Below are 144,179 nucleotides of genomic sequence, written 5' to 3' on the forward strand. Positions count from 1 at the left end.
TTTTTTCTTTTTCTTCTACAATCAAAAAACATGATTGTATATATTTGTATTCTTGTTTTGTTGTCAATAATCTTGTAATCTCATTATTGACAAAATGGAAATATGAAATAAATTTGAACTGACCTGAAACTAATTGATATCTGCTACATAGCAATAACACTTGTGCTGCTGAATCACATTTTAACATATAATACCACCTTTTTATTTCTTACAAAAAATACCACGTAGACTAAAGTGTTATAAAGCTCTGCAAGGCTCTCAGAAAAGCTCTAAAATTGATTAACCCAATCAAATAAATCAATATCCACTTCATTATACACACCACTCACTTGAGAATGCAGCATTTCACCGAAACATGCCATAAACTAAAATTTCATAATTAGATTACTTAAAAAAAAAAAACACACTACTATATTTCTAAACTACCCCTACCCCCATATCTGATTTTGTTATACAAAGCCAGAATAATCACATATTCATATTCTCAAACCAAACCGTATATCCCCACTTAAAGGTCTGCAGGTGTTTACTATTGGGAGCAGTGATTTAAAAAATGTTCGAGATATTACATTTGATGCATGCGTGTAAATCAGTTGTATCGCAAAACATCCTACCATATAAGATTTTTGCACTAAAGCCTAAAATATAAGGAAATATCACTATTTTTCCCACTAAACCATAACTGTAGACGGTTAAGTCTAGAAACATTTCAATTATAATTACAATTCACATTTTTGTATATCCAAAAATACTTAACATTGATTATACTGATTCAAAATTTTACATCGGTTGTTTCTGCCCCTAACTCATATCTTAGAACTATTTTGAAGCACTAAAGCTGTTTTTTTTTTGTTTCATCTGCAAATGGTAAATTATGCTTTAACCATCTTAAAGGGACTGTACAGTTCTGGTTGAGGTAGGGATTCATGTTTTGAACATTCCTATACAAAGTGAGATAATGAAAAGCCTCTTATGAAATATGAAAGAGCATGTAATTTTAAGAAGGATTCAACATTTATTTGATGAAAATTGGTTTTCAAATGGCTGAGATATCCAAAAAAAATGCTAATAACAAATCCAAAATATGAAATCCAAAAGTTGCAGAGAATACAAAACTCTGCTGCTAGGTTGGTTACACGTACTCGACTCAATGAACATATAAGTCCAATTTTAAGACAACTGCATTGGCTGCCAGTAAAGCAACGGATTGATTTCAAGATCTTAATTATGGTATTTATGTGTTTGCAAGAACTAGGTCCTACTTAATACCTCCAACAGCTCATAACAAAATATCGTCCAGCAAGAATCTTCGCTCTCAGTCCAAACTTCTGTTGTACACCCCACAATATCAACACAATTTTATGGCGCAAGATCTTTTCAACTGGCAGCAGCAGAGTTATGGAACAAATTACCCACCTATCTTAAGCAAACTAATACAGTACATGATTTTAAACGTTTGTTGAAAACATATCTCTTTAACATGTCTGTGGACCAGGTTTAAAACTAAGCAATGTTTATCACAGCTCTGTCACTTTTCATCTTGTTTTTGCCTCCTCTCTCTCTCACACATGTCTATTTTCCTTATTTCTATTTATCAGTTCATTTTCCTTCAATGCGCATAGAGACATTAATCTATTTTTGTGATATACGCCATATAAATATGGTTTATTATCATCATCATTAATAACAAAAGGTGACATGCCACAACTTTATTAGGATCTCTTTGTTTCACCTCGTTTTTGGATATCTCAGCCATTTCAAAACAGATTTTTATCGAATAAACTTTTGATACCCTTTGGAACTGCATGCTCTTTGACATCTCATAGCGGAGTGGTTTCTGAATATCTCGCAAAACGTTAAAAGCTAAATCTTCAGCTCGACCAGAACTGTACACACCCTTTAACAAACCATTACCCTAGTATTACTGACTACAACTACCCAACCCCACCCGATCACACACTTTTCTACACAAATCAATTTTAACCTTGTTTACCAACAATTACTTACCAAATTTGACCATGTATAAAGCATCTAGTGTTTAATGTAGGCCTATAGACAAATAGTATCCTGTGCGGTCAAAGTGTATAGATTAGATTAGATTACATAGCTTTGGACGGATGATAGCTGCAGCAAAACACTTTGATCAATAAAACGCCAATAACGCTAATACCACTACCGTTCTTTTCAAAGTGATGGAGAAAAGAAAAAGATAGAGCAGGGGTGATTAGGCACGTAAACCTCTATCTACTTTCGACTGGAAAGAGTGCTTTCTCTTAATATGATTAACCAGGCTGTTGTACTTCTGCGACAGATAGATATGCTGCTGTTCTTCTTCTTGTTCTTTTTCTTTCTTCTTCTTCTTCTTCTTCTCCTTCTTTTTCTGGTTTTGCGATTGCCTCTGACGCTGCATCACAAAACTGCCAAAAAAGTAATCTAGACATGGATTTTTAGTTAAGAAGGGTTTAATTGAGCAGACTCAGGAAAAACAGACTGTAACCTGTAAATACTGTATAACTCTATCAATACAAATGGATGTCCCTAACCTGTCCCCCCCCCCAAATAAAGAAAAAATGGAAAGAAAGAAAAACACTCCGTGACACACTTGTCACAACCTCGAAAAGTGGAGGTCACCTGGGCTGTTTTCCATTGTATTATTGTAACATGCTTTCGTCAAGAGATAACCAATGATATCAGAAATCAGAAAGAGGTTGTGCTGTGATACGTCTTCTGAAATGACTGACTTTCACTCCTACAACATTGAGTCTGATATCCTTGTCACAAGCTTCGTAATACCAGCCACTGCTACATTATTAGAACGTGTTTTGTACTTTTTTCCACCATTTTCATTCTGACCACCAGTACCAATATTGGTGAAAAAAAGTAAATGCTGTCGAAAACACTTATACCAGCTATTTGCCATAGGTGGACATCTTTTTAATATCTATATCGTGAAACTAATCAAAGGCCTGCATTTTTCTCTTTTGACATGAAATATTTCAGCGAGTTCCATACTTCTTTAGAACTATCTTCCGAAGAGTCAATCATCTCAAGGCCCTGTCACACCTTTCCGGGTAAGCTACGCGGCTAGTCGCGAGTAGGGATTTTCCAGCACGCAGGAGAATTCCCTGCCGGCGGACAAGGATGTTGGCGAGTTCCGTACTTGCGTCTTACTGCTAGACGCGTGCTATTTACCTGCTACTTGCGTGTATTCCGTGTGACCTGCGTGAGAGCTTTGAAACCGACCCATTTTCAGCTACGAGCGACATACGGGGACTGCGAAGTACCTGCGTTGCAGCTGCGAAGTACCTGCGTGGGAGTTGACAGCGAGGTGCTGCCGCTAAGGGCCTCCTACTGGTGTTCTGCGTGTTCCTCTGGGGGCAAACCCCCGCGACTCATCCGGAACGAGTTTTGACCATGCTCAAGGTCTTGTCACATCGCGTCTTGGAAAGCCTTGCGGGTTGACTTGCGGGGAAAACTTTTGCTACCCGGACCTCCAGTTGGTCCGCACCTGACATTACCTAGCGCGTATTTCGCCCATGCGTTGCCCGGAGGTGTGCACACAAGTCCGATTTACCCACAGCCAAGTTTTTAGCATGACCAAAACTTTTTCCGGGTGAGTCGCGGGGATTGCCAGCAGAGGTTCATGCACAACGCCAGTAGGAGGCCCCTAGCGGCAGTACCTCGCAGGCAACTGCAACGCAAATATTTCGCAGCTGTAACGCAGGTACTTCGCAGTCCCCGTATGCGACCAAGATAATGACATTCTGTGGGACTTTTGCCATTCCCCCAGAGGGATTCCTACGCCTGACACGCAGGTCACACGGAAGTAGAACGTAAGCAGCACGAGTCTAGCAGGTAAGACGCATGCGAAACTTGCCCAAATCCTTGTCCTCCTTCAACGGAAAGTTGTGAAAGGTGTGACAGGTGTGACAGGACAGCATCTCCGGGTAACTACGGGTGAGATACGTGCTAGGTACTGTCATGTGCGGTTCATCTGCGGAAACCTCCGGGTAGTACAAACTTCCGATCATGCGTAAAGTTCCTCTCTTGGCTTTAGCTTTAATCTGGTCCAGGGAGCCAATCGAAATCAGAATATCTGTCTTCATCCAAGGTGATTCTTTTGTTCTCACCCTCCCCTTATGCATCGGCTCATGTCAATGACCTCCATTAACAAGGATATAAGAAAGTCAAAGGCTTTATCGAAAAAAAAGGGGGGGGGGGTTCGGTGCAAATGCCACGAAAGTACGATACCCCTTGATCTTCTCTCAAGTATTATTGTACACTCTAGTAGTTCGGTAATGATATTCGGAATCCTTTTGGTGCAGCAAAACCGCTCGAGCAGGAAAAACGAAGTAGGCAACAACGACGACGCCCTCTTTTGGTAGTTTCCATGAAGGATGGATTAGATGTGTGTCACGTTGATTACCCTGTCTTGTTATGTAGTACATTGTTCTGTTATGAGCTTAGTTTAATTGTTTGTTTGTTTGTTTGTTTGTTATTGTGTTTGACTTGGTATATTTTGGTTTTGTCGTAATATCTTTTTTACATTGTGCAAATGATAAGATCCGATCTGTATTGTATATTTCGGTTTACAGGGCTCCTTTTTTTAAGTAGGCCTTTTGGTACTGAAAAGACTACCCTGTTTTGAAATAAGATTGAATAAATAAATAAATAATTCCGGTCTGGAGCAATTACCCCCTGGGCAATCACCCCAGACCCTTCCCCTGACTCTAACCTTAATTCTGATCCTGAATCTAATCCTAACCCTAACCCAAACTCTAACCCTGAACCTAACCCTAACCCTAATCTTTACTCTAACCTTATCACTAACCAGTATGTTGCCATGATTCAAATTCGTTGGATCATGGAGCTATTGTTCTGTAGCTCCATGCTTGGATAATTCCGTCGAAAATACTCCCCCAAATATAAATTGTCAGCTACCACATGTAACACCTTTACCAAGTTTTACCCAAAGTTTTTTGATAGGTTGAATATCATGAGCTCACTGACTTGCATGTAGCTCTGCATGAAGGAATGTGATACTTCCCTGTGAGCACTAACTTCTGAAAGTGCGTTGCATGTTTTCGATAGACATCTTTGAAAATAATTTGGTAACCCCCGTTGACGCAACAAGCAATGTCAGGGCAAATCAAAGGGATTATAATTTCAATTTCAATTTCAATTTCGATTTATTTTCATATTTCTCGATGAAAAAATACATCAAATATAACAAAATTAAATGAAGTACATGGTATCAAGCTGGAGACATACATAAAATATTGCAAATATATAAAACATATAGTGGTCGATCTAAGTTTTGAATCTGTGAATGAATGCTAAAGAAATATGAAGGAACCTACTTAAAAGCGAGCTTGTTGAGCGTAGGTCCCAGTTAAAATCGAGTTAAAGATTAAGATGGGGAGCACGGGTACAACAATGACCGAAACATAGAGAAAAAAAGTACAATTATACAGTTATATAGCAAATTCTTCTCTAATGCAGATTTGGGGTCGGATAAGCCACATGCTGTAGGCGGATGAACCATTGTCGTTCTGGGAATAATAACAATATGACTCAATATATAATAACAATGATACGGTTAAAAAGTATTAGAGATTTATACATTGCGTATATTAAAGAGGGAACACATGCACCTGCAAATCCCCCCCTCCCAAAAAAAAAAAGACATTCAACAACCAGTTACAGTGCAGAAGGAATTAACATACCAGCTGTTACCTCGCCCCAACTGTCTTAGGCTGCGTTCACACAGAAGCATACCATTCGGGTATTCGGGGCTCGTTTTCGAGGGCACGCGAATAGCTTGAATCGAACGATAGGATTTCCTCACACCGGTTCACATAAGAGGGCACTATTCGAAAGTACCGAATAGCTGCAAAAAGTATAGCAAAGTGGGAATCGAGCTTGTTCGATTTTCTTGCAGCGTATACCGTCCCTCGTTTATGAAATAATGACACTTTTGGTCTGGATTTGCCCTTTAGCAAAAATAAGCATGTAGACTGACATTCTGATGCAGTTTAGAAATTGTTAATAAGATTTGCTGGGATGTAGGAGGAAGAAATCCTCACTGCATGGGATGGTGAGTTGACGGTGCGGGTGATGGTGTATTCGGTGCCCGAATAGCGAATAGCGAATAGCGAATAGCGAATAGCGAATACCGAATACCGAATACTTCTATGTGAACGCAGCCTTAGAGAAGGAAGAATATGCAATAGGTCTTAAACACAGTGACAGAATTTGAGGGCAGAAATAGCTGGTTTAACATAGCAACAACCCTGGAGTACAGTACAGCGGGATAGTCCTGTACAGCACAAAACAGATTTCAGTGCTGGTTCTAATCATTATCCGTGCCCAACCTGGTAATAGCAGTGAGTAGCGCGTATTTATTCAAATTATTGAATTTTTGCGCCTATTAAAGGACTCAATAATCGTTGATTACGTATGCCTATAAGGACAACTTCTCAGTTGTGATAAAACAACTCGTCGCAAGAGAATTTACGAATTTGACTTATACATGTTTTTGTTCATGTGATCTCAGTTCATCTTTTGTGACAAAACACAAAGGACATGAAGAGTGTATAACGAGGTAGACCTACGTCCAAAGGGTAGGACAAAGAAGTCTACGAGGTAAAAGGAGCCCACCTCAAGGGTTTATTTCTCAGAAGCATAATAAGTACCATAATTGTTATAAGGTTATTCATTTTCCTTTTCCTGACATTCTCACTATTAAAGTTTGAGTAAGTTCATGCCGACCATAGCTTTGGCCTCCATTGCATATCTTTTCAGGAATAATGTTTGCGCTTCAGGCAGTACTTTTGGAGTTGTCACATTTGTCACTTTTAGAAATGTCCACAGTTGACTTGCTTTGTTGGTGCAACGCCTACGAGTGAAACATTCCATTGATGTTCTTGGTTCAGAGACAAATTTACGCCTAAAGTGGTCTCATGTATCGTATTTTATGCAAATATGAAATATCATGTATGACTGTTACGGTACACCGTTTTAGTATATTCATAGTACTTAGTTTTCACATAGGCCTACGGATAGGGAGGCATGAGTGGGTTGACTACTTTATCTTGCAATATATAACATGCAGTTTCGTGGAAAAAAACAAGCACAGTATTATTTTCTTTTACGAAGCTCATTCCACCCTGTGGCAAATGAAACATTTATCGCATTGTTTCAAATTAAGAGATTTTCACACCCTTTCTGACGAGCGATTAGCGTATAGCCTTATGTACATCGATCTGTGTGATTTTTTGTATAACAAATTAATTTTCGTAATGCTATGTATACTCAAGAAGTTGGATTCTGTACGGAGCATAACACAAACACACACGCGCGCGCACACACACACACGAACACACACACACACACACACACACACACACAGCTCCCCCTTCCGCTGCTACTGTGTAAGTATAAGTTTCATCAGGGAAGTGGAAACCCCCACCTCCCTGGTTTCACATGACGACAATGATCGTTCAAGTTATCTCCGCCACAGCATTACCTACGGGTGCATTTGCTTTCCACAAAGGCAGAAACTCACCTGAGCAGGGCAAACGCATACCACTTTTTAGTAGCAACCGTGAGCTTTGTTTTGGATGCAACTCTCATGGCAACTTTAATGCAAAAAAAAAAAACAACAAAAAACCTTTGAACATGATTTATACACTAGTGTGCACGGATTGTTCTTATTTGACGCACCGTCATCCATAATGATACGTACGGCATTTCTGACTCGAGGTGTAAACTGAATTATGGACTGCCCTATAGTTTACGTTAGAAGTATTTTGGCCTACTGTCGTAAGTGGGTATCTCATTGGCTTAGAGAGTAGATGGCGACCTGAATTACACGTTGGTAGAGACTCGAGTCTCGCTGGTCGGAGAGTGGTCGCGGAGACGTCTTTGCAACGTCTCCACGACGACTCCTTGAGACTACGCTTTTGTCGGGGGATTCTCAAGTTAATCGAATACGTTGCTTTTCAGGAGACATTTTCCAGTCTCCAGCTGGTCTAGGAGACGTCTCCGAGATGTCTCCTGTAGTCTGGTCGTGGGGAGGGCGTTCTGAAGTTAATCGAACATGTTTGATTTATCTTTAGGATATATTTTTTCAGTCTCCAGCTGGTCTACGAGACGTCTCCGCGACGTCTCCTTAGTCGCGACAAAATCGCTGAGCCCAATTTTGTCCACGACGTCTCTGCGACCTTGCCGTGACATATTAGTGACCTACTGGAGACATCGCGGAGCTGTCTCTGATGATTGATAATACGTCTCTGAGACGTCGTGACGATGTCTCCGCGACGCCGGGCGGCGAACATAGTTGTCACCTTGTTTGGAGACGTCTCGGACGTCGCCTTGTAATCGCCTTCTTCGTAATACCCCCATCTCACTAGACGGCGATTCCGCTACGATCATCAAAAATCGACAAAGCGTGGCGGATCGCGGGTTAATCGCTTTAAATCTTCTCCATCGAATCTTGAGCGGTTCAGAAGCGCGGAGGGTCGCCACCATAACCTTGGTCGGCGACCTCGCTACGGAAGTTTTGAACTTCCGTACTTGAACTTCCGTAGCGAGGTCGCCGTGGTTTTAGAGCGTATCACAATCGCCTCACGAGCGCATTAAAAGCGACATATTCGTAACTCTGACGGGGTAGCAACGCGTTAGGCGTAACTCAAACGCATCGAAAGCGGCCCCCATCGCCCATGAAAATTACCACTTTTACAGTATTACGTAACAGGAAACAACCATGAACGATAGAAAGTGATGCATAGACCAGGAAGGTGGACATGAAGAAAAACGTATAAAATTCATTTTTCCTTGTACACTCGGTACGAATCTACTCTGTTTATTCTGTTTGTTTGTCATATACCATTCCAAGTCAGTGAAAGCAAATCAAATTGTAATCTTTTCAAATATATCTTCCTTAAATTGTCTCATTGTAGGATACGATTTGTAGTTTGCTCGTAAGCCGGTTCTTTACACATTTTAACCTTGAATGGATGACTTAACTAATAGTGCAATTTCACATCAGATTCTAACTGGTGTGTTCTAGAATGCTTAGATATAAGGGTAAAACCATATTCTGCATATCCATGTTGGTTTGACATTGACATCTGCCTGAAGAAATTCAATCATGAAACCCATTTTATACCCCGATCGCTTGAGATCGTAGCATGAGCCCAGCGTAAACGTATCACTGTCGCTCCGATCGTATCACTGTTGTAGCGAGGTCTTGATAAGCGTACGAACACAGTCGGTTCGATCGCAGAAGCAGCGCGTCTTGTTGGCCTGGAAATGCGGCAACAACGTGGCAGAGTCGTATTATTATCGTGGCGCTACCGCCTACAGCGCAGGCTGAGCGTGGAGAAACCGTAGTGTAATCGCCTCGGAGGCCAAAAATGGAGACGGACGGCAATTGTGCAACGATTTGTTAAATCGTCACAGATCGCCATGGTCGCCATAGTCGACTTCCTAGTGAGATGGGGGCCTCATAGCGCAAATCATTTCTTGATGAGTCGAGGCGACTTATCCAGTCGCGGCAATCGCTTGCGAAGCCTCCTCCAGTGAGATAGGCCCTTTGCTGAACAACTATACCAACATGAGCGAATAAATTGTGATACAACTTGCAGTCACACATTTACTGATATAAAGTAGCCTTTAAGGGAATATGTTTGTTTGCTGTTGTACACGGCGAGGGTGAATCCTCTGGCATGCCCAGTGAGCTGTAGAAAGCAGCGCTGTTTTTGTCAAGTCATTGAAAAAAAAAAAGAATATTCATAACGACATCATTGTGCTTCAATAGAAAGGCAGGCCTACAAACCATTATTTATATAGCCATGACGTTCATGCGGTAATGTGAAAGTAAATACCATGTCAAAAAAGATGTTGCGAACCATGGCAGTGCAAACAATACAAGTCAACGGATGTTTGAAATTGGCAAAACAGTTTGACTTTGCAACTTGCGAGTCTAGGCAACCTATTGTGGTATAAACGTATTAAAGGCATAATTCATCATTTGGAGATGAAACGAGAACAAAGCTTCAGGGCTTCAAAATAGTTCTAAAATGTGAGTTAGGGATAGAAACAACCAATGTAATTTAAGTCAGTATAATTAATGTTAAGTATTGTTAAATATGCAAAATGTGAACAATAGCTATAATAAAAATGTTTCTAGACTAAACCGTTCACAGTTATGCTTTACTCCTTATGTTTTAGGCTTTATTTCAAAATTTTTACTTGGTAAGATGTTTTGTGATACAACTTACCTACAAGGTATTATGTATCAAATGTGATATTTTTAACATTCTTAAAATCCCTGCTCCCATTGGTAAACAGTACCGAGTAACTTTAGAGACTGACGATATTCAACAATAGTCATTTTAAGATTTCTGTGTAATTGGATACAATGAAATACTGTCCCACACTGAGGATAATCAACCATGAATCAAAACACAAAGTTACATACATACATTGTACCTGTATGTCAATTTTTATCAATTTACGTTGTTGCAAGGGCGGTAAGTTGGCTAAGTCGGTAGCGCGTCTGCCTCACGATCACGCGGCCCGGGTTCGAACCCGAGTCTGGACTGAGCAATGTTGTGTGTAAGCATACCGTCCCCTCTAACAAGAGGCAAAACACTCTGTCCCTCTGATAGGACATAAAATGGAGGTCCCGTGTATGAGAGAGTCACAACTCATGCACGTAAAAGATCCCGCTTCATTCATCCATCGCAAAGAGCAGGGTGTTTAACCCGGTGAAGTGGTCCCACCTCACATCCAACTGGACCCCATGGAAGACCAGCTTAAAGTAGCTGAATATGGGCTATCCAGCCATCTTCTTAGATGGAAATGAATAAACAAACATACAAGCAATTATTACGAATATGTTCTGCTTATACATTGTATATAATTTCTCTCTTTATTTGATGGAAAATGAAAAACTAATTTGAATCTTGAATATCCAGAATCTCATACGATGTTGATTCTACATCTTCAACGCATCGATGATTTTATTTTTGTTTGTTTTTTTACTGTCACTGCAACAGCTTAGTCAAGGTAGTAGCATGTCGGACAATGGACCATGTTATCATTGTAAAATGTCTTTCTTGATATCAGGTTTTGGAAATAGAGGTAGTTTCTCTCTCTCTCTTTTCTACGTAAATCAAATTGAAATTGTATTCAATTTAGCAATTCGTCCCTTTTCTTATGTTGTCTCAGTCGTACCTTAATCCACTGTTTCGAGAGAGGGACAAAAGAAATAAAAACAAAAGAAAACTAGAAAAGCACTCTGACAGCACAGACCTCCGCCAAGCAGCTACTTTCCACCGATGATCTTGCTCTTCCCAAAGGGATTTTTCTCCTCTCCACCACCGGGGAAAAGCTCTTTGAGCTCTTCCAAAGAGATCAGTGATTTCCACCCATAGGTATTCATGCTGAAAAATCGCCCGATTTCCCAATATAGAAGCCTTTGTTACGTCATAAGCCCTCAGCTGCGCGCCTCGCTTTAGCAGAAACTAGAGCACGCACTTAAGTGCGCGTTTGAAAACCTAAAAAATGTGCAGCTTGAACTCCCAAGTTCAATCCTTTTAGTAAATTCCCAAAAAAATTTGGGATCACTACCAATATTTACTCATTTGTTACTTGTGTCATTCTTAACCTTTCCTGTAAGTTTCATCCAAATCCGTGAACTGCTTTTTGAGTTTTTTTGCACACGGACAAACAAACCAACAAACCAACGGTAATGGAAACATAACCTCCTCCATTTGCGGAGGTAACAACACCAGAAAAGCACTAGTAGAGCGCAGGCCTGCACCAAACAGCTCATTTCCACCATTATCATACACATATGCCAAAAATCGTCCAATTTCCCAGTATAAATGCCTTTTGTTTAATACGTCGTCAGCTTCCAGCTGCGCGGCTCCTCGCCCGAGCAGAGAACGCACTTTAGAGTGCATATACAAACCTCAAATACGCCTAGCTTGAACTCCCAAGTTCATTGACTCCAGATGATCTGCGAAAAGATGAAAATAAAAATCCTTCAAAAATTCATAAAAATTCCCGGACCACTACCAAAATTAAATCTTCTGTTTCTTGTGTCATTATCGACTTTTCCTGCTAGTTTCATTTAAATCCGTTCGCAACATTTTGAATTATTTTGCAAACAGACAAGCCAACGCCGATGAGCACGTGTGACCTCCTCCTTCTGTAACGGGGTCACGGAACTATGGACGGGGTGCGGTCGAGCGCTCTAAAGCTAACAAAACCAAAACGAACAGTACTGAACTGTGCCAGATTTGGAGTGTTCGAGTGCTCCGTCGAGAAAGCGTATGTCATGAGTTATTTTTAGAGGAGGTCACGCATTTTGTTGCGCGAGGGTCATTCACCTTGAGAGCCTAAAGGTGCGATCACACATCGCCGGTTTAGATGGCGGTTCATGGCGGTTCTCAAACCGCCGTGAACCGTGTCCCAATGATGGCGGAAAGCACTTTGACTACGTTCTCAACACGTTTAGAACACGGTGCAAACGCGGATTGACGCGGTAGTAACACGGATCGCCCCGGAAGGTGGAGGAGTCCATACCAAGCCCATGTAGTTGGATGCAATCAGAGCCCTTTCACTTGTCCTCAATGGGTTTCAACAAGGAGCGTTTTGCTTTGTTAGGTAAACACAATTTTAAAGAAATTATGAAATGTTGTAGCCCCCTGTGTTTTACAGATTGATATAAGTGATGCAACAAGCAATTATCTTCAAGTTTCAACGTGCTTTTTCTCTTTCTCTTTTAATTTTCAAAATATCTGTATTAACTGTCTTTAAAAAGACATACATGTCAAAGCAGAATCCAACATAGTTTCCAAAGTTTCCTGTTCATTTGCAGGTTTATTTATCAAGTGATGTACAAGTACTTGCTTGTTTCAACATCTCTCTTTTTTAATCAAATTTTCACATAATTATTTCGCGTATTGAATTTAAGATCTTGTTGCTCGTTTATCCATGTTTTCACAAAATTGCTCCTTCTTACCTTTCAGAGCTCCTTGTGAAATATGAGCCTATGAGAGTTCCTAAATCGTAAGGGGAATCTGTATGTGATACCCTCGATCCATTACAACAAACTACTATGGCAAACGTGGTTTATGCCGCCCCAGAACTGTAGAACAGCACCCCAAGTGATAAAACATGCAAGTTCCATCAATAAGTCTAAAATGTTTTTAAAGCCTATATGTTAAAATAGTTACATAGTGATTGTAGATAATGATTAATGCAGCATGTTGATGTTTCCGAAATTACCTTTTCCTGTTTATCTTTTTGTTCCCCCTTTAAAGCGCATAGAGACCTTGCCGAAGGTATTATGCGCTATATAAGAACGGTAATGATGATAATGTAATGATAATATCTTTAACAACAGTCAATAAAAAGACATAAATATGTACATTATGCATTATCAAAGAAGCATATACAGTATGTGTGCATAGTTTCCTCTTTACTTACAGGTTCACGTAACATAATAATGGTTTTTTTTTTCAAGTTTCAACATTGCTTTTCCCTCTACTCTCTTAAGTTTCGACATATCTGTATCAACAAGTCTTGCAAAAAAGCATACATAATCACGAAAGCAGAACCCAACATATTTACATAAGTTTTCTGTGTATAACTTAGGCCTATCAGGTTCAGCTTTAAGGTTAAGCTTTAATAAAATTATGAACTTACCTTTTAATGTAAATGATAGTATTCAACATACCTAACAACTTTTTTTAACATTACACTTTATTTGTTACTGTATATGTGTTAAAGAAATAAGGAGACTATAGCATTCAATATATTTGCCCGATCTTGCATTATGGGTTCATCTTTGCTTTTTTTTCTCCATTTTTTATTGCTCCGCCACGAAGTGTCGCCGGAGCCATCATTCTCTTTTAAGTTCATTGTTTCTTTTCGCTTAAAAATTATGGCGGTGTTAACACGGTATTATCACGGACCTTGCGGTGCTAACACGGAGGATACCGTTCTGTACACGATGAACGGCGATGTGAACACGGTCCATTTTAAACCGCCAAGACCGCCACGAAAAATTAAACATGTTTAATTTTTCTGGCGGTTTCCCGCGGTTTCCCGCGGTTCTCGGGGTTCATGGCGGATGAGTGACGGATGACCAGGGTTTGTATACGGTGTAAACACGGTCTTTGGCGGAGCACGGCGATTTGCTGAACCGCCATGAACCGCCATCTAAACCGGCGATGTGTGATTGCACCTTAAGGTTCTCACAAATGTTCCGAACAAAGAGAATGAACTTTTTGCATTGTGATGTATGTGCATGTTACGCGCATTCTTCAGATGCCAATTTTTGGTGCGTTTTTGGTAATCTTGTAGGGCTCACACGGGTAAATAATTCCCCATAGAGACGTGTGTTAATATTAAAATTTCAAAAAATTCTGTCAAATAGCTGGGAGAAATGAGGTGTTTCATCTTCACTAACCTGGATAAGTGAGATATACCCTTTCATCCATCAAATTTCCAAGGTGGGTTCTTTGGCTCAAATTCTGTCCAAGGGTCCGTAAAGCCAGACTACGAGTTCTTGTCACTCAAAAAATTACCTATTTTCCGTACACGTACCCAATGAATTATAGTCCCCTCAAATTCCATCAGAAAAGCTTTCATCTTCCAACCAAAATGCAGTTTGTAGAGGAATTCATACTCAATATCTACAGCTATTCAGTTTTTTTTTGCCAAACTGCATCATTGATTTTTAACTAATTTTTTCTTCATTGATTTTGGTATCTTGGGTACGAATTTGTGAACTGGTCTGGGACAGTCTATTTTATTAACAGGTGTGAGCCCTATAGTGGAGGTCATATTTCTTATTTGACTTTTTAACATCATAAATGTGTTTTTGATGATATTTGCCCCTACATCATATGAGAAACTACACATTCGAGGGTTATGAAGCTTCTCAAAGGGATACTTTTGAAAATCATGTCCTTTGGGTTAAAAAAAAAAAAATCTTGCAGTGTTGATCAGTTCTTCATAAGATGAATACATAGATGCAGGCAATTATCCTTGATTATGGGAGTGTCATCATCACCTTATTACCTACAAAGTACTTGAAAAGACTTTGTTTTGTCAAACAGACTAACTTCATGTATTTTGAGCTGTTTCAGTGGTTGCCAAAACAAAGAAATACATAAAAATAACACAGTCATTCAAAGTTGTGTGATACTGATGACTGCTTATGTACTAAGATCTAGTACCACAAGAACATAATAAGAAAACAAATTGTAGCAAGGCAGACTTGGGGGGGGGGGGAGGGAGTAGAGGAGAGAAGTAAAGGGGGGGGGGGGGTAGGGAGGAGAAGGGGGAGGGAGGAAGAGATCTGACACAATACAAGATCAACACAAACCAGCAGAGCTTGTATGGGATGAATACTTCCCATAGACTTGTATGCATTGCATGCATTCTCTATTATAGGGCTCACACGGGTAAGTAATTCCCCATAGAGACGTGTGTCAAAATTAAAATTTCAAAAAAATCTGTAAAATAGCTAGGAGAAATGAGGTGTTTCATCTTCACTAACCTGGATAAGTGAGATATACTCTTTCATCCATCAAATTTCCAGAGTGGGTTCTTCTGCTCAAATTCTGTCCAAGGGTCCGCAAAGCCAGACTACGAGTTCTTGTCACTCAAAAAATCACCTATTTTCCGTACACGTACCCATTGAAATATAGTCCCCTCGAATTCCAGCAGAAAAGCTTTCATCTTCCAACCAAAATGAAGTTTGTTGAGGAATTCATACTCAATATCTACAGCTATTCAGTTTTTTGCCACACTACATCATTGATTTTTAATCAATTCTTTCTTCATTTATTTTGGCATCTTTGGTACGAATTTGTGAAGGCGTCTGGGACAGTCCATTTTATTTACAGGTGTGAGTCCACTTTTGGATTGGTTCAGTTCGATGCAATACACTTTGGGAGCGTTCGAGCGCTCCTTTGGTGCGGGTACGGGGATGAAGAGACGACCCTGGTACATGCCAATCAGGACGAAATTTATGATTCTCGAAAGAAGTTTTTATATATCCGTCTTATGCAAGGTTTCCCTTGTACAGGTTGCGTGAAATATGTGAATTGGGTCTGAAATTAAAAGTATTACACTTCCAGGGTGAAATACGCATGAATAACCCTCAGTCCTAAAATAGATGTATTAAGCTGACAATGACTGATGGTTATATTAGGGATAATTCTTTGAAATGTTCCTATATGGACACAGTTTTTTGGCGACTTCTACTCTATAGTTATCTTAAGGTATAATTGGTTGTAAGGATATACATTATCCAGGTGTGTTAACATCTACTTTGTCGTCGATGTATCAAATGGTGACATGGTAAAAATTATGTCATGTGCTGTAAATGCGTTATTTATTCAATTCAATTCAAAGTTTATTTCATTTTCCGACATAACATATGTTTCACTTCTTTTGATAACAGAGAACAAGGTAAATAGAACATAGTGAAATGAAAAGACTGTACAATAATTGAGGACCTTTAGTAATCATACATTGTATAGTAAAAAAGAAACAGAAGTGATCGAAATGAAGTACATGTATACCGTGCGAAAAATGGAGGGACCCACTAAAAAGACAGAGCTTGTAGTGTGTGGGCCCCTCTGGAGAAGAACATTGATGTAATCGAATCATCGTAGATACAAAAGATAACAAAGTGGAAGAAGTCTGGATACAAAAGATAATAAAGTGGAAGAAGTCTGGAAGCCCACTAAAAATTAGATTACCATATATACACTTTCATAGACGCGAACAAACATGAAACAGGACTAGACAACGAGACAACTACTGAAAAAAAAGGTTGTACAAGACAAACGGAATGGACAAGACTGACAAACTGAAGACAAAATAGCAGACAAAAATGCACAACAGAAACAGAAACAGAACAACAGAAACAGCGATCTTCGGCAGAAGCATGCCAAGAGAATAAGAGGATAGTTGTAGGGGAAAAGTAATATTTTGACGCCTGAAATAAGACAAGAAAATAGAAAATAGAGGGACGTATGAACAGGAGTCACATACGGAAAGTCAACTTCAAGACGCTATGGGCAAAATGGCATAGGTGACAACATTGCGAGCATCCAGGAAAAAGATACCATTAATTCTTTGAAGAGGGGACAAAGTGAGCAGGTAAGTGTAACTGAGAAAAAAGGCCAAATGGTTAATTCGGTATTGTAGAGTCGTACGATTGCAATAAAAAAGACTTCAGTCTCCTCTTGAAAGAACATATGGATGGAGCGTTTTTTATGTCTTGATTCAAAGAATTCCAATAATTTGGGCCTACATAAATAAGTGTGTTTTTAGCAAAAATCGTTCTTAAAAGAGGTAAGTGAAATTCATTTATAATACAGACTGTCGACAATAATTATGGTTATGATGAGGAGAGTTTAGACTAGTGAGAGACAAACTCAGTAACATATTCATATTTAATCTCTTTGTGTGATATAAAGAATAAGTTAGTGAAGAGACAAAACATAGAAATATTTCTATGAAAGTGGAATAATGAGATATACATCCTGTAAATGGTTTTACAGAACCATGATTTGTGTTATGATTTGAATAAAGTAGTTGTGCTCATCACCACCATTCAAGCATCACGTGGATTCTTTCTTCTTCTTTCAATAGATATGCCCCCTCTTCGGGAGGGGCTTTACATTAACAAAAGACATTGGAATGTATCTTACCCTATAGACTGGGTATGACTTGCATGCTTCCCTGCGATGTCTTTTGTTGATGATATTAATACAATGCATGGAAACATGTTTTAGTCTATAGGGGCGTATCATATTAGTACTTTGCCAGTGATTGACAGATGATATCAGCGACAGAATCTATGTGTTGTTTTTTCAATCTTTTTTTTCATTTGATAATTGCTTTCTTACCTTGACATGTCTGTTTGTTTTTCAACATGACGAGGGCGTGTCTTCTGACATGGCCAGTGAGCTGCAGAAAGCCGCACAATTTTTGTCAAGTCACTTGGAAAATATGTTCATAGCAACATCAGTGCAATTCAGTAGAAAGGTACAAACCATTATTTACACAGCCATATCGTTCATACTACTGAGATGGAAAACAATAACAGATGTCAAACAAAGGCCCTTTCGAACCAGTGCAAACAATACCACTGAAACAGATGTTTGAAATTGGCAGAACAGTTAGGCTTCGTAACTTATTAGTCTAGGAAACCTGTCACGGTATAAACTCTTTGGGACTGACTTAACTTGGAGGTTGACGGTAATCAGCAGTCATAAAAATGTTCATTTCTGTGTAGTGGATACGACGAAAAGCTATAAGCACAAAGGTTGATTAATTATGAATCAAAATGCAATCATACATACACATACATAGGCCTACATGCGATGTTGATGCTACATCTTAAACGCAATGAATTCTTCAGCATCCTCGATTCATGGTTGAATTCTTTTATTTTCTAATATCACGGCAACAGAAGAAATTTGGAGCTCTGTGTTAACATTATTAACCATGGGACATGTTATCATCATAAATGTCTTCCTTGATATCTGATGATTCAGCGTTTGGAAATAGAGGTAGTAATTTCTCTCTTTTCTCCCTTTGTAAATTAAATTCAAATTATATTTGATTCACCTATTCGTCCCCTTTCTGATAATGTATCGTTCGTACCTTCACAGTTTCGAGAGAGGGACAAAGCGAAAAAAAAATAAAGATAGTCATTATTTTCTCCCACATTGAATGAACAGCCACACTTACGACATGCCTAGCGTTAAAGGCCGTGTCACACCTTTCCGGGCAAGCCTTGCGTGCGACTTGCAAAGAACAATTTTGACTACCCGGAGGTCCACGTAGATGATCCGTACATGACAGTACCTAGCATGTATCTCAACCGTAGTTGCCCGGAGGTGCGCACGCATATTTCTTTACCCGCAACCGTGTTTAGGCCCTGTCACACCTTTCCGGGCAAGCTACTCGGGCTTGTTACCTGTAGGGATTTTCTAGCACACCGGACACTCCTGAGGGCGGAAAAGGATTTGAGCGAGTCAGCGCATGTGTCTTACTTGCTGGACGCATTCTAGTTAAATTATACTTGCGAGTATACTGTGTGACCTTTGTACCGGTCGCGTGGGGGCTGACAACTCAGTGAAGGAATTCCTCTGATGGAATGGCTGAAATCCCATAGAATTTCATTATCTTGGCTGCATACGGGACTGCGAAGTACCTGCGTGGGAGTTGCGTGGGAAGTGCTGCCGCTAAGGGCCTCCAACTGGCGTTCTGCGTGGACCTCTACGGGCATTCCCGCGACTCACCAGGAAAATTTTTTGGTCATGCTCAAAACTTTGCTGCGGTTAAATCGGACTTGCGTGAGCACCTCCGGGCAACTACGCGCTAGATACTGTCAGGTACGGACCAACTGCGGAGAGCTCCTGGGAGTAAATTTGTTTCCCCGCAAGTCAAACCGCACCCCCCCCCCGTACGGTATGACAAGGCATGAATGAAATTTGCAAACATTCTCATTCGCCTGCTGAAAATCTTCTATACGTGCTGGAAACTACCCCCTCGCCACAAGCCCGCGTAGCTTGCCCGGAATGGTGTGACACGGCCTTAACGTGTAGGCTTACATCATCGAGACGCACACACGAACACACACATACACATACATTACATGAATAATACCGAAACGACATCTTGAATTTAAAACGGAAAAGAAACGCGATATACACCGTATCTTTAACATTATTACACGGAAGTAGGAATCTGCTGCATACATCACACTACCCCCACCACGTGAAATTCCTTTCCTTTCCCTTCCCAACGAAAATTACACAAACCTCTCTAAAGGTCCTAACTCACTGAAGCGGACTTCGCAGCGACTGCCGCGATTCGTGTGTCTCTAAAGACCAAGAAATGGCTCGTGCTCTCAGCAAGCAAGCGATTCCAGGGCGACGTCCGAGACGGTCCCTTAAGTCTTGGGGACGTCGTCGAGACGTCTTAGAGACGTCTATTTAGTCATGGGGACGTCTCGGATACTAGTAAGTCGCGGACAAGATTAGTCTCCACATGTTGGCCGCTACTACAAGAAGACGTTACGGAGACGTCTTCGAGACCACCTGAATACCGGGAAAAATCTCCGAAATTTCCGAAATCTCGAGTCTCCATCAGGTCGCCACCTAGTCTCCAAGCCTATGAAATACCGACTTTAGGAGCAGAGGTGTTTTAAGCGCGATTTTATATCATTATTCAAGTTGTTCTTTCTTCTTTCATGAAATCAGATTAACAGAGAGTTAGAGGTTTTATCAAATCGGACCTGATATAAGGACGTCATTGAATTGTAATGTTTCATGTGTTCGCGATATATAAGCACATATTACATGAAATAGTCATATCATTGCCTCAAGAGCATCCCTCTGACCTACCAGTTCTCTGCCTTGCATGCAGCTCTACATGTAGAAATATGATAATCACCTGTCAGTTCTAAATTTTGAAAGTGCGGGTTTTTTTTTCTCAGTTAATCTTGGTTAAGATCTCTGAAAATACATTGGTAAATTCCGTTGACCCGTCAGGAAAGGTCAGAACAACTTGAAACAATTGTTACGACCAAAATCACACTGAGAATGATCGCACAAAAGAAACAATCAACTAATGTTCAGGCGGTTTATTAACAGTGAAATTGTGGGTACAGACTGGTAATCGGTTTCACGTCAGTACAATAATGATCAATAGAAACAATTCCAAAGCGGTAATGGAATCACTTACATGCATCCGAATCTTAAATCACAGAGTTCCTATAGTTCCCTGGTAGTGTCCAGTTACGATGTTCGATGCACAGATGAATGGTCCTTGATGCACTGATGAATGATACCTCCGATGTACATATAAATCCAGAGGCGCAGGTTACAATACTCCACGGTATAAATCCAGGGTATATGTCCACGTTATAGGTCCACGGTATAATGTTCACAGCAAAATGTGCAGAATCCAACGTTATGACGACCGCGTCCAGTCGATGCGTTGAATGATAATTCACTTGATAATATCCAGCTAGGAGTCCAGCCCGTCACAGCTTTGTCGTAGCAATGTCCATTGACACACAACTGGAGTCTATCTCCATTGAGGGCACATTAATTCTCTGCAGGCAAAATGTCTCCCAGGCCTTATCTCCACATACATAACAGGTCAGCAGGTAACACAGGACTGACTATAACAAGTCGCTTCAGAGCCAGAAGTGACGTAACTCTCAGAGCAGAGATGTTGGGTACTCTGCCTACTGCAGAATTTCTCTGGCTTATACACTGTCCATTCACCCCCTTCTAGCACATTCTGTAACTCTCTCCAACCTGGGGCCACATACCTGAACATACTAGCAAATCCTAGTTCCAGGAAACCTGGATGACTCACTGCATAACATCATTGCTAAAATTAACTACTGATCACATTGGGCTACAGGGACAGTGCCTCCCTCAGCCAAACATGTAAGCACTTCCTAGAACATTCTGGAATGGGTGAAATCATTCTAGATTGAGTGAGCTATAATGTATTTCCTGTTACATAAATGTACTGTATAGCTACATTGTATACCACCTAGAAAATTCTCCACTGATCTGGTCAGCCTGTATGTACTATATCTTTACCACATAGAATGTTCTCCATTAATCTGGTCAACCTGTGTACATACACATTAAAACAACCATGTACATCATACATGTACATAACTACTAGTGTGTACATTTGTGACACAATTAAGACAAGCAACAAATTAAAGAGACTATGTAATACAAATGCTTATTAACTTGTGTCGATTCATAATACATCAATCGAAGCTTGCACAGCCAAAAGAACATAAATGTGTCATGCATTTTATAATGATTTTCTACTTTTTTTTCTAGTATTGTATCCAATATTTCTACTTTTTTTATTACTTGGATACGCCCACAAAAATCTTCCAAACCAAAATTTTGTCAGTCATCACCCTAGAATGGGTATGACTTGCATGTTTCCTTGTAATGTATTTTGTTGCTAACATTCATTTGTATTAGTAAAAGGCGTGAAAACATGCAAGTTATCATTAGTCTTGGGGGAAGGTGCATTCCAATGTCTTTTGTTAATCATATTAGTACTTTACCAAAGATTGACAAATTATATCGCTGAGAGAACCTTGGTTTGAAAGTTGTTTCGTGTGGGGTTTTTTATCTGAGCATATCCAAGTAATCTGAAATAGAAACAGTAGAAAAATGATATAGAATGTAGAAACAAACAACAACCCACATAAATTTCATTATTAAATGACTGCGCTTCGATAGAAATTGAAAGCATTTTTTTTTTCGCGGCATGCTTCTGCGGTATAGATTGAACATTCCCACTGGTGGCAGATCACACACAGCAAAACTTTGAAAAGCCTGTTGAAAAGGAAGCTGACTTATTTGCAAGTGACAAATTGCCCTTCATCGACCAAATTAAGCACCGGTTATTCAGTGTTTTTAAAGTAGCCATAATGAATATTCATGGGTATACATACTCGGGTTGGACTGGAACCAATTATTTCCCGATTACTAGACAGGCGTCGTATGAACTAGACTACTACCGGACTTTCCCCCGAGAGCCAGTGCTGGTTCTTATCCCTAATAGTAGGAGTATTTCGTATTTATTCACAGTAATGGATTCTTGTGTCTAGTTGTTATTGTGGATGAAGTTCAATCTGTCAATTAGTGTTGTAATAAAAAAATCAACCTGACGTAACAATTTATAAATTTGACTCATACATTTTCATTTGTTCGAAATTCATCTTTTTTAACATAACACAGAAGACATAAAGGCCCGTATCCAATTGTCACATGGCTTATTTCTTTAGGAAATCAGTCATTTCGTCGACGGAATGATCATTTAATAATAATAATAATAATACATACAATTTCTATAGCGCCGTTCTCCACTTTGATTAAATGCTCAAGGCGCTTTACAATTGTACATCAAAGCAAACAGACTGAAGATACAAGTACATCACCGTAATAGAAGAAGATGAAGAAGCAGAAAAAAAAGACATGAAAGTCTGTCTTCAAAAGACACTGGTCTTCAAAATGCACTGCTAAACAAATAGGATTTTAAATTACTCCTGAAAGATGTTATAGAGCTTGAGTCTTTCAGCTCACGAGGAAGTGAATTCCACAGTGTTGGTCCAGCGTGAGCGAAAGCTCGTTCCCCCCAAGATTTCCTAGAAAACGGAATATGTAAGAGACCTGAAGTTGAGGATCGAAGAGTTCGTGAAGGTTGGTATTGACGAAACAAACAAACATTGTAATCAGGAGCTGTTCCCTCAATAACGTGATAAATCAAAAGAAGTATCGAAGAAGTTTCGTAACGAAATGACAACATTTCGTTAAAGAAATGAAGATTTCTTCAACGAAATGGTTATTTCGTCGACGAAATGACTGATTTCGTATAACGAAATAGGCCATGCGACACTTGGCGCTCCATACAAATTGTCCATGGTTTAAATCATGGTTTCAATTGTATCACCGTCGTGAATTTGGGCCATTGAGTGTATTACGAGGTACTTTTAAAAGCTAGGACCAGGAAGTCTATGGGAGTCAAGGGGAGCCCAACTCAAGGGTCTTTCAATAACGTGGTGGCAAGTACAGACTTTTCTCTCTAGTGCATTGGCTTGACAGAAAATACACGCCTGCCTTTATCAGATACGATTGCATACGTAAATATTGTCTATTTCTCACTAAACAGAATATCTACAAGAGAGGCTTTTGACCTTTTCTTTTTTTCAGTCATTCTCACAATTAAAGTTTGAAAAAGTTCATGCCGATTTATAGCGTTGACCTACATCACATCACCTTCTCAATTCAATAATACTGTTTGTGATTTCTGGCAGTACTTTTGGAGATGTCACGATAATGTTTGCTGTTCCGGTTGTCTGCAGTTGACTTGCTCTGGATGATGCGACGCCTTCGAATGAAACATGCCATTGATGTTCTTGGTTCACAGACAAATATACACCCAAAATGGTCTCGTGTCTCTTGTTTCATGCGAACATGCAACATTGCGCTGTTATGTACGGCTGTTGTGGTGTACAATGAGTTTCAGCATTCAAGTTGCTCAGTGTTGACGAATAATAAGGTATGGAGGCGGTGACTACTTAATCGTGTAAGCTCGCATGCAGTTTCCTGATAAAAACACACTAAAAAAACAACAATACCAATAACAACGAAGCCCTATCATTTTCTTTTCCGAAGCTCATTCCACCCTGTGAGTAATCAAACTTTTATCGTATCTTATTAAACGACAGGAAACGAACACACACACACACTGACGAGCTAGAAGTTGGATTCTGTACCCATAAAACTGAAAGGAACAATGCATCCAATTGGGCTATTTTGCTCCACTAGCCCCATTCACACGCATACACTCACACACACGTTGATATTCACTCTTTTAAAAATTTTGTTCAAATATCAGCATCATTTTCACAATGAAACAAGTATCCCCCCAAAAAATTAAGCCACTGTATTATTTTCACTTGTGTTGTTGAATCACCTATCTTTTTTTTAATTCTTACACACACACACACACACACACACACACATGCACCCCCCTCAAGTTCCGCCGCCCCTGAGTGATTATGACTTTCACGTAACGACTAATGATCGTTCAAGTTATCTTCACTATTGTATTGCCTGCGGTTGCACTTCTTTTAAGCAGCAACCTTCATCTTTGTTTGGATACCACTCTCATGGTAATTCTAATGCAAACATGAATCTTTGAACATGGTTTATGCACCATTGTTCACAAATTGTTCTTGAGTGACGCACTTTAAACCGTCATCCATAACAATATGGCACGTCTGACACATGTCAAGGTGTAAATAGGTTAGACTACCCTTTCCTTTAAATTGGAGAGATTTAGTAAGTGGGTATGTCATTAGCTTGGAGATTAGGTGGCGACCTAGTGACTGAGTTGAGTTTAGCTGAGTTGAGTTTATTTCACCATGCTTTGGCAAAAGCAAGCAAGTGACATCGAGTCCAAATGCTACAAATGAAGAAAATTTGTTTTTGGGTAGGCCCTTCAACATGGAATTTGTGATGAGAAATAATGTCGGTATTCGTGCAAGTCACATGGTGATGCATTTATGACAATTCGAAGAATTTTGATATTCCCATAGAAACTCATTATTATGTAACTTGCTTCCTTTTGCCAAAGTACTATAGCTTTGTAGCAAACATGAAAAATCTGGCAAAAGGAAGCATGTGACAATCAAATCATGAGTATGTTACTCGCTTCCTTTTGCCAAAGTATTATAGATTTGTAGCAAACATAGAAAATTGGCAAAAGGAAACAAGTGACAATCATATCATAAGGATGACATTTGCTTTCTTTTGCCGAAGTATTTTAGATTGTGTCCAAATATAAATAATTCGGCAAAAGGAAGCAAGTGACAACCATATCATGAGGTTGTAACCTGCTTCCTTTTGCCAAAGTATTTCAGATTTTTAGCAAACATGAACAATCTGGCAAAAGGAAGCAAGTGACAATCATAAATATGAAAATGTTACTCGCTTCCTTTTTCCTTTTGTTGAAGTCTCCAACTTTCTCGACATGTTTGAAGCTTTTTTTTTTCTCATTCGATGTCATGGCAACATGAATAGCTGAATTCGGAGCTCTATAATGGCAATTTAGCCATGGAACCTGTTACTGTTGTAACTGTCCTTCTCGGTTTCAGGGTTTGGAAATAAAGGTATAGTTTCTCACCCCCTCCCCTATCTCTCTGTCTCTCTCTTTCCCGGTGAAAAAGAAATCAATTACATTTTGATTAATCTATTCATCCCTTTTGTAATGATGTATCATTCGTACTTTGCAGTTTTGCGTGTCGAAGATCCTAAAGAGAGGGACAAAGATAAAGAGAGAAAAAAAGATTATTAAAGATAGCGGTTATTTTCTTTCACACTGAACAGCCACACTAAAAAACAACACAAAATGCTGTTAAACAGCTCGTAATCCTACGTCATTGAGTCACGCCCACAAACGCACACGGAGACTATTATACGAGAGCGAACATCTTGAATCTTAAACAAAGAAGAGACACGATACATCGTGTCTTTTACATTTTCATGGAAATGTGAATCTTCTGCATAAACTGTGTACAACACGATCCCCCACTAAGTGTTACGAAATTCTTTTCCTAGTGAGACTCACACCATGGCCCTACCATGCTCACACGAATCTCCATTTATAAAGGGCCTATCTCACTGGAGGAGACTTAAGCCTAATGCCCACTGTGCGACCTGAGCCTGCGAGCTGGCGCGAGCTGGAGCGATCTCCTGCGAACTGCGTTGACGTCGCGTCGCACAGTGGGCGACCGAAGGTCGCACCAGATCGCAGCAGCTCGCCGCCACAAAGGTAAGGTTGCGTGAGCTCGCAAGTTTTCGGACATGTTCGCAATCAGGTCGCATAGTGAGCGTCCCCAGCTCGACCTAGATCGCAAGCATTTAGGCATACGTGAATGTCCTTCCAAAAGGGTAGAAAACTCAGAGAATTCGTGGGAAAGTTGATTTTTAAAGACAAATTTAAGTCCAGTGATAAGTTGGTCTGAAAAGAAGGATTAAGATCTTACAAGTATAACAGTGAGGGTTTGACGGGGATCGAAAAAAAAGTTAGGGAAGTTGTGACATTTTAAAGTTTCACTAATTTCTGCAGAACAATTCTCTTACAGTTGTTATTCATATGTATATGAGTTAATGATTTCATAACCTCTCAATAATCATTGCTGGTGAACGAAAGTTATTTCAAAACACTCAATGTTTCTATTATCAAAGTGTAAAATATGATGTTATTTCTGGTTAAATAACTTTGATAATGTTCAGTTAGACATACTATCAGAACTTGGGACCCAGGCGACATTGAGCTTGAGTAATAAACGGGAATCTGGAAAATGAATATCTATGTACAATCTATGTGGCACGTTGTAAAAAGAAATGCAATCTTGCATGTTCAAAGACTGTTTCCAGAAAAATTAACGAAACTTCAAAATGTCATGATCTCTTTCTTTTCATCCAATTTTGATCAAATTTTCATTGTTTTGCAAGAAAATTATTCCTTCCTTTCAGACTAACACTCAGCTGCACAGTAATTCCACTTCAAAAAATGTGAAAAATGTGAAGAAGCCACATAATATAATTTTAATCTAAGGTGACACTGTCTGTTCCATTAAAAGCCCTATTCAGGCTAGATCCTGTGCGAGAAGAGCTAATCGTGCAGTGAGACAGGGACCAATGAAAGTGCACGCATGAGTAGAAATGGATCAAAAGGAATTTACTAGGGAGCTCGCAGTGAACTCGCAAAGAGGTCGCGCAGATGGGCATTGAAGAGGTCGCGTCCGCAATGAGATCGCGCTAGCTCACGGCGATCTGGTGAGCTGGCGAGCTGGTGCGAGCTCAAGGTCACTTTCAACGCACATCAACTCACACCAGCTCACAGACTCAGGTCGCACAGTTAAAGTAGGCTTTCGGCCTCGACTGCCGCCACTCGTCATGCTCGTGCGACTCTGAAGACCAAGAAATGGCTTGCCCTCTCACCAAGAAGGTAATTCCAAGACGACTTAAGAGATAGGTCTCTCCAAGGTCTATGGGTCTCTGCAAGATGTGAAGAAGAGATACATCGCCACGACCAGAGGAAGACTTGAAAAAGTCTCCGAAAATATTGATCATGTTCGATTCTCTCGCGACTCCCCAACGACCAGGCTAGTCTCCAGGAGACATCTCGGAGACGTCTCAGCGACCACTCCGCAACCAGCGAGATTCTGGTCGCCACCAGGTCGCCCTCTGGTCTCCAAGGCAGTTAGATACCCGCTAGTGAGATGGGATATACTTACGACATAGAATTGTGTTAGAAAAATAATGGAGCTGTTGACACATTTTGTCAAATACATTTCAAGACACCACTATGGCATCGAAGAATTGCTAATGAAATCAGTCGAACTTTGGCTCATTTTAGCAGACTCCTATGTCATGCTTTTTAGGCCTTATAAAATTAATGAGGTCGTGTCAAACCTGCCAGCGCACGCTGTTGAAGTCATTCGAGAAAAAAGGCAACATATCGGCAAACACAAGGCCCTTATGCAGATCCAGGGATGATACCTACAATTGAATCTCCTCATTGGTTATTACCCCATTGCATGACTGGTTTTTCACCCATCCCCCCCCCCCACAAACAAACAAAAAAAAAAGAAGAAAAAACTCTTTCCTGATTCTTCCATTTTGGATCACTCAGGTTCCTCTTGTTTTCTTCAAAAACTCAATGAAGGTTAACGGCTACAATAAACTTTGATCTTGTTTCATCTTTTTTTTTTTATTTATTCTTTTAGATGTGATTTCATCTGGAAACGCCCAAGACGCAATGTTACGTCCATAAGAAGTTATCGCGTTTATGTTTGGCACGGATGAATTCATGTCTGACAGGCAGTGGGCGAGAATAATGACAACAAAACCGAAGGACTGCACAAAAATCACGAAGGCAGACATTTTTTTTTTTTTTTTTTGGGGGGGGGGGGGTCAATAGTCATAGGACTGAATAGCATCTATCGATAGTGTGCGCAGTAGTTACTCTTGTAAGATCATTTTCAAGGTTACATACTTAATTAACGTATCCCACTCATACTGCAGTGGGATAAGGCAGTCAGATACAACTGAATGATTACTACTGATAACACCCCCAAAGAGCTAGTCGCTACCGACTTTGTTCCTGGAAGTGAGGAGAGTGCTGCAAGGCTGCCGAGTTTCACATGAATTCAAGTAATCCTTGGTTTCAAAAACTGAACACAAAGGGAGGACTTCGGGATTTTTAGGCAATCTGATTGAGAGCGTTTGGAAGTCTCTCCAAATGTGATGGCGCAACGACTACCTCTGTTAATCATCTTTCTGGCAGTCGTCCGGTTGTGCCACTCACTTTCAGATGTAAGTACAATCGTATCAGTATCTTCTCGGATTTTTTTTTCTTAAAATAAATGGAGCTACGATCTTCCCACCCAATCAGTATTAAGTATTAAGGAGATCAATCTTAAAGTATGATAAATAGGCACGGATAAAACTGACTATGTTATAGTGATGTGAGCTACTCTAGTTACACAATTGCCTCAAGTGACATTGATAGAATACAAAATTCTTCTAGAAAGAATAATTCCTTGAAGCGACATTCTAGTGGGCAACGATTATCTATTTATCATATTTTAATTTCTTGTTTTATTTTACTTCTTATGAATTTTGTTTTAAATCAACAATAACTAGATGTTCACGTCAGTCGTGGACTGTGTTAAATTTGTGTTCTTGGTGTGGCTTCTAACTGGGTGATAAGTTTTGCACGTGACGATAAACATTGACGTGCACAGAATATACATTTAAAGAAAGCCTTCTGCTAACATTGCATCTCATAACTGAATAAAAAAGCATCTGTAATCATCAATAGTTATTAGAAGACTTCCTTCTTTATCATCAATTCGCATGGTGTTTTCAAATTTGCGGTTCAGTGCTGTTTTTTTTTTAAAGAGATAAAGCAACTCATGAAAAAGCGTTTTATTTGACATAAGGAAGACAGAATGATTGAGAAATTTAAAAATGCTGCAGGCAAAGCTATTGGGACAACAGAAGAATGTGTTTGTACCCCGAAAGACTGTCTTTACGTCTTCTCTTATTCTCAATCAAAAGGCCATAATCAGTAAGCTAGACTCCAAGATGTTAACTTGAAGATAAACTAATTGCCTCCTGAGCCTTTTATCTAACTACAAACAAATTTGCATTACAGTTTTCATCCCTTTTTGGATAGGATCAATCGGCAATTGTTGTAGACAGTCTAGGCGCAAGTGACATTTAAGAGGGAGGTGGTATAAGATCTGAACAAAAGGGAGTGACAGCTCAGCTCGGGCGCAAAGAAATCTAAGTAAGGAACGGCGTTGCAGCAGAAACGGGGGAAATTTGAACGAATTTTATGATCCCTATAAGGATTTCGAAAATGAGAAAGATATTCCTGCATATATTAGTACTTTGTACACTTATCATACTCTTATGCGGAAATCGTTGAACATGTGAGTTTCACAGAATTAGCATACCGCCAAAATTAATCTTCTTTTATTCATGCTGTTTTGTTAAAACTTCCTGCTCCCGTTAGCTTAGTCTTTGTCCCTCCCCCAAAACTGACGTTTTCTACGCTCTACAGATGATATTCATGCTATTCATGATGCTCATGGGCATTGGGGTAGGTGCACTTAATGTTTTGTCGCAGCTTTTGGCCCTTACCACGCTCTTAGTATAAATCACACACGATGTTCCTCCTCTTGCTCAATGATCTACACTGAGTGCTCGCCATCATGCTGTAAACGTCTAATGACAGCAAAAATGTCGGTTGAACGGTTACGACCAGAAAATAAGCAACATTTGAGACATGTTAACGGCTCGTGTTCACTGGGTGTGGAATAATGTCAGGGGCTTTGAATTTGGCTACTGGGATATATCCATACCAGAAAGAGAAGGGTCAATTTCACGTGGTCACAAATACAAATTGTGTTGATGCACTTAGTGCTATTATTATAGGCATTTAAAAGTGCACGCTTGGCATACATGTGAAAGAAATAAAAAATCTTTGCGGAGCTTGCATTTGGCATTTCAACAAAATTAAACCTTCTATAAAAAAAAAAAAAAAAACAGAAGGAATAACTGACGTTGAACACAGTGTGCATAGATCAAAACTTACTATATATGTGACCGTGCACCTCAAAACGAACATAAAGTCGCACACACTGATTTTGCGTGAGGACTGAAAATAAGTGAAATAGGTCAACCTAGCCGAACTTGACTTTTCTATATTTTCTGAAAGAGTGGGTCTTCTTTTACATTATGCTAAAATTTGGTATCATAAAACGGGCAGGAAAGTATTTTTATTAGCAGTTTATCTTGAACATTTTTGGTAGAATAGTGTGATTAGGTGTGTCTTTAGAATCCCTTTTTCATTTCTGAAAAACCTTGTCCACACTCTTCACTTTCAACTCTAATAACTTTTGAAAGGATAGTGCTACTGCTTTGAAAGTTGGCATTAATTAAGGACAGAATATGTTAATGAGGCATGCTTAATATCACTTTAATCTGATAATCCCTTCATTGTTGTTACTCTGGTGGTTTACTTCCTGTTTTTTGTCCCATTCATCGCACAGCCAGCAGGGTTTGGTAAAGATTAAGCGCTTGAATAGACACTGTACTTCAGAGCCTCTTTTCTCAGTTCACGCCTTTCCTGAGTGTGTGCTTTTTTCCAATATTTAGATAGGATAGGAGAGTCTATTTGATTTGATTTATACATCATTTTAAAGCTTAAAGTCTGCTCTTTCAGAATATGGTCTTAACTAAAAATTCATGTCTGGCGACTTTTTGTTTGTTTTGAGGTGCAGGGTCACATATATCAAACAAGGTAAACGCAACTGTCTCAACCTTTGAGAACAGAAGCAAGAATACCATTAACACGAGAACGGAATTAAAAATTTCTTTAACCGATTCCAATAGAGACAATTTGTGGCCACCACTCACCCCTAAACATGTGAACAGAATGACGAGCGGAGGTGGCATTTTCTTTTTTCCTCCTGTCAACCCTTTTCTATTGTAAACAAGGAATAAAAAAGTATCATTATGATACAGATTCTGATCACAAATTAGTGTTACAATGTACCCAATTTTATTACTTTCTGTACACTGTACCCAATGTTTTAACTTTTTACTTGGTAGCCCATTCCTTGGGCTGCCAAGTAAAAAAAAGAAAGAACACACAAACAAACAACAAATAAATGATAAATTATTTTAAGATCAAAATAAACATAAAAGCACTTTTTTGTCTAAAAGTTGTCAATTTCATAATTGAAAATGCAAAATTTAACGGGGCGAAAATTATAATACACTAACAATATACTTTACTATATCTATACACTAATATTTACTTATGAGTAAATTTAATGTATACAAAGATGGTAGCCTCGCGTCCTCGAGTGTGCCCCGTGGAACATAACTTTAGTAAACCCTACATTTTTCCTTTTCTTCTATGCTTTCTAGTAAATTATAATATGTGACACTGCACCTCAAAACAAACAAAAAGTCGCCAGACATGAATTTTTAGTTAAGACCATATTCTGAAAGAGCAGACTTTAAGCTTTAAAATGATGTATAACTCAAATCAAATGGACTCTCCTAACCTATCTAAATATTGCAAAGAAAGCACAAACTCAGGAAAAGTGTGAACTGAGAAAAGAGGCTCTGAAGTACAATGTGTATTCAAGCGCTTAATCTTTACCAAACCGTGCTGGCTGTGCGATGAATGGGACAAAAACAGCAAGTAAACCACCAGGGTAACAACAATGAAGGGATTATCAGATTAAAATGAAATTGAGCATGCCTCACTAACACATTCTGTCAATAATCAATGCAAACTTTCAAAGCAGTAGCACTATCCTTTCAAAAGTTATTAGAGTTGAAATTGAAGAGTGTGGACAAGGTTTTTCAGAAATGAAAAAGGGATTCTAAAGACACACCTAATCACACTATTCTACCAAAAATGTTCGAAATAAACTGCTTAAAAAACACACTTTCCTGCCCGTTTAATGATGCCAAATTTTAGCATAATGTAAAAGAAGACCCGCTCTTTCAGAAAATATGAAAAAGTCAAGTTCGGCTAGGTTGACCCATTTCACTTACTGTATTTTCAGTCCTCACGCAAAATCAGTGTGTGCGACTTTATGTTCGTTTTGAGGTGCACGGTCACATATAGGTTTTCCTGGCCAATTTCGCACTTTTGTCAGTCCATTTGATAAAAGGTTCATTCAATTTAGCGAAAATCCTCGTCACTGCACATTCTGTCATTCAAAATTGCAACTTGTTCGTTCAATTGTAAGCATTTCGATCAATGAAATTCGCACTTGTGCCTTTCGAATTCGTAAAACGGGCATTCAAATTGGCACGTACTCTTCAGTCATTCAAATTCGCCAGCACTGGCGGAAAATGGTATTTCAGTCATTCAATTTCGCGTATGGGCAGTCAAATTCCAAACATGTTCATTCAAATTGGCTAAATGTTATTTCTATTTTGAAAAGGTGAGAACCGTGATTTATGCGTATTTAAATGTGAATTTTTGTTTCATCCACACACTGTTAAGTATATAGTAAAGGTATTTTTGACCCTAAATAACTCAAGTTGGTTGTTCTGTAACGCCCCTCTTCTTTCATACATGTTATCAGAACTATACATGCACCAGTACCATATATTCACTTCACTTTCTTATGTCCAGTCATGGCAGCAAAAGTTAGATACAGGCGTATCTCTCAAGAAGGCAGGGAAAAAATCATAGAAGCATTCGAGGGTAATAACCTTGACAAATTGATGGCTAGAGCTGATCCAAGAATTTTATTCCTAATGATGATTAACGCAATATAGCACCCATCAAATGAAAATAATGAAACATGCAGATGAAAGAAAATAGGCGAAAATTATGCTCAAAACATTCCTGCAACAGAGGCTCATTTTACTGAATTTTTAGGTGAGCGTAATTCTGATTCCATATTTTTCATACCAACTAACAGATTTGAAATTATTGATATAGTTTCCTCTTTTGAAAATAAACGTTGTGGTCATGTTCTGGTCATGATGAGATAGATAATTTTATACTTAAGGGTGTTATTTCCTCGATTGCTGATCCACTTGCTCATATATTCAATTTGTCAATTTTTATTGGTGTGTTCCCTGATAAAATGAATTTGGCTAAAGTAATCCCAATATTTAAGACAGGTGATAAGTTTGAAGTCAGCAATTATCGACCAATTTCATTATTATCGTCATTGTCTAAGGTCTTAGAAAAACGTATTTACAAGAGAATGATCAATTTTTTGAAGGTACATGACGTTTTTACGAATTCTGAGTTTGGTTTTCGTGAGAAACATAGTACTACGCATGCTCTTTTGCATTTTGTTGATAGAGTTGTTCACGCAATCGATAACCATTCTCATTTAGTTAGTATAGGTTTTCCCGGCCAATTTCGCACTTTTGTCAGTCCATTTGATAAAAGGTTCATTCAATTTAGCGAAAATCCTCGTCACTGCACATTCTGTCATTCAAAATTGCAAGTTGGTCGTTCAATTTAGCATTTCGATCAATGAAATTTGCACATGTGCCATTCGAATTCGTTAAACGAGCATTCAAATTGGCACGTGCTCTTCAGTCATTCAAATTCGCCAACACTTGTGAAAGGGGTATTTCAGTCATTCAATTTCGCGTATGGGCAGTCAAATTCCTAACATGTTCATTCAAATTAACGCCATGTTATTTCTTTTTTGAAAAGGTGATAACATTTAAACGCGTTTTTCTATGTGATTTTTGTTTCATCCACGCACTGTTAAAGGGACTGTACAGTACTGGTTGAGGTAGGGATTCATGTTTTGAACATTCCTAAGTGAGGTAATGAAAAGCCTCTTATGAAAATATGAAAGAGCATGTAACTTTAAGACGGATTCAACGTTTATTTGATGAAAATTGGTTTTCAAATGGCTGAGATATCCAAAAAAATGCTAATAATAAAAGGCGACATGCCACAACTTTATTAGGACCTCTTTGTTTCGCCCTGTTTTTGGATAGTAGTATCTCAGCCATTTCAAAACCGATTTTCATTGAATAAACTTTTGATACCCCTTAGAATTGCATTCCCCCTTACATCTCATAGAGTGGTTTCTGAATATCTCGCAAAATGTTAAAAGCTAAATCTACACCTCGACAAGAACTGTACACACCCTTTAAGCAGTAAAAGTATCATATTTTTTACCATACATAACTCGGGTCTGTTGTTCTGTAACGCCCCTTTTTCTTTCATACATGTCATTTTAGGCCTACATGTACCAATACTACAGATTAACTTCACCTTCTTACAGTCATGACAGCACAAGTTAGATACAGACGTATTTCTCAAGAAGGCAGAAAAAGAATTATAGAAACATTTGATGATCATAACCTTGACTTCCTAGAACTGGCCGACACACTCGGAATAAAGCACTCAACGGCCAGATAAGTTGTGGCCACATGATGCACTATATCTTCGGACTGGAAGAATCACTAAGCACATTGAAGAAAAAAAAAAACTGTTGCCAAAATCTCTAGAATAAGTACGAAAATATGAAATGTAATGACGATTGCAAAACAATAACTATGTTGAAAAAAAGAAAGAAAGAACCAAAGCATAAACATGCGTGCTAAATTGACTGCAAAAGATGTTAAATTGGATGCCCCAAAATGAATTTGAATGAACGAGTGCGGCATGTCCGTGATCATGTGACTATATCATTCTAAATTGAATGAACGAATAACAAAATGGTGCTTGTTTTACGAATTTCAATTGAAAAAGTGTTAATTAGAATGAGGCTAAAGGTAATTTGAATGCTCCACAATGAATTTGAATGAAGAGATCATAAAATTGAACTCCCGAACATGTCATCTACGCTAAATTTTGCTAAATTGAATGCAGCAGTTAGGAATTGGACTGATAAAAGTGCGAAATTGGCCGGGAAAACCTATATTTTCTTGGACTTCTCCAAGGCCTTCGACACTATCAATCATGATATTTTACTTTATAAGTTATCGCATTATGGAATACGTGGGAAGGCCTTGGAGTGGTTCAAGAGTTATTTAGTTGATAGAAAACAATTTGTTACAATTAAAAACAATGATTCCGTTATCAGAGAAGTTAAATGTGGCGTCCCACAGGGAAGTCTTTTAGGGCCGTTATTGTTCATTATTTATATCAATGATTTTTGTCGCGTATGCGACGACGTCTCTTTTATTCATTTTGCAGATGACATTAATGTATTTTTTGCCCTTAATGATATTGATTTTCTCGTTCATAAAATTAACATTGAATTGAAAAAAGTGACAAACTGGGTCAGGGCCAATAGGCTATCACTCAATGCTCAAAAAACGAAATATATGCTTTTTAGTAATACTGTTGATAGTTTAAGTACAAATATAGTATTAGATGACTCTCATTAACAAAGAGTCTCACATATCAAATTTTTGGGTGTCATTGTGGATGACAAACTTTCCTGGAAATCACATGTTGATAATGTTTGCAATATGATTTCATGTAATATAGGCATGGTACATAGACTGAAATTTCATATTCCACAAAAATCATTTATTATGCTATATTCGTCGTTAATTATTGCCTCATCTTAATTATGGAATATTATATAGTTTGGGGCAACACGCATCAGAATTTATTAGAGAGAGTGTTCCTTTTACAAAAGAAAGCTCTCCGTGTTATCTGTTATTCCCCTGTACGTTCTCATACAAATATGTTGTTTGCCTCCAACAAGCTCTTAAAAATTGCAGATTTGTTTTTGTTTAATTTAGGGCAATTTATGTACAAGTATTGTAATAACTTGCTTTCCGTCCATTTTTGACTCTATGTTCATTAAAAATCAATCATTTCATGAATATCCCACTAGGCGTTCCAATGAATTTCATTTACCTCTTTTAAGAACGATTTTTGCTAAAAACACACTTATTCATGTACGCCCAAATCATCGGAATTCTTTGGATCATCACATAAAAAACGCTCCATCCATATATTCTTTCAAGAGGAGACTGGAGTCTTTTTTATTGCAATCGTATAATGACTCTACAATACCGAATTAACCATTTGGCCTTTTTTTCTTACATACTGACCTGCTCACTTTGTCCCCTCTTCGAAGAATTAATGGTATTTTTTTTCCTGGATGTTCGCAATGTTGTCATCTATGCCATTTAGCCCATAGCGTCTTGAAGTTGACTTTCCGTATGTTACTCCTGTTCATACGTCCCTCTATTTTCTATTTTCTTGTCTCTTCAGGCGTCAAAATATTACTTTTTCCCCACAACTATCTTCTGTTTCTCTTGGCATGCTTCTGCCGAAGATCGCTGTTTCTGTTGTTCTGTTTCTGCTTCTGTTGTGCATTTTTGTCTGCTATTTTGTCTTCAGTTTGTCAGTCTTGTCCATCCCGTTTTGTCCTGTACAACCTTTTCTTCAGTAGTTGTCTTGTTGTCTAGTCCTGTTTCATGTTTGTTCGCTTCTATGAAAGTGTATACCTGGTAATCTAATTTTCAGTGGGCTTCCAGACTTCTTCCACTTTGTTATTTTTTTTTTTGTATCTACGATGATTCAATTTATCTTTCCATCGATGTTCTTTTTCAGAGGGCCCCACATACTACAAGCTCTGTCTTTTTAGTGGGTCCCTCCATTTTTCGCACTTTAAGCAACGGTATACATGTACTTCACTTTGATCACTTCTGTATCTTTTTTACTATACAATATATGATTACTATAGGTCCTCAATTGTTGTACAGTCTTTTCATTTCACTATGTTCTATTTACCTTATTCTCTGTTATCAATAGAAGTGAAACACATGTTTTGTCGAAAAATGAACTAAACTTTGAATTGAATTGAATTGAAGAAATAATCACGATGTAAATTGAGACCTCTTTCACCCAAATAATGTCAAAACAACAGTAATGTATCTGTGAATGAAATAATGCTATAGAACATCATAAAGACATACACATATTTTTGAAAGTACTATAAAGTTGCAAGGGTGATATCAGAATAAAGAATGAATACGAAAATATGAAATGTTATGATGCTTGCAAACAGTACCTATGATGAATGAAAATGAAAAGAGGAATAAAAGCATAAACGTGTCTGCTAAATTGACTGCAGTAAATGCGAAATTTGATGCCCAAGTATGAATTCAAATGAATGAGCGCTGCGTATACGTGATCACATGACTATATCATGCTAAATTGAATGAATGATTTGCGAAATGGTGCTTGTCTTACGAATTTGAACAGAAAAAGTGTTGATTCGAATGATGTTAAAGGTAATTTGAATGCTCCAAAATGAATCTCAATGAAAAGATTATAGAATTGAAATACCAAACATGCCATCTATGCTAAATTCTGCTAAATTGAATGCAGTAATTAGGAATTAGACTGAAAAAAGAGCGAAATTGGCCGGGAAAACCTGAACAAAAAAAAAAAAACAAAAACAAAAAAACAACCACATCAAAAACAAAACAAAACAAAACAACCCCAGAAGTGTTCCGGTGTGCAGCCCCCCCCCCCCAAAAAAAAAAAAAAAAGATAGATAAATAAAATGAAATGAAATAAAAATATTTGGGCAAAAAGAAAAAGAGAGAAAAATAGAGCATGCAAGTATGCTTAAAATCGCAAGCTGGCAACCCTAAAAATGAAAAATCTGCCTACTGTGGGAGGGGGATACCCCCCCCCCCCACATGTTTCTATTAAGTATAGTGAATGGGTGCGTGATATTGGTTTGATCATCGACAAAAATCTTACCCTACAACAACACATTAAACACATTTGTAAGTCAGCATCTTTTGAATTGTCTAAAATTGGGAAGAAAACTACTTGACCGACCTAAAACTGACAGATTAATTCATGCATTTGTTTTTTGTTACCTAGACTATTGTAACTCCATATTTTCTAACCTCCCTCATACACATTTACTCCCAATTTAACGGGTACAAAATTCTGTCGCAATGCTTGTCTCCCTCTCTAGGAAATCCGAGCCCATATTTCCAATCCTCTGTTATCTCCACTGGCTTCCCATACATTACCGCATATCTTTTAAAGTTCTTCTGCTTACGTACAAAATTCGGAATGGGCTAGCTGTGATTCCGATCTGCTAAAAATTGAAATGCAAAGGCGGCGGAATGTATTTTCATGGGGGGGAGGGGGGGGGGGGGCAAAGGTGAAAACAATACTGTAATGCAGTCGCAAATGGAAACTGTTACAGATTTTGTGAAATATGCATATTCATGCGATGGTGGCATATGCTTACATTCATCGGCAAGGGAGTTTAATTTCTCTCGTTTGACACGTGATGAGTTCGCATTCATTTGATAAAATCTATAACGAAACAAAAATAGCGCCTAGTCTTTCATTAGGGTTTCTAACTAGAACCAGATATTGGCGATGTTGCTGATCATTTCACTCATTAGTAAATGTATTTCTCTTGTGACATCAAAACCAAAAAGAGATCATGCAAGAAAAAGGTTGATGACTTAAAAAGCTCTTTGCACTGACCTTTTTACCCAACAAACCCCGATGGAACTAAAGTTGATAATTATCTCGGAATCATCTTTGCGTGTATTTGCACAAAGCTTTGAGTACATTAAAACTATTACACGACCCCGCATCATTCCACTTCACTGCTTCCATTATCCGGTTTCGTTAACTCTTCCATTGGCGTTGCGCTTCCTTGACATGCCAATGACTTGCTCGGGCCAATGACGGGTCTCCTTGTTGTTGTTATCATTTACCCTTGCGTGTCCCAGGTAGGCGTACCTATTGTTCTGTGTTCATGAATGTGTATTTATTCAGGACCCAATCAGAACGACGTGAGGTTCTTTTAGTAAAATGTGATTTGCGTGATATGGTATCGGAGTGCAATTGCCGTAACGCCGACCATGAATTCCTTGGAATTCCTCTGCCTCTCGTGTCTTGTTCAATCCCTGCTGTAGACAGGTAGACTCTAACGAAATAGATATATACATACGCAGATTTTCCATTAGGAGCATGGGTCATCAGAACAAATAAATAATATAGAGTATAATTCATTGCTATACTTTCATTCTCTCTCCTTCATCACTGTTCTTTCATCCTCTCCCTATAGTCCACCTTTATCTCACTGTGCGTGCAAAAATAGAAACTCAAAACGAAGGCGAATTTATACAGTCGCCGTTTATTTCTACTCTTCACCTGTACAACTAAATGAATAAAATCAAACAAGCAGGAAGAACACCCCCAAGCTTTAACAAAACAGGGTATCCATTCATATTCTGTATGAAAGGTTTTGACTTGTTTCTTTCGTTTTGGACCGATCAAATGAAGTTGTGCCAATGAGCACATTTTTTTTTTTCACGCGAGACAGGGAGTAACACACTCCCAGTGTGAATGACAACTAAGCCGAAAATAATTGAGCATAATCGGATCACAGGCGCATATTTCATTACACCAAATCTGTGTTGCTATTCAGGCATGATATGTACATATGAAGATTTTGTTCGCAGAAACCGATAAGTCCATATTTGCAAATGGAGATATTTGCGATGAAAGGTCAAGAAAAATAAAGAGAATGATAAGAAATTTTTCGTGTCTTTTGACCATAACTTCAAAAATGTATCTTTATATGCAATGACCAATATATCATTTAAAAGGTATTATTTTGTACTTTATGACAGAGACCGCACTTCAAAATTTTCAAAAATAGACTTATCGGTTTTTGCGAACAAACTCGTCATATATAATTTGTAACTTAATCATTAGTATTATGAAATTTAAAGTTATTTGTTATCACACTAAGTTGTGTAATGTAAGCACTCTATCCCGTGACAGGAATTCGAGTCTGAGGGGCTAAAATGTACCTTTCAATTAACAAACAAAAAGTCTTTATATTCTTTCTTTCTCCACAACTTGCAAAGTGTATTATGTCCTTGGAAATGTCTTGTTGTTGGTGCATGAGAAGAAAAATAACAGACATAATTTTTGTCTGATACTACGTGACGACAGATGATCATAACATTACTGCTGCATTGTATACATCACACAATATCAACAGAGTTGAATAAAACATGATTGAAAAAGTTTTCATACTTGGAAACTTTTCAGATGAGACAATTATTGATAAAGAAAAAACAACAACAACAAACAAGCAAACATTTCATTACATTCTCCAGTGGTGTGCTTTGTGTGCTTTGTGTGCTTTGAGCATGTGCGAGCACGCCCGCGCGAACGTATTTGTGTATGCGTGTGTTGTTACATTATGTCAAGGAGGTATAATGACGCTATCAGTTGATAACGTACTGTTTAAATCAAGTATTTTAATGTCACGTCCATGTTGCTAGGTTGTCCTATAACTTCATGTAAGTTCGACTTATCGAGAAGGTGGAATACATGTAGTAACACAAGAATTTCTGAATATCTGAAGCCGATTTACAAGTCAATAAAACTTTTCACTACACAGGTAATCCGACTGATTGACAATCAGAGATGTCGAAGGGAAAATAAAATCTGAGCCTCCATTGTTTGTATTTTTCATAATTCTGATCGGACTACTGGTCAAAGATTGTCTATACACATTCTTCCTTTTTCAAAGGTGTGGGGGATGCGGAGTCATAGGCGTATGATCCATACAATAATAGGAAAATGTCAGGAGCAAAAACAAAAAACAAAAACAAAAAACAAAGAAACAAAAGCAAAAAAACCCAAAACCAAAACCAAAACCAAACAAACAATATGAAAACAACAGACCAAACAAACAAAAGAACAAAAACGAAAGCGACGGGAAAGGAGAGGAATCTCAAACTGGAGACGGGATACAGAAAATGTACGGTTACACGGAAATTACGGGACTAAATAGTGCAAAAGTATAAGGTTTGGTATAATCTAGTTAGTAACGGTATCTTTACCACCACGCATAACTCCGTAGGAATACGATTCCATTTTAACAGAGCACACGCTTTTGCCCATAGAGAGCAAGGCTCTACAGAATGTAATGACATGTGTCTTAATGGGGCCCTGAGATCAGCATGAACCATGCATGTGGTGACGCGGGACCTTGAGGACCCTGCAGGATTTGTGGCAAGAGGTTTTTCTGTCTACCTGAACCGGTATAGTGGAGTCAGTCCTTTTTACGTGTTTTCCTGTTCTCTTACTTTGTTCTCCCCGATCTGGCCGTAAAGATGCCCTAATCACGCTCAAGAATCCATAGACATGCAGGCTGTAGATCACCGGTGATGCGTGTGTCCGCGACACAGTTGGTGGTATCACACTGTATTTTTTTTCCAAATATTTTGCCGATGCTCATGGAGTTGCTGCCGAAGCCTAAACTCCATTGGCGGTCATACGATGCTTTAAGTTACCCCCACTAATGACCTCAAGCTTATTACGATCATAGCCGAATTTGTACATTTCCTTAATCGTGTCCTTGAAAACCTTAAAGTATCAATCACTTTCAGCAGCTCCTTGGAACTATCCCGGGATGGAAGAAGTGTCGTGCGTCAGTGAGAGCTGGCATGGTGAACAAGACGATTTTAGATGTCACTGATGTACAATAAAAGTGACTGTACATAGTACAAGTAAAAAATGCCTCTTTGCTTAGAAAATGTATGACCCAGAAGGAGGCTGCATCACTTGGATGACTGGAAGAGCAGCCTCTCCAAATGTTGATGGGTTGGTAATCTCGACCACAGGTCCTAGCATGTGGTTCCAGGTTCTAACAGCTCCGGGGGGGGGGGGGGGGGGGGGAGGGGAGGAGGAAAGAACGCATCTATGGTCGGGGTTGGATTACATACTTGAACTTTAATATGGCCATGCCTTCCTACAGTGTATATAGGCAGGTGGGAAAATTACATGAGATAATCGTAGACAAACTTGACAATAGTGGATCGTATGAAAGAGAGTGCACTGTGCAAGCTAGAAGGCGCCATGTGTGGAGACTATTCCAACAAAGAGCTGAGACCAGCGCTGACGAAGATGTTGCATTCCTGTAGTCTCCATCTACAAAGCGAGCAGCAGTTTTCAGTTTTCTGCACCTGCTCAAGAGAGTTTACCATTGCTGTTGTGTGTGGGTCCCAGCCCTCTGTTGTATATTCCAGTTGGGGCCGGACAAGTGCAGTACAAGCTCTGGCCTTTACTTTCTTGGTGCATGGTGATAATGTTCTCCGAAAAAGCCCTATATAGTGTCTTGCTTGCTCTGTGCCTGATGTACTGGCAATGCCTATTCAAGCCCAAGTCATCAGTGATTGCCACTCCTATAGGTACTTGTTTTTGCTCAATTTCGGATAGTGTGACGCCTGCATAATAAAGGCCTGTTTTCACGGTGCATGCGCATATCGAAAAAAGGCATAGTCCAACATTCGGAGCATCCTTTGGAGGTAGCATATTATTATGTTGGAGCGATGCTCAACGGAGGATATGAATATGCTTTCTAGGATTAGGGTTAGAGTTTACTCAGTTTAGGGTTAGGGCTAGGGTTAGGGTTAGGGTTAGGGTTAGGATTAGAGTTTAACGTAACCTCGGTGTCCCAGGTAATAAACTGAATAAACTTTAACCCTAATCCTACAGCATAATATTCATATCCTCGGCTGAGGATCGCTCCAACATAATTATTCTACCACCTTTGTATTACCAAATAAGGCAACGGGCGGGCACCCCACGCAGACTGGCCGGCAGTCAACCGGCAGTCTACATGCGTGCCCTCTACGACAAGAATCATGGAGCAGCTGTAGAAGTAATGGCAACACAAATGTCCGTCATGAGCTGTATACGACACCCATACTGGTCACGATGAAAAAAAAAATTACCTTAAACTTGTAGGGCTTTGTAGTAGTTGACATGATATCTTACGACCTCAAATCAAACTTAATGTGTGCAAAAGTCTCAGACGACAAGATAGGAGTTAGTGCTTTATGTATCTTGTTTTTTCTTGATATTTACAGTTCCACGATGTCTTCACAAAGGAGGAAATGCATACGTATTCCAGGGCTTCCAAAATATCAGGTAAACGTTCATACCTTCGTAGTATTGAGGCTCCGTTAATAGTGTTCAGTTACCCAGAATCTCAGCGGTGCATCAATTTGTTCTGCAGTGTCTTTCTAATAATCATTATCATCACGAAAAAAGGTTTACTCACTATTAAAGATGAAAATAAAAACTACAGACTTACTTTCAATTGTAATGAAAGTAAGAAAACAAGTATAAACTTTCTGATGAAATATGACATTGACAATTTGTCTTTAGTAACACAGCGAATCACTGTATGGTCTTTATCCTTTATCACCACTTGCTTAATGTGAATACTATGATGTTTTTGCTTTATATTTATCATGCAGAATATGACATCATTCTCCCAAGATTTGTCAGACCGTCATCAAGAATTTCAAAGCGTGGTCTCGACGCGACCAAACATCCAATATCGCAGGAAGTCAAATTTACCGCCTTCGGTGAGGACCACCACTTGAAACTGAAACTCAACAATTGGCTCTTGAAACCTGATCTTGAAGTGGAGTACGTATTGGCCAATGGCACGATTCGGAAGCAACCTTTGGCGACAAAGAACTGCCATTACTTTTCCACGTCCGTCACACATCAACAAGCAAAAGGCGCTCTCAGCACATGTGATGGAATGGTACTTTCATTTAATATAAAAAAATACTCTGAGGCTTAAAAGCTTTAGTTATTGTATATCTACACACGACTATCGTAAATATCTTGTGCATTTTACACTTAACAATTTAAGTTTCACTGTGATTGCCTTCAAAGAAGTTGAACATTTGGTTTCTTGTCAGTATGACTGACTTGATTTGTGACCCTGCTGCAATGATTATCATCTTACAAGAAAGGAAGTCTTCCTTCATATGCGACCGTGCATCACAAAACCAACAAAAAGTCGCACGCACTGATTTTGTGTTAGGACTGAAAAAAGGTGAAATGGGTCAACCCAGACAATCTTGAGTTTTTCGTATCTTCCGAAAAAACAAGTCTTCTTCTACATTATTCTGAAGTTTGAGATCATAAAACAAACAGGAACTTGTGGTTTTATTTTTTTGAACACTCTTTGGTGGAATAGTGTGATTAGGTGTTTCTCAGAGAGTCATCTTTTCTATTCTTAAAAACCCAGTCCAAACTCTTCACTTTCAACTCTGATAGCTTTAGAAAGAATAATGCTACTGCATTGGAAGTTGGTAGTAATCAATTACACAATGTGTTAATAACGCATAATCAATTTCAGCTTCATCAAACAAATTCATTCATTGTTGTTACCCCTGTGGTTAACATCCTGTTTTTTGTTCCGTTAATCGCACAGCTAGCACGGCTTGATAATCATTAAGCGCTTGAACAGACCTTGTACTTCAGAGCCTCTTTTCTCAGTTCACACTTTCCAGATTGTGTGCTTTCTTTCCAATAATAGGATAGGTTAGGAAAGTCCATTTGAATTGAGCTATACATCATTTTAAAGCTTACAATCTGCTCTTTCAGAGTCTACTCTTAACTAAAAATCCATGTCTGGCAACTTTTTGTTGGTTTTGTGATGCAGGGTCACATATAGTAATTTAAAATAAATGTGCTCTTGGAGAAAACATCCCGGCGCAAATGCTTTCCATGACTTTTGAGAAAACATGATCACAAAGAATGTCAATGTGATTAAAAACCAAAGTCAAGCAATCAAAATTACTGACGATGATGGTTATCACAGTTTAGACAAATATTGTTTGGAAGTGGCAGAGGGCTTGACAAAGAAAATTGTACGACCATATTTTGTCATCTACTCTTAGATGATGCGTAGAGTTTAGTATTTTATCCATGTTATAACATTGCGTCTTACAATACAATCATATAAATTGTAACTGATCGACAAATTGCCCAACATCGACGTAAATAAGCACTGAATTGATCAGTGTATCAGTAGCAGCCATAATAAAAAATCATACCAGTACTCGAGCTGGATTCGAACTTACGACCTCATGATCTCCGGACAGGCTTCATCTCCACTAGGCCACCGAGCTTCCGCCCGACAGCAAGTGGTGGGTCTAATCCTTATGGCATGCAGTTTGCCAATCAGTTGCAATGAAAAATCTCGACAGAAGAATTTTATGAATTTGAATCATATAAATGTATATCATTATATAATATATTATGTACATACAATAGTATTATATACAATGTATTTTCAAGAAATTCGCACATATACATGACACATTATGTCACGTTGTCAGTTTGAAATAATTATGTATATATACACACATATTATCGTATGTATATAATATATATAATATATATATTATTATATATGTGATCGTGCATCACAAAACCAACAAAAAGTCAGACGCACTGGTTTTGTGTGAGGACTGAAAATAGGTGAAATGGGTCAACCCAGCCAACTTGAGTTTTTCATATCTTCTGAAAAGCAGGTCTTTTTCTATATCTTACTAAAGTTTTGGATCAGAAAACGAACAGGAAATTGTGTTTTTAGCAGTTTTTTCCTGAACACTGCTAGTGTTATTAAGTATTTCTCATAGAGTCCTCTTTTCATATCTTAAAAACCTTGTCCATACTCTTTACTTTCAACTCCAATAACTTTGGAAAAATTAATGCTACTGCTTTGAAAGCTAGCAGCAATCATCTACAGAAAGTGTTAACAAAGCATGCCTAATTCCAGCTTTTTCTGATAACCCCTTCATTGTTGTTCCTCCGGTGGTTAACATCCTGTTTTTTGCTCCATTTATGACACAGCTAGCATGATTTGGTAATCATTAAGCGCTTGAATAGACCCTGTACTTCAGAGCCTCTTTTCTCAGTTCACACTTTCCAGAGTGTGTGCTTTCTTTCCAATAATAGGATAGGTTAGGAAAGTCCATTTGAATTGAGTTATACATCATTTTAAAGCTTAAAGTCTGCTCTTTCAGAATCTGCTCTAACTAAAAATCCATGTCTGGTGACTTTTAGTTTGTTTTGTGATGCAGGGTCATATATGTATATATATATATATATATATATATATATATATATATATATATATATATAATGTGCCGAATTTCTTAAAAAATACTTTTCATCTGCTTATTGGATTTCCGGCTACTTCACCCGTATGCCTTTTCATGTTTTACGAATATCACTGGATGGTGTATTTTCAGCGGGGTTCCATAAGTGTTGGGAATGAGGTTCTGCACATTGAACCACTCAAAGACGACCACGCACGGAGAGTTCGTCGTAGTGACTCCTTGGCAAGTCATCCTCATGTGATCTACAAGCGAGATGCGTCCAGTGAGGAACCGGCTAAGTGCCCTGTAGTGCAACGTAAGAACTACATCCTTATTTTTTCTTGTCTATGTCCTCTCAAAAATTGCCCGGCTTCAGTTTTTGGTGTAACGTATTGTGTGACGTTTAGGATTTCCTTTATTATAAAGTCGATGGATGAACATAAGTATGATTGCTTGGGAATTTTTCTGGACTTGTCAAAGGAATTTGACACCATTGACCACTCTATACATCTGAGTTAATGGTGTCAAATCCAAGAATGGTGTCAAATCCCAGACTACTGTCACCCAGTATGGTGTACCACAAGGGTCAGTGCTTGGCCCTTTGTTATTCTTAATTTATATCAGTGATGTTATCAATTCATTTAATTATTTTCTTATTCACTATTTACATATGATACTAGCTTCTTGTTATCCCATAGAAATATTTCTACTCCAATGTCCATCGCAAATGCTGAAATTATTTTATTTCCGAAAAAATATTTTGCTGATTCTGTTGTAACAAGCTGTTGCTCAATGTTCAAAAGGCAAATTGTGTTATTTTTAGATCCACAGGTAAGAAAATTCTTAACAATGTTGTTCTCCTGAAGGTGGGTGATCACAGTGTTGCACGAAGTGAGCATGTGAAATTCTTGGGTGTTATTGATGAATATCAATAGCATATAGATGCTATATGCACTAAAATTTCTCGAGGTGTTTATGTGATAAGTAGATTAAGATTTATCCTAACTAGGAAGGTTTTAGTTATGCTTTATAACAGTATTTTCCCCCTTACCTTACCTATTGTAATGTTGCATGGGGTAACAGTTTTAAGACTTAAATTGATAAACTCAAAGTATTACAAAACAAAGTTATTCGGCTTGTCACCAGCTCCAGCTTAAGGAACCTAGTCAGCCATTATTCCTTAAGATGAAGTTGTTACCCTTTGATGAACTTGTGTCTTTCGATATGATGTTCATGTTTAAACTCCAGTTTTGTCCTCATATGCCTCTTGAAATGCCTATTTTCTTCTAACTCCCGGATACATACTTACAACACACGTCAAAGAAACCTTATGCATCAACCACGTGTTAGGACAATGTTGAATGCAGTATTCCTTCCAAATCACATGCATTAAAGATTGGAACCAGGTACCTGCAAACGTTAAGGACAATACGACTGTTACTATAGATTCAAGATTTTTTTTTTTTGTTGTAAGTCATATCTACCAGTAGCAATATCATTCTATGAAGATGTACGACTGCTACGGAGGAGGCTCGGTATGTTTATTGTGCCAGACATCTTGTCATCACTTGTTATTTTCAAAAAAAGGTACAAAACTGCCCTGAGAAGTGTATTTCATTAATTGGGACTGATGAAATCAGTTTGCTTTTACCAGGTTTTGTTATATTGGATCTATTTATATCGATTTTCCTCTGTATAGTGCCGACAAACCACTGTGTGTGTGTGTGTGTGTGTGTGTGTGTGTGTGTGTTTGTGTGTGTGACCAATTGATGCTCTAGCACATTTCAAATATTTTAGCGGGGGGGGGGTGTGACTCATGTTATCTTCAATGTTTCAGGGTTTTTTTCCCTCGTACATCTATATATGAATGTATTATGTTATACAGTGTGTCCCATGAAGAGGGGAAACTCATGCATTGATTCATCTTGCCAAGGAACTGTAGTACTTTAATGGGGAGGATTTACGGTGTTCAAAATTCGTTTCTGGTACATATGTATGTGACGGAAGAGGAAAATAACTGGTGAATAAGCGGTGATCTTCATGACGGAGGGTATGGTTTCTTTTCAGTCTTGAGAGGCAATGGAGATGTCTCATCTATAAATCAAGTTTCCATTTCATTGGGTCGCACTGCACATTAAACCTTGCCATTATTTAACTTTGTATATTACCATGTTGTTGTTCATGTATGTACTTCTCGATCTCGGCTGGCTGGACCTGGGATCTGCTTATTCTTGAGACTCTGCACGTTGGTTGGATTATTTTTTTGATATAATTATATAATGTTTACGTGTTGTGGGTCTCTTTGCTCGTCAGCTGGGACCGAGATGTCCATTCATAATGGGCCCCACTCACAAGCTCTGCTTCTTAGGGACTCATATCCATTTGCTTCATGTTCATTCATTATTGTGACTATGTCTGGTTTTCAATAAATTGAAATTGAATTGAAATTGAAATTGAAAATATACTTCCTCAAGTTTCACTCCCCAACTATATCTCAAACGATAATCGAAAATATTTGTTGACCGGGGACTGTGTTCTTGTATCCCACTGTTTAGTGGCTGCATGTAAGGATGATAATATCATACCCTTCAAACTTCGAAAATATTGGGCGATATTCGTTCCATACAGTCGATGTATGTACATACATAATACATACATATATATATATATATATATATATATATATATATATATATATATCATATTATATATATATATATATATATATATATATATATATATATATTATATATAGTGCATGAGGCTGAATGCACTATAACAATATAAACACCGACAAATTCTGAATTTGCCCCGAAGGCCAGTTATATTCAATGAGGCCGCAGGCCGAATTGAATATAATTGCCCGAGGGAAATTCAGAATTTGGAGGTGCTTGGTACTTATAGTGCAATAAGATGTCATGCACTATGTGTTATATAAAATGGCATACATACCCAGGCAAGATAAATTGAAAAAAAAAAATACGACAGCCTAGATCATTTAAGACTCTACACGTGTCTCTAGACAAGCAATAATACCAGTTTCTTTGAACCTGTGTAGACAAAATCCTGAAGATCCACATTCAAGTATAGAGTCTAGGGTCTACGTGGTTATATCTAACTTTTTCTAGGCCCTGCGATAGGTTAGGTCTAGCCTCAGGGGTCCTGGCCTAACGTTATACTAGATCTACGTCACTTACGAGAGACAGAGCTAACGTTAGTTAACACTTGACCCTACAATACAAAATAGGTCTACCATGGATCTAACAGTAACACGTTAGACGCCCTACTTACTGCACTGTGGGTCCAGGACCAGGACTAGACGATGTTTTGTAGGATTAGGGATCTACTGGATTTAAACACAAGGCTCGTGTCAGGCATCATTGAAGTCACCATTGCTGCACATGTGGATTCCGAGAGTGTGTTGTAAATGTCGTAGTAAAAGTTCATAGCGTAGCGTGATCAAAGAGCGCTTAGCGTATACCGTACACACGCTGCCCATTTCCACGGCGCACTTCCGCGTAGAATGTACGGAGAAAGCGGCACAAATCTCGGGTTGACTTGCTCAATATCCGTCGGATTGATTCCTTTTTCAGAACAGTAGGAGTCCAAAATTCGTAGGGCGTATTTGATGGCATCCTTTGTGTCCTTATTGTCTAAGATACTGTTTATATAGATCAGTCTCTGTAAAAGTAGCGAACCTGTTCATGTCAGCTTCCATGTTTAAATCTACCGCTGAAAGTCTAGTCCCACACAGATAAGTTGCTGGCATAGCCAGCGAGAATTGAGAATAACGATAATATCGAGCAAAGCATATCGCAGTTGTGGCGCAATCGCGTCGATAAGGTGCGGGATTCAGTACTCAATGATTAAAATGAGGGGGCAAAAACCGATATCAAATCGATAGCGGGATATCGTTTGCAATCGTTATATTTTGCGTGCACTATAACTTTTGTCATGCACTGCCGGCCTGTATCATAAGTATGTATGCTATTTTATATATATATATATATATATATATATATATATATACATAATATATATATACGAAGTATAAATAATGCAATATTTCGCCAATATATAGTATATATATATATATATATATCCGATGCAATGTAATATTATCCAGAATTCCTGGATACCGGTTGATTAGGATTGGGGGGGGGGGGGGGGTTGTCACAGTTATATAGGCCCAACCTTTTCTATTGAATTTCAAAAATTAGAATGGTGGAGAGTAGATCTGTATAAAGTAGAGTCTAGTCTTGAGTATTTTAGACACTTTCAATTTGATCTCAAGTCGGTTTTCTCCATTTTTCATTCATAAGTTATGTGGAAAGTGTGCATAAAAAAATCCCGCAGAAGCTTTAAAATCAATATGTTGTACCTTTGATACTGTTAAATCTCGAATACAATGTCATACAGTATGAGAACAGTACACTAAGTTTGAGCTTCACACAGTTAGATACCCTTTGGTTTCACCAGCAAAAAATAAAATAGATAAAAAGAAGACTCACTGCACCTCATCGGTGAGCTCCCACGTGGAGACTTAATGAGCTCCTTTGTGGAGACAATATGGGCTCCCTCGTGGAGACTTGGTTCATACATATATATATTTAATAATGTTTATATTTTTCTAAGATTTATAATGTCTGTTTTATGTTAAGTGCTGTCTGGGGCAAATTATTTGTATAGGGCCCCATTTTTCTCTCTCTCTTCTTTCTTTCTATAAAAAAACAACAACACCTCATCGGACGCCATTATTACTGAAAAAAAAAATTATTTCTTTCATTGTCTTTTGATTTGTTAGGAACTATCCATAGTTTATATCATAAGTAATTCAAAGCTGAGAATGGTATAAGAACCATGAGTTCCACACTAGGAAAAAAATGCCCACGAGTCCTACACTAGGCAAAAAAGGCCCATGAGTTCGACATTAGACAAAAAGGCCCACAAGACCGACATTTCATCACCGGGCTCAATGTGTCGACTTCGAGGGACTTATTTTGCTAGTCTCGATCTGTTGGACCTTGTTTGCCTAGTGTTCGACTCATGTGCCTTCTTTGCCTTGGGTCGAGCTTGGTTTTGGATTAAACTAGGCCTATACGTAATTTTAGAATGCCTCCCAACCCTGCGCTATTTTTTTTTTCACTCTTACTTTGTAGATTGGTATTAGTGAGAGATTTTGTTGGATATATATTCCTAATCATTCTTCTTTTCAGGAGATGTCGACGGTAATAGCGGTGGCGGTGGCGATACTGCATGTGAAAGCGAGACAACCTACGACGGCCCATACCTCGGTAGAAAGTACATCGAGATCTTCTACGTTGCAGACAGCTTGGTTTACCAGGAATTTGGAGACGATACAGAAAGCTATGCAATGACCATCCTAAACATCGTAAGATGAAATTATGTAGTATCATGTGTAATTGCATACTCTCTATATAACAATATATGACCTCGGATAACCGTTGACTTTATTGATTAAGAGTTAATTTCAACAAATTTATCTACAAAGGTTTCATTAAGAAAGGGCCTTATTAGAAAAAAAAGTGTTTCATGAAGCTATTCTCATAATGGAATATCATGCAAATTTCGTTAGGCACAAAATCATGCGATGGTCTCTCATATCTCCAAACTAATTGTGCAAATCCTTACTGAATTGGAATTGAAAGATTTGCAATTACCATTATGATTATAAAATCATTGAAATAGATTTTACTTACTTATATCGGCAATAATGGAGCTTGAAATGTGAAAGAGACACTAAGTGCTAATTGATGACTGAAAAATACTATAGGCCCTATCGTTTTAGTAGCTCTTCTAAGTTTGCCATGAGACTTCTGACGTTCTGTTTGTTTTGCTATCAACGTCTACTTGGACCAAATCCTCATATGCTAGTTTCATTGTGTCTGTTTCTGTATAGGTATATATACATGCGTCGCACTGTCCAGAAACTGAGCAAAGATGGACACATGATAAAGGAAATTTTCATAATTCGCCTCCGATCGAACCAAACTCAAGTTTTCTCACAAACTCTGCTGTTAGATTATCCCGGAAACTATTTGCTTTGCCATGGGGATAATTGTCCATAGATGTATCAACATAGACAGTCTAATTTCCAAACTTTTGTGCGCTTCAATATTTCCACTTTCATTTGATCATCTTTGAACTTAAGTCTTTGACCATTCCATTTCATGTTTTCAGACTGCTGACATTACATGTATGAGTTAGTATTGAGCAGCGTCCATTTCTTTGTTGTCATTTTGCTCAGTAGTATGCAGTGCTTATTACTACATTTTTTTTTTCATTTCACTTCGTTTGCAGATGAGTCGCAGATTTAGCGACCCAAGCTTGGATATTGACATACGGATTTCAGTGGTGCGATTTATGATAGCCATCACAAACACTCCATCGGTAGGGTCCCCCTTGATTTGCTTTTCCGTCTCCTTCTCCCTTTCCCTTTCTCTCTCTCTCTGTCTCTGTCTATCTAGAAGTTAATGTCTCCTTAAACCTGTTCGTATTTTTCATGTCTAACATGCAAAACGTAAAATGGAAATAATGAATAAATATGAAAATGACTTGATAACAAACATGATGTTTTGATCCACAAATGGAAGACGTAACCTTCAAGTAAATCGATTTTTCCCAAAAATATCACATATTGATTAAAACTTTACACAAAGCTTAATTCCAGTTGTTATAAAAACTTTAGAATATATACACTCTCAGGAAGTCAGAAATTTGAATATGAAAGGCAAAAAGATATTGCCTACCGAAGGGACTGTACCCTACATTGCTGAAATAATTATGTGTAGGCCTAAATGTCTAAATTGTATGAAAATTCGTTCATATTTAATATTTTGCATCCTCATTTGGTATTTTGTTTGAAAAGAATTTTGAATTAAGTCATAAGGCAGGCATTGTAGATAATTATTGAACCAAGTAAGGAAAATATGAAGAAGTTTATCATATTACCTGGAGTATTTTTTCAGATCCTATGCTTTGTATTTTCGTTTGGTGTTTTGATGGAAAGTGCTGTTAAATTCAGTCATAACCCTATAACATAGTGGACTCTTATCAAACCAAGTAATACAAGTGCCAAGAAGCTGATTATATTGGCACGAGTATTTTCTCAGAGCATGTTTATTCATTGAAATGAAACAATTAATCAGATACCAATGTATGGTTAATCTTAAAGCCCAATCAGTCACTCATGTATCAGTTTAGCGCATCCATCTATTCTGCTTGAAACAATATGAACTGAAAAAGAGGTTGGAAGTAGCGTAATGTGATTGATTTGATACATAGAAGGTGACTATTCATGAAGCAACGGTTTCTTAAGAAACCTAATCGCACAGCATGTGACACACGTTTCCGCCTATGTCTCAACAGTTTCACTTAAGGTTTTTTTTATCTTTTTTGGCATCTTCGTAAAATAGAAAAAAAAAGTCATCAACCACGAATTGCTGATATGGCAGTATTTCTCACTGGTGTCATCCTCCTGGAGATGTATTTTATATTATTACTATAGTGGAGCAGATATGTGAAAAAGATGCTCACATCCTGGGGAAAGTATGAAATTTTGCACATAGGGGTATTTGGGGGCACTTATTTCAAAAACTGCCAGATCCAAGAGATCTGTCCACTGGGTCGGCCGCCATTTTGAATTCCAATATGGGCGCCGTCAAAGATCCCTTTCTTCAGTTCTGAATGACATAGGCCATTGGAATTTGATACATAAAAGCATGGTAATGTGATAACTTTGATAAAAGATTAATTTGACATGTGTGACAAGCTGCACGACAGCCAGTTTGAATTTTCCTATATGGTTGCCATGTTGGAGTGGTAAAAATCTCTATCTCGGGTTTGTAATTAAGGCTACCTGATTGAGCGCGCGTTTGTAACTGATTGAGTGCGCGCTGCTATTTGTACATTGTGACGTCAGCAAGAGTTCATTATGTTTTATTTTTGCTGCTCTTTTTTGCATGCCCGCAAATGTTAGTCGTGCTGTTTGTCTTGGCAGCCATATCAAGATCAAAAATGGCGAGCATAGCGTTTGTCACACAAGTCATATTATTCTATTTTTTAACCCAGCATGTTAAAATACCTGTTTGAACCAAATTTCAGCGTCGCTCGTCAAGTAGAGCTCGAGACAAGATTTAAAACATTTCGTCGAGGCGGCCAAATTGGAATTCGAAGAAGAAGAAAAAAAAAAAGAAAAAAGAAAGGAACCCGGAAGGGGGGAGGGAGAATGGTGGGGGGGGGGGGGGCAGAAAACCAAATCACACAAGATAAAAACAAAACATGATGATGACGCGGACAAAATGACAAAATGACATGTTCTGTGAGCTGAAATACAAAAATTTTCGGCTCGCTCGCTGCGCTCGCTCGCTAAAATTTATATAAAAAAGAAGGTAAGAACAAAACGTGATGATGACAAAATGACAGTGTCTATTGTGTTCACACATGTCATTTTATATTTAGCAGGCAAAATGTTTCACGGAGCAGCGGCTGCAATTTCGTTCTGAAGCGATCGCCAATTGGATCAAAAGAAGGCGCCAACGGTTACGAACATACGGGGGGGGGGGGGGGGCGCAAAAAAACCCGAATCAAACAAGATAACAACAAAACGTAATGATGACGCGGAAATATACAAATTTCGGCTCACTCGCTCGCACTAATTTAGAGTATTTTTTCAAGTCCTCATTTTGTTGGTATAAATCGTTATCTATAAGGCCGTCACTATATCTTGATTAGAATTGTAAGATTTAATAAGCAAAAAATGACAAGAGTTTCATGATTTGTAAGCTGAAATACAAATATTTTCGGCTCGCTCGCTGCGCTCGCTCGCCAAAATTTGTATAAAAAAAGAGAAGAAGATAAGAACAAAACGTGACGATGACGCGGACAAAATGATAATGTCTATTGTGTTCACTCATGTCATTTTATATTTAGCAGGAAAAATGTTACACGGAGCAGCGACTGCAATTTCATTCGTTCTGAAGCGATCGCCGGTTGGATCAAAAGAGGACGCCAACGGTTTCGAACATACGGGGGAGGGGGGCGCAAAAAAAAAAATAAAAAAAGATAAGAAAAAAACCGTAATGACGCAGAAATATACAAATTTCGGCTCACTCGCTCGTACTAATTTAGAGTATTTTTTCAAGTCCTCAGTTTGTTGGTATAAATCGTTATCTATAAGGTCGTCACTATAATTGTGAGATTTAATAAGCAAAAAATGACAAGAATTCCATGTTTTGTAAGCTGAAATACAACAATTTTCGGCTCGCTCGCTGCGCTCGCTCGCCAAAATTTATATAAAAAAAGATAAGAACAATACGTGATGATGACGAGGACATAATGTATATACAAATTTCAGCTCACTCGCGCGCACTAATTTAGAGTTTTTTAAAGTCCTCAGTTTTTTTGGTATATATCGTTATCTATAAGGTCGTCACTATAATTGTGAGATTTAATAAGCAAAAAATGACAAGAATTCCATGTTTTGTAAGCTGAAATACAACAATTTTCGGCTCGCTCGCTGCGCTCGCTCGCCAAAATTTATATAAAAAAAGATAAGAACAATACGTGATGATGACGAGGACATAATGTATATACAAATGTCAGCTCACTCGCGCGCACTAATTTAGAGTTTTTTTAAGTCCTCAGTTTTTTGGTATATATCGTTATCTATAAGGCAATGGCAGCCATTCGATGTCTGTCAGACACTTCAAATTAATCTATCCTCAAATTCAACGTGTCAAAACGCTCATGTGTACAAAATTTTAGTGCCACAGGTCATTTGGAACTGAAGATAAGGATCTTTAGATATGTATTCAAAGTGGCGGCCGATCCCGTGGTCAGATCTCTTGGATCCGGCTTTTTTTTTTTTTAAATCAGCGCCTCAAAATACCCCTCTATGCAAAATTTCACACTTTTTGCCGCATCTGAGCATCTCGACCAATTTTTGCTACATATCTGCCCCACTACTATGATTTATTCATCTTTGTTCTTCATTACCATGATTACTTTGTGATTATGACCAAATTATTCAACAGTTAGAATCTTTATTGATAAAAGTTCGTCGCGTTCCGCATTTCTTAATGCAGGCGCCTTGCCGGGACGAAAGCACAGTTTCCTTCACGGTTACACCAGATGCGGACAGCACCCTGGATGACTTTTGCGAGTGGCAGGCTCAACTCAGCTATAATGACGACGACAATCAGGACGACTGGGACTTGGCTATCCTCTTTAGCGGGTAGGTGTGCTTTCTGGGTATTAAGAGGAGTCACTGAATTGAAGTGAAGTATGATGAGCGCAACAAGGTGACTAAGGAAGTAATGCATGCTGGAAAGCAAATCACATGCCACCGGTGCATGGCTTTAAGTCTCCTCCGAAGGACTAGGTAATAAGGATAAAGTGCCTCGCCTAGAAAAGCGCAACCACTGTATGCTTTCAAGGGACTTAAAACCAGAGACCTGAAGATTAAAGGGATGGATATAGTTGGGTTGATATGGGGATTCAAATTTTAACCTTCTGCGAGATGACTTCTTATGACTTCTTACGAAATGTTGAATAGCATACAATTCTATGAGGAATTCAAATTTTATTTGATGAAAATCAGTTTTGAAATGGCCGGGATATCCTAAAACAAAATAAGAAAAACAAAAAGTAAAAGGTGGCTCCCACCTTGTATCAGGACTTCTTCGTTTTGGAAATCTCAACCATTTCATAACCAATTTTCATTAAATAAACTTTGAATTCCTCTTCACATTGTATGCTTTCATAATTATTTCATAAAAGATTTCTCATTACCTCACAAAAAATGGAAAGCTGAATCTCTATCTCAACCAAAACTATAATCAAAATTATCCCTCATAAAGCCCTCGGTCTTATCTACGGAGCCACGATACATCCACTTTCACAAAATTGTATAGATTTTTGAATACTATACTTGTTACTATATACTTGTAAGGTATTGAATAACTTTAAATTTCAGAAAATACTATGTCTAATCACAAACAAAAACATTAAACAATTTGTTCAGAGATGAATGCTGTAATTCTATCAATTCTATGAAAAAAAATCATTGTATTTATTGAGAAAAGACTAAACTGTTCCATAAGTTCTCAGAACAAATAAATATTGGAACTTACATATAATTTCTCAAGAAAACTGTCAAATTTTGCAAGGTAGTGACGCATTTAATTTACTCTGTCTTGTGATTTCAACATTAGTTTCTCTCCATCTCCGTGTTGTGAATAACGCAACGTATACTAAAGTAAGATTTTGAGTGCCTGCAAAATTTTCCTATCTTGTACAAAATTTATTTATGTTATATTCAAATTTTCAGCACAAGAGCTACAATAAGGCCAAACGTGAAAATACAAACACAAATTTTCCATTCTCATCCGTTCTATACACAAAAAGATATAAAGCAATTATTTACTTCATCAAGGTTTTCATGTTTCATTGTTCTGTACCGATAAAATCGCATTAAAATCTTCAAATTAAGGTACTTGGTGAATATTTAAAATTAAGGAATTGCCAGTGATTTCTGACTTTATTTTGTTTACGAACGGTGTTGGTTTGTATTCAATCATAATAAACACATTTTATGCCAAAGAAAAACCAACAACCCTAGATTTATATGAGTGCGTTATTATTGCGTATCTATATGTTTGCCTGTGATCGACTTTTTTATACACGATCGATTGCTTTCATTATGTGGCATAAGGGTATCATGGTAATGCATATCTGTAAGTGTGTATCTGCAATTATCATTATTATCGTTATCTGTTTCTTCAGGGAAGATCTCCATTCATCAAATCAGTATAACCTCCTTGGACTGTCGTACGTAGGGGCAGTGTGCAGTCTGAATAGCAAGTGTCAAATCACTGAGAACTGCGGACTGAGTGCTGGGTTTGTGATGTCGCACGAAAGTGGTCATAGGTGAGTCCAACATGTATCGCGTAAGACAAGAACTGTGATTGTCTGTGTTTTATACATATGACACACACACATGCGCACACTCGCACACTAACACACACATAATGGTTACCAAATGGGTGGTAGTGAGTGGTCCGCGCATTAATGTACATATTTACATATAAACTCATAATTACGGTATACATTCAACTTGTTCGTGTGCATTTTTTAATAATATAGTTGGGAAAGGGGCTCACCATCGATACAGCGTTGTCAAGGCAAGAATAGTGTGGGTTCACATCTCTTGGAGTTAAAAGTAGCTCAACATTAGTCGCCATCATCTAAAAGAAAGGAATAAATAGGATTTTATGAATGAACAACACTTCCGTGATCAGTGATCGCGTGATTGAAACCTGACTGCTCATTATCCGCTAATCATCTTTGTTGATACAATTTAATGTTTCTACTATATTTGCTGGTCAAATTTGAGATACTAAGAACAAAAATTTCAAGAAAAATCCAACTGTAATTATGATTCACAATGATTGTAATTGCTCTTGATGACAAAATAAAACAAAACAAATGAAGTCACTTTGTACTGTAGTATATTTTGGAGAAAAACCGGTGTCAAAATTCCTAAGCCAAGCTGTGGAGTGGGCAATGCCGTCCCATACTGTAGGGCTGTCAAAGAAAAACGTACAATCATCGCAATTAGAAGAAAATAATAGCGAAATAAGATTTTACTCAAAATATATACAAGATCTCACTGAGAACGCATGTCTTGGAACTACGATTTGAATACGCTGTAACATCAGTTTGGCGCACATCATTACAATTCCGAACAGATTTACAGTCTTTATAATAAACAATCTAGCTTTCTATTGCTGGTAGGGCAATATGTTTAGACCGCAATTCCTAAAAAAAAAAAAAAAAAAAAAAAAAAAAAAAAACACACTTTTTTATACGGAAAGAAAATAGAATAATAGTTCTGAAAATATGGCATTGTTGTTTTTGTTTTCATTTTTTTTTTGGTAAGAAATGGCGTAGCCATTCCACAACAGGGTGCTGATGCCAGCATGGTTTTTGTGATCCCCCTCCCCCTCCAGACAAGTGTGGTTCTGCCATTGTACGTACTTCTGGTTTTCAGATCGTGAAACTAACCATGCAAGGTTTGCCCAAACAACACATCAGACAGTGAGACGGGGACACTAATGCTGCGTTGACACCATGTTCCCGGCGTCCACGGCAGCTCCATTTACCCGAAACGTAGTGCGCCGTGGGTAGATGACACATACTTCTCCTGTTTTTCTCTCTTCGCATTGTAGTCCTGTTCGTTCCAGTCCTCGCCCTGGTGAACATAATATAGCTATCAGACGCTGTCCTCACGGCGTCTGGTAAGTCTAGACTATCAATAACAAAACAAGGTTTTGTTACGGCCTATTATGTGCCGTCGTGTTTTGATAGTTGTTGCATTCACCCTGGTTTATCACGGCGTCCACGGCATCCACGGCATCCACGGTAATCACGGCCTGTCACGTTTGCCTATCCCATCTCACTGCGTTGTCTCATAAAGTCCTGTTTAAACAGACCTAATGCTGCGTTAACACCATGTTTCTGGCGGCCACGGCAGTCACGTTTCAGGCCACCGTGAATTAAACGGGATGGGCAAACGGGACAGGCCGTGATTGTCATGGATGCCGTGTGAGATTTTTAAACTGTCAAAAAAAAAAATGCCACGGCAGTCCCGCTTTTGATAAGTACCTTGTAGGCCGTAATAAAACGGAGTGAACGCATTAAAATGTGACAGCACGTAATAGACCGTATCAAAACTTGGAGGCAATCCGGAATTTAATCGGACGCCGTAAGAACAGCATCTGATAGTTACATGTTCACCGGAGCGAGGGCCGAAACGAACAGGACTAGAATACGGAGGAAAACAAAAACAAAAACAAAAACAGGAGAATATCTCGTCTACCCGCGGCGCACTAGGTTTGGGGCAAGCGGGGCTGCCCTGGCCGCCGGAAAAAAAAAATGGTGTAAATGCAGCACAGTACCCAGACATGTTCAGGACAGCGTCCGGAGAACAAATTTCTCGCCTCAGGGCAAAATAAACGTAGGAGAGATCGAGGGGTACCATTCTTAACAGACACAAACCTATGTCTGCAATGTTGCACATGCGTGATGAGTGTATCAAAGGAATTTTACCGCGGGGGAGTTCTTATAGAAGAGCTACCCTGGCGCGGTTGCGGTAACTATAGTGCTTATGGAAGGATCTGTTAAGACGGGGCTTATGATTGCAACGATTTCCTATTTCTCTTCAAAACACACACTTAAAGGGATAGTACAGTTTTGGTGGAGATGAGAATTGGGTTTTTAACTTTTTGCGAGATACCAAGAAAACACTTATGATATAGTACAGAACATACCATTTTAAGAGGAATTCAAAGTTTATTTGACGAAGATCGGGTTTGGAATGACTGAAACATGAAAAAACAAAGTAAAACAAAGCGATCGTAATAAAGTGTGGGTCCCACACTTTATTAGAATCGCTCTTTTTTGATATATCAGCCATTTCAAAACCAATTTTCATCAAATCAACGTTGAATTCCTCATAGAATTACATGTTCTTTCACATTTTATAACAGGTTTCTCATTATCTCACCTAATGTTAGAAACCTGAAATTAGGTCTCAACCATAACTGTACAATCCCTTTAAAACATTATGCATGTACTTGTACATGAAAACATGGGAAGAGGCAGTATAGTCCCGAGAATGTATGCACTCACATCACAATCCGTCATACACGTACACACACACACACACACACACACACACCCTTCCTCTCTTTCCCTTCATCCCCCTGTCTGTCTGTCTGTCTGTACAAAATTTGTATCTGTCTCTCTCTCCCTTCAATTCGTGCAGTGATCCGCGACATGTTACTTACCTTTGTGAAGACACGACGACCTATGAATTTGTGCCTGTAAAATGTGCTCTTCTAACGTCGCAGGCAAGGATCAGTACAGTACAGTACCCCATGCATGTTCTAATTGATATGAAGGAATAGTACAGTTTCGGTTGAGATGGGGTTCAAGTTTCCAACGTATTTATGACATAAGAAAGAGCATAATGTATTCTAAGAGGAATTCAAAGTTCATTAATGAAAATTGGTGTTAAAATGGCCGAGATATCCAAAATAAAGCTAACCTAATAAAAAAGTGGGACAGTAAAAGGTAGGTCCCACCTTGTATTAGGATCGCTTTGTTTTTCTTTCATTCTGCCATTTCACAACCGGTTTTCACCAAAAGCCTCGAATTCCTCGTATAGAATTGAATGCTCTTTAACATTTCATATGAGTGACTGCTGCCTAGGTATCTTGCAAAAGTTAAAAGCTGAATCGTCACCTCGGCCAATACCACACCATCCCTTTGAGTGTCTGCGTAGCTCTGGATGAGTTCGTCGCGATTTTGACTGCTGAGGTCGTTTTATCTTAATGACAGCTTGGGCTTATGGCACGACGGCACCTACGGCTGCGCAGAAGGCGTCAACATAATGTCGGCATCGCTCGCCAGAGATAGCGAATCATTTCAATGGTCCTCGTGCAGCTCCAACCATATGAAGATATTCATCAAGTACGTCGTTTTGGTTTTTCCCAAGAATATTAGTGGCAATGCAGGAAGCCACATGAATAGAGTATGTGGGTCTGCAAAAGGGCAAGATACTTGATACCGCAAGCAAGCACGCACATTCAATGAAGCTACCCAAAACGTCGTCAATTTGTACAAATATTCTCATTTTACTGCACCTAAAAGGATCATGACAATGCTAACTACATTAAATTTAGAAGGGCCTAGATGATACGTGGATGGAGTTATCCTAAGCCCTTTAGCAACCGAAGATTTCGCATGTAATAATCTATTGTTCTGTGGAAGGTACAGCAATATCACTCTCTTTTCGACAACTTTCTAAATTATGCAAAATGGATCACGCATGTTTATTTTTCCCTATTATAAGTTATGTTTATTTGAAAGCCCATCAAGACGTTGCAAAGAGACTTGTGTGTCACAGAGATAGTTATGATATACTTTTGTGGACCTTTCACCTCTTTCAAGTTACGTAATCTTATATTCTATTTAAAAACATTACAAATAATAAAGCATAAAACTAAAAAAAAAAAGCGGACGGGCAGTTTTGGGCTGTTTAGGGAGTAATCTGACGTGTGGTTTCGGACGGTTCAGTTACTAATTGGTAAAAGAAAAAGAATGTATTCGTAACTGGAAGTTCATGAGGTTTAAAGTTGTCACATAATATGCGTGTTATCTTTCCCAACATCTGATCAGTTTAACTAGCATTTCTGTAGCCGGTCTTTAGTACATGGCAAATACTATCTTCGAGGACATACCATGTCAAGACATCAATGACTTTGAGATTTCCACCACTTTCCTCTTATCATGGAAGGCATGTTTTGTGCTTCTTTTTTTTCTTCCGTTACCTTAGATTTTCCACAATATTTGTATCGACAGAAGCATGTAGGACTCTATGCTTTTGTTTTGTTTTTGTCTTTCTTAACTGGGAGTATTGTGAAACATTGTCACTATTAAAGGTCGTACAAAAGGGAATGTTCTGTATCTCAATGTCTTGTCATATCGTCATATCTACCATGGTACGAATCGACTTCGGTTCTGTCTGCGATAAAATCAATAAACTTCGGTACTTTATTTAACCCCTCCACTTTCTAGCACTCAGACATGTTTGGATGACGTACCCGGAAGCAATCTATCCAGCATTGTTGACCTTTCGGGTTACACCTATGACGCAGACGAACAGTGTCAAATAGCTACAGGAGATGAAACTGCTTACAGCAGCACTCTCTTTGTAAGTATTTTCAATTCAATTCAAATTCAATTCAAATCTTGAATTTATCTTGCTCGCAAACCTTACTTCTTGGAAGAATCATTGTGGGAGAGGTTCCCTTTCTACAGGAAAACATTTTTTTATGGTACACGATTTACAAACAGCAATACAGATAAATGCGAATTGAAAGTATGATATAACAAAGATAAGTTTATACGCACAATATACAAAACGGATAATTCGAAGAAAGTGTAGGATGGGTGGGGGCGTGGTGAGGAATCAGATCCTAATGTGATAGCTAAATATCCGCAATAACAATAGAATGGACTGGTACTTATGGAAATAAGTACAAAGCCTGACTGAACATGAAAAAAAAAACTCTACTGGTAGAAGCCATGCAGTGCATATGCACTGTATTCACTAAGTACTGTTCAACGCATTGCGGGACTTCCTTCACAAGGGACGATGCAATGCAAATAGATGTTGTATTGATTCATATTACCCTGATCATCACTATGTGGACAAAAGAACATAATATTCAGAATGCGTGGATAGGTCTACAAAAGAAAGGAGAAACTCAATATTCTGTCAATGAGATCATTTTTGCCAACAATGGCTTAAGTACTGATAGAATTAACAAAATGCAAATAATTGCATGTTTCCCTGCAATGTCTTTTGAGTTGAGTTGAGTTGAGTTTATTACGAACATACATGTGAATATGATAACATGATAACATGAAATTACATATTGTGAGATACAATAACATGCAAATCTTTTACGAGAATGACATACAAGGTTTTACAGCTATGCAAGCATATATTTTACATACTTATACTTATCTTACATAAAAATACATGTGGCATAATTGATTTAGTTTCATTGTGATACATTTATCACTGAAAAGGCAAAGAGAATGAATAAGTATGTAATATATACATGTATGCATAGACAAAGGTTCTGAAAAAAAACACAACTAGAAAACAGAAGATAGTGTTGTTAAAGGGGGAACCAAAAGTTAGCACAAGTGCTAGTCGAGAATGGTTCTCCCATTATAGCTACATGTATTTAAAGATGCTTATTGCAAGGTCTACCCTTCTTATCTAAAGTAACTGTACTATAAAAGTACATTAAACTAAACATCTAAATTTTCTTTTAATCACTAAACTTCATTCAACAAGTGATTTTTTTTTTTTAGGTTTCCTCGAAATGAAGATCTTGTTCTTTCCACTTGAATATTTCTGGGCAAACTATTCCAGAACTTTGACCCGACAAAAGATATAGAAAATGTACCATGTGTCGTTTTACATTTCGGGAGTCTAAGCATGGAATTATCTTTGCCTCTATATAGTCCTGTATGCGTTGCTCATAATATTGCGTTACAGAATGTGGTAAATGTGCCTTGTGAGGATCATTATACAAAGGTTGACACTGCAAGCTCATGCAGGTGAAAAACATCTAATACTCCTAGACTGGTGAATAATGGCCTAGAACTTGTTCTTAAGGGGGAAAATGTAATTGCTCTCACGGCCATTTTTTTTTTTTTGGTGCTAAAAATATACAATTTAAGTGGTTTCTGTAGGTACTTCCCCATACTTTAATTCCATAAAGTATATGTGATTGTAAAAGGAATTTATATAAAAGCATAAAAACATGTCTTGGAACAAAGTATCTTGACTTAAAAACTATTTTTGCGCCCAATTTTGCGCCTAATGCATTTGTTGATACATTGAATTTGATCCTTCCACATCAAGGTCTCATCAATTTGGATTCCTACAAAAGATGCTACATGTACTCTTTCTATAACCGTTTCAGAGACTGTTAACACACCTTTAATTGCAATTGGTTGTCTTGGTCCTTTAATAATCATATGATTTGTTTTCTTCAAGTTAATAGTTAATTTGTTCACAATACACCATTTCTGCATCTCAATCAGTTTTCCATTCACGTCATTCATATCAAGTTCTTTTGTACCTTTCGGAAATATATGAAAATGTTTGAATCGTCAGCGAATAGTCTGAACTGAAAATAGTTCGATGAGCTAGGTAAATCATTGATGTATAACAGGAACAGTGTAGGTCTCAGCACTGAACCTTGTGGTACTCCACATGTGATCGTTCTACTACTGGATATTTCATCCTTGAAGCACAATACCTGCGATCGGTTTGAGAAGTAATTTTGGAGCCACTGCAACACAATGCCTCTTATGCCATAATATTCTAATTTCGCTGAAAGGATGCGATGATTGATTGTGTCAAACGCCTTTTTGAAATCTATAGATATACCAAGGGTTATTTCACCTTTATCATTTGAGTGTATTAATGTATTAACCAAATCAATTAATGATAATTTTGTACTGTATTTCTTACAAAATCCATACTGGTGTCTGTACAAAATTATAGTGGACTCTAAAAAGTCCATTAGACGACCATTGACTAATTTCTCGAAAACTTTTGCAATTACTGGCAGAACTGAAATAAGTTTGTAATTACCTGGGTCATCTTTCGAACCTTTCTTGGACAAAGGCGTCACTTTTGCAATCTTAAGTGCATCTGGGAACTGGCCCATTTCTAATGACAAATTAAAGATATAAGTCAATGGGGAAAGAGTATATGGTGCTGTGTCCTTGATCAATCTTATTGACAAGTTATCATATCCATGAGACTTTGTAGCATCAGGAGCATATACAATATCCATAATTTCTTCTTCTCTTATAAGTTTCCGAGCCAAAGACTTTGTATTTCTGGCATCCAAATAATCCTGAAAACAACTATTGGGAGGCCCATTTGGTGTCCGTTCTGCCAAATTTGACCCAACAGTGACAAAGTAGTTATTGAGTTCTTCGGCTATTTCATTTTCAGAAGATACGATTTTATATCCAAATGCTTATTCTTACCCTTTCTACCAATTAAGTCATTAATGGTATCTCAGGTCTTTGTCATATCACTTTTGTTAAGATTAAAAGAATTGCAATAGTACAATCTCTTTGCATTTTTAATAACTGTTACCAAAGTGTTTCGATACCGTTTATACTTGTTTCCGTATTCGTCACTAAAATTTGATGACCTGTAGTTTTTGTATAAGGTGTGCTTTTTCTTGATAGATTTAAGAATCGCTGATGAGATCCAAGGTTTCTTAGGGCTGTTCTTTTTCTGGGATACATTATATTCTATTGTAGTTGCATGCTTATCACATATTTTCTCAAACTTATCATGAAAAACTTTATAAGCTGTGTTTACATCTTCGTATCTAGATACATGTGCCCATCCAATTTTCCCTAGATCCTCGTGAAATGACTGGGCATTAAATAACTTGTAGGATCGGGCAAATTTCCGCACAAAAGCATTCATGATTTTATTCCCATTTTCAAAAATGACAAAAATTGGAAAATGATCTGACACATCTGTCTCAATGATATCTGAATGAATTGTATGACTATATACATTAGTATAAATATGATCAATAACAGACGAAGTAGAATCTGTCACCCTTGTGGGTGAAGAGATAATCTGTTGCACTCCTGTACTCTCTACCATACTCAGATAATCATATACCTTTTGATTATTCCTTTTTTTGTTCATCACATTTGTGACATGAAAATGCAATCATGTAAACAGTGACTTCCCGTGTAAATCACATCATTTATCCCTTTAAGAGAAGTGAATCGTCACAGGCCCTTTGCAAAAATGTTCTATTCTCTTATGTTGTTGGCTATTTTTCCCCCCTGTTTTTCTGTCTTGTCTTGGATCGGCAACTGACAGACTGACTGTGGTGAGCTGTGGTGCATGCTGCCCAACTCACCACTTTTATCAGAGTTCTATGGGACAACAGCAGAAGGAACATCGTGTGGAGAAGAAATGGTAGGCGAATCCTCCCCCCCCCCTCTCTCTCTCTCTTGCTCTCGCAACTTCCTAAAGGCGAAACCAGCACGGAGAGCCTGATTTTACAGAAGCTTTGACAAATGTAGATAATCCTCCCCATCATAAATGTTGATCATAAATTGTACGGCCAAAACTTTATAAGACATATAACCACTGTAGCCTATATCACAAAGCTTCCAGCTGCTATTGCAAACTACACAATTAAGTCATGTGAAAGAGTTAATGTGTAAAGCCAAGTGGCCCGTTGCATGAAACTTACCATTGAATTTCAATGGTAACTACCGTCAAAATTAGGCATCACAGCCAATCAGCATCAAGGACTATAAAATTAACCGCTAATTTAAAGACTTACCGCTAGAAAGGAGCGGTAAGTCCAGCGGTATTAAGGGTTTTATGCAACAGGGCCCAGGACGGGATTTCGACGTGATGTAGAGCTGACATGTTCTTACACAGAAATGAATAGATTGTAATGCTAGTCACACACGGTCGGGTACCAAAACGGATTTGATCAGGGTGAAAATGAGCCGGATTAGTCACGGAATGGAGGGTAATTTATGCTACAGTCACACACGGCCGGATTTCGAACCGGGTCTATAAGAAATTATAACCGTATCGACCCGGTTTGAGCCGTAGAGACACGTATTGACAAGTATCGAACCGCATAAAAATCCGCTTTTTAAATCCTTTTGAATCATTTTCGACCCCTATCGACCCGTGTCAAGCCGCTTCGATCCGTACCGACCCGGATGTAAACCTTGTCATCATCCGTTGCATTGGAGGCAATGCGGTATACGGCAAGGTTCCATACGGTTTTACTCAGCGGGTCGATGCGAGTCGATGCGAGTCAATGCGGTTCGAACCGGGTCAATTCGGATATCAATACGGAATTGAAACCCGTGAGAAAATTTTGATCATGACCAAAAATTTTTCACCGCCGTATCGTTTCCCCCGGAATCCATCAGGAATTGACACTGGTTACGATGCGGGTCAATCCGGGTCTCTACGGCTCTAACCGGGTCCATACGCTTTTAACTCTTTATGGACCCGGTTTGAAATCCTGCCGTGTTTGAAGTATGAATTAATAAATCATGCATTATTACCAATTTGTAAGCAATGCAGATCTTAATTAGTTTTTTTGTAACAATTTAGTTTTTATACAATGTGCAAATAACTGAATACAAACAATGCATACTTTGCAGTGGTAACAGAAAAGTAGATAAATAGATGGAAAAGACTGATCTACCAGAAAACGGAGTTTGTAAAACGTAGATCAGTCGAGAATCAAAATCCCCAAATCAGGTTTTCATCCAACTTTATCTCTTTACAGTAAGAGCATTTTACAACAAATATATTTTTGTGTACCATGCAGGTAATTTGAAATGATATATCATAGACAATAATCATTTTTAAAGCATTTTAAAGTATCTATGTAGACAGCATACAAACTTAAAATGAAATAAATATTGGGGTACAGACTTTATTCATTGAGTCATGTGCACAAAAATAATACATTGACAAATAACAACATTCCAAACAAAAACACACAATGGTTATATTAGTGTTTGGTTTGGTTTGGTTTGGTTTGGTTTATTCTGCATTTTCTTTCTCCAAATACAATAACAAATTGAAACAAAGTGATACAGAGTATGCGAAAAAAAAATAGGAGAGTATAACATACAAATCAATACAAATTCATAACAACATCAGTCTTTAATAACATATGAATTAAAGCAACATGTTAAGGCATAAATTTTGTATATGAACAAAGGAGAAATCAATAAAGGGGACCGTCATCATGAGCAGAGTTTGACGTGGATGAGGCCCTATCTTATATTTATAAATATATATTACAACACCCATAAATCTGCACATAAAACTCTCAATCTTAACGTTATATATACCAAACACATTTGCTAACATTTTGTTGTTGCTGCTGTCGTGCTTATTAGATCGAGGCTGTCAAATAACATAAAGGCATAGGGGCAAGAGACGCAGCTACATTATTATTATTATCATTATTGTTGAACGTTTGTCCCATTATTTCATATACCCTGATTTCATGATGTCTTGGTTTGATCTTCTCTCGTGTTTCTCAGTGGTGTATCGGAGGGGTGTGTGTCAGCTCAAAGCTAGACGTAGCCCCAGCGGTGGACGGCGGGTGGACTGAATACAGCAACTTTAGCGAGTGCTCACGAACCTGTGGCACTGGCGTTCGAGTCAGAATCCGCAATTGCACTAATCCTACCCCACAGTGGGGCGGGGAGCCATGCGTCGGGGACAGCCATGATTATGAACTGTGCAATCAAGAGGTACGTGCACTTATGACATGAAGCTACAAGACAATTAAGTCATTCTCTTGTAGTTCCATGCTCATAGTCTCATTTACCAGTTAAGGTTAGTCTCATATTGTAAGCATTCTTCTCCCATAATGACTCTGTCATTGCCAGTAGCCCATAACAGGTAAACATTGATACACCTAATTCAAAGAAACAACATGTGCACTAGCCTAGAAATCCATGCTGTGTATTAAAATGCATTTGCTTTATGTCCAGTAGCATTCTCCTGGAGCAAAACATTAGGTTAATAGTTTCGATATGGAAAGTGAAATATTAATGGACCATTAAAAACGATTGAAAAATGATTAGAGAAAAACCGTTAGAAGAATAATATACTCCCCCTCAAAAAAAAAAAAAACAAAAAAACATTACGCTAATCGACCATGAAATTTGGAATGGACCATTAGAAAACCCAAAGAGGAATTTAGAATACAGAAGAAAAGTAGAATTTACAAGTTTACAATGTAATTAAATGTACAATGTACAATATACAATGTATAATGTAATCAAATGTACAGTGTAAAAATTTAAAGATAGCCCTTACCTTTTGCATTCCTTCCCAAATAGCACAGAACATGATATATTCTACCAGAATGACAAGACATTTGTAAATCTATAACATTTATGTGATATTAGAAGGTTGTTAGCCGTTAAAATTCAAATAATGCACCAAACGCTCACCGTAACGTATTCTGTGTACTAGGCAAAGCTGCATACATTAATCCTCCTGTGGTTTTAATAATTATACTTATACTTCAAACAAAAGATATGCATATTAAAGCTGTCGGCTAGAAATGAAGAATTTACTAGCTTCTCTTACTTTGATGTCGATAGCAAATAACAACACACCATTTACATGAACTACACGTGCAACTAAGTGCATCACACAGGTCTGTAAAACTAGACTAACAGTTTAGATTTGTAATTTTTTCGTAGTAGGAAAAAAATATTCTAATCTTAACGGTCAATTTACTACACAAATAAAGACCCTCTTGAGTTCAAAATTTACAGGAGGTTTCCAAGTAATGTTTCCTTCAATATCTAAGTGTTCTCACCAATTTTTCAAAAATTTGCATGTAAAAGGGATTGGCTGTCTTTAATGATCTGGCAAATTTATTCCTGCAGTAAGCCTAAAAAAACATGGCTTAGAACACAACATGCATCAGAAAAATTGAAATACTTGCGAAATCCTTGATTACAAACCTCTCATAGGCCTACATGATAGTGAGTTCCATTCTTTCTAACACAATGTCACTATGCACTGAACGACATTGTCATCACGTTTAGTAAGGAAAATCTTTTCTTTCATTTCTTTTTTAAATATTGAAGTGTGAAATCGCATTCGCAAAAATTCCTGATGTCCGACACTTTTTGATAAATTTCCTGCTGCATATAAGGAAACAAAACGTGCTGCAGTCACTGTCTTTATAGAAAACCTGGAAATGCAATAAAATTCGGCACAGACATTCAAATCATTTCCAAAGGATTATACTCTTTTAGTTTCTGTTGGTCCCGTTGGTTTCTAATGGTCCAAATAGATTGTGATTAAAAAAACTGCTTTTATGGTGTGTGCCGATTTCTAATGGTCCAATAGGTTTTGATGAAAAAAAATCTGTTCTAATAGTATTTGCTGGTTCCTAATGGTCCAATAGGTTTTGGTGGAAGAACCTGTTCTGATAGTATATGCTGGTTTCTGATGGTCCAATAGGTTTTTATGGAAAAATATGCTCTAAGGGTATGTGCTGGTTTCTAATGGTCCAATAGGTTTTGGTGGAAGAATCTGTTCTAATAGTATATGCTGGTTTCTGATGGTCCAATAGGTTTTGATGGAAAACTCTCCTGTAATGGTATGTACTGGTTTCTAACGGTCCGATAGGTTTTGATGGAAAAATCTGTCCCAACAGTATGTGCAGGTTTCTAATGGTCCGATAGGTTTTGATGGAAAAATCTGTTCTAACTGTATGTGCTGGTTTCTAATGGTCCGATAGGTTTTGATGGAAAAATCTGTTCTAACTGTATGTGCTGGTTTCTAACGGTCCGATAGGTTTTGATGGAAAATCTGTTCTAACTGTATGTGCTGATTTCTAGTGGTCCAATAGGTTTTGATGGAAAAATCTGTTCTAACTGTATGTGCTGGTTTCTAGTGGTCCAATAGGTTTTGATGGAAAAATCTGTTCTAACTGTATGTGCTGGTTTCTAATGGTCCGATAGGTTTTGATGGAAAAATCTGTTCTAACTGTATGTGCTGGTTTCTAATGGTCCGATAGGTTTTGATGGAAAAATCTGTTCTAACTGTATGTGCTGGTTTCTAATGGTCCGATAGGTTTTGATGGAAAAATCTGTTCTAACTGTATGTGCTGATTTCTAGTGGTGCAATAGGTTTTGATGGAAAATCTGTTCTAACTGTATGTGCTGGTTTCTAACGGTCCGATAGGTTTTGATGGAAAAATTTGTTCTAACTGTATGTGCTGGTTTCTAATGGTCCGATAGGTTTTGATGGAAAAATCTGTTCTAACTGTATGTGCTGGTTTCTAATGGTCCGATAGGTTTTGATGGAAAAATCTGTTCTAACTGTATGTGCTGATTTCTAGTGGTCCAATAGGTTTTGATGGAAAATCTGTTCTAACTGTATGTGCTGGTTTCTAACGGTCCGATAGGTTTTGATGGAAAAATCTGTCCCAACAGTATGTGCTGGTTTCTAATGGTCCGATAGGTTTTGATGGAAAAATCTGTTCTAACTGTATGTGCTGGTTTCTAATGGTCCGATAGGTTTTGATGGAAAAATCTGTTCTAACTGTATGTGCTGGTTTCTAATGGTCCGATAGGTTTTGATGGAAAAATCTGTTCTAACTGTATGTGCTGGTTTCTAATGGTCCGATAGGTTTTGATGGAAAAATCTGTTCTAACTGTATATGCTGGTTTCTAATGGTCCGATAGGTTTTGATGGAAAAATCTGTTCTAACTGTATGTGCTGATTTCTAGTGGTCCAATAGGTTTTGATGGAAAAATCTGTTCTAACTGTATGTGCTGGTTTCTAGTGGTCCAATAGGTTTTGATGGAAAAATCTGTTCTAACTGTATGTGCTGGTTTCTAATGGTCCGATAGGTTTTGATGGAAAAATCTGTTCTAACTGTATGTGCTGGTTTCTAATGTTCCGATAGGTTTTGATGGAAAAATCTGTTCTAACTGTATATGCTGGTTTGTTATGGTCCGATAGGTTTTGATGGAAAAATCTGTTCTAACTGTATGTGCTGATTTCTAGTGGTCCAATAGGTTTTGATGGAAAATCTGTTCTAACTGTATGTGCTGGTTTCTAACGGTCCGATAGGTTTTGATGGAAAAATCTGTTCTAACTGTATGTGCTGGTTTCTAATGGTCCGATAGGTTTTGATGGAAAAATCTGTTCTAACTGTATGTGCTGGTTTCTAATGGTCCGATAGGTTTTGATGGAAAAATCTGTTCTAACTGTATGTGCTGATTTCTAGTGGTCCAATAGGTTTTGATGGAAAATCTGTTCTAACTGTATGTGCTGGTTTCTAACGGTCCGATAGGTTTTGATGGAAAAATCTGTCCCAACAGTATGTGCTGGTTTCTAATGGTCCGATAGGTTTTGATGTAAAAATCTGTTCTAACTGTATGTGCTGGTTTCTAACGGTCCGATAGGTTTTGATGGAAAAATCTGTTCTAACTGTATGTGCTGGTTTCTAACGGTCCGATAGGTTTTGATGGAAAAATCTGTTCTAACTGTATGTGCTGGTTTCTAATGGTCCGATAGGTTTTGATGGAAAAATCTGTTCTAACTGTATGTGCTGGTTTCTAATGGTCCGATAGGTTTTGATGTAAAAATCTGTTCTAACTGTATGTGCTGGTTTCTAATGTTCCAATAGGTTTTGATGGAAAATCTGTTCTAACTGTATGTGCTGGTTTCTAATGTTCCGATAGGTTTTGATGGAAAAATCTGTTCTAACTGTATGTGCTGATTTCTAGTGGTCCAATAGGTTTTGATGGAAAATCTGTTCTAACTGTATGTGCTGGTTTCTAATGGTCCGATAGGTTTTGATGGAAAAATCTGTTCTAACTGTATGTGCTGGTTTCTAATGATCCGATAGGTTTTGATGTAAAAATCTATTCTAACTGTATGTGCTGGTTTCTAATGTTCCAATAGGTTTTGATGGAAAATCTGTTCTAACTGTATGTGCTGGTTTCTAGTGGTCCAATAGGTTTTGATGGAAAAATCTGTTCTAACTGTATGTGCTGGTTTCTAATGGTCCGATAGGTTTTGATGGAAAAATCTTTTCTAACTGTATGTGCTGGTTTCTAGTGGTCCGATAGGTTTTGATGAAAAAAATCTGTTCATGCTGGTTTGTAATGATCCAATAGGTTTTGATAGAGTCGTCGACTGTTTTTAGTTTGTCTTGGATGTTTATATTTTTTCCAAGGGAAAAAATTATATAATCGTTTCTGGCGGTGTCTATTAGATCATTAGAATGTTCATGATTGTCGTTGGTCCATCACAACTCCAACAGAAACCGTTAGAAACCATCAGATTTATCTAACGGTCTCTACTAATGGTCTCTAATGGGTTCTTGATGTCGGGGTACAGCCCGCTGGAGCATCAGAATTCTTTGTTGGGCTATAATGATAGATTATGCTTTTTACTTCCTATTGATGACTTGCCATGATGAGCATGTCACTGCTTGCTTTATCCCATTGGTTACATTTATCTCGAAATGTTTTGTACAAGGGAGATGGATGCTACCCAAACTCCCTGCTTGTACAAACCTGGTGAGCAAAACCATTAACCTTTCGCAGACAGCGAGATAAAACAACACCAATTTAATGATCTCACTTAGTAAATTCAAACGGTTTGTTTTGGTACTACAAGAAAAATATGCATTATAACTTATAAATCTTATGTTCTAGCACATAATACATTTGGAAAACAGTTGAAATGTAGACAGACGAGACAGAGAGGAAATATGCAGAAATTGTTAGCCATGCCAATTTGTGGATTTCACATTCTTCAGTCGTGTGCGACGGCACAAGATACCTTCCGTGATGAACAATGTGCTGGTACGAATTCGGTAGCAAACAATGGTGCGTTATACAGCTGGAAGGATTACACCTCAACGTTTACAGGTACGTAAATAGATTCTTGTTCTGCTTGTTATATTGATGGTACTCCCCTGTACAGTAAGTCTGCTCATCATATGTCGCAAAATCTCCCTCAACTTTCATTGATCTTAACGGATCAATAAACATAGGTACAGTTGAGTTGCATAATTTGGCTTTTCATCTGGCTGCACTGTAGATATCACGTAAGACATCCATGATCACCTAATGGTAAGTTATACCTACTCAGGATCTTTATTGGGGGGGGGGGGGGGGCAACCCCACACAATTTTGACAAAGTTGGGTGTGGATGACACATCCACTCTTTGACACTATCCCTGCAGATTTCATTTGCATCCTGAATGCCAGCAATATCTGCGAAACAAACACGCGTATAACCATGGTACACAGTAACAAGATACTGGCATGCGTACAGAAAGCGAACTCACTAGGTCCTTTCTGCACAAATAGTTTCCAAAGTAAGCCTGCCGGAGGGAACACACTGTCCTACAGTGTGTTCAAGCGCTGTGCGTTAATACAGTTGACTTTGTGAACACTGTGGGACAAGGTTCACGCTGTACTTTTGTTATTGTATTTTGCACTGTGTTCTTTCCGGTAGAGGACAAGGGAGACCAAAGTAAATTCCATTTGTTGAAACAAAAGTTGAAATAACAACGCCAATAAGAAAAAAACAAGGTTAGTTAAAGACCAAGAACATGGTGGGAATACCATAGAGTGGGAACGCTGAGAATCTCCGTAACGAATCGTATACAACTGATCTCTGTTGTTAGTACAAAACACACAGCCGAATAATCTCGACTCGGGTCGACGGTGCGCTTCATTCTATTTCACGAGACTTACGCTAGTGGTTTCGAATGGTTTCCTTTGTGCAGATGAAATAAAGATTTATTCAATCGGACCGACCATGTATGTGTACCCATGCTACAGGGTAAAAACAAAAAACAAACAAACAAACAAACAAACAAACAAACCTGGTAGCATAGGGAGAGACAGGCCCTATTGAATCAATCAATCAATACATCATGGAATCCAGTTTTCTCGTGTCCACGATGACACGTGTTGCAGTTTCATTTTCCCCCCGTCTTTTTTCCTTCCTAATTTGATTTCATGTTATTTGACATTGGTTCCTTTTAGTTTGCTTTATATCTGTTTGTAGTTTCATTGATTCAGTACTCGTTCTCTTATGTATTTTCCGAGGGTCCCGTATCGTACACGCATGGCTTTTTACTGGGACCCTCCATTTCCATTCCTCTCCTTATTCAATTGGTACTGTGCATATGCATAATATTATATTTCAAAAAAATCAATATTTTTTTTCATTTTGTTACTTATTATCACATGTATTTTGTTAATTTACGGTTTTGAAATCATTACAAATATGTTCTACTTATACAGTTAAACATTCGCTGCCCACCGGACTATATTAAAAGACGTGTGTGCTACGTTTAAGTTTTGTTCACGATATTTGTTCACGGGGAATTCCGTGTTTATCCTAGTAGGACCAGCCTTCCTTTTCATGGTCTCCACAGGCTATAGATTTTTATAGGAGTGTCTTCATCAGCCCGAAGTTCAAACCAGCGGGATATTTTGCGGTTTGGGAAGATAGCCCAACAGCGACATGTAGGCCTATGGGCATATTAGAAAGTTCTTGAAAGCAAAATGTTATTACAGAGGGATGAAGATATGACGTACGTGTTTCCTCTATTTGTCTACCCTCTGTACAAATGAAATTTGTAAGACGGCAAATGCTGATCTTCATATCAGGGACAGCCAGGTGGTAGTGTTGCTGCCCGGAATACAGTAAATGAAAGTTTCCATTTGGTTCTCCTTTTTTTCCTACATTTTGTTGAAAATACAGATCAACACTTATCTTACAAGTTTCATTTGTACAGAGGGCAGACAAATACCTCATGAAACGTTCCTGTTGTAAAGTGAGGTTATGTAACTTTCTGCGTTGCTTTCTATTTCAATATTTGTGTTTCATTTTGTTCTGATCTCCCATGAGTTGATGTCTTATTTGGGATCAAATTCTGCCAACAGGTGATGATCTGTGTGTAATGCACTGCCTTTCCGACACGGATCTCTTGCAAACTCGACCGAGGGATTTCCACGACGGCACTCTCTGCTGGGATGATCGTTTGGCAGACGTACGAACGAATAAGTTATGCGTCAATGGCAAGTGTGAGGTAATACGCATGGTATTATCGTTACAATGATGATGATCATTATCGTTACAATGATTTATTATCGTAAAATGATGATACAGCAGCACAGTAGCAGCAGTCCTTCCTTCAATACAGGCAGGGAATTGTTGCTTTGTCTTTAGAGACGACTACGAAGACAAAATTACTTCGAGTTGAGAAGTGTTTATTTGTTCGTAGTGTTATTTCTATAATAATTACAGAAAAAAAAACAGGTTTAATAACCGTGACTTATTAAAGTCCATAGGATATGAAATGATGTTTTATATGGAATGAGGTTGTATCACTTAGATTTTATTTCGATATATGCGCTGTCTTTAGAGAAATATCCAGTGTCTTGTATATTGTTTGCCTTGTATTTGCTGCCAATGAAACATCAGAATACAATGAAAATGGTAAAGGATAAGGCTTCAATTATGTCTTGAGAATGTCTTGTCTGAGACCATGCGATCTACGGTTTATTGGAAAATGTCAAATGACCAACTAGTCGCTGTTGTCATTTTTGCTTTAGTGAAAGATTGGAATCGAGGTGAGTCTGAATGGCTCCTCCGGTACCAACCTAAAGCGTTGCAATCCAAATACACTGGGGTTCATGTCTATAATATGCTCTTATTCACTTACCTATTATACCACTTAACGGTTTGCAATAGTCCGGTTATCAGCCATTCATTTTCACAGAAACAAACTTCGAAAACTGAAGTCTATCTTGTTGATAACTTCTGTAAATTATTATAATGGACAGGGCGTTTAACTTAGGGCTGTCAAAACCAAGCTGCCAAAGTAAGCTTAAATTCAACTTTCAGCCTAGACTGGTTTACCATTGCTTTTTACTATGACCGTCGAATACTCTTTTGTAAAAGACCGGGTACACAAAATACAGATATTAGTTTAGGGACATTTCCACAAGACTCTTGACAGGGTCTGTGTTGTTGTTGTTGTGGTTTTTTTTTGCCATGAAAAATCTTAGAAAATACCTAACATTGATTAGGTGTGGCTAGAAATTCATAAAGAGAGAACGATTTCTTTTTTTTTGAAAGTAAAGTAAAGAAGATATCATTAACTCTTAAAGTGATGTTATCCTCAGGTGTCTATCACGAGACGCAATATTTCCAAACTCTAAAAAGTTCTCAAACCACATTACGTTGTTATTTCTTGATGCATTTTCCCCTTTTCTTGTTTGCAGTCTTTTGCAGTAAATCTTTGTTTTACCTTGGATGTTGACAAGTTCATGCAATAGTTTTATTGTGCTCTACACCTGAGCTTAACGGTGTTAACCCTTCTGTAACGATTTTATCATTGTGCATTTCTATGCCTGTCATGATAATAACGTATTATAATTAATATCTTTGAAATAGATGTTAACACATAATGTGTAACACATGTCATTGCGCTATCTAATACTCATAATTATGATGAGTTACATTTGAGGAAATTCAGAGGTTAAGAGGTTAGATTATCTGTTAGATTTTGGTAAAATTAAGGTTACAATTTGTTAATCCAAAGAAAAGTTACAGTGTATTTCGAAATTCTTTATTCCACCGGTCTGTTATTTCAGAAGGTTCGTTATTCCGAGAAGAAACAAGTTTCGTTAGTCCGAACCCTATTTCATCTTCGAACTATCGATCCTTCAGATGCATTTTCGGATTAACGAACCTCGGGAAAAACAAACAAACAAACAAACAAACAAACAAACTAACCTTCGGAATAACTCTACAAATGTTGCTTGTTCGAACATTCGGAACATTCGGATTCTTGGAATAAACAAACATCACCCACAATTGATGTGGCATTAACATGATCGAGTAATCATTTCTCTCTCAATATACATTTCTTTTCGTTTATGGCAATCATCAATACAAGAACTTTGGCTGTGATGGCAGTGGGAACACAGCGCTCGTTTATGACGATTGTCGTGTATGCGGGGGAGATAGTTCTTCATGCGATTCTACTAATGGTGCCATCATTTCTGCGCCAGATGGCGGTGAGTATCAGTGCAGAAGACAATACCGTACACAAAATTTGAATACCTTTACACATAGAAGTAGAACTAATTATGATACTTATTGCCTGTATCTTTAAATATTTAAAAGACAAATTTTGTGAGACTTAAGTTACATAATATTTCAAATATTGATTATTGTATATGTATTAACGGACAGCCAATTGTTGAAAAGACATCTATTAAGTTCCTGGGCATTACTACTAACTTAAATTTATCTTGGAATGATCACGTACACAATGTTCATACTTCAATTTCTAGAGGCATCGGAATCGTATAACACCTGAGAAACTTGGTTTCTCAGAAGTCTTTGTTTATTTGAATAATGCTTTGATATTATCTTTATACATTACGTATTGTAACATCATGTGGGAAAATTGTGGTTTGACTTTACAAAAGCGTGCAGTGCGGTTGATTACAAACTCCTTTTACTTAATATCTCCCTCAGACCCATTGTTTTCTTAACGTTCAAGGTTGATGATTATCACGTTTTTCCAAAACAACAACAACAACAACAACAACAACAACTATTTTTATGCACAAATACACGTTCAATGAACGGCCCATGGTGTTCAATGATTTCTTAATCCCTAATTCCAGTACTGGTATTCATTCTTACCCAATTCGCCGTTCATCTGGTTATCATCTTGACAACCCAATTATTGTTTTAGCACAAAAATCCTTAAGACATCATGGCCCTGATGTTTGGAAATTTTTACCCGACAACCATAACTAACGTACATATATTCACTTATTTAAAAAACAGCTTAAAGAGATGATCCGAATTAAATGTATGTCTGTTTACCAGAGCAGGTTGCTGTTTATGTGTTTTCGTTGGTTGTTTTTTTCTGTTCACTGCTATCCTTAAAGAATGGGCCCCGAACTGAACGTACAGAACAATCGTATACATAAAAGACAAGGGTATGCATTATCACACATACCCACAACTCATCTCCACACAAACACTTCACATTTCTGCCCCTTTTTGTCTATATTTCCCACTTTCTTTATCTCCACTCAGGGAGTGGTGACATGAGTATATCACCTCAGCTTGTTGTATTGTTTAGACAATAATTTCAGAGGCCATTATCCTCAGGCGTTTGCTTATGATTATGTTCTCCTGTATTTCTATTAAAGGTCTTTTGAACGACAGGTACATGCGATTCTATGTTTTAGGTCAAGAGTATTAGTTTTAAAGGTATAATTTAACATTTGCAGATGAAACAAAAACCCAGAACTAGTGCTTCAAAATTGTTCTAAAATGTGAGTTATTGATAAAAACAACTAATGTAAAAATTTGAACCAGTTTGATAGATGTTAAGTATTGTTAAATATACAAAATGTGAACAATAGTTATAATAAAAATGTTTCCAGACAAAACCGTCTACAGTTAGGTTTCTTGAGAAAAATTGTGATATCTTTTGATAGTTTTTTTTTGCAAAAAAAAAATGTATGGAAGGATGTTTTGTGATACAACTGACCTACACATATGCATCAAAAGTGATATCTTGAACATTTTGTAAAATCACTGCTCTCAAAGGTAAACAGGACCTTTAACATGGACGTTTCTGGTAACAAGCTGATTTTTTTTTTTAACGATAGCTCCAGGAATGTGTCCCGAATAACATACTAAAAGCCCCCATAAATTCTCCATGAGCATTTTCCGCAATCCAAGATGGCGTTGAAAATGGCCGCCATTTCCTAAAATTCTTATAGCTTTTCAACGAGGTATCCCAAATTCAAAATTTAAATATCTAAGTATACGTTTTGAAGCATGAAGAACTCAATAAAATACATATTAAGAGATGTTAGCGCACACGAATACCATATAGTAGGGTACCTAAGGGGGGGGGGGGGGGGGTCACCGTGCACCCCCCCCCCCCCCCCCCGGACTCCTCGAAATTTACATTTTCAGGATCCTCATGACATACCAAAACATAATCAAGATGTTAACAGGAACGAAAAGTGGCTGTTCTAGGTGAAATCTAATGTATTCTATTGTTTTTCATAATTTCTTATGTATTTCTTTGTTTTTCAACTTTTTCAACTTTTGTTTTTTCTTTGTTTTTCTATTGGAAATTGTCACTGACCACTTTTCTACCATAATTAGCATAAAACTAATCAATGAAAGTGATTAATTGTAAAAATAGTCAGGTTTTCATGACTTCCATGAAAGAGCACCTGTTTTCCATAGGAAATGTACACAAAAGCACAAAATTGTGCCCGTTTTGGGACGACATTCCGTTACAAAAATGGGCGTGACTTCGCACAAGTATGCGGGGAAGTTGCAAATTTGGTCTCGAAAGTTGCGTGAGACTTGAACAAAACAAAGTCAAGTAAGTTTCGAGGAGTCCGGGGGGGGGGGGGGGTGCACGGTGCCCCCCCCTCCTTAGGTACCCTACTATGTAGGCCCTACATGTAAGCACATATATTATATACATACATATATATATAGCACACCCTGTTGTCGTGGAAACAGAAGAAATACATTTATGTCGAACGCACCCACGAAGTTAAGTGACTTTCGGTTTATCAAAATGAAAGATATGAATAAATACTTAGTAAAGCATACGACCTCCTTAAAAATGAGATTATGTGAAAATTGATTTTTTTTTCATGCAACATTAACCCTGTAAGGACAGGGGGGATCCGCCCCCCCCCCCCCGAAGTTTCGCGCTATAAATCTGTCGCGAGGCTTCTTGACTTTGTTTGTTCAAATCTCGCACAACTTTTGAGACCAAATTTGCAACATCCGCGTATATTTTTGCGAAGTCACGCCCATTATTGTAACGGAATGTCCCCCAAAAACGGGCACAATTTTGTGATTTTGTGTACATTTCCTATGGAAAACAGGTGCTCTGTCATGAAGGTCATGAAAACCTGATTATTTTTACAATTAATCACTTTCATTGATTAGTTTTGTGCTAATTATGGTAGAAAAGTGGTCAGTGACAATTTCCAAAAGAAAAACAAAGAAAAAACAAAAGTTGAAAAAGTTGAAAAACAAAGAAATACATAAGAAATTATGAAAAACAATAGAATACATTAAATTTCACCTAGAACAGCCACTTTTCGTTCCTGTTAACATCTTGATTATGTTTTGGTATGTCATGAGGATTCTGAAAATGTAAGTTTCGAGGAGTCCTGGGGGGGGGGGGTGCACGGTGACCCCCCCCCCCCCCGCCCCCTTAGGTACCCGACTAATAATCCAATATGGCGTCCAGAATGGCCGCCATTTCCTTTTTTTTTTTCTCTCAAACTTTGCAAGTAGATATCACCAGTGCACATGCACTTTAAATGTCGTCATATACGTTTTGGGTCACAAGGAACCAAATAAAATACTTATTCAGATATTCTGAAGCACACATAAAGCGCTTAAAGGGGATGGCTAGTAACTGATAAGTGGGAATCAGTGGGAATGCTGGGGGATGATTGTTCCAATCATTGTGGGATTTATTTAAGAGTACATTATATACAAACTGTATCTATTGTTCTGTGAAAATTATTTGCTTCAGAATGGTGTCATATTCAAGTAATCTGCAATTAATCGTTAATGATCGCCCCGTCACTCTACGGAAACATTAAAATGCACATTACTTGAGTATGAGACCATTCTGAAGCAAATAATTTTCACACAACAATAGATATATAATGTACTCTCAAATGAATCCCACAGGATTGGAGCTATCATCCCCAACATTCCCACTGATTCCCACTGATCAGTTGCTAGCCATCCCCTTTAACCACTTTCAGAAATCCCAAATGGTCCTGTTTTTCGCATAACCCTTCAACTAATGGGGCGATCACACATCGCCGGTTTAGATGGCGGTTCATGGCGGTTCTCAAATCGCCGTGAACCGTGTCCCAACGATGGCGGAAAGCACTTAAACGCGATGTGACTACGTTCTCAACACGTTTTGAACACGGCACTAACACGGATTGGCGCGGTAGTATTTAAACACGGATCTCCCCGAAAGGTGGAGGAGTCCATACCAAGCCCTTGTAGCTGGTTACAATCAGAGCCCTTTCGCTCGTCTTCAATGGGTTACAACAAGGAGGTATTGCTTTGTTAGGTACACACAATTCAAAAGAAATTGCGAAACGTTGTAACACCCTGTGTATCTACAGATTGACATAAGTGATGCAATAAGCAATTGTCTTGTTTCAAGTTTCAACATGCTTTTTTCTCTCTCTTTTAACTTTTAAAATACCTGTATTATTTGTTATCAAAAAACATACATGTCAAAGCAGAATCCAACATAGTTTACAAATTTTCTGTTCATTTGCAGGTTTATATATATCAAGTGATGTAGAAGTACTTGCTTGTTTCAACATCTTCTTTTTCCCTTTCTTAATTAAGTTTTCATATATCTCTAACAACAGTCAATAAAAAGACATACATATCAAAGAAGAATAATTATAGCATTTCTGCATAGTTTCCTGTTCATTTACAGGTTTACGTAACATAATAATGGTGTATTTTTTTAAGTTTCAACATCGCTTTTCCCTCTACTCTCTTAATTAAGTTTCAACATATCTGTATTAACATGTACTCCTACAAAAAGGCATACATAATCACGAAAGCAGAACCCAACATATTATAACTTACAGGTTCACGTAGCATGTTTAATTTTTCGTGGCGGTCTCGGCAGTTTGAAATGGACCGTGTTCAAAACGCCGTCCACCGTGTAAAGAACGCATCCTCCGTGTTTGCACCGCAAGATCCGTGATAACACCGTGTTAACACCGCCATAACTTTTCATGTAAAAACAAATGTAGAACTTAAAAGAGAATAATGCCTCCGGCGACACTTCGTGGCGGAGCAATAAAAAAAAGAAAAAAATGGGCAAAGATGAACCCATAATACAAAATCGGGTAAATATATTGAATGCTAAAGTTTCATTACTTTTTTTTTTATTTTAACACATAGAGTAACAAAGAAAGTTTAATGTTCAAAAAGGTGGTAGGTATGTTGAATAGTACATCAGCTATATTAAGAGGTGTGTTCAGAATTTTGTTAAACTTTACCAGCTTAAAAGATGGCCAGCTGCAAGTTATACACAGAAGGCATATGTAAATATATTGTATGTTGGGTTCTGCTTTGGTGATTGTGTATGCCTTTTTGTAAGACTGCATGTTGATACAGATATGTTGAAACATAAGAGAGTAGAGGGAAAAGCGATGTTGACATTTGAAAAAAAAACCACCATTATTATATTACGTGAATCTGTAAATTAAACAGGAAACTATGTAGATATACTGTATTCTTCATTGATATTCATATCTTATTATCGACTGATGTTGGAGATATGTGAAAACCTTATACAGAAAGAGAAAAAAAGAGGTGTTGAAACAAGCAAGTACTTGTACATCACTTGATATATAAACCTGCAAACAAACAGGAAACTTTGTTAACTATGTTGGATTCTGCTTTGCCATGTATGTCTTTTTAATGACAGTAATACAGATATTTCAGAAGTTAAAAATGAGACTTGAAGACAATTGCTTATTGCATCACTTATGTCAATCTGTAAATACACAGGGGGTTTACAACGTTTCGTAATTTCTTTTAAATTGTGATTACCTAACAAAGCAATACGTATGTAACCCACTGAAGACGAGTGCAAAGGGTCTGATTGCATCCAATTTTAGGGGCTTGGTATGGACTCCTCCACCTTTCGGGAAGATCCGTGTTTCATACCGCGCCAATCCGCGTTAGAGACTTGTTCAAAACGTGTTGAGAACGTAGTCACATCGCGTGAATTGCTTTCCGCCATCGTTGGGACACGGTTCACTGCGGTTTGAGAACTGCCATGAACCGCCATCTAAACCAGCGATGTGTGATCGCCCCCGTAAGTAACCCCGATACGTACTTAAATGTCTAAATCAGGAACCCAATTGAACAATCATCAGAGATCATGAAGCACGTAAGTACCAATAAAACCACGCGAATTCTTCCCGAAAACCAAATGGTGCCCAAAATGGCCACTATTTTGTTTTATCAATACATTGCTGTTTTTAGCTTGTTTCAAGAGACAAAGAAATTCGATATGATTTCAGAGATTCAAAAACTCAGAAGGTCCAGCGGAATCTTTACCTTAATATGTGCACAACATGGGTATGGTTTGGGTTAGATGCATCCCCCATCCCCCGCTCTTGGGGAAGAGGGGGGGGGGGGGAGGTGGCCTGTACAATCATTATTTTCCAAATGTTCAACCTGAAGTATATGCGCTTTATTGTTGAATTGCAATCATAAAAATGCAAAACGTCCTTCGCTCGCCCCCTTTCCATATACTTAGTACACTTTTGAGATTGACAAATTTCCGAATATGTCATTAAAAAGTGTGCACCAGATCTTTCACTAACAAAATGCAAAAGTTCCCTCATACTGGAGGGTGATATGCCCTTCCTAACCCTTCCGCTGCTCAGTTTCCCGATATAAATTAAGTATCCCTTTGATTAACCATTCCCAAATATTCCATCAAATATGTGTAAATGATGTAATAATGTTCATTTCAATTCAAATGTAAAAGCTCCCTCGTGTTGGAGGGGTTGGGGACACTGTCTCTTTGAATTATATACTCTTTGAGGATGGACAATTTTCTCAATATTTTACACCAAGGATGCACCAGGCCGTTTAATGACGATCAAAAAAAATGCAAGAGCTCCCTCCAGTGGAAAGGGGTTTCCCCCTCCCACATCCTCTATCAGCTCATAGCCTTGAACATACTAGTCTTTATTCTACTTAAACTTTTCATAGAAACAAAAATCTAGTATTTCATCAACAGTGTGCACCATAAAACCCGAGATTTTCAGGTCTGAAAAAAATCTCTCTCTTGTGGGAGGGTGCATCACCTCCTACACCTCCCCCGCATATTTCCGTGAATATATATTTTCTTACTTTTATGATAAAAACAAATATCAAATATTTCACCAAAAGAGTGTGCTAAATCTCTGAATTTCACGTCGGAAAATGCCAAAATCTCCATCGTATGGGAAGGAGTATTCTCCTCCCACACTCCCCCTTCCCCGACACTATCCTGAAGATATATTTTCCTAACTTTTTAAATAGAAAACAAATATCGAATATTTCACCAAAAAGGGTGCACAAGATCTTTGAATTTCAAGTCTGAAAATACGAAAATCTTTCTCGTGTTGGAGGGGGCAACCCTACCACCGAACACTTCCATGAATATATATCTTTTTGTTCCTTTTTTGATGGAAACAAAAATCTAATATTTGACCAATAGGGTGTATCAGATGTCTTAATATTAAGTTTGAAAATGCAAAATCTCTCTCATGTGTGTGTGTGTTTGGGGGGGGGGGGGAATCCCCTTCCACACCCTCACGTTGCCCGTTTTTCTGAATACTACTTAATATTTTTCTTTCTCTTTGATGGAAACAATTCAATATCTTACCAAACGTGTGCACTATATGTTTCATCTTCAAGTAAAGAAAAAAAGAAACAAAAACTCCCTCGTGTGGGAGGGGAGTATCCCTCCTCCATGTACCAATAACTATGTGTGTCATATTCCCTGGTTTTTGTCTATTATTTATCTAATCTACATTGAATGAATAGAATAATTTATTCACTATGTTTTCAGGTGGAGCAATAAACTGCACCACAGAAAATCACTGCCATGTGATAAATTACACATTATTCTGTAGCACATGTAGACACTCATTCTGAACATGTATGTAGTACAGATACCAAAAAGAATTTTTACTTCCTAAGTGATCATTGGCAGTTTCAAATGAAACTTACCTCATGGTAGACATCAAATGCGTTGGTAAAAAAAAAAAGAGGCTAGAACAAAATCTCCATCTCATGTGCTTGAGTTGACGAAAATATCGTCTTCTAGTAGGCTGTCTGTTAAGCAACAAAACTGATGGTGAAATGTTTCTCTCGTAACAAGGACACTCCTTGATTTTAACATTCAAATGTTTTAATTTGTATACTTTACGCATAACTATTTTTGATAAAAAGTTTTATGAATATTTTCCGGATGAAAAATCATATGTTAATCATGTTAATGATATACTAATATGTGTTGACATACTGTTTGTAATTGTGAGATGAAATTGATATTGCCAGCCATTTTGCACGCCATTTTGCATTTTAGGAAGAGCTCGAGCGGTTTTATAGGTACTTGCGTGCTTAGAACATCTCTGTATACATATTTTATTGTGTTCCCCATGCTTCAAAACATATATCTAGACATTTGAATTTTGCATTTGGGTTACCTGGTTGAAAGGTTATAAGAATTTCAGGAAATAGCGGCCATTTTGGACGCCATCTTGGATTATGGTACTTGTGTGCGTCAACATCTCTTAATATAATATTATATTTCATTGAGTTCTTCATCTTTCAAAACATATATTTAGACTCTTAGATTTTGTATTGGATTGCCTGGTTGAAAGGTTATAAGAATTTCAGAAAATGCCGGCCAGTTTGGACGGCATCTTGGATTACGGTACTTGTGTGCGCCAACATCTTTTAGTATTTAGACTATTGAGTTCTTCATCGTTAAAAACATAATATTTAGACATATATATTTTGAATTTGGGTTACCTGGATGAAAAGTTAAAATAATTTCAGGAAATGGCGGCCATTTTGGACGCCATCTTGGATTGCGGAAAACTCTCAAGGAGGATTTATGAAGACTTTTAGAATATTATTCAAGAAAAATTCAGCTTGTTGCCAGAAATGTCCAGGTTCAAGCCTATTTTGACCTAATGCTCGTAGACCATTTGTATATATGCATAGAATAACGCCTGCTCGTTTTTTACTTTGCATTGTTATGTTATAATGTCGCATATTTGAATTAATCATTTGTTTTATTTCAACCGTTACATGTAGATTCGAATGATATTGTACTCAATCAGTTCGTTCAGTTGACTTTATATTATATTTATGTACGAAAAGAAATTCAGAAATCAATCAATCAATCAATCTTCTGACCAAAAATTTAGATAGAGTAGAAAATTACAGTTCAAGAACCGCGATAAAGATATTTTCAGTTGCATTTCTATTTGAAGAACTCTGGTGATATTCTAAGACAGATTTATCTATCTAATTTTAAAGAATCGATTTTAGAGGCAATTCGGAAATCACTGCCTTTGTTTTCCTAATTCTGTAATAAGTCAGTGCTCATGATGAGACTGAAATTAACGAGCCCCGCTCTTCAGCAGTCCACTCTGTTTTCAACAATTTTGTGTCCGTGTATTCATGAAAGTCACAACATAAGTGTACTTCCGTTCACAGTTTTTTCCTATATTACATATTGCACTGATCCCTATATAACTATTTATTACAATATTGTACTGATCTTCTGTAACTATGCATGTGTAAATGTTTTATTCTAATTGCATCTTGCTGGAAATATAATGAATGAAATGAAATGAAATGAAAGGTTGAAAAGACTGGAATGATCCAAGTCTCTTGAACGCGCACTGTCTAAGCTTATAATAGTGACATACATCCAAAGAAATGTTCAGCGTATTTCCAGTATTTATCTGACGGATATTTGAAGCATTCAAGGTTGCACCTACTGTATTCATTTTATCTAGGCTGAGTTTAATCGCACCCTTTCCAAGGCAACATTCTTGACGTGAACTGAGTGGACGCTTGGAATTCCGTCTTAAAAAGATGTTTTTAGCTGTTCCATGGCATTTGTCCCTGCGGCAATTGCTCCCATGAAATATCTACACGCTAAGCCAAACAAAAATTTATCCTCAAACATAACCCAGCCCTAATCCTTATCCTCACATGAAACTATAAATCTAAAAACCTGAATAAATTTTGAACGGTTTGATAAAGCAGAAGAAAAGTCACTAGGACATGCAAACACAATTGAATACAAAGCAATAAAAACACATTACAAAAATATCTACTCTTTAAGGATAAATCAAACAAGACAACTCACGAATTATTGATACCGCATCTCTAACCAGATTTCATGAAAAGTTGTAGACGTGTTAATTATGATACTTGCAAAGAGTATTCAATTTACAATTTAACTCAAAAGAAGTATTCATTTTCTGTTCCAGAGAGCATCATTTTGTCGATACCTGCAGGGTCATCAAATGTTTCTGTGACAGGATATGACAACTCCTATATTGGTGAGTGTTTAATCATGCTACTGTTGGTTGAAGAATATTTGTTTTCTTCATAGTCCATTAACACTCCGATCGTGGCTTATCCAGCAATAATCAAGTTTGGACATCCAGTATGATGCTAAGCCTCCTCCCCCTTCATTGAAATGTACACTGAGCATACCCTCATTCTCATTTTATTTTGCTTATTTCCATTATTCGAGACATATTAACATAATATTGAATATTTCGTTTGAATGATCTTATAAAGATGCTTAATTATAGCAGGGACAGTACAAATGCCTATTGCTTTCCGTTGTAAGCCTACAAATTAGGTATTTCCCAATGAGTTACAACATGCCAGATGAGGCAAGCCGCAGGAATTCTACAGAGTGAAAAATGTGGGCTCCGACCATGCACTATCCCACTTTCATTGCGATAACACTGAATCAGATTATTGTGTGTGTGTGTGTGTGTGTATGTGTGTGTGCAAAGTGGTGATAAAGAATTAGACAAGATGTCACGAGATAGTATTTACATAAAAGGTAATCTTGCATACATCAATTTATCGCATTCTTTCTTAAAGTACCTCTAGTCACTGAATACTACTCCCTTTTCTATATGTAATCGTAACATTGATAACAATGCAAAGACATTTTTATTAATATCACCCACATGCATCTTCATACGTGATTTATGTTTGTGTGAATGTTTCAACTATAATCCGGCTATCGGCAACATTAATCGATATCACATTCAATATTCTTTTTTTTTTCAATACTGATAGTGTGTGTGTAAATGTGTCTTCTTCTGATGTTACTGATCATTTTCCAATAATAATTTTTTCTTAATGAAAGTTGATAGCAGGAAATTTAACCTGTTTAGGAAAATACAACATTAATGCATACATTAATTTATCGCATTCTTTCTTAAAGTACCTCTAGTCACTGAATACTACTCCCTTTTCTATATGTAATCGTAACATTGATAACAATGCAAAGACATTTTTATTAATATCACCCACATGCATCTTCATACGTGATTTATGTTTGTGTGAATGTTTCAACTATAATCCGGCTATCGGCAACATTAATCGATATCACATTCAATATTCTTTTTTTTTCAATACTGATAGTGTGTGTGTAAATGTGTCTTCTTCTGATGTTACTGATCATTTTCCAATAATAATTTTTTCTTAATGAAAGTTGATAGCAGGAAATTTAACCTGTTTAGGAAAATACAACAGAAAATTCATTCAGAAGGAGAAAGTGCCTTTTAATACGAAGCCCCTCACGTAAGAGCAGAAAAGTGAGTCTTTACGAAAAATACAAAGGAGAGTCAATAAACATGTGTCGCTTGACCATTTCACCTGTTGTCCCGTTCATAAAATCATCGCATGAAAGCATTTACATAAATCTCAGAATGGCGCAAGTCGCTAATATGTAGCTATATGAGACTTTGAAATTAATTTGATTAAGTCTGTCATAAGTTTGTCTTATGAACTGAAAGTCTTTCATAAGGCTTTCATGAAACGGACTCCTGGACTATTCTGCTGCTGGTGATAAGTATTAAAAGTAAATACAAAGATGATTTCAGGTTGAAAACAGAACAGATTACAAAGTGAATATGAGACAAAAAAAATGAATGAAATGAAATGTATAGGCCTACGAGAATTCAAAAATCCACGATATTTCTTGACAGATACATAGGCGGCATTCTTTTGATACATCAGCTCTTATTACTTTCTTTTCGTCAGGACTTCAATATCGAGGCACGTTTATCTTTGGAGTCAATGTTACGCGGCCTGCGGTTACACGTCGTGGTACATACATCGTCGGTAATATGGCAGTACGTTTCAGCCTCGTCAATAATGACTATTCCATACACCTACTGACTGAACCTACAACTGAGGTTCTCGACATTTTGCTCTACAAGGTCTCGAATGTAGATGTCGTATACAGTTACAGCAGAGCTGCTTCTATCACGTCAGCATCCGTAGCAAAAGGTACACTTTAGTCTTGAATGTATCAGACACAGGTTTATACACAAGTTCAGTACAATAATTACACCAGTACTGGCAAATACGTATGATGATACTCCAGGTCTACCGATGTTCGCAAACTTATCGTATACCCTATTTATACACTTAGAGACAACCATTGTTAAGCCAATTCGAACTGATTACACAAGCTTACACATACCATATAGGCAGAGGATTTGAAGATACTTTCTGGAGTCGATATTTGTGATAACGTTACATGAAAAAGGCATAACTATCTCTGAATGCTGCAAGAAGTGTACGCACAGCAGTCTACATTGTATATACAATTGCTCTTGTGCGACAGCAGAAACGTTTATGGTCGGGTACGCGGTATACACAGACTAATGATCTTCTCTCCTAAATGGTTTTATTTCTTGTTTTCAAGGGACCTGACGCCTAATTGTAGGAAAATGACGGAAAAGCATGGTGATATTTATTTGATATCAATCACAATCCCCACAAAGTAAAATAAAAGAATTGATCGCGATCAAAACAGTTCCTGTAGGCCTAGATTGATTCCGTACAATGCAATGTGTTCTTTATTTGTTTTAATTCTTTTTCGTCGTAATACCGCTCTTCTGATCCAAATAATATGGATTGCTCCATCCGACAAAATACTAGTACGATGGTTACCGAAGCCTCTAATCAATCCTGCCACCTCCACCTTCCCCACACGTAGGATTCTTGATCATACTTTTCATTTATGAGTGACCCAACGTTTTGACCAATGTTTATTTTCCGACGCAGATATTACGACAACGAGCAGTGTTACGACGATGGCCACAACAGAAAAGGTGACAACAGGTCAAAAAACAACAAGCCCAGAAATTGATACTACAAAGAACCTTGATACAACATTGATTACAACAGAAAAGGCGACAGAAACTGAAAGAACAACAGAGACAGAAATCGATACGACAACGACCCGTGTAACAACAACGGCCACAACAGATAAGGTTACAACAGCTGAAACAGAAAGCACAGAAATTGATACTACAACATACCTTGATACAACATTGAGTAAAACAGACAAGCCGACAGAAACTGAAAGAGCAGCAGAGACAGAAATCGATACTACAACAAGCCGTGTAACATCAATGTCCACAACAGACAAGGTAACAACAGCTGAAACAACAGAAAGCCCAGACATTGATACTACAACAAACCTTGATACAACATTGAGTATTATAAAAACAGACAAAGCGACCAAAACTGAAAGAACAACAGAGACAGCTCAAATCGATACTACAGCGACCCGTATCACAACAATGGCCACAACATCTAAGGTAACAACAGCTGAAACAACAGAAAGCCCAGAAATTGATACTACAACAAACCTTAATACAACATTGAGTAAAACAAACAAGGCAACGGAAACTGAAGGAACAACAGAGACAGAAATCGATACTATAGCGACCCGTGTAACAACAATGGCCACAACAGATAAGGTTACAACAGCTGAAACAACAAAAAGCCAAAAAATTGATATTACAACGAACCTTGATACAACAATGAGCCCAACAGAAAAGGCGACAGAAGCTGAAAGAGCTACAGAGACAGAAATCGATACTACAGCGACCCCTGTAGCAACAATGACCACAACAGATAAGGTTACAGCAGCTGAAACAGCAGAAAACCTAGAAATTCACACTACAACGAACCTTGATACAGCAATGAGCACAGCAGGCAAGGCGACAAAAACTGAAATAACAACAGAGACAGAAATCGATACTACAACGACCCGTGTAACAACAATGGCCACAACATCTAAGGTAACAACAGCTGAAACAACAAAAAGCCAAAAAATTGATATTACAACGAACCTTGATACAACAATGAGCCCAACAGAAAAGGCGACAGAAGCTGAAAGAGCTACAGAGACAGAAATCGATACTACAGCGACCCCTGTAACATCAATGTCCACAACAGATAAGGTTGCAACAGCTGAAACAACAGAAAGCCCAGAAATTGATATTACAATGAACCTTGATACAACAATGAGCACAACAGACAAGACGATAGAAACTGAAAGAACAACAGAGACAGGAATCGATACCACAATGACCCATGTAACAACAATGGCAACAACAGATACGTTTACAACAGCCGAAGCAGAAAGCACAGAAATTGATACTACAACAAAAATTGATACTACAACGAACCTTGATACAACATTGAGTAAAACACACAAGGCGACAGAAACTGGCGTGACAACAGAGACAGAAATCGATACTACAACGACCCATGTAACAACAATGGCCACAACAGATAACGTTACAACAGCTGAAACAACAGAAAACCCAGAAATTGGTACTACAACTGACATAACAACAGAGACAGAAATCGATACTACAACGACCCATGTAACAACAATGGCCACAACAGATAACGTTACAACAGCTGAAACAACAGAAAGTCGAGAATTTGATACTACAACGAACCGTGAAGCAACGTTGATTACAACAGACAAGGCGACAGAAACTGACATAACAACAGAGACAGAAATCGATACTACAGCGTCCGATGTAACATCAATGGTAACAACAGAAAAGGTTACAACAGCTAAAACAACAGAAAACCCAGAAATTGGTACTACAACTGACATAACAACAGAGACAGAAATCGATACTACAGCGACCCGTATCACAACAATGGCCACAACATCTAAGGTAACAACAGCTGAAACGACAGAAAGCCCCGAAATTGATACTACAACAAACCTTGATACAACATTGAGTAAAACAAACAAGGCAACGGAAACTGAAAGAACAACAGAGACAGAAATCGATACTACAGCGACCCGTGTAACAACAATGGCCACAACAGATAAGGTTACAACGGCTGAAACAGCACAAAATCCAGAAATTCATACTGCAACGAACCTTGATACAACAATGAGCACAGCAGACAAGGCGACAAAAACTGAAATAACAACAGAGACAGAACCCGACAGCGCAAGAACCCGTGTAACATCAATGGCGACAACAGACAAGGTAACAACAGCTGAAAGGACAGAAAGCCCAGAAATTGATATTACAATGAACCTTGATACAACAATGAGCACAACAGACAAGACGATAGAAACTGAAAGAACAACAGAGACAGAAATCGATACGACAACGACCCGTGTAACAACAATTCCCACAACAGAAAAGATTACAACAGCTGAAACAACAGAAAGCCCAGAAATTGATACTACAACGAACCTTGATAAAACATTGAGTAAAACAGACAAGGCGACAATAACTGAAAGAACAACTGAGACAGAAATCGATCCTACAGCGACCCGTGTAACAACAATGGCCACAACATCTAAGGTTAGAACAGCTGAAACAACAGAAAGCCCAGAAATTGATATTACAATGAACCTTGATACAACAATGAGCCCAACAGAAAAGGCGACAGAGACTGAAATTACAACCGAGACAGAACTCGATACCAGAACGACCCGTGTAACAACAATAGCCACAACAGATAAGGTTACAACAGCTGAAACAGAAAGCACAGAAATTGATACTACAACATACCTTGATACAACATTGAGTAAAACAGACAAGCCGACAGAAACTGAAAGAGCAGCAGAGACAGAAATCGATACTACAACAAGCCGTGTAACATCAATGGCCACAACAGATACGTTTACAACAGCCGAAGCAGAAAGCACAGAAATTGATACTACAACAAAAATTGATACTACAACGAACCTTGATACAACATTGAGTAAAACACACAAGGCGACAGAAACTGGCGTGACAACAGAGACAGAAATCGATACTACAACGACCCATGTAACAACAACGGCCACAACAGATAAGGTTACAACAGCTGAAACAGAAAGCACAGAAATTGATACTACAACATACCTTGATACAACATTGAGTAAAACAGACAAGCCGACAGAAACTGAAAGAGCAGCAGAGACAGAAATCGATACTACAACAAGCCGTGTAACATCAATGGCCACAACAGATACGTTTACAACAGCCGAAGCAGAAAGCACAGAAATTGATACTACAACAAAAATTGATACTACAACGAACCTTGATACAACATTGAGTAAAACACACAAGGCGACAGAAACTGGCGTGACAACAGAGACAGAAATCGATACTACAACGACCCATGTAACAACAATGGCCACAACAGATAACGTTACAACAGCTGAAACAACAGGAAGTCCAGAAATTGATACTACAATGAACCGTGAAACAACGTTGATTACAACAGACAAGGCGACAGAAACTGACATAACGACAGAGACAGAAATCGATACTACAGCGTCCCATGTAACATCAATGGTAACAACAGAAAAGGTTACAACAGCTGAAACAACAGAAAACCCAGAAATTGGTACTACAACTGACATAACAACAGAGACAGAAATCGATACTACAGCGACCCCTGTAACATCAATGTCCACAACAGATAAGGTTGCAACAGCTGAAACAACAGAAAGCCCAGAAATTGATATTACAATGAACCTTGATACAACAATGAGCGCAACAGACAAGACGATAGAAACTGAAAGAACAACAGAGACAGGAATCGATACTACAATGACCCATGTAACAACAATGGCAACAACAGATACGTTTACAACAGCCGAAGCAGAAAGCACAGAAATTGATACTACAACAAAAATTGATACTACAACGAACCTTGATACAACATTGAGTAAAACACACAAGGCGACAAAAACTGGCGTGACAACAGAGACAGAAATCGATACTACAACGACCCATGTAACAACAATGGCCACAACAGATAACGTTACAACAGCTGAAACAACAGAAAGTCCAGAAATTGATACTACAATGAACCGTGAAACAACGTTGATTACAACAGACAAGGCGACAGAAACTGACATAACGACAGAGACAGAAATCGATACTACAGCGTCCCATGTAACATCAATGGTAACAACAGAAAAGGTTACAACAGCTGAAACAACAGAAAACCCAGAAATTGGTACTACAACTGACATAACAACAGAGACAGAAATCGATACTACAACAAGCCGTTTAACGACAATGGTCACATCAGATAAGGTTACAACAGCTGAAACAACAGAAAGCCCAGAAATTAGTACTTCAACGAACCTTGATACAACGTTGATTACAACAGACAAGGCGACAGAAACGGAAAGAACAACAGAAACAGAAATCGATACTACAACGACCCATGTAACAACAATTCCCACAACAGAAAAGATTACAACAGCTGAAACAACAGAAAGCCCAGAAATTGATACTGCAACGAACCTTGATACAACGTTGATTACAACAGACAAGGCGACAGAAACGGAAAGAACAACAGAGACAGAAATCGATACTACAACGACCCATGTAACAACAATTCCCACAACAGAAAAGATTACAACAGCTGAAACAACAGAAAGCCCAGAAATTGATACTGCAACGAACCTTGATACAACGTTGATTACAACAAACAAGGCGACAGAAACTGAAAGAACAACAGAGACAGAAATCGACACTACAACGACAGGTATAACAACAATGGCCACATCAGATAAGGTTTCAACAGCTGAAACAATAGAAAGTCCAGAAATTGATACTACAACGAACCTTGACACAACAATGAGCACAGCGGACAGAGCAACAGAAACTGATATAACAACAGAGACAGATCCCGACGGCAGAACGACCCATGTAACAACAATGACCACAATAGATAAAGTTACAACAACTGAAACAACAGAATACCCTGAAATTGACACTACAACGAACCTTGATACAACAATGTTCACAATAGAAAAGGCGACAGAAGCTGAAATAGCAACAGAGAGAGGAATCGATATCACCGCGACCCGCGTAACAACAATAGCCACAACAAACAAAGTTACAACAGCTGAAAAGACAGAAAGCCCAGAAACTGATACCGCAACAAACCTTGATACAACAATGAGTAAAATAGACAAGGCGACAGAAACTGAAAGAACAACAGAGACTGAAATCGATACTACAACAAGCCGTGTAACAACAATGGCCACAACATCTAAGGTTACAACAGCTGAAACAACAGAAAACCAAGAAATTGATACTACAACGAACCTTGATACAACAATGATCACAACAGACAAGGCGACAGAGACTGAAATTACAACCGAGACAGAACTCGATACCAGAACGACCCGTGTAACAACAATAGCCACAACAAACAAGGTTACAACAGCTGAAAAGACAGAAAGCCCAGAAATTGATACTGCAACAGACCTTGATACAACATTGAGTAAAATAGACAAGGCAACAGAAACTGAAATAACAACAGAGACAGAAATCGATACTACAACAAGCCGTGTAACAACAATGGCCACAACATCTAAGGTTACAACAGCTGAAACAACAGAAAACCAAGAAATTGATACTACAATGAACCTTGATACAACAATGATCACAACAGACAAGGCGACAGAGACTGAAATTACAACCGAGACAGAACTCGATACCAGAACGACCCGTGTAACAACAATAGGCACAACAAACAAAGTTACAACAGCTGAAAAGACAGAAAGCCCAGAAATTGATACTGCAACAAACCTTGATACAACATTGAGTAAAATAGACAAGGCGACAGAAACTGAAATAACAACAGAGACAGAAATCGATACTACAACAAGCCGTGTAACAACAATGGCCACAACATCTAAGGTTACAACAGCTGAAGCAACAGAAAACCCAGAAATTTATACTAGAACGAACCTTGATACAACAATGATCACAACAGACAAGACGACAGAAACTGAAAGAACAACAGCGACAGAAATATTTACTACAGTGACCCAGGTAACATCAATGGCCAAAACAGATAAGGTTGCAACAGCTGAAACACCAGAAAGCAAAGTACTTGATACTACAACGAACCTTGATACAACAATGATCCTAGCAGAAAAAGTGTCATCAGCTGAAAAAGCAACAGAGACAGAAATCGATACTACAACGACCAGTGTAACAACAGTGGCCACAACAGATAATGTTACAACAGCTGAAACAACAAAAAGCCCAGACGTTGATACTACAACGATACTTGATACAACAATGATCACAACAGAAAAGGCGACAGAAGCTGAAATAGCAATTGATACAGAAAGCGATACTACAACGACCCGTGTAACAACAATGGCCACGACAGATAAGGTTACAACAGCTGAAACAACAGAAAGTCCAGAAATTGATACTACAACGAACCGTGATACAACGTTGATTACAACAGACAAGGCGACAGAAACTGAAAGAACAACAGCGACCGGAATCGATACTACAAAGACCCATGTAACAACAATGGCCACAACAGATAAGGTTACAACAGCTGAAACAACAGAAAGCCCAGAAATTGATACTACAACGAACCTTCATACAGCAATGAGCACAGCAGACAACACGAAAGAAACTGAAAGAACAAAGGAGACAGAACCCGACAGCAGAACGACCCGTGTAATAACAATGGTCGCAATAGATAATGTAACAACAGCTGAATTAACAACAGAAAGCCCAGAAATTGATACTACAGCAAACCTTGATACAACAATGTTCACAACAGAGCAGGTGACAGAATCTAAAATAGCAACAGAGACAGAAATCAATACTGCCGCGACCCGTGTAACATCAATGGTCAAAACAGATAAGGTTAGAACAGCTGGAACAACAGAAAGCCCAGAAATTGATACAACAACGAACCTTGATACAGCAGTGATCACAACAGAAAAGGCAACAGAAGCTGAAAGAGCAACTGAGACGGAACTCGATACCAGAACGACCCGTAAAACAACAATGGCTACAATAGATAAGGCTACAACAGCTGAAACAACACAAAGCCCAGAAATTGATACTACAACGACCCTTGATACAACAATGTTCGCAACAGAAAAGGCGACAGAAGCTAAAATAGCAACAGAGACAGAAATCGATACTGTAGCGACCCGTATAACATCAATGGCAACAACAGATCAGGTTCCAACAGCTGAAAGAACAGAAAACCGAGAAATTGATATTACAACTAACCTTGATACAACAATGATCACAACAAATAAGGCGACAGAAACTGAAATAGCAACAGAGACAGAAATCGATACTACAACAACCCGTGTAATAACAACAATGGCCACAACAGATAATAAGGTTCCAACAGCTGAAACAACAAAAAGCTCAGAAATTGATACTACAACGAACCTTGATATAACATTGAGTAAAACAGACAAGGCGACGGAAGCTGAAAGAACAACAGAGACAGAAATCGATACTACAACGACCCGTGTAACAACAATGGCCACAACAGATCATGTTACAACAGCTGAAACAACAGAAAGCCCAGAAATTGATACTACAACTAACTTTGATGCAACAATGATCACAACAGACAAGGCGACAGAAACTAAAATAGCAACAGAGACAGAAATCGATTCTACACCCACCCTTGTCACAACAATGGCCTCAATAGATAAGGTTACAACAGCTGAAAGAAAAGAAAGTCCAGAAATTGATACTACAACGATCCTTGATACAACAATGGGCACAACAGAAAAGACGACAGACACTGAAATAGCAACTGAGACAGAAATCGATCCTACAGCGACCCGTGTCACAACAATGGTCATAACAGATAAGGTAACAACAGCTGAAACAACAGAAAGCCCAGAAATTGATACTACAACGAACCTTGATACAACAATGATTACAAGAGAAAAGGCGACAGAAACTGAAGTAGCAACAGAGGCAGAATTTGATACTACAACGACCCGTGTAACAACAATGGCCACGACAGATAAGGTTACAACAGCTGAAAAAACAGAAAAACCCGAAATTGATACTACAATTAACCTTGATACAACAATGATCAAAACAGAAAAGGCGACAGAAACTGAAACAGCAACAGAGACAAAGATCGATACCAGAACGACCCGTGTGACAACAATGGCCACAACCGATGATATTAAAATAGCTGAAACAACAGAAAGCCTAGAAATTTATACTTCAACGAACCTTGATACAACAATGATCACAACAGAAAAGGCGACAGAAACTGAAGTAGCAACAGAGAAAGAATTCGATACCAGAACTACCCGTGTAGAAACAATGATTACAACAGATAAGGTTACAACAGCTGAAACAACAGAAACCCCATCAGAAATTGGTACTTCATTGAACCTTCATACAACAATGATCACAACAGAAAATGGAACAGAAACTGAACTGGCAACAGAGACAGAAATCGATACTACAACGACCCGTGTAACAACAATGGCCACAACAGATGCAGTTACAACAGCTGAAACAACAGAAAAACTCGAAATTGATACTACAATTAACCTTGATACAACAATGATCACAACAGAAAAAGCGACAGAAACTGAAACAGCAACAGAGACGGAGATCGATACCAGAACGACCCGTGTGACAACAATGGCCACAACCGATGATATTAAAACAGCTGAAACAGAAAGCCTAGAAATTGATACTACAACGAACCTTGATACAACAATGATCACAACAGAAAAGGCGACAGAAACTGAAATAGCGACAGAGACAGAAATTGATACTACAACGACCCGTGTGACAACAATGGCCACAACCGATGATATCAAAACAGCTGAAACAACAGCAAGCCTAAAAATTAATATTACAACGACCCTTGATACAACAATGATCACAACAAAAATGGCGACAGAAGCTAAAATAGCAGCTGAGACAGAAATCGATACTACAGTGACCCGTGTAACAACTGCCGCAATAGATAAGATTATATCAGCTGAAACAACAAAAAGCCCAGAAATTGGTACTACAACGTACCTTCATACAACAATGATCACAACGGACAAGGCGACAGAAACTGAAATAGCAACAGCGACAGAATTCGATACTACAGCGACCCGTGTCACAACAATGGTCTCAACAGAAAAGGTAACAACAGCTGAAACAACACAAAGCCCAGAAATTGATACTACAACGATCCTTGATACAACAAAGATCACAACAGAAAAGGCGAAAGAAACTGAAATAGCAACAGAGACAGAAATCGATTCTACAGCCACCCGTGTCACAACAATGGTCACGACAGATAAGATAACAACAGCTGAAACAACAGAAAGCCCAGAAATTGATACTACAACGAACCTTGATACAACAATGATCACAACCGAAAAGGCGACAGAAACTGAAATAGCAACAGAGACAGAGATCGATTCTACAGCCACCCGTGTCACACAAATGGCCACTATAGATAAGGTATTAACAGCTGAAAGAACAGAAAACCCCGAAATTGATACTACAACGTACCATGATACAACAATGATTACAACATTAAAGGCAACAGAAGCTGAAATAGCAACTGAGCCAGAAATCGATACTACAACGAACCGTGTCACAACAATGGCCTCGATAGATCAGGGTATAACAGCTGAAACAACAGAAGGCCCAGAAATTGACACTACAACGAACCTTGATACAACATTGAGTAAAACAGACAAGGCGACAGAAACTGAAATAGCAACAGAGACAGAAATCGATACTACAGCGACCCGTGTAACAACAATGGTCACAACAGATAAGGTTACAACAGCTGAAACAACAGAGAGCCTAGAAATTGATACTACAACGAACCGTGATACAACAATGATCACAACAGAAAAGGCGACAGAAACTGAAATAGCAACAGAGACAGAATTCGATACCAGAACGACCCGTGTAACAAGAATGATTACAACAGATAAGGTTACAACAGCTGGAACAACAGAAACCCCATCAGAAATTGGTACTTCATCGAACCTTCATACAACATTGATCACAACAGAAAATGGAACAGAAACTGAAATAGCAACAGAGGCAGAAATCGATACTACAACTACCCGTGTAACAACAATGGCCACAACAGATAAGGTTACAACAGCTGAAACAACAGAAAGCCTAGAAATTGATACTACAACGAACCTTGATACAACAATGATCACAACAGAAATGGCGACAGAAACTGAAATAGCAACAGAGACAGAAATCGATTCTACAGCCACCCGTGTCAATACAATGGCTTCAATAGATCAGGGTATAACAGCTGAAAAAACAGAAAACCCAGACATTGGTACAACAACGAAACTTTATACAACAATGATCACAACAAAAAAGGCGACAGAAACTGAAATTGCAACGGAGACAGAAATCGATACTACAACGACCCGTGTAACAACAATGGCCACAACAGATAAGGTTACAACAGCTGAAACAACAGAAAGCCTAGAAATTGATACTACAACGAACCTTGATACAATGATCACGACAGATAAGGCGACACAAACTGAAATATCAACTGAGACAGAATTCGATACCAGAACGACCCGTGTAACAAGAATGATTACAACAGATAAGGTTACAACAGCTGAAACAACAGAAATCCCATCAGAAATTGGTACTTCATCGAACCTTGATACAATGATCACAACAGAAAATGGAACAGAAATTGAAATAGCAACAGAGACAGAAATCGATACTACAACGAACCGTGTCACAAAAATGGTCACAATTGAAAGAGAAACACCAGCTCGAACAACAACGGAGCCAGTAATTGATACTGCGACAAACTATGTCACAGCGATGGACACAACAGAAAAGGCGACTGCAGTTGAAACAACGACCCTGCCAGTAATCGATGTAACAACAAATCGTGTTACAACCACTGTCACAACAGAAAAGATGACAACGGCCGAAACAACAGAAACGCCTAAAATCGATACTACAGCGAACCCTGCCCCTACAACGTCCACAACTGGAAAGGTGACCACAGCTGAAACAGCAACAGAGCCAGAAATCGTTGCTACTGCGAACCGTGTCACTACAATGGCCACAACATATATAGGGACCACCGACAGAACGACTGAAGAGCCAGATGTAACAGGTAAGGTTACAGGTATTTTTTTAATAACAATTTCTCAGTTATCAAGCATGGGCAAGAGCAAATATGGCATAATTGCAGTGCAAAATCAAAGTCGTTCGATCTTCTGTCCAGTAAAGACAAAGAATGTTTGACGCTGCAGAAATCATAGTAATTGCAATCCGTTTTGCCATTCCGCTCATGACTTCGTCTAGAGTCAAACCTGCCTACCCCCGACAGCCTTTGCCTTCCAATGTTCATCTCTGTTTCATTCTCCCTTTTGCAATTTACCTTGTAGGACTGTCTAAATAAGTATACCGATTACCTTTTTTCCCCTTTGCCATGCGATGACATTTGACCATGCAGTTGGAGGTATGTGGCAATTTGGCACCAGGTCTGATAGCAGAAAAGAAAGGCAACGTGTTTGCCTGTACGCGGGCCCAAGTGAAAGCCAAATTGCCTCTAAAAAGCGTTCTTTTCTTTGGTGATCAAAGACAAACAGTTAACCAATTCATCATCAAAGTCAAACTATGTCCATGCCGTTATAACAACGGTTGTTCAAAGATGATTGGAAGTATCAAAACATACGACTCACATCAGGTGCTTTAAATTGTTTTCACGGTAGATCTTCAAGGAACATGTCAATGAATATGATTACATTCAGAAATGTGTCTATAAAATAATCAATTGTAAAAACAAAATTTATGGAATATGTGAACTAATATGCTTTGTTGTCATTCTCAAAATCTTCAGCAAATGTTTCTCAAGCTTCTTACTTCCCTATCAATTCCTTGCAGATGTTATTTCTACACCACGATCTGCATGCCTGTTCTTCCCCCGGGACACATCAGCTGCAGCTATAACGTGCCAAACTTCCCAGTTCCCTGATGGGCAATATGTAATTCTGCTCTGCTACTGCCCGATAGGATATCAGCCTGCGTCGGTTGCCTGCATCGATGGGGATTTCGTCGATGGTAATATTTACGAACGTCAAGGCTTACAAGTGAGAAGCAGCACCCGTGTGTGAAGGTAGGCCTACCACAATGATATCTTATCGCTATCGCATCTATAAGATCAGACAAGAACACGCATGTTACAATAGGAATAGATGTAGAAATCCACTCAATACACTATAGTTGTTGACTATGAACTGACAGAAGAAAACAAAATCGATTTTGTAGTTTAACTCTAAAAAAAATATGAGGCAATTACATCGTCACGTTACCTGATATACACTCTCCTTCATAGAACTGTATTCTTATTCTCTTATAATTATTTCAATAATAACATACGAAATTTAATATTTCCGTATATGCCGTTTGTTTGATATAGTTTGATTTGCGTATAGTTCCAACGCTATGAACGTTTGATTTTCCAGTCCGCACTAAATTACGCGCCGAATACTAAGCTCTACAGAACCACGCCGTTTGGGCGCCATTTACCATTAGGTGTCAGCACTTAAAACATAACCAACCAAGTAGGCAACTCGTTTACTTTGTAGAATGTCAGAGTCTGCATCATTTGGACTCACTTCATATACCCACTCTCCCTCTGTAGCAAATGGGAACGATTAAGCTTTATCCTATAAAAAAAAAAAAAACGTAATCACAGGACCTACAGTGTATTATGACATGCTTAGCCTGCTGAATCTATTCTTAAACCTGTATTACCGTGTTTTACGGCTAAAACCCTAGGATTACTTATGGTGATCTACGACAATAGTCTTGGAAAGCTCGAGATTGGGAAAGTGAAAGTTATTTGAAAGAACATTGCATGTTCTGGTTAATTTGAAACAATATGTTGAAATGAAACAACCGCAAAGTTTTCGCAAAATCGAACACATGACACGAAACACTGAATGACCTTTCAAATTTCTCAGTTTGGGGTAATTTTCAAATTTCTCAGTTTGGGGTAATTTCTATGAGGCAAATCGTAAGTGTAAAAAAGAAGAACACCAGGCAAATGATCTGATTAGGATAGAACATTATGTTCGTTTCCAAAAAAAAAAAATAATAATAACTTTCAATTCCAAACCAATGCCGCAGAATTTATATCATGTGGAATGTCAGAAGTCGTGCAGATTGTTTTTCGCATTATTTTCAATAAAACGAATCACCAACCCGTCCTGACAAGATATCGTCGCCTTTTTTCCAGATATCGATGAATGCAGCGGAAACAGTGCAGGTTGCGACCCTGATGAGGGAACGTGCACTAACCTGCCAGGTAGTTTCGAATGCGGATGTGTTAGCGGATACGAACTGCACGACGATGGATGGAATTGCACAGGTGACTTTCTAGTTTCCTTCTCTCATTTACTGTCCAACAATTATTCCGTCATCGAAGCTTAACTCTTCTATGCTAGAGGCCTCGGGCAGTGTTTACAAGGCTGTTGGGTTTTCTGCGCCAATCGGCACTCGTGTTACACAAAGAGTTGTAGCACATGCAGTGTCCTTTACGATCGCTGGTGAATTATGCCCTTTTCTTTTTATCTGTGCCGTCATAAGTGTACAAATTCATACATTTAATTTTAGTGCATCTGATTCCTGCATGCATTTTCGTAATATGTATATCAATGAATTGGATACAGAGGGTGCACAATATGCAATGTACACACATGTGTACAAACGCAATGGACGATGGCGTACGCTTTCAGCATTTTTTTGTTGCCTCTTCCACTAAATGCACTCATAGAAATGCATCAATGAAGGCATGAGACATTGTGAGATGCGCGAAGACTTGCTCTCCTGCCTTTAAAAGTTTAATGAATATTTTTATAGAGAGAAAAAGCAATAATCATTAGAAAAGAACAAATTCCAAATTTTCCCCTTCTCTCGCGTCCCTCGTGAAACCTGGCGAGCAACCTAACAAACACGTATATTAGATGTACAAGTTAGTATACCAGATATAATGACCACAATAAAAGACAACATGCAATATCATTCTCAATGTTTTGTGGCTATGGTAATACCTGCTTCTCCAGATGCCCCAGACAAGGAATTTCTTTCAAATTTACGATCAAAGCGCTATACATCTGTATATAGCGACACTTAATAACCAACAACCGACTGACGGAGTATACATAGCGACATGAAATAACCAACAACCGAGTATTTGATTCCATTGTAATGGTAATACGAAGTTTATTTTCTGGATGTATAATTACTGCTGTATTTATACGCGTATGTATATCCCGTATGTTTTTATGTTGCCATAAATGTATTTTTTTTTTATCTTCGTGTTAATTGTACACCTTTCCATGGCTTGAATAGATGGTAACAGCTCGTTATTCCGAAGGCTCTTTATTCCTAACATTCGTTATTCCGAAGGTTCATTGTTCCGAATTTCATTTTCGGATTAACCAATCTTCGGAATTACGAACCTTCGGAATAACGCCACAAATTTTCGGATTTGAATAACGAACCCTTTTTCATTTTCGGATTAACGAACCTCTAGGTATAGGGAATTGGCTTGTTTCGGATTAACGACCCTTCAAAATAAGGAACCTTCGGAACAGCGAACCTTCGGAAGAACGAACAGCACCCGAATAGATATATTGTAAATAAACCAAAGATATTTGGAGGTATTGAACTTTCCACGATTTATCTACCTCGTCAAGTATATAACAGATTCGGATACTTTTGAAAGCGCTCTTATATGCAATATATAATGTTTCGACTGTCATATTTTGTTTTAAGACATTGATGAATGCAGCAGAGGTCTGCATAATTGTGACGAAGATGCGACATGCGTTAATAATCCCGGCAGCTTTCAATGTTTCTGCAACGACGACTTTGTCGGAGACGGTGTTGATTGTGTAGGTACGTGCGTAAGTTACTTCATCTTTTCTTCTGTTTTTGCTTCGTTTTGATTTTTGAAGAGGGGTAGAGGGTCACCCCTAGGGTGTGTTTTTCGGATCCACATATTCCTTTGGCGTATTGGTATAACAAAGGTGATAAGACACTTGTAAGAACGTACAAGTAGCACTCAGGATGAACAAAATAATGTTAATGAGACATGGGGGAATGGGATTCAACATGGTGCCGTAGCCTTGTTCAGTTCATGCAAATCCTTCATCGATTTATTCACAGTTATAAACTGTTCAACGCTCAATGCGCTTGATTGATTTCATGTAATGATACGTATAATCTAATGAAGTTTGTCTCGAGCTAACATTCTTTTGTTTGATGCATCATTTACCTTGTATCAGAAAATGTGTTTAGAATTAACTAAACGCATTTTCATGCCACTTTGCGAAAAATGGATGGAAAAATGGATTTCAAATGGATTTGAAAGAGAAATAAGACATCTATTTTTCGAAGGAAGATTAATCTACCTGAGGGTCAACTTCGGAAATGTTACTTGTTCAGAAGGCCCTTCCGTTTGAAACAGAATGTTATAATCGTATGAGATTGATATTAAATGTTATGACATTTTGATCTGCACCAGCGACCGATCTTCTGACTGTCCGCTGGCCTTGTATATTCATTTTTGCTCTGCTGAAATATGAAAAAACTACGAACTGCATACCGATATCCCTACCTGCACACAACCTGATGCCGGTAACAGGATTGATGACGGTTTAATGATTTTATTCTTTCCAGAGGACATATATCTATCATACGGACCGGAAGTCGGTGATGTCAATATTGTGCCCTTCACGTGCTTCTCAATAGTCTGCAACTTAGCCTGGCGTACTGTGTACTTGGACACAGGATTCCCAGTTGGAAACGATGGCCTTTATACTCACATCACTGTACGTGCACTTTGCTTATCCATTTAGAAGCAATTATCATTTTAGCAATGGCTAACCAGATAGCAGATGTAACCCGTAAGAAACACAGAAGCTCAGAACAGAGTAGGCCTACTTTGTTACCAGAATGTTAGAATGGTAGATTTGAGTCTTCTCCGTACGGCAAAATGTGCCTGGTTGATACCTTATGCAATTAACCTGGGGCGAACCAGGAGAGGTCGACAATATTTGTCCATTGTCTGATGTTGATAGGTGTAGTGACCATTTCCCCATAGGTTTGCGATAAATACGGATCTTAATTCACGTGTATATGTTGTGAACATCCATTTCATGTCATTATGCGGGTGAATAAGTATTTTGCCTCTTACTAGAGGGAGCAGCATCGTTATACACAACATGAATGTGAGAAGTTGGCTACTCAATTCATAAAGATATAAACAAAATGATTATTGCAAGGCGCTTTGTTGATGTGTGTGTGTGGTTTAGAAAGAAATGGAATCGTAACATATCGGGCAATTCTGAAAGCTTAGAATTTAGAACAGTTCCTTTTTTTCAGTCAATGTCAGAATAAGAGGGATATTAGATTGTATGTCAGAACAGAGAAATACAAATTGTAAATAACAACAAAAATTAGTAGTTTATATTTTACATAGACTGTATGCGTGAGTGTCTGTGTGTGTGTGTAGGAGATTTTGAATTCAGTGCTGCCCAGAAGGCATATCGTAGAAAAAATCTATTGTTAAACAGCTTAAACTATGTTTTGCATACTCCTGTTCTAATGCCTTTAAATATTGTTGCAAAATTGAGTTCTCACAAACGTTCTCGTCAACCCATATCTTCTTCTTTTTTTCATTCATTTCAATTTTCACATTATACTTTTGCAGTTTACGTCAACTGGAGTCATTGAATTTTGGGACGTAAGGCCAAATTACCTATTCCAGTACGTCAATCCTTCACTCTACACCATATATAACGCTTATCAAAATCCGACGGTGTCGGTCTTCGGGGCTCCTGTTGATACTTCCATCGGAAGTCCAAGGATATATTACCAGGTACTTGATTTAGCTTCATATCATTAAGAATCGTACAATTTGTCCGTATATCACGTTCCTATCATTGTACATCTTCATTTCGTCGTCCACTGCTTATAACAAGAACACTCCGAGAGAGATGAACTCCGCCAAGCAGCCGTGAAAAAAAATATCTCCATTTCGTAACTAGTATCTTCAACACAGACATAGAGGTATAGGGACATGTACACAATACATTTATTTTGGTGTAAGTCTGATTGTCAATTGTTGTGTTATTTGGTTACCATTTCCTTTATGATCCTGTGACATTTGGCCTTTGAGCACATGACCACAAATTTAATCGTTTCTTACTTTATCATGAAGACATCCTACAAGTTTGGTGAAAGTCTGATCATCCGTTCTTGAGTTATTTGGAGTTAAAACTTATTTTGTGTCCTTTGTGACCCCATAATAATGACCTTACGACATTTGTCGTCATAATCCCCAAATTGAATTGTGTCTGTCTTCATAATAAACACACCCTGCAAGTTTCGTGAAAATACGATCATCTGTTCACGCGTTATTGGGAGTTTGAGCTTATTTTATGTCCTTTATGACCCTATGGCCTTTTATCTTTGAACCCCCAAACTTAATATTTCCGCTCTTACTTCATCATGAACACACTCCCTGCAAGTTTGGTGAAAATCCAATCATCCGTTCTTGAATTATTAGGAGGTGACCTCATGACCCGCAAGTCTTATCGGGTTCTTTTTTTTTTCTTTCCTTACCTCACAAACCCTACTAGTTTAGTGAAAATCTATTCATCCGTTCATCGTATACACAAACAGACAGACAGACAAACAGACAAACATGTACTTAAGTGAAAGCGTAACCTCCGCCTACACTGGCGGAGGTAAATAGCGTCATGTGCGGATTGAGTTGTGGTAATACACGATTTCAAATAGCTGTCGATGCATAACTATTTCTGAGGATCTCCACTGCAAACTTTGGATGCTTCAAATGACGCTATAAGGCTTCGTTCTCAACAATATTTCGAGAACCACGAGAGTGTAGATTAAGATTAAATGAACCACTATAGGCAGTCATCACAAACAAGATCATAATGTCACAGTGAATTAAACAAGTCACCCTTGCATTGTCTCTTGAATGTAAGGTTATGGTCATTTCAGTGATTTTCACAAATCATGCTTAAAGAATTCCTTTCAGTCTCCCTCTCACTTTTTTTTCACCACTCTTAAAAAAAAAATCAAGTCTCTTTCCCACCAATCCGCTTCTTTATCTCTCACTCCATTTGTCGGTCTCTTCCCTTTCTCCTCTTCTTTTGATCTTTCTGCTGTTGGTAGGAGTATGACGGACGCACCTCACCTTCATCCACCTTCATCACTGTGCGAGAAAAGGTGGTATCGCAAATTCGCAAAACGCTCCGTTTACCCTCCGCCGATTTGTCGTCTAAAACATTCTTCGACGGAATCTCTTACCTCCTCGTAATCACGTGGGAGAACGTGCAGCCTCCGGGCTCTGGTGGTGATGAGGTTGGTCTTCCATAAAACTATTATTATCTTAATTGGCCCCATTACACCCTATCAGACAGTTGTTACTCCTAATGTCTGCATCCTGACAATAATTATATTATAATTATCGGCCTATATTGCATTGTGCACTTGACGTCTTCTTTAAATACACCAAACAAGGAAAGAACAAATAGATATAACAGCAATGTTATCGCGACTAAAATGCGGAAGAGTCTATCTATGGTAGTGTTAGTTCATTTCCATACAGAATATTATCACAACATGCATAACATATTCTACCTGTCAATTACATCGTGGTGCTCAAAGCAAAGTAAAGTGAAGTACTATACTAAGTACCCAGATCACAGTTTGGTGCTAAAGCCGCACATTGTGTAAGGATAGATAAAAAGGAAGGACATTAAGGCCGTGTCACACCTTTTCGGGCAAGCTACGCGGGCTTGTCGCGAGGAGGGATTTTCCAGCACGCAGGAGAATTTTCCGCGGGCAGACAAGAATGTTTGCGAGTTTCGCACTTGTTTATTACCTGCTAGACACGTGCTACTTACCTTCTACTTGTGTGTATTCGGTGTGACCTGCGTGCGAGCTTTGAAACTGATACGTTTTTTTCTTTTTTGTTACGAGCGACTTACGGGTACTGAGAAGTACATGCGTTGGAGTTGCCTGCAAGTGCTGCCAGTAAGGGTCTCCTACTGGTGTTCTGCGTGTACCTCTGCGAGCCAACCCCCACGACTCACTCGGAACAAGTTTTGAGCATGCTCAAGGCCGTGTCATACCGTATCTAGGGAAGTTTTGCGGCTTGACTTACGGGAAAACAAATTTGCTACCCGGAGCTCTCCGCAGTTGGTCCGCACCTGACAGTACCTAGCGCGTATCTCGCCTGTAGTTGCCCGGAGGTGCGCACGCAAGTTCGATTTAACCGCAGCCAAGTTTTGAGCATGACCAAAACTTTTTCAGGATGAGTCGCGGGGATGCCCGGAGAGTCCACGCAGAACGCCAGTAGGAGGCCCTTAACGGCAGCACATCGCAGGCAACTCCCACGCAGGTACTTCGCAGTCCTGGTATGCAGCCAAGGTAATGATATTCTGTGGGACTTCTGCCATTACTTCATAGGTATTCCTTTAATGAGTTGTCAGCCCCACGCGCCTGGCACACAGGTCACACAGTATACCCGCAAGTAGAATTTAAGTAGAACTCGCCCAGCAAGTAAGACACATGCACTGACTCGCCCAAATTTCTTGTCGGCCCTCAGAAATTGTCCGGTATGCTGGAAAATCCCTACACGCAACAAGCTCAATAGCTTGCCCGGAAAGGTGTGACTGGGCCTAAACATGATTGCGGGTAAAAAGATTTGCGTGCGCACCTCCGGGCGACTACGGGTGAGATGCGTGCTAGGTACTGTCATGTGCAGTTCATCTGCGGGGACCTCCGGGTAGTAAAAATTGTTCTTCGCCAGTCGCACGCAAGGCTTGCCCGGAAAGGTGTGGCATGGCCTCTAAGGATGCGTAAGCTTAGGTTGATGTATTATATCATCTTTAATGTAACTTTAATTTGTAATCACTACATTTATATCGTAGTAGATTCACACACACACACACACACACGCACACACACAAACCGTTCGTCGATACAAGACTTAGCGTAATCTCACCTAGATACCAGAGCATGCCTTGAGCAGAAGAGGAAAAAATAGACGAGAAAGAAATAATATCGTTACTGCAATAGATTCACTTCGACGGCAAAACTAAAGTTACGCACTCTTAGGCTTTCGTGTGATTTATGGGTTTTTTTCCTCCCTTGTAACTGACTTGTGTGTCACCACACTTATCAGAATTGGCATTGGTATTGCAATTTACCCTAAGCTGTGATCATAATGTAACACATTACTTTCTGACCAACAAAAGACAGCCGCACCTGCCACAATAACAAGAGTGACACGCACAACTGGCCGTAAAGTATTCCGATCATGCCGATGAACTTGTTTCTGTAGTATTGTTTGAGAATCTAACCCGCGTTTGTACTCTATTTTCATCACTTTTGAATTTGATGTTGTTTTCTTTTATTTGTCTACTGGTTCCAGACTAATACATACCAAGCGATTATCCTGACTAATGGTGTCCACACTGTGATACTACTGAATTTTCAAGAGGGCAGTATGATGTGGGACCCCAATTCGAAGGAAACGCCAGCTCGCATAGGCTATAGCATCAGCGGCAACTGGCGTAACGAATTTCCAAACATTGACGACTTGTTCAGGAGCTACAGACCTGACCAGCGTAATGGAACAACTGGTTTACTGGGGAGATACATATACCAACTGGATTCAAATCCTCCGTACTACATCAATCCGAGGGCGCACTGCTTAAATTGGTATAATTTGGAGCCAACACCTTCCCTCGATGGAGTGCAGTCGTGTCCATGTTCATTGTTACAAGCCATATTCGACGTCCGGTTCACGGGATGCAACTTTGCGCATTTTTCACACCAAGAGAACGTCCCGCCAGACCTCTTGTCAGACTTTAACAGACCTTGTATGTCGTAGATCTCCCTCTCTTTCTCTTTCTCTCTCTCTATCTCTCTCTCTCTGTACAATCGATGTATAGTTTGTGCCGAGACGATATGATATGATTATAGTGTTATTTTTGTCTACTGAGAAAACAACACTTTCTTTAAAAGGCACAAGATCACAAGTTTACAAGCACAGTCAACAAATATGACATTTCTGGAACATCACAATGCTGTCAAACGACATCACCAATGGTATCTTATTGCGTGGGATGTGTTGAGATGATACTATCTTAGAATAAAAGAATTAAAATACACACACACACACACACACACACACACACACACACAGAAACAAACAAACACACACGAAGTGTCGTATTTTCAATAGGTAAAACGCGTTGCCTACCTAAGAAAACCAGCAGGCATTAGCTGAGATATTTATCAGAGACTGAAGAAAAAAAGAGAGCGTAAATATATTTCTCCAACTGATCTTTCCTCCCTTCTGTTTCCATGACAGCTTCGTTCTACTACCCCCTGTCTTCCCTTTTTGCCACGAGATGCGTGCAACCGGTTTTTCCTCCCATAGGAAGTGGGGCATTCCGATGCACGTATTCACACTCTGGGCTATTCCAGGGATACTACAGTTTCTGGCTGTCCAGTCACTACCAATCGAAAATGCCAAGAAATGGGGTTTGGAGACAAGATGAGAGGCTCAGCTGGATTTGTAAGTCAATCCGCCCCTCTTTCTTTTTTTTTTCTCTCTCTCTCTCTCTCTTTCTTTCTCCAGAAGAGGAGTGGGTAGAAGAAAATAACTGACATTTTTGTCTACTATAAATATCTATGTTTCTTTGATGTACCTTGTCAAAACAGTTTTTCTCTGTTTCTTTCACGTAATTAAAGTCCGATAGATGAGTTATGCTGTAAGCATTACAGACAGCTGACCTCTTCAGCACCGTGCTTGGTGCTCGTAAATAGGTATACTACCGTTCAGGTACTAGCCATGGCATCATTAGGGACTTTTCGATTTCACCTCGTGGACGTGGCCGTCAAGGAAATGACGTCCTTTTAAGGAACTGTGCATGCTCAAGGTTCTCCAGCACGTCCAAGGCCAGAATCGCAACGCGTCTTCGAGGGATTTCAGGCCCACCTGTAATAGATTGATGGCGGGATGACGTCATCGCGTGGCGCAACCAATCGCCATCCCGCTGGAGGGGCCACGACGTCATAGCAGTAGGTCGCGAACGGCGTGCACTGAAAATCGAAATTGGTGATAACACCGGGACGTGACGAGTGGACCGCAGTCATTGAGAGCCGCTCTAGTACGAGACTGGCGGCCACGTCCACACAATCGATAAGCCCTGTGGTACCTATAATACGTCTTTTAAGGGAGTCCGTCATTTTGTCATATTTTCCCTTTTACAGATGCCGACGTATTCCCAAGATATTTCTGCTGCAGTCGTTCACGCAGCGCCTCATTCTGCAATCTGTATGAAAGAAAGAGGCCACCATCTCACTGTCGTAACTACAGAGTTCCATTCTTAGGTATGTATTCCCATACATGAATGTATGAAAGAGCCAATTAAGGCAATTTCCCACTGCTCGACGTGATTTTGTGACCCAATATCGATTGATTTGAGATTTCAGTGAAAAAAAAATGATACAAAGGAGTGACGAGAATGGCATAATTTTGGTAGATAAAGCAAGCCTTCTTTTTTGCCCCTTGTTGAATAAGAATGTTGAATATTTTGACAATATTCTACTAGATCATGTGGCATATCCATATTCCTCTTTGGAAGAAGTGGCACTAATGATTAAGAAACTTAGAACTTCAAAAGCCTGTGGAAAAGATTTCATAAGAAATGAATTCCTTAAGAATTGTCCCGTAGAGATGCTTCATGTGTTGGGAAAGTTCTTTAATGTGATACTGGACAGTGGTATTGTTCCAACTAAATGGTGCATAGGGATTATCATTCCTATTTTTAAGAATAAGGGTATAGAAACAAATCCTGATAATTATAGAGGAATAACTCTTCTCAGTTGTCTAGGAAAACTTTTACTTCCATTTTGAATCATCGAATCTCAGAGTTTTTCGAAGCTGCTGATATGGTAGGTGAAGAACAGGCTGGCTTTCGTTCTAATTCATTCTACAATTGATACTACTTTTTGTTTTGAAGACAATAATTGATGTTTATCTGCAAAATAAACAATGTTTATACTGTGCATTTATTGATTACAAGAAAGATATAGATCTAATTGATAGATCATCTTTATGGTACAAAATGTTGAAGATGGGACTTAGGGGTAAACTGTTTACTGTAATCAAGAACATTTATGAAAGTGCTAAGTCATGTATGGCGGTCGGGGGGGGGGAGATGTCAGAGTTTTTTTTTTTACTCGTAACACTGGTGTGCAACAGGGTGAAAACCTTTCCCCACTTTTATTTGCCATTTATCTGAATGATTTCCAAGAATACATTAGAAAATCATATGGTGGACTTAAGTATTTGGAAAGCGAGATTTTTGACCACCTGGATTCTGATAACGTCAAAAAAGCTTTAAATCTTTCTTGTTTACTTTATGCAGATGATACAATAATTTTAGCACAAAATCCAGAGGAGTTGCAAAAAGCTCTTGATTCTTTGGATAGTATTGTCAGACATGGCGCTTGACTTTATGCTAGCAAGACTAAAATTGTTATTTTCTCCCATAGGAAGGTTAGAAGAATTCCTGAATTTGTTTGTGCTGGTGATCCACTTGAGGTTGTAGGTGACTTTGTGTACCTTGGAGTGAAATTTGATTATAATGGTAGTTTTAAAAAGGCAATTTCTAAACAAGTCACACCAGCTAGAAAAGCACTTTATAGCATGTTGGTCAAGGCTAAAAAGTTGCAGCTCTCCGTGGACACACAGTGCCATCTATTTGGTCATCTTGTTGTACCTGTTTTACTCTATGGTTGTGAAGTCTGGGGTTATGAGTGCATAGACCAAATTGAAGTTTTCCATAGGAAATTCTTAGGAAAAGTTTTGCTTGTGAACAAATGCACTCCTGATTGTATGGTTTATGGTGAAACCGGATGTAGAGTAATTTTGAACCATATTAGATGTCGTATTATTGGATTCTGGTTGAGATTAGTTAAGGGAAAAGAAACCAAACACTCATGTACACCTTTCAAATTTCTTCTCCATTTACAAGGAGACATACACTCCTTATCAAAATCACAATGGTTATTATTCATCGCAAATATTTTTGATTATGCAGGGCTAGGAAATGTGTGGTTAGCACAAGGGGATGGATGTAGTGCTGCATGGATTTCACACACTTCAAAAGTTAGACTTCTTGATATGTTAGATAGATAGACATATAGATAAATGGTATTTTATTGAAGTATTCATATCTCGCAGTCATACGACTGAATTGCACATAGAATTACATCGTAAAAGAGACAATAGATATTACAAAACAGGTATTCATACAAATGAAACACGTAAAATACTGACATCAAGAAACGAGGTCATACGACAGGACATGTAGACCTACAGACTGGGCAAGCCGTAAACATAACCTCATAACAAAAACACAGATGATCAGGGTTCGGTATTCACACACTCTCTTTCGACACCTGCCTCACACACTATCACCCGCCCTTTCGCTCTCTGTCACTTTCACTGGCTCTTTCTCTCATGTTTTGCATAGCACCACTACGCTCACACAATGAATAATTCATAATAGTACATTATCAGACCTGCTGATTTCCTATTCTCGTTACACCCCAGTGATCACTCTCGTGCACCTGATCATCAAAGCCTATACTGATCAATGAGATTCTTCTCGGGAGATATGCACAATGAATGCCTATTGAATGCACTGAATTAATTACGGGGGATTCTAAAATGTGCAAAGTATATGTGACCGTGCACCTAAAAACGAACATAAAGTCGCACACACTGATTTTGCGTAAGGACTGAAAATAAGTGAAATGGGTCAACCTAGCCAAACTTGACTTTTTCATATTTTCTGAAAGAACGGGTCTTCTTTTACATTATGCTAAAATTTGGTATCATAAAACGGGCAGGAAATTGTGTTTTTTTAGCAGTTTATCTCAAACATTTTTGGTAGAATAGTGTGATTAGGTGTGTCTTTAGAATCCTTTTTTTTTTCATTTCTGAAAAACCTTGTCCACACTCTTCACTTTCAACTCTAATAACTATTGAAAGGATAGTGCAACTGCTTTGAAAGTTGGCATTGATTATGGATAGAATGTGTTAATGAGGCATGCTCAATTTCAGTTTAATCTGATAATCTCTTTATTGTTGTTACTCTGGTGGTTTACTTCTTGTTTTTTTGTCCCATTCATCGCACAGCCAGCACAGTTTGGTAAAGATTAAGCGCTTGAATAGACACTGTACTTCAGAGCCTCTTTTCTCAGTTCACACGTTTCCTGAGTTTGTGCTTTCTTTCCAATATTTAGATAGGTTAGGAGAGTCCCTTTGATTTGAGTTATACATCATTTTAAAGCTTAAAGTCTTCTCTGTCAGAATATGGTCTTAACTAAAAATTCATGTCTGGCGACTTTTTGTTTGTTTTGAGGTGCAGGGTCACATTTGATGTTTGAGAAGTGTTTACAGATCTTGTGTAAGAAAGATTATGTTACATTAAGTAAATTCAGATGTCGATCGAATAGATTACACGTTAATAAGGGCAGGTTTGATGCAAGCCTGACAGATGAATTGCATTGTACTATATGTTCATCTGCAGATATAGGGGATGATTTTCATTGTATTTTTGTTTGTTCCTTTTTCCAAAAAGAGAGACTATTGTATTTACCAAGTAGCGTGACGGCCAGTACACCAAGTCCGTTACATATGGCCAAACTATTCAATTTAGCTAATGCTTGCCATTTGAAAAAAAAAATAGCCAAATTTGTCAGAATGATTATGTTTCAGTTTTCTTCAAGACCAAATAAGAAAGACAGTAGTTTTGTAGAGAGTAAAGTAGATGTGAATGTGTGTACACGTAGTGGTAGAGTAGTTAAACGTCCTTTACGCCTTGTTTTGTAAACGTGTAATATCTGTTATTTTCACATGAACATGTATATTATCACTTTTTATTTTTGTATTCATATATTGTAAATATGTTTGCACTTTCATACCCCGAGAGGGGGTCGATAGAGTCAATAATCAAAATCCAAATAAATGTACACATGGAAAGTTTATGTAATTCAAATATTATGTCCATTAGACTTTAGAACGGGGGATCAGAAGGTGTTTTGAGTGGACTGAAGGTGATAGCTCGCATGGCCATCTTCCGACTAAGACGAAGGCAGTTTAGATAAGATTTGCATGTACTCCCCCACACTTCAATACCATACGTAATGTTGGACTGGATAAAAGATTTGTACAGGAGAATAAGTGTATGATGGGGGACACATTATTCCCAAGACATTTCTGCTGCCGTCGTTCACGAAACGCCTTATTCTGCAATCACTATGAAAGAAAGAGGCCACCATCTCTCTGTCGTAACTACAGACTTCCATTCTTAGGGATGTATTCCCATGGAAATCTGTTCAAATCTCCTGTAATGGAAAGAGGACTTGTTGCATGAACTTTGTTCTTACATAAAACCTTTCCCTGGGTAATGACTAACCAACAGCTACATTACCCAGATTTTTTCTTCTTTTTTTTTTCTTCGGGAGTAGCAAAATGCAAAGACGAACTGTATTGTCTTCTTCATTTTAGGGTCCATATTCGAAGTATAAATTGCTATGCTAGAACTTTTGCTCTTTTTTCATCTTTCGTTATGTTCTTTACCTGCAGAACGGGTTACTATGAGTAAATATAACTACATTATTTCTGTCCAATGAAAAGAATTGTGAGAAGACAACGTGATTTTTTTTCCATATGTATTCAAATAAAAAATGTCATTCTGTTTATCTGTTGCTTCCTTTCAGGTTGGCTCTTCGGTAATCCTCACGTTAAAACATTCGACGGGAAATCATACACACTCAACAGCCTGGGAGAATATGTTATGCTGGAGTACACCAATGGCGATCCGTTTCAGGTTCAAGCGAGGACCGGGAAAACGGTTGGAGAAAGGGATAATACTGGGACCGTCTTCCTGGGCTTTGCCGCCACACAAGGAATTACAACTGTAATTATAAAATCACCATGTGTCTGTCCTTGCCACCTGTTCAAAGCTCACTGATTCATTTCACTTTCTATCTCAAGTCTAAATCCTCACGAATTACACATACTACATCTTCCATAAACGGAAACTAATGCGTCACTATCTGTAGTCAACAATGGTTTGGTGATTTTTCTTTTTGTATTTGAAATTTGTGGCAAAAACTCGCACCTACAACAAGAATACTGGTCTCCTTAATTATAGCAATTTCAATTCCAAGCATTCTGTCTCTTCTTAACATAGAGATGAATTACCAAAGTTCTAGTTGTTGTTTTCTGATACTGACATGTTATTGTGTTTTTCACGTCATCTTAATAATTTTTTACCGTCGACCTTTTGACAGCTTCAAATAACCCTCAACGGCAATCGGACGGAGATGGAAGTCAAAGTGAATGACTCAAACGTAGATCTTGAAACTGTGCGAACAGGTAAAGCTTCAGAAAATACAGAATTGAATTGCGGTGTTCTGAATTAAATCTTATATATACTTATACGACAGCATGAGGCAGAAAAAATGCAGACTTGAATACAGCGTGTGTGAGAAATTATTCAAACCATAAAAGTCGTATCAATGGAATGAATGTGTGTGTATTAAAAAGTTTAACACATGACTGACGAGTTTAGATTAAGAAATTCCGTGTTGATTCACCATATCATATTTCACATTTCCTATAATGGCAGTTATATCACGCGCTTTTCAGGAATTTTCTCAAGAAAATGCATTACAATATAAAGGTGAATTTAACATGCCTTAACCCTCTCCCCACCCGTGTATTGGAGTCATATTGTAGCAGTTCAACAAAACGTGTTGGTCCTTTAAAGATGTCATGCCCAAATGAACAATACCTTGTGCATTAGCAATGGACGGATATGATATTAGCCACAAGATGGTTAGCAACTATGGTAATTGGAAGGATCTCTGAAGAGCAGCGTCACCACTGGAGAAGCTACCCTGGTCACGGCCCTTCTTCATCTTTTCCTTCTCCTTGTTAATATCAAAATCGTTATGATAACATCGCCATCACCATCACCACCAGTCTTATTACACTTCCTAGAAATGCAACATATAGACACTATAGCCCTAAACATGAATTTCTTTCTTGCCTTTGTCACAGAAGGGTACGATTCGACTGATGACTATTTTGCGCTGACAGTGAGCAGTGATAACACCACGGAAGAGGGGGCGACTAACGGTACGACCGTCACAGCTGTCTTCTTGAGTCCAGCGCAGATCCCATCCTCACTTCAAGTCACATTTCAGAGTGGAATCCTGGATTTAATCATGTACGGGCCTTCGGAGTATGCCGAACTGAGTGTTGGAAGGGGTTTACTTGGTATGTCATCAGTAACCCTTTTGCATTAACATTTTTCATGCAATGTCAGAGTGTTATCCTGGTTATCATGACGCAGACATGAATATAGCACTATTCCCACAAGTATGTGACTACTGACTGTTTCCTTGTAACATATCACTTGTGATCGATTCGCAAGATAACTATCAAACCATTGTAAGGGTTTGCCGTGAATGCCATGAAAACTCAATTTGCTTGGGAGGATCTTGTGGTTTATTGTGTCGAAAGCCTTTTGAAAATCAATGAATACACCAGTAATGTTTTTACCTTCATCGATTGACTTTAGAAGTGAATTCACAAGGTTGATAACAGAGAGCTTAGTACTGTACTTTTTACGTAAACCATATATACCGATGTTTGTACAAAATACTGTTGGAGTCCAAAAAATCCACCAACCGCTTGTTGATTTTTTTTCAAAAATCTTTGCAATTATTGGCAACACTTAATAGATAGTTCTGTAATTGCCTGGTTCTTCCCTAGAACCTTTCTTGTAAATTGGAGTAACTTTTGCTATTTTCAGAGCATCTTGGAAAACTCCAGCTTCCAGTGACAAATTGAAGATATATAAGTCAGTGGCTCAGAAGTTAGATGCGCCGAGTCCTTTAACAAACGTATTGGTATATTGTAAAAACCATGTGTTTTTCTTTTATCCAATGCCTGGAAGTAATTGCAGATTTCCCCAGACTGATGTAACTGGTGCTCAAAATAATGATTTAAGTATTATTGATTTTCATAGGTTTGTGGAACGGCGATCCATCGGATGACTTTCTGCTTAGGAATGGAACCATTCTGCAACCGGAGGAAGGCAAAAATCTTTCAGAGGCGGAAATCTTTGAGTTTGGAAAATCATGTGAGTCAAAACAATATTATTGTCTCCTCTGACCTATACCCGTACTCAACTTAGAAACTTTGATGCAAGAAAGCTTCTTCAGTGAAAAAGTTAACCAAAACTTGTTCAATGGTATTTTCTGGTTGTTTGGTAAATAAGTTCCCTGTTTGTTTGTTTGTTTGTTGTTTTTGTTTGTTGGGGGTTTGTGTGTGTGCGTGTGTGTGTGTGAGGAGAGGATGATTTTGAAGTAGACAATGTGAATTGATTTTTTACACTTTTGCTTACTGTTTTGAGAGCAATGTTGAATTTTTCTGTTAAGCAGCATATCAATGATTGATAGAAACGGAAATGTGCAATTCGTGTGATATCATCTATTCATAGCAAAATTAGTATGCAAGAGAGAACTATGAATACAGTATTATGACAAAATGGATACGACCTAGATTAAGCAATAGAAATGAGCAATTTCTCTCTTATTCACAGTAATCTCTCTGTCAGTACATTCAAACTGTCCTTTTCATTAGTTTCTGCACCAAATTTTTCGGAATTTTAATTCTTGTCAATGTAGGGGCGGTCAGATTGAACGAGTCGTTGTTCGATCATGGAAACAACGATTACAACGATCCTGACTTCATGCCACTGTTTTTGGATGAACTCCTGGCTGACGCGCCCACAGAGGAAAAGAGCGCTGCCCTTGAGTTGTGTGAAGACGACAGGTCGTGTCTCTTTGATTACTTGGCGGTGGGGCCGGTGCTTGGAGCAAACTCGTTGAATATTGGTGCCAGACGCGAGGCATACGTGCAAACACTTAGTAAGGGACAAAGTGGATTTGTCACCAAGTGATTTACCTTAGATTACAAGTCAGGCTCATAGAAAAAACAGCTTCTTTATTGATGCAGTTCTTAATTGAGACGATGGGGTATTAATATCGAGTTTGGCTTTTTTTTTAAAGGGGCACTTCTGATGTGAAATATCTTCGTAAAGCTATTTGTGACAAAAATGCACCTTGTTGTCAGGTTGAAATATGTAATTAAAAAGACAATTACATTGAAATACGCATCAAATTGAAAATAATAGCACCACTCTTCCATTCCCGTTATATGTTACTCTTGACCACACTTCTCTGTTTGCACCAACAGCTGAAATGAAATAAATTGATAAATGTTTTTGTATGTATGTATGTATATATATACATATTATATAAATTATTATAAATAAGTGAAATGGGTCAACCTAGCCGAACTTGACTTTTTCATATTTTCGGAAAGAGCGAGTCTTCTTTTACATTATGCTAAAATTTGGTATCATAAAACGGGCAGGAAAATGTGTTTTTTTTTAGCAGTTTATCTCGAACATTTTTTGTAGAATAGTGTGATTAGGTGTGTCTTTAGAATCCCTTTTTCATTTCTGAAAAACCTTGTCCACACTCTTCATTTTCAACTCTAATAACTTTTGAAAGGATAGTGCTACTGCTTTGAAAGTTGGCATTGATTATGGTCAGGATGTGTTAATGAGGCGTGCTTAATTTTAGTTTAATTTGATAATCCCTTCATTGTCGTTACTCTAGTGGTTTACTTCCTGTTTTTTGTCCCATTCATCGCACAGCCAGCACAGTTTGGTAAAGATTAAGCGCTTGAATAGACACTGTACTTCAGAGCCTCTTTTCTCAGTTCACACGTTTCCTGAGTTTGTGCTTTCTTTCCAATATTTAGATAGGTTAGGAGAGTCCCTTTGATTTGAGTTATACATCATTTTAAAGCTTAAAGTCTTCTCTGTCAGAATATGGTCTTAACTAAAAATTCATGTCTGGCGACTTTTTGTTTCTTTTGAGGTGCACAGTCACACACACACACACACACACACACACATATATACTTTACAATTAAATAATTGTATACACATTTCATCTTCATTATTTTGTTTACCGAATCAGATAACTTTCCCCCGGAAATCACGGACATCAAAGAGCTAAGCGCTACGGGGGCATTGATGGCCAACAACACGCTGCATGTTGTAGTAGGAGAAACCTACGTCCTTCTGATCAAAGCTTTTGATCCAAACAACGACATCATCACGTTTTCACTGAGCGGCACTGCTCCACAGAATTCGTCCATTGATGATGGTCAGGTTCTTTATGAACACTACGCAGTCAACGAATGTGTTTAGGATTGTTTTGTGTAGTTTTCTGGAATCTTACAAACAAATAAACATGTTTTTATTAGCGTATAAGATGAGTTGTAATTGGATTATTTTTATGTCAACTCGATGCTCATAATTATGACTGTATTATCTATGTGCGTCACCATGGTCATAATAGGATTGCTTTTCTGCCTTGTCAAATATTGACGTTCATGATTTTATCATCTGGTAAGAATAGGGTAAAATAATGGGCCGAGATACAGCTTAAGTTTCGTCTTTTGACAGTCTAATAACCTCCTCGCTGAATACTGAGCATCCGACCATCATAGGCAATTTACAATCAGTAAAGCTTATTTTCAATGATCTTAATTTACAACCTATTTCTATTTTTGAGAAGATTGGAGTTTGTATTTTTGTTGCTAATTGACAAATACCTACAATTTCATTTTTAATATCATACAAATTAGATAAATTTAACCATTTTCATGTAATCTTTGCACATTGGAAGAGAATTAATAAACTATGATCTTATGCTCAGTGAAAAGTTCACACAAATTACTAGTATTAATGATTGATTGCTATACTCGTCATGTCCATCCTGTATTGTCCCCCTATAGATGGTCGGCTTGTCTGGACTCCAGCAAACACGGACAGGATTACTCTGGACGTGGTGGCCAGTGACGGTTTGGTCCAATCCTCAGTCTCAATCCTTGTCAAGGTCTGCCTGTGTGAAAACAATGGCACTTGTGACTTTGAAACCGAAGCCGAAGGAGAAGACCTCAATGAGAACAGATTTGCGGTAAGTCTAAATAAAAAAATAATAAAAAATAAAAAAATAACTGTGAAAATGACGAACGATATCATTCCTCGTCGCATGTTTTCATGATTGAATTGCAGTGATCCGTTGCACAATTGTGAAATATTTGGAAAATTTCAATCAAAAGGAAAAATAAATATTCCTGGAAAAATTGAATGGCTAAATCAACGTAGACCCTACCTGTTGAATACCTCTCTTCCAACGTTTGCACCTACACTGAGTACGAAGCTCTGTTTTTATTTTGTTTTTTATTCTCCTTCCCAAGGGAGGAAGCCTTTGTAGTTGAAAACCTACGAATATTAGTAGAGTTAACATTCAAATATCGGGTGCAAACTTTTTTTATTTGGTAAATGTTTGAAAAATTGTCATTTACAAGCAACAGGACAGGAAAGCAGATACTCGGGATACATGGTAATCACCAAATCATGGTATCTGTCACCTGGTGTCCTGCGTGTGCATGCGCTTTTCCTGTGTACAAGGTGTATGAAGGGGGTGTGGACGAGGGTGATGAAGGAGATTTTGCAATAATTTTCTACAACTGAAGTTAGACGATCTGGTGCACTTTACTGGTGAAATATCTGAAAAATCATGATACATTTGATAAGTTTTGATAGTTTTAAAAACAACGTTAGTTAACGATTTCATTATGTCTTGCCAGTCTTACTGCATCATAATTTTAATTCATTTTTATTCTTTAAAAAAAACAACAACAACATTGATAGTCTACTGAATGAAAAATGCAGGCGTGATTCATGTACTCATGGTGATCATGGTATATCAGCAGCTGAAGTGTTCAATGCTATAAAAAAGCTGAATAAGTCGAAGAAAGACGATATTACTGGAGTAATGTCAGATCATTTTATTTATGGTAACAACGCTGTAAGTGGATATGTTGCTTTGTTGTTTACCGCAATGATTAGACATGGGTATACACCTGAAAATATGCTTAGAAACACAATGGTCCCTATTCCTAAGGGAAGATGGGCAAATCTTGGAAACTCATGTAATTTTCGTGCAATAACTTTGAGTAGTATAATTGGAAAAATCTTAGAATAAGTTATTATGAATAGAGAACTAGATCATTTATGCACAAGTGATCTACAGTTTGGGTTTAAAGAGGGGATATCTACGACAATGTGCACAAGTATGGTTAGAGAAACAGTTTCATATTTTCTCCATGATAAGAGCAATGTTTATGGTCTTGTGTTGGATGCCAGCAAAGCTTTTGATAGAGTCAACTTTGTGAGATTATTTGAAATTATGTTATGCAAAGGGGTGTGTCCAATGTTTTGCAAGCTGTTGCTAAATATGTACTTAGATCAGAAGATCATACTCAGATGGAATGGAGTTTATTCTGATTTTTTCACAGTTTCAAATGGAGTTAAACAAGGTGGTATATTGTCTCCATGTATGTTCTGTCTCTATATTGATGGGCTTCTGCATCAACTGCAGGCACTCGGTGAAGGATGTTACATGGGTCAAATGTTTAGTGGCGTTTTCTCATATGCTGATGATTTGATCATTTTATCCCCAAATGTGTCAGCTCTGAAGGAAATGATTACTATCTGTCAAAAATATGCTTCTCAATTTGATTTGAAGTTTAATAGTGACAAAAGTCAGCTTATTATATTCAAATGTGATGGAAAAGAAGTTGTAGATCCAAGGATAACAATTAATGGAGAGTATGTGAAAGTTGTAGACAATATATGTCATCTTGGTCATATTATTACAAATGATATTTTGCATGCTGATTTGTCTAAAATTAATGGTGATTTTAACCGTCAGTGTAATATTTTACTGAGTAATTTTAGATATGCCAAGTGTGAGGTACGTAATGTTTTGTTTCAAAAATTTTGTTGTAGCTTTTATGGCTCTCAGTTATGTCCATTATATGACTCCTCTTTAGATGCGTTATATAGACACTGGAGAACTGCTGTTCGAAGAGTATGGAAAATTCCATGGCAGACACAAAATGCATTCTTGCCTTTTTATCAGCAATGATGAGCCCTGAATTATGGTTCCATAGAAGGTGTTTGAATTTTATAATAAAATCTTTAAACACAAAGAATCAGATTGTTTCTTATATAACAGGAATGAGTAGATTTGGAGCATATTCTGTACTAGGTGGTAATTTGAGATTTTTGAATAGTAGGTATTTTTTAGACCAGTCGAAGATAAATGAAAGATGGAAGGCATTATGCGGTGAGATGGATGAAGCCATGAGGAATGCCGAGCAAATAAGGGAATTGATACATATGAGGGATTACAAAGAATTTTCTTTTTTAAACCCTCAAGAATGTAATGAGTTGATTTCGTATCTGTGTCTACATTAAGGTGGCATAGTGTAGCTGGAATGAAATACTTTCAGGGAGAATGAGTTTTTGTACTGGCTACACTATTATACAGAACATAGAGTAAAAGATGCAATTTTTTTTTCTTTTTATATCATCATGACTGCTTCGGGGACAGTTGTGCGTATACGGGTGCATAGTAGAACATCGTACTTATTGAACAATGTGTGCATGTCTATGAGAGCATGCACGGGCGCACGTGCGCACTTGTGTGTACACATCATGTGCATTGTACTAGTAGTCAGAGAGTGAGGTACATTGTGCTGGATTGGGTGCGTAGTTTTTTAGCCGGGATACGGATGGGTGCTGTGCTCCACTCACTTCCCCGAACAGTCAGAGCGGGCACGGGTGAGGGAGGGTTGATGGGCGAAAATATGTGGATATCTGTTGGATCTCCCTGAGGGCAATTTTAGACCTATGTGTGTGTATGTTTAATTTTTTTTTTCTAATATTTCATTTCTGTATCCATGTCTACACATTGTATCTGCATGTTTTTAGGAATATTTTACTGTATATATAGGCCTATGTGCTTTGTAAGAAGCGAATAAAGAATATAATAATAATTTAGAGAAGGCGAGGGGTGGAGAGAGGGCAGAACCCCAAAATTATGGGTGCCTAAAATGATATAATATGTCCGGTAGTAGTATAACTGGTGGTGGTAGTAGTAGTAGTGGTAGTAGTAGTAGTAGTAGTATTAGTAGTAGAAGTAGTGAAATTAATGGCAGGGGCGACACGTTTTTCGGGGGGAGGAGGGGTGCGGGACGGGGGTACCATTGACCTTGACCCCCACCCTTTCACGTGACGGGAAGAATCTCAGGACGGAATCTTTGGAAATTCATGGGTGTTGTAACTTTTTTTCCGAGTTATTCTCCAGTTCCCCGGCCCCCGGTAGAAATACAAGTAGACGATTTTCATCGTGACTTTCTGACGTCTTGTTTCAGGTCGTCACATGCAATTGCGCGGCCGGCTGGTCTGGAGACCACTGCCAACTCGATATTGACTCGTGTGCGGGGGACCCCTGCTTCGAAGGCGTGCTCTGCATCGACGAAAGCCCCCCAAGCACGGAGCCGAAATGCGAGAACTGTCCTCCCAATCTATTCGGTGATGGATTCACCTGCTACGGTAATACCACGCATACATATAGCACAGGAAATACATGCAAATGGTTTTTATACAAAGAAAATACAAAAACGCTTCAAATATTCTTTGTCTCTGCCGTTTACCAGTGTTCTTTTGAGATCGCTACATTGCAAAGAATGGTCTCCGAGCAGAATCAATTTAAACATGCCTTCAGCATCTTTGTGAGTGTCTGTGTCATCCTGTGAACAGGAAAAGGAAATAATGCGTAGAAATATTATGAAAAGGCCTATTTATAATGACTTTATTGAATAATACTCAATAATAGGTACATCATGAATAATAACCATTCCCCTAACCAGTCAAGACATATTTTGTCTAACCCTAATGAAATATTTCTTGTTTGTACTTGTTTCCAACAGACCTGAACGAATGTTCCAATAGAACACTCCATGACTGCGAACAGATCTGCATGAATACCTTGGGTTCATATCAGTGTCTGTGCTATGAAGGGTACACATTGAATCTGGATAGACGGACGTGCAGTGGTACGTTCCTTCAGAAGATAGCGACTACCGTCTTTTAGTTTCTAATTCACAATGGCTTTCTTAAAATATGTCACCTATGGTGCATAGCGTAAATGATTGACATCGTCTCTTATGGTAATTAATTAAAATTTCTTGTTTCCTTGATCAGCTTAGCTATTTTTCTAAAGATTTCATAAAGTTTAAATGCATAAGTTAAGTTTCATACAGTGACATGTACTTTAGGTGTCATCTAACTATGAAAGTCAACAGATGAGATCCAAACCATCTACACAAGTACACAGTCATGTTCTCATACACCAAGAATGTCCGGTATATGTATAATATATATATATATATATATGTGTGTGTATGTATATATATATATATATGTGTGTGTGTGTGTGTGTGTGTGTGTGTGTGTGTATGTGTATAGTAATCAAAAGTTCTGCGTCGGTGTGGCTCCTGCGGTGTTTTTATTTGACTCCCAAGTTTTTACTCTTGATATCTAAAACAGAATAATTCTATATATAGCAGGTGTGTCTACACAATCGCTGGTATATGTGATGAACCATATTCTTGTTTTTCTTTTTTGACGAATTTCACTCACAGACAAGAGTATTATTGCTATTCTTATGTACAAACAGATATCGATGAATGTGTATTGGGTATGCATAACTGTGGAAACAACAGTGTGTGTGTTAATACAGCCGGGTCCTTTAACTGCTCTTGCACGCCTGGATACCAGGGAATAGAGGGAAACCAGGCTTCATGCGAAGGTAACTGTAAACTGCAGTAGGCTCAATTTTGTGACCAAACTCTGCAAAGTAAGCTTCTGTAATCATTAACTGTTTTGATATTTCAAACACATTAAAAGAAATCTTTCTTCTTTGAACTGCGTTTTATTGCTCATATAAATGTGTATATAATGTACATACATACATACACATATATACATTATACATATATATATGTACAAATGTACAAATGAATTAAGTAGATTTCATATAGTGACGTAGCTTACTAAAAGTATACTTTATTTCCAAGCTTTCGGCCTTAGGCCTTGTTTACGGCTGTAAATGTGATGTTATGACATGTCAATTTACAGCCGTGAACAATGCCTATGGCCGGAAGCTTGGAAATAAAGTGTGGTTGGCAAGCTACGCCTATTTCTTCCTCCTTTCAATTCTTACAGTTCGTAACAAGAAGCAATTATTCCTCGTCTTCTCTTGGAACCGTACGTCTTTCAGGTGTCATGAAGCTAAAATAATACAAATAGCCAGAAAATGGTATTGTTTTAGTTATCAAAGTTTCAAAGACGACATATACTATTAACATCACCTTCTAGATGATAGAGATAATTTGTGATTTTTGGTTGAAGATTTGTTGTTTCTGTTTTTTCCCCTCCCTAGATATCAATGAATGCACTAATGTCCAACATTGTAACCAGTACGCTGTATGCAACAACACTGTCGGTTCTTTCACGTGCACGTGCATGGCGGGTTTCGTGGGCGATGGACTTCTGAAATGTGCAGGTTAGATCCTCGAAGATAACGTCAAGTTATGGCTGTTATAGTATCCTTTATACTAAACATGTAGTCATAACTGGAATGTTTAACTGGAATCTTAATGGCGATACTTAAAAAAAGAAATGAGACCTTAGATACTGCTATCAGTAAACTCCGTGTTTGATGCAAGTTACTAGTGCAGTATTTTTTTTGATAATGTAATTTAAATGTAATTGACAAGACTCGCCACTCTTATCAGATATTATTGTAGAAGGTAATACTAATTATATATATATATATAGTTATTGTCAGTATGTAGTGGTAGAAGTTTAAAACAATGTACGTTTTTAAAACGTAATTTAAAACAATGTACGTCGTTGAACATTTTCAAACGAGAACTAAAAATCACCCTCATAATCCAGTATACTTCTGATACATAAATATTCATATCACCTGGTCAACAAACACCCTAAACAATGAGTTCACGGCCATAACTGAAGTAACATTTACCTCATCACACTGATACACAAAATAACACTCAACTTACAAACCAAGATTCATCCCAACACAATGCACACCGCACTGCACCGCACGTCCTTCGCACAATTACTTCCCACTCAGTGAGTGGCAAGATTTTCTTTATGTTTCTCTTTATTGTGCCCTTCGCACAATTACCCCCAACTCAGTGAGTGGCAAGATTTTCTTTATGTATCTCTTTACCTGGGGCCATCTTCCTCGTCAAGCTTAGCTTATGATGGTCCCCTGCATTTCATTTTTATCATTTCCTATTGCTTCCTTTTATATAATATGATATTCGATCTTGAAAAAAGAAAATGTATGTATGATCCAAACGTTACGAATATTAGCTCTGTAAATGACTATGTCAGTATTTTGTTGATTTGTTGATTTGTATTGATTTTGAAATGCAGAAATAAAAACTGAACTGAACTGAACTGAACTGAAGAAGTAGTGTAACAGTATAGTAGTGTAAAAGTTATCGAACTTATAGCAGTGCAAACCCACCACTGTCAGGTACTCATTTGTATGCTTGGGTCTATCTGTGCTTGCCTAATTGCTCAAATTATGATTACAATGTATTCACAGTAATTACACGTGAAGTATTTGAACATGCTTGCAATGATTATTGTCTGTGGCATTATTTTCTTGAAGACGAAGACGAATGTCGCGACCCGGAAGTGAACGAGTGTCACGAGCAAGCCACATGTACGAACAGGTTTGGGTTCTACATTTGCGCTTGCGACGCGGGCTGGATCGGGGACGGGATCGAATGCAGCAACGTCGATGAATGCGAGAACGCCACCGACGTGTGCAGTCCAGTCGCCACTTGCATGGATACTCCCGGGAGCTTTAGGTGTGACTGTGATCGGGGTTACACAGGAAATGGCGCTGTTTGCGTTGGTAAGTTAAAACAGGGAGGTAGTTGAAATAGGAAATCTGCGTTATTTGCATCTTATTGATATAATACATTTAATACATAACTATTGAATGGATGGATAGTGTGCAACGCGATTATTGTCCGAGCTTTCTTCAGTCCCTGACACATTTTGTTTTATTTCCTTTATTATGATAAATATTCTATTTTTTTGTGTCCTTCCGTTTGAGGTCCCGGACATAAAAAGTATTAAATACGTATGAGACCAACATGAGACGAGGCTGATTTTCCTGTTCTGATTTCTTTTGCTTTTATTCAGTCATTAAGAGTTCTAGTTTCCTGCTTGTTCAGTAATAGTTTTAGTTGTGCCACAATACATTATAAAATTCAAGAGATATTTTTTTTTTTTTGATTTGGGAACCCCGAGCTTCATAGATGGCTGCGGGTGTAAAGCCTGTAATGGACGACTGATGTGGACCCCCTCCCCCTCGCCTATCACTAGTCTATCACCTGGTAATGACGAGGTCAAATCGAGTTTATTTTGTTTTTGCTCAGTTAACATGTTAAGTTGAGTGTAGATTATTGGTTGGTCAGTAAACATGTTCTTTGTTTGTCTTAGGTTTTTTTGTCTCTTTTTTTTTGAAATCTTATGTAGACATTGACGAGTGCGCAAGTGACACCACGAACAACTGTACGTTCGGGTCGAGCTGTCTGAACACGGATGGAGCTTTCGAGTGTCTATGTCTCCCTGGGTTCAGCAGGAGTCTACACGGTCGATGCGAAGGTGATTTACATAGTGGAAGGAATTAACATTGTTGGGGGGGGGATTTGATTCAAAGAAACATGTGATATCCGATGACGTAATTCATGTTCAAGAACAGACTTGCGTGATTTTAAATCCGCCCAGTTAATCATGCTGCTGTCATTTTAAGACGCCACACAATGTTTCCAGGAGGAGGCGATATTATTCTTTAGGTTGGCATGATGTTCGAGTAATTTCAATCGACTTGACTGCGCATATAGTGCACCCCTGTACATATCCTTGAAGTACGACAATAAAAACTACATTAAGACTGTGATCCCTAACTTTATAAGCTCATGGGCAGGTATGGAACGCCAAGTGTCGCATCGTCTATTTCCTCACGAAATCGGTCATTTCTTGACGTAAGAGAATATGCGACACTTGGCGCCCCATACTTATTTACGAGCTTATCCTCGAAGTTAAGGATCATCTGAATGTAGCTAATGTAATAGCAGACTTTCACCCCTTCCCTGCAAGAAAGCGTTGGTAAAGAGAAGAATCTCTCCCGTATATCAATGCTGCGTGCCGTGGAGTAGTTATACACTTTGTAGCAGGTGTTAATGAATTGTTTGACAAAAGACAGTGCTTCTGTTTTAAATAAGTCAACATCATTCCTCAATCACAACAAACCTGGCAAGCAACAGTTAGCTGGTCCTTTCAATGTATTCGGCAGCAATTATTCAGCATACAGAGAACAGGACACGTGAACAAATACAATATCCTTCAAAGATGGTACATCTTCAACTTTAAACTCAGGCACGCAGAAGTACGCATCAGCCAATATACTTTGTAATCCGAAAAAAAAACCCTGGCGAAGCAAATTATGCAAAATGTGCGCAAGATAACATAGCTCCTTTATGAGGTTCTGATATTATTTGCTTATTTGCTTATTTATATTTTAGTACTGGGGTAGTAATACCATATTGGTAATTGAAACCATTACCACCAAGATCCATGCAGGATTTTGACATTTCCTCTTAAATAGAGCTTTGAGTTTTTAAAATCAACAGCCTCTTCTATTGTCATGCTATAGAACCTACGCATACATTTGCACAAATTGTGATAAGATACCACTCCTCTACTACTACCTTCTTGCTCCCTGCCTCAATGACTGGGGTTATGGGTCTGGAATCACAGGTTCACGCGTTGCAGGTAGTCAGTCATATCTATGGTACTATCTCGTTAGTAAGACAGTGCGCAGCTTGACATATAACCTTGGCACTTTTCTTGACTTATTACCCCCCTCCCCAAACTTTTGCCATTGTGTTTGTAGACCACAAGATTATAAAAATTGATATTTTTGTTAACGGCAATTTTGAAGTACAGGTGTATACATGTGTTAACTTGACACAACCGCCAATTCGCTTTACAGATATCGATGAATGCAACCTCGGTCACTGCTCTGTAAACGCGGATTGTACAAACCTGAATGGATCTTTTAGCTGCGAGTGTCGGTCATCCTACCAGGGCAATGGAATATTTTGCACAGGTAAGTATAAGTGTCAAAAAGGAGAACGAGAGAGGGCGCTTTTCTGCGACTCTGTCCTCAAAATCAGCATTAAAAAAAGTTTAAACGGTCTTTCTGTCAAATCCTTTGCATTGTCATTCGGTTTTTTTCTTCTTGTGTGTGTGGGGGGGGGGGGGTAGCCTAAGCTATTATGCAAACATACACATATTAATGGATATACACTCAGCAAAAAAGAAAGTATACATTTTTTAAAGTTTACATTTCTCATAGAATATTTGGCCAAAATTAAGCTAATGTATTATATACCAAATGAAAGCTAATCTGATATTGGCTATCAACCTGGTTGGACAATAAAAAAAGGAAAACTTTACGCATGGGTGAACACCTTTGTTTTTCTATTCCGAGGCACAAAAGTAAAGATTTAAAAAATAGGCAACTTGTCATTTATGCGTAAGTGTTCTTCCGTGTAACAATAAGAACAAAAGACAAATCTAAGACAATAAAAAACATAAATTTAGTTGCAAAAATGAACGTTTGCTATATAATATCCTTGAAGCAAAAAAGATCAATAAAGGCCTAAAAATAATGTAGGAATATGAGGAACCTTCTGTCAAATCCAAATTTAAATGAAATTAGAAGTAAGCACGATAAACAAAAATGATAGGAATTGGAATTGATTTCTCCATTTAGGAAAATTGTAAATAATATTTGGTTCTTGAATTGGTCTCATCAATTCTTAGATTACTAAATCAAAAGAATGAAATAAAGATATTCTGTTCATTTAAAGCTCTTTGTGCCCTTATTTCCTTTTTGAAGTTTGACTTGACAAAAAATTCTTATTTTCCCCCTTTAGTTTCCCACTTTCATTTTGTTTGAGTTGGTAAAGAGATGAAGAAAACGGAAACTTATTTTTATTTCTTTCATGTCTCTCATTGTATGAAACTGGTCTTTTGTTGGCATTGTTGAAGGGCATTTGCAAATGAAACACAATGAGCCATTTTTTGCAATTTTTACTTTTGTGCCTTGGAGGACAAAAGCGAATGTTTTCACTCATGCTTACATTTTCCTTGTATATTGACATATTTTGATAACCAATCAAATTTAATCAAATCTTATGTGAATAGTATGAACTCGTACAAAGTGTTTACTTCCTGTTTTTGCTGAGTGTAGATACTCGCTCGAATCATGCACAAAAACATAAAAAGCCAATCATTTACTGTTAGTGAGCATGAGAACTCGAAATGTATTACCATTTCGACTCCACTAAAGAAAAAAAAGGGAGTTCCCCAAAATCCATTTTTCATGAAAATTACACGTTCCATCAACTTGATACTGACATATGTTAAGGGTAGTAATTATTCCCCCTGCTTTCTGAAGCGGTTAGCCAAGTGCTCCTTCATTACGCTAGAAAAGTGAACGCATGTGAAATTTTCTTTATATTTCCTTTATAATTGCTGTCCACACATGACGTCATAGCCTCTGGTAGTCTCCCCATCATGCGGTTCCAACACCAACGCTTTCAAAATTCGTAATTTTTGCATCGATTGTTCGATTTTCCTCAAACTTTCACTGATTTGTTGTACTTATGTTGCTGCTTTCACTCAATCCACATTTCTCTTTGGGTTTTGGTTTCCTTCAAAGGCACAGGGACCAGGGATTCAGGAGGGCGCTATTGGATCGCGCGATGATAGCCATGAATTATTCCATTACGATGGCATGCAACGAGTTCTGGAGCATGTATAGTGTATGGTGATGATGATGATGATGATGATGATGATGTGTGTGTGTGTGTGTGTGTGTGTGTGTATGTGTGAGGGTGTGTGTGTGTGTACGCGAGTACAAATCGTCTTTGCACAGTAGCTCTCTGCGCTCACGTGTACGCAACTCTGAGCCGAGTTCTGTGGTCAGCATGATTGTAAAGAACTGAGGATTTTTGGAAACATAGGGCTGAGTACAGGATCTAGGATCATTCTAGCAACATATTCAAGGAGATGAGATTATGGCCCTGGACTTGTCAAGAATATTAATGTTGGAAAAAAAAAACTTGACGCCGTGCCAGAATAGATGCTAAAAGTTTTAACATTGGTGAAAAGTAACAAAAATTATGGAAATGAAGAAAGCTTCGTTTTTTTGTTTCTTTGTTTCTTTTTTTCTTTTGACGAGTACTATGGTACTGTATTGGTAAGCCAAATGTTAGACCTCTCGTTAGAGGGTTTGAGTAACTGTTAATAGCTTCACAGTGACAGTGACACTGACACGAGAATAGAAGCAGAAGAGGTTCAAATGAGACTAACAACAATGGTCACGAACGAATTACAGAATACAGCACACCACAAAATCGTGTTCTATCAAAAAAAAAATACAAGAACGCCAAGGTGGTATTCATGTTCATTGTTCAGGGTAAGCTCACACTCACATACACATCGTTTTGTTCCTGTGCAGTGTTCAAGTTTTGTACAGAGATTTAAATTTGACCAAAATCTGGAACCTAACTTGAAATTAATCATGAATTTAATTAAGTCTAAAACTAAATTGTACCCTAGTCAGCTATTACTCATATCAATGACAGTGTTATCTTATAAAAGTGGGAAATGCTTTTTGTTTGTCACACCTAGTATAACATACATAGTAAAGACGTATTACACACATTTGAAAACCAACAGAACTACAAAAATTACTCTGGCGACTGGTTTGCCTCCGCCAGATCCCATTATTCCTGCAATAACACTACAAAACGTCTTACATAAGACTACAATTTCACATGACTGTAGATGACCAAAAAAAAAAAAAAACCTACTTATTTGAAATGTGATTGCACAACCCCCAAATATAAATGGATGGTGTATTAGATGAAAAGATATACAACTTGCTTGTGACATCTGTGCTTATTCTTTATTCTCCCTTATTTGATGTTGTTCACTAGATCACGCCATCCGTCATTAGTCATGATTAATTCAACTTGCATAGTGGTGAATTGCTCGTTGTTTCAAACACTATTTCTTTCAGTAAGAAACGTTACTCAACAGATGGAAATATCCTTCTGCACACTTCTCTTCTTCTTTCAAAGTCCCTTCTCAGTAATCTGACCAGTGCATCCTTGTCGTTCCTGCTGAAGTCGATTTTGTTGGACAGAACAAAGACTATCTTTGGTCAGATGTGTATATCGTATTGTTTTGAGATGGTGAAATGCTTACGATTTTGAAACTAACTTTGAATTTATGTCCATGGTTACTAAACGCGCTTGCTCCATGAGTACGCAGACAATTTGTACAAGTGTATGTGTACACTTGACACCACAAATACGTAAACATACACACATGTGCATAATATTATACACACACGCGCGCGCGCGTTTCTATGTGCACGCGGTAGAACAGCATAGTTATGCGAAAATCTCTCTATGTGCACTCGGCTAGGGAGCAGCTCTCGTGAATATCGCGCCCGCTATTGACTGGAAATCAAGGAATGATTTAGGCTAAAAATACGTTGCCCGCTAGAGTAATATTGCGTGCGCTCTCTTTTGTACAGGTAGAATGGTTGTTTGGCGGTGTCACACCTGTCCGGGCAAGCTACGCGGGCTTGTGGCGAGGAGGTAGTTTAAAGCACGTAGAAGATTTTCCGCGGGCGGACAAGAATGTTTGCAATTTTCGCACTTGTTTCTTACTTACTAGACGCGTGCTACTTAGCTTCTACTTGCGTGCGTTCCGTGTGACTCGCGTGAGAGCTTTGAAACCGATCCATTTTCTGTTACGAGCGACTTACGGGGATTGCGAAATACCTGCTTTGGAGTTGCCTGTGAGGTGCTACCGGTAAGGGTTTCCTACTTGTGTTCTGCGCGTACCTCTACGGGCAACTCCCGTGACTCTTCCGGAACAAGTTTTGAGCATGCTCAAGGCCTTGTCATACCGTATCTGGGGAAGTTTTGCGGCTTGACTTGCGGGGAGACAAATTTGCTACCCGGAGCTCTCCGCAGTTGGCCCGAACTTGACAGTACCTAGCACTTATCTCGTCCTTAGTTGCCCGAAGGTGCGCACGCTAGTCCAATTTTCCCGCAGCAAAGTTTTGAGCATGACCAAAACTATTTCCGGATGAGTCGCGAGGATTGCCCGAAGAGTTCCACGCAGAACACCCGTAGGAGGGCCGTAGCCGCCGCAATTCACAGGCATTTAACCCACTTGAAGTAGGTAAGTTGCCCGCTGATCTATGCCTATGTGAAGGGAGTGCGTGCCATTTGTGGGCTCATTCTCTTCTTTGTCCTCTGTCCCGTCGAGGACTACCTGGTCCCTTTCGGACAGGACTTCATCCGCCGAATGGACTTCAGCAGCAATTTGATGCATTTGCTGTGAATCTTCCGGGCTTTGTGGCTGTCCATCCACTGGACGTTCTCTGCCCTTGTGCACTTTCCGTCTACGGGGCATCTTCACTTCTTGAAAGCTAGTTGACAAATGATTGTTTGCCCATCCACTCGAACCAGCCTATTGTTCAGGCTAGCACTCACCTCGCAGGCGACTAGTACGCAGATAACACGCAGTTGTGGCGCAGGTACTTCGCAGAGCCCGTATGTCGCCCGTAACTGACATAAAAGAAGCTATCACGAAGCCATCACGTGACACCCACGCGCCTAACATGCAGTTCAACGGAATACACGCAAGAAGGACTTAGGTATCACGCGTTTATCATGCAATACCCACGCCAAACTCGCCCTAAACCTTGTCCGGCCGCAGAAATTATTCTGCATGCTGAAAAATCCCCATACGCAATAAGCCCGCTTAGCTGGTGTGACAGGGCCTTTTTTGGCAGCAGGTAAATAGAGCCAGCGTGCGCACCTCCGGGTAACTACTTTTGAGATACATGCTAGGTACTGTCATGTGCGGATCATCTGCGGGGACCTCCGGATAGCAAAAATGTTCTTCGGAAGTCGCACGCGAGGCTGGTGTGACACGGCCTTAACGATTCGTTGCACGTAGCGAAAGTATTGCAGGCCTACATGAGGGTTGACCAAATCAAGACCTCAGATTGATATTTTTTTCCCCTACTGAATACGGGAAGAATCGGCTTTAATCGGTCTTTTTGAAACATTTCGTGTCTTGATCTTTACGTTATTCAACAGACGGCAGAAGTGCCCTCTTAAATCCCGGGTTCCTGTGCCTTCAAAGCACGCCATCACACCATAGACATGTCACATGCCATAATGCGAAAATATTGAAAAGAAATGTGAAAAGGATTGGAGTTATTTGATATGTTCTGTTTGTTTGTTCTTGATGTAGACATTGATGAGTGTTCCTTGCAACTTCACGACTGCTCTCAGATCTGCGTCAACAAAGAAATGGGATTCTCCTGTGACTGTGAGAAGGGTTTCATCCTGGATGACAATAACAAAACTTGCAGCGGTATTTAATCTTTCCAACGCTCAAACTAAATGCAATGTATTGTAACAGATTGATGTTATATCGCCCTCCGTCGACTTTATTATACACACGAATACACACTGATCAGTTGTTTTTTGGTAATATCGTTACACAATTTATCAGGCATTCATTTGAATATAACACAGTGCAAAATTACGGCTTTCCTGGTTCTGATTGACCTATATCTATGCAAACAATTCAAACATTTCATTTCATTACATCCTATTCTCGTGTCTAACAGAATCAAGAAAATATGCATGTAGGCACGTTATGGACAAACAGCTCTTCGAAAGTGTCCACTGAAAAAAAGAAGTCATATTTGAAAAACGTAATATTCATGGAAAACTACGGAAATGCAAATGAAATCGGAGTGGAACGGAGAAATTGAAAATGCGATGAACACACCTTTGGTTACACATCCATTAATAATTGTTCAAAGATAAAGTTACATCTTGTATTTTACGAACTGGTAAAAGAGAGAAATGACTATCTGGACTGTAACATCAAAGTATTCAACAAACGAACAAACATGATATTATTATGTTTGTTCGTTTGTTGCTCAGTCTATCTCTCCCTCTCTCTCTCCCTCTCTCCCTTGCTATGAACTTGTCAGTGTTGCAAAATTCAATTTGCACAAACAATGGAACTTGTGGAGCGAATGCCGTCTGTGTGAGTGTCAATGGCGAAGAAAGATGCAGTTGTAATCGCCAAGGATTCGAGCTGTCGTCAAATACAACTTGCAAAGGTTTGTTTCCGTTTTCCTCTTAATTCGCATGCTTTGTATAATTACATCTCATATACAACTTGCAAAGGTATGTCTGATAAAGGCAACGTTTTATAGTTTGGAACTTGTGTTTTAATGAGAGTTAATGAAAGACAAAAATAATACAAATGCTCTGCACTTTTGTTCTCGTTCATGAAAAAGGAATGTGAAAATCAAGTTTATACCCCCTTCCCCCAGTGGCAAAAACAGCTCTGATGCGGGCATTTTGAAAACCGAATTCATTTTATCACTTTAACTATGCCCTACAAAACGAATATTTCAAAATGTACATGTATAACCATAACGTAATTCTAAGCAACTTTTGTGAAGTCTGGTTATCATTCTTTCTTTTCTTGTGTGTGTGTGTGTGTGTGTGTGTGTGTGTGTGTGCGGTCTTGTGTGCGTCTTGTGTGTTTGTCTGTCCGTGTGTTTGTGTGTCTGTCTGTTTGTATTCGACTAGATATCAACGAGTGTGAAGGAGAGAATCTGTGCGAGACGTATTGCAACAACACTGAGGGTGGCTTCACGTGCTCATGCGCGAAAGGATACGACCTAGAGACGAACGACAGAAATTGCACAGGTAAAGGATTACTCGTCTGAAAATCACAAACTATGGGGAATAAAGATGGTTGTGGAATGATTTCGTCGTACTGAATTTTCCCCTAGGTGATATTAAATGCATTTCCGTATTACCAGGATGAATGCTTTGTCATGCGCTGTGTTAAATTCCATTGCATCGCTGCCTCCGACCTATACACGTCATACAATTGTCGTGCGCATAATTATGCAGTGCCTTTAATAGACAGGTCATGGACTTAGAATATATAATTGAAATATCTTCTTCCTCTCTGTGCCTCATGAACAAGACTCCATAAAGATCTTTTTCTGGAGTAAGTGGGACTAAAAAAAAAGAATGATATATTATTGATTATGATGAAATGAAGCATACATGCATTTTATGTACATACGTGTATTTGAAAAGGGAACTATTATTATTTTGTTCTCTTGGGCACTTGCAAGCGCATTCTGAAAATAGGATTCCGTTTGCGTTTTAGAAGAGCCGTTCAGCTACTACAAACCCTTAACTTGTTTTTAATCTTTATTTTTACTCGGCTAGAACACGATATGAAATACAGTGTATTGTTAATTCATCAGGTAAACATAATCCAGACATTAAAGGAACATTTTAACTTATCGCAACAATAGACGCCATGTTGGCAGTCATTCTCCCACTCCTTCCGTTCTAAAATGCCTACCGCCTCTTCCAGGATTCCAAAACAATCCTTTTGGTTATTTCTTTTTTTCAGACATTGACGAATGCCTTGACTCTAACGCCTGTCCACCAAATGCTGACTGTGTTAACTCTGATGGAGGTTTTACGTGTCTGTGTCAACGAGGTTACCTGGCATCCGGCAATCAAAATGAATCATGTACAAGTAAGGATTGGTGTCATTTTTGTCCTCCGGACACCTTTGGGAGAAAGTTATTTCATGCCTTTCACTTGTCTGTTCGACGTCTGTACGTCCCCAGAATAGTTAACAAAACACGGCATAAAAAAAAAACAACAACAACATAAAAACAAAACAGTAAGATGGATATTCTTTTTACCAGTTTTTTTTTTCATTTTTTTAGTTATTTATCTATTCACCACAAAATTGGGTTGGATGACCCTTTTCAGCCAATGGCTGTTTTTCATAGGGGTCCACATCACATTAAATGTACATAAAATCACAACATTCATATTCAAACATATCAGTTACATTCAAAATACAACAAATTAATCTACATAAAACCAAACAATCAATACAGAAGTGAAATACATAATAAATAAACCTAAATAGGGGACAACAGTTATTGGGGAGGGGGGTGAGAAATGCTAAAAAACATCATCATTCTCATTCTATGCATATATTGAGCTATTCATATTAAATTCTGTTAACACTTTATTACATTAGGATCATTGGCCGAAATCCCTCTTTGTCAAATAAATGTTACAGGTGAATGCGCTAAAACATTTTAAAACTCAAACTTCAGCTGTGATGTCTACAGATGTCGAAACGATAGAAATATAAAGACATTTACTTCCATGCATTTATATTTGCAAAAGGTCGAATGTCACTGTACTTTACCAAGAATGTTATGAATCGGTCATTACTTAATTCATCTAAATATGTCCAGTGATAATATAAATTGGTAAAATGGTATTTTAATATGAACATTATTTGGATGTCATGTCAAAGTCTACAATGTGTTTTCTAACAGACTGAAGGACTAAGAAAAGGAAACGAGCAATGAATAATGGAATCAGTTTATCAATTAGTCATCGTAAAAATGTGGAAAATATATAAGAAAAATACCATCAGCTCTCTGCAACTATACCCACAACCGTTCTCTCTTTTTTTTTCTTGTCTTTTTTTCGCAGATATCAACGAGTGTGATGAAAGTGACCGCTGTGGGGTAAACGCTCAGTGCAATGACACCGACGGGTCGTATTTATGTACGTGCCTTAATGGCTACGTAGGCGACGGCATGACTTGCGTTGGTGAGTCAAAAAAGTCATGAAAGTTATTATTTGGGGTGCGGTTCTATTGTTTTCGTCCAAATAGACTTTCAAATTCAAATTTGACAGGTACCCAATAAGCCATCTGGGGTTTGAGCCATTCATGTTTTTCATCGTAGAAGGATTGCTGTCATTGCATCGGAATTTTGACGCTGGTTATGGTAAGGTAGAAAGTGCAGATAACTATAACTATAATTAAAAGATGGTGACAATCAGGATAATACGTTACCGGAACTACAAAGGGATTTTTTTTTTTTAAATAAACAAAATTGTATTTTTTCGGGGAAAACATTTTATTGTTTTTTTCTTCAATCCCGTAAAAATGGTCGATATTGAATGAAGACTCTCCTTATGCCCTCATTTTCATCAAAATCAATTCGGTCCCTAATCTCTCTTTCATACCAGCAATTTATTTTTATGACAATTAGAGGACCTATGATATGCTTACAACGTACCTGTCTCTTTTCCCCATTATGCAGTGTAGTATAAATAATTTGGTCGAGAAAGTGTTCTTAGGTATACATTTTTTAAAAATCTTTCTTATTAATTGTACTGTGTCATTCTCCATGTCCGCTTATGATGTATTTCTCGTTATTCATCTTTGTCATTTTATCTCTTGTTATCCCCTAATATATTGTTTCTCTTTCTATTCCCTCCACGTATTGATTCTCATTTCAGATAGGAACGAATGTTCAGAAGGAGCATGCGACGCAAACGCCGATTGCAAAAACACGGAAGGCTCTTTTACGTGCAGCTGCCGAAGCGGATATACTGGTAGCGGCTTTGACTGTACAGGTACGCAGCTACCGTCCAGAAAGTACGCGAGCATTGCTGGCAAAGAGGCGTGCGCGCAGAAATCCGTTTCACATTCCACTCGTACAAGTACAGTATACCTCCTAGGGCATATCTTCACAAAGATGTTTGCGAGGTATTGCAAGTTACAGTACTATTTAAAGTAGTCGACCATTATTCATGGTGATATGTACGTGCCCCTTGTAAATTATAAACCATCATTTCTTATCAATAATTACGCAATTACTAGAACTGTGAATGAGATACATTGTACGTCAAAAATATAGAAGAAACATGAATTTTGTGAGATTTCCAAAGAATTTTCTACGTATCTTCTTCCAGTGTAATATTACAACATATCATAACCTGCATCCCCGCCTAGAATAAAAAGAAAGCTACAAAACTTACAAAAAGTTTGATAACTCTTAATCTCACAGTCTGTTCATCTTCAAACTTTCACTGAGTATCGAAATCTGTCCTTTAATGACACATATTACAAAGGAGCAGATTATGAAACAAAAGACTGCCTGAAAAATAACACATGCACAACACACACACACACACACATACACACACACACAATATGCAAAGTGTAGTATGCAAATTACACAAGATGATAGGTTCATCGCATCACTAATCATCAAACGAATTCAGTTGATAAAGCAAAGATAAAACAACACTAATGTTTTATTTTTTCTAAGTTGTACTATTATAGCAACAGTGTACATGTATGGCTTTTTTAATCATTAAAAGGGGTGAGCAGGTCGTACATTGTATTTATCAATCATAAGTAGCCAGAAATCAGTAAAGATGTAGAACATCATGTATTTCGCCATCAAAATTGTGATTTGTTTTAATAGGGGGGGGGGGGGGGGAGCGACTGATGAAATTTATTGGCCCGAATTCACGAAGGCGGTACAATCTTTGTCCATGGTTTAGACCACGCCAAGTGTCGCATGGCCTATTTCGTTACGAAATGACTGATTTCGTATCGAAATAGACCATGCGACACTTGGCGCCCCATACAAAACTACGGTCTTTGTCCATGGTTTTATAAACCATGGACAAAGATCGTACCACCTTCATGAATTCGGCCGTAAAGTTTTAAATGTTTGTATTTACATCGCTCATTGAAATTACATTGAGCACGAAATGAAGTACAAATTATTATCTACTATAATCGTCAACGATAGTTATAGAGTATATCGTGGTTGAATATTCTTAGCACTATGTGTGTGTTCTCTCTCTCTCTCTCTCTCGTCATAGATATTAATGAATGCAGTGAACAGTCATCTTGTGCCGCTAATGCAACGTGCAGAAACACTAATGGCTCGTTCGTCTGCACATGCACAGAGGGATTTAGGGGAAATGCTTACGTGAAATGTGACGACATTAACGAGTGCACAGAACAGCCCGATGTC

At 38.3% G+C, this 144,179-nt stretch overlaps 1 protein-coding gene across 1 annotated transcript; it reads left to right on the top strand.

The window, feature by feature from the left end:
• Positions 1-27,600: 27,600 nt before the first annotated feature.
• Positions 27,601-80,004, top strand: LOC139720266 (A disintegrin and metalloproteinase with thrombospondin motifs 1-like). The gene is made up of 11 exons (XM_071631627.1): positions 27,601-27,624; positions 27,782-27,878; positions 43,995-44,290; positions 46,797-46,959; positions 51,860-52,035; positions 56,750-56,898; positions 58,449-58,592; positions 59,675-59,762; positions 67,180-67,278; positions 69,396-69,608; positions 79,990-80,004. The coding sequence occupies exons 1-11, from the start codon at positions 27,601-27,603 to the stop codon at positions 80,002-80,004; spliced, it is 1,464 nt and encodes a 487-aa protein (XP_071487728.1).
• The last annotated feature ends 64,175 nt before the right edge of the window (positions 80,005-144,179 follow it).

This window comes from Diadema antillarum, unplaced genomic scaffold (genome assembly GCF_040938485.1).
Source record: "Diadema antillarum isolate AM-2024a unplaced genomic scaffold, OU_Dant_1.0 scf00000125, whole genome shotgun sequence".
NCBI classification, from domain to species: domain Eukaryota; kingdom Metazoa; phylum Echinodermata; class Echinoidea; order Diadematoida; family Diadematidae; genus Diadema; species Diadema antillarum.

Coding starts and splice junctions, on each gene's coding strand:
- LOC139720266 (XM_071631627.1), top strand. CDS start 27,601: ATGGCTTGCCCTCTCACCAAGAAG. Junction 58,593..59,674: donor TCGCACGAAAGTGGTCATAG/GTGAGTCCAACA, acceptor CTCCCCCTCCAG/ACAAGTGTGGTTCTGCCATT. Junction 67,279..69,395: donor CATCGTGTGGAGAAGAAATG/GTAGGCGAATCC, acceptor CGTGTTTCTCAG/TGGTGTATCGGAGGGGTGTG.